At 40.1% G+C, this 144179-nt stretch overlaps 10 protein-coding genes across 39 annotated transcripts in view; 6 read left to right on the top strand and 4 right to left on the bottom strand.

The window, feature by feature from the left end:
* The window catches only part of robo2 (roundabout, axon guidance receptor, homolog 2), a 554737-nt gene extending 539007 nt beyond the window's left edge, over positions 1-15730 (bottom strand). For 20 of the 22 annotated variants that reach the window (XM_083547745.1, XM_083547756.1, XM_083547758.1 and 17 more), the window contains exon 1: positions 5474-5599. In XM_083547745.1, the coding sequence (XP_083403871.1) occupies positions 5474-5591 (118 nt within the window). In that variant the 5' untranslated portion in view covers positions 5592-5599. Of the gene's footprint in view, positions 1-5473; positions 5606-15500 lie in introns of those variants that run through there. The other 2 variants (XM_083547769.1, XM_083547778.1) reach the window with 2 other exon arrangements.
* A 7580-nt stretch (positions 15731-23310) lies between these two features.
* LOC310729541 (protein sel-1 homolog 3) lies at positions 23311-45355 on the bottom strand. Of its 2 annotated transcripts, XR_014534584.1 has the most exons (24): positions 44755-45355; positions 43080-43572; positions 41312-41438; positions 41113-41234; positions 40914-41029; positions 38388-38452; positions 36369-36501; positions 35807-35933; positions 35561-35704; positions 34099-34298; positions 33773-33952; positions 31315-31434; positions 30649-30789; positions 30472-30534; positions 29617-29790; positions 28843-28970; positions 28350-28433; positions 28124-28214; positions 26955-27042; positions 26750-26859; positions 26397-26524; positions 25293-25395; positions 24096-24888; positions 23311-24029 (listed from the first exon to the last, which is right to left on the bottom strand). XR_014534584.1 is itself a non-coding variant. In XM_083547831.1 (23 exons), the coding sequence occupies exons 1-23, from the start codon at positions 44803-44805 to the stop codon at positions 24745-24747; spliced, it is 3132 nt and encodes a 1043-aa protein (XP_083403957.1). In that variant the 5' UTR covers positions 44806-45355; the 3' UTR covers positions 23311-24744. The 2 variants fall into 2 exon arrangements, 1 of the variants encoding a protein (XP_083403957.1); XM_083547831.1 differs by having other exon boundaries at positions 23311-24888.
* Positions 45356-47566: 2211 nt separating this feature from the next.
* On the bottom strand, positions 47567-95564 carry stim1a (stromal interaction molecule 1a). 7 transcript variants are annotated; one of them, XM_083547876.1, is made up of 15 exons: positions 95037-95562; positions 92175-92306; positions 91296-91361; positions 83584-83714; positions 80017-80131; positions 78885-78996; positions 78142-78257; positions 73472-73649; positions 61952-62129; positions 57540-57707; positions 56830-56930; positions 56041-56273; positions 52870-52933; positions 51324-51830; positions 47567-48472 (listed from the first exon to the last, which is right to left on the bottom strand). In XM_083547876.1, the coding sequence occupies exons 2-15, from the start codon at positions 92284-92286 to the stop codon at positions 48430-48432; spliced, it is 2124 nt and encodes a 707-aa protein (XP_083404002.1). In that variant the 5' UTR covers positions 92287-92306; positions 95037-95562; the 3' UTR covers positions 47567-48429. The 7 variants fall into 7 exon arrangements, with proteins under 7 accessions (XP_083404002.1, XP_083404004.1, XP_083404006.1 ...); XM_083547878.1 differs by lacking the exon at positions 91296-91361; XM_083547874.1 differs by lacking the exon at positions 47567-48472 and having other exon boundaries at positions 51264-51830; positions 52573-52933; positions 95037-95564.
* A 668-nt stretch (positions 95565-96232) lies between these two features.
* On the bottom strand, positions 96233-97168 carry LOC310730492 (putative nuclease HARBI1; the record flags this gene model as incomplete). Its single annotated transcript, XM_083549519.1, has 1 exon — positions 96233-97168. One exon carries the CDS (start codon positions 97166-97168, stop codon positions 96233-96235), a length of 936 nt encoding a protein of 311 aa, XP_083405645.1.
* Positions 97169-100096: 2928 nt separating this feature from the next.
* On the top strand, positions 100097-103539 carry rhoga (ras homolog family member Ga). Of its 2 annotated transcripts, XM_083548184.1 has the most exons (3): positions 100097-101535; positions 101609-101652; positions 102785-103539. In XM_083548184.1, exon 3 carries the CDS (start codon positions 102808-102810, stop codon positions 103378-103380), a length of 573 nt encoding a protein of 190 aa, XP_083404310.1. In that variant the 5' UTR covers positions 100097-101535; positions 101609-101652; positions 102785-102807; the 3' UTR covers positions 103381-103539. The 2 variants fall into 2 exon arrangements, with proteins under 2 accessions (XP_083404310.1, XP_083404309.1); XM_083548183.1 differs by lacking the exon at positions 101609-101652.
* Positions 103540-112014: 8475 nt separating this feature from the next.
* LOC310730491 (olfactory receptor 51I2-like) lies at positions 112015-112740 on the top strand (the record flags this gene model as incomplete). Its single annotated transcript, XM_083549518.1, has 1 exon — positions 112015-112740. The coding sequence occupies one exon, from the start codon at positions 112015-112017 to the stop codon at positions 112738-112740; it is 726 nt and encodes a 241-aa protein (XP_083405644.1).
* A 10434-nt stretch (positions 112741-123174) lies between these two features.
* On the top strand, positions 123175-124057 carry LOC310730490 (olfactory receptor 4C3D-like; the record flags this gene model as incomplete). Its single annotated transcript, XM_083549517.1, has 2 exons — positions 123175-123407; positions 123569-124057. 2 exons carry the CDS (start codon positions 123175-123177, stop codon positions 123897-123899), a joined length of 564 nt encoding a protein of 187 aa, XP_083405643.1. The 3' UTR covers positions 123900-124057.
* Positions 124058-128626: 4569 nt separating this feature from the next.
* LOC310730489 (olfactory receptor 4D11-like) lies at positions 128627-129520 on the top strand (the record flags this gene model as incomplete). Its single annotated transcript, XM_083549516.1, has 1 exon — positions 128627-129520. One exon carries the CDS (start codon positions 128627-128629, stop codon positions 129518-129520), a length of 894 nt encoding a protein of 297 aa, XP_083405642.1.
* A 4564-nt stretch (positions 129521-134084) lies between these two features.
* LOC310730487 (olfactory receptor 51I2-like) lies at positions 134085-134819 on the top strand (the record flags this gene model as incomplete). The annotated part of the gene is made up of 1 exon (XM_083549514.1): positions 134085-134819. The coding sequence occupies one exon, from the start codon at positions 134085-134087 to the stop codon at positions 134817-134819; it is 735 nt and encodes a 244-aa protein (XP_083405640.1).
* An 8774-nt stretch (positions 134820-143593) lies between these two features.
* LOC310730486 (olfactory receptor 4D11-like) overlaps positions 143594-144179 on the top strand; it is a gene marked incomplete at both ends in the record, with an annotated part of 969 nt that continues 383 nt past the window's right edge. The window contains one exon of the mRNA XM_083549513.1: positions 143594-144179. This exon is cut by the window's right edge and continues 383 nt beyond it. Coding sequence (XP_083405639.1) covers positions 143594-144179 — 586 coding nt within the window.

Below are 144179 nucleotides of genomic sequence, written 5' to 3'. Positions count from 1 at the left end.
AGCTAGAAAAGTACATTTTGATTACAGGGTGTTTCTTCATTTCACTTTTTTTTAAAGGGGGTGACAAGTGCTAATCTGCCTCTAGTTGTTGACTGAATTTACAGGAAGCATTTACAGCAATCACAACAAAATGGAAGATTTTTTCAATACTAAACATGCTGCATCATGGGGGGGGGCAATACAGATTCATTGAACAGTTCTAGCACAGATCGGTCATGTTCCTATACTATATGGAGAAAGGATTTGGGACACAATATATTCCAGTGAAGGCAGTTGGCTAACGAGACAGGATGTTTTGTTAATATAAAGCTACATATGTACATACCCCTTTTTCAGCAGTTTGTGGTTCAACTAAGATTGGAACTAGGAGACACAAACCTGTTCCAGCATGATGATGCCCCTGTGCACATTCACACTGACTGCACTCCAGGCCAATTCACCTTACTTATATCAGTACCCTACTTTACTAACACCCGTGCGACTGAATGAATCCCACACCAATGAATCTCCACCTCAAACTCTAGAGCATCTTCCCAGAAGAGTGGAGGTCTTTAGAAAAAAAAATGGGAATTAAATGTGGAACGAGATGTTCAAAAACGTTTGTCCATTCAATTACTTATTTAATGAAGTAATTTCAAGATGTTTTGGGTGTTAAAACTATTCGGGTGAGAACCAGTGTAATATTTTTGATCAACATGAAATAAATGATTGATTATGTAGGAATCAGCAGACACTTGTACACACATAATTAAATGTATGTACCAAAGCATTAGCAATTTGTTTAAATCAATGCGAAATTGTTTTTACACGATGGGGAGCAGTAGTTTTGAGAATTTCATTTCTGATCCGAAAAACGCCCCAAAGCAACTGAGAAAAACTGTAAATTACAATTATTGCTCAAAATAATCAAGATTCATTTAGAAGAACACGTCCTACAGCCCTGGTCCGGTCACCAGGCGTGGAACAGACACAATACACTCTTAATCCCATTTTCCACCGCTAAACCAGCACTTAGCTGAACTTTATAAGGGAATGTCATGTAGAGTAAGTGTAAGTGTAATAACCTGTTGTGCAGACATAAAATCTGAACCTACAGAGGAGCCAGTCAGGGTGGGAATGAAGACTGATCTTCAGTAATACAGTTAGCACACAACCACAAGGGCACTGGAAACCAGCCAGGGATGAACAAAAGCTAACAAAAAACCTGCACTTATTTATTGATTTTTTTTCTAAAAAAAACAAAAAAAAAAACACATGACCGACACATCAGGACATACAGCCTGCAAGAGAGCATAGAGCAGGGCATCATCCTGGAGAAAGCACTGCACAGTCTCATCCTTTCACTGAACCCAAAAATCATCATCCTGACACTTCTGACATTCACTCACACTTTTGCGCTAGCTAAAGACAAATTTCGGTAGAAGATCAGCTCAAGCTTTATGAGCTTTATTAGTTCTTCTTCTTTCACCTGCTCTGGTGCTCATCCTTCATCTCTACCTTTTTATTCTAAATAAACCGAAAATGGAGGCCACACTGTACAGTAGATTTCATAAGTTTATGACTGTAGAGAAAAAAAAATAACTATAAAGATAATTTTGCTGGATTATAGAATCAGCTTTTAAAAAAATTTTTTAGGGAGTTGACAGTTGTATAATGTTTCCAGGAGACAAACCCTGTCAGCATATCCAAGACATTGAGTTACCAGTGTTGGGCAGTAACGTGTTACTTTTTACAGTAACATATACTGTAACGCATTACTTTTAAAAATAAAGTAACTTCGTTATGTTACCGTATGGTGCGTTACCCGTTACTTTTTTAAATGAATTAATTTGGGCTGAAGTGTAGACTACAGTCTAACCTGCTTACAGAAGCGTCGCATTGTAGGATTGGTGGATGAACCACTGTAAACACAAAGAAGACGCACTGTGGGCGTGTCTCCGTTTATTCAGGTCTGTGCGGCAGTAATAGCGAGTCGAGGCGAGATCAAGACGAGTTTCTCAAAGTGGAAATATGCTCATTATTTCACTTTAGTTGAGCATAAAGACAAAAGATTTTTAGTCAAATGTAAGCTGTGTCTTTCTGGTTCGAAGCTCGTATCTACTGCGATAAACAGAAACTCCAATCTGTTGAAGCTCCTCCAGGAACTCCATGCCTGAGGAGCTAGAAGCTAGAAGCTAACCCGGTGTTCTGTTTTCATACTTCAGCTGTGAAAGGAACATGTTTAAGAGCTCAACACAACAGCAGAAGCCACTTTAGTTTTTGATTGTGAATATATTATTCATCTTGTTTTGTTATTTATTTTAGAAATCCTTGAGATATTCAGTTTTTGCTGCTCTGACTTTAATAAAATAGTGTTTAAAAATTACTTTGTGTTTAAGTCAGTTTTGTGTTTGTAGACCATAACGCATAAAACGGCATTAATGGGAACATTAAAGAAGGTTCTTTAAAAAAAAACTTAACAGTAACGCATTACTTTTTGGTGTAAATAATCAACAAATTAATTGAGCTACTTTTTGAATGAAGTAACGAGTAACTGTAACTAATTACTATTTTTTAGTAACGAGCACAACACTGTGAGTTACTGTAAAAGCAATAAATTAGAGATTAGCGAATCTGGATTAATTCAGGTTAAATAGCCCAATCCTATATGACTCAGGATACATGAATCATTCTCTTCATTTACTCGCATCACTCAAGTCCTTGCTTATCTTGGACCAACATCATATAAAACAAATTGTCAATTATACCACTTTATTCAAAGTTGTTGTTAGCGAGTAACTGTAGCAACAAGCAGATGACAGTTGTTCAGGAAACTTCTTGCATGGTCAGAATCACAAGGGGTTATGCGGGTCCTATACGTGTCCTGGCTAATCCACTTAAACAGTAGGATTCCGCGGATCCATTAGACTCGTAGCGTGTAGCGAAACCGCCGGGGCTTGAGACTGGGATTCATTATTTGGAGAATTCTAAAGATTCAGTTAGTGCCCTCTAGTGAGATTCCATGGCAAAAGCAGGGATAATCCCTACTTACTCAAATATCTCAAGGGTCTCGTCAGACTCTGATCCGTTCACAGAGTGATTTAGAAGAGTTTGAAGCGGTAAACGGATACGGATTGCTTATCTATAGTTATAATAAGCTTCACTTCCCAGGGAATGTGCTACACTAGATTTTGGATTGTGCTTGTGGTCAGCTTAATGGAGGTGAGGAGGTCTGAAGTGTAGTCAGCATTCACATTCATTATGTTTAATAAGGTTGAAGCTCTATAGCAGAAGATCTTTCAGTTCAACCCATGTAAAGCATATCTTTATAGAGTTGGCTTTGTGCACAGGGGCATTGTCATGCAAGAACATTGTTAGCTAGATTCAAGTCAGCGGGAAAAAATGTCATGCTAGCTTTTACAGTACTTTTTTGAAAAAGCCACAAACGGCTGGAAAAGTCAAGTATCCAAATACGTTTGCCCATATAGCATAAGGTTTCTATATGTAGCTTTATGATAACAAAAATATCCTGTCATGTTAGCTAATGCTAGCTAATTACCTTCACTGGTTCATGATAAAAACAAAAATATATTCTTGAAAATTTAGCTTAGAATTCATGTCAGGTCAATTCAAGTTAGTTAACTAACTAGCACTGGTAATAGATATGACAAAGATTTATTATCACCTCGAAATCCCGGTCATAAAATGTTTATTTTGTGAACTGCTAGCCGTTAAGCATTAGCTGGAAAATAAATAATATTGAAAATAAAAACAAATCCTGTCAGGTCATCTTAAGATAGCTAACTGCCTACCAATGGCAGACATTTTAGAATAGCACTTAAAGAATGTCATCTTAAATTCATCTAGCTAGCGGGTTAGCTTTAAAATTAAATCTTAAGAATAGCAGATTAGTTATTGCAGTTAGCTTGTTGGAATTTGTGGTAACGATTAGGATAAATAAGGATCCACACATAAGAATTATACTTTTGGAGACAGTTGAAATCCAAGCTCATTGTTTAGCCAGCTAATTAGCTGTAAATATCAATATATGATTTTTTTTAATTGTCAGTAAATGATGTGTTAGCTAGCTAGAAGCAATTCGCTGTCAAAGTTGTGAACATTTAATTTCTTGTCAGGTTAGCTACAGTAACAGGTCAGCATGAACAGTGAGGCTTGTTAAGAATCCTCTCAGGTTAGCTCTTGCAAGCTAATGGATGGTGGTAATTATGGGTACCATCTTGTGTGTGTATTCTTTCCGGAAACTGGATTGGGTTTTATATAAATCATTGACAACCAAAGTCTCTAAAAAAAAATACAGTTCTAGCAATGTAATTAGCATAATGATGGAGGAAGTTAAAGCAGGAAAGTACACTTGCACCAGGGTTAAAAGATCTACAGGGAGGTTACGGGTCATCAGAAATAACAAAAGAGCACCAAAGAATTCACACTTTTTTTGGCCCAACCTCTTGACTCTGGAACGCATTTCCTTTTGGCATGCAATACAATCAGATCTCATTAATCATGCCCTGTTTTGCTTGAACGAAGGATGGAAGTCAAAGTGTTCCTTCACTGTCTACCAACACAACACAACACATGCGGAATTAACCTTCAGCTCCGATCCACAAAGACTTGGCAATGAAGGCAAATAGGGATCTTCAGAGATTGTTTTCTGCCTTGGTCGACTGAATTAATGGGTTGCTGTGTGTGTGTGTGTGTTTAAAAGGCCCTGCTATAAATAAGCCAAGCCACTGGGGAGGGAGCGAGCTTGGGGAGCTGACAGCAGAGGGCAATGTGGCCTTGTCTCCTCAGGAGATGCCAATTAAGAGTGGACCCAAACCCTTGGCTCACGACTCACCGCGGCTCGCTCACAGGTTAAGAAATTAGATGTGATGGGGCGCTCACAGGGGTTCCCAGAAAGTTTGCTCTAAATAAGCACCTGCCCTTGCTGAAAAATAGCATATCATGGTTAATCAGGTTGTGTCATTTAGACACAGACGTCACTGCAGAATTAACCAACGAATAATCAGTTCAGAGCAAAATCAGACAAACGACTAGTGAGGTCACAGGTTATTTACAGTATGCTCACTTTTAGGAGGAACACTGTAGGAACATCTTGAAGGAACATTTATACCTCTGTAAGGCATTCATTCATGCAGATACAGGTCAACATCAGAATGAGGGAGGTGAAAAAAAAAAACGCTTATCACCCTCACCGTGATTTCCTCCTAGTTGTCTGAGGTGAAATCAAAACGTCTAGTGTGTAGCATGCCCACATGGCAGCACAAGGCTGCATGCACAGTCACACAGTCACAGGGAGCACCGACCTTAAGTTAGTTAGTACAATTTTGAATTGATAAATTTCTAGAGCAAAGCAGAGATACAAATCCACCGACTGAACAAGACACTTTGCATGCAACACTCGATCAGTTCAGAAGATCCAGAATGACCAAACCACACAGAGCCGTGTGGTGTTAAGAAACACACAGACACCTACCTTGAAGTTGTGTGTCCACTAGCCTGAAGAGGAGGAGCCACAGGACAGGAAGAGTAATGAGGTCAGGGGGTCTGGCTCGTACTGCAACACACCCAATTCGGTCCAAGAGCACGGCCATGACACCATCGGATGCTGAAATACAGACACACGAGTTTATGTTAGATTTTTGAGAAACACACGCATAGTCCTTCTGTTTCTATGTAACAAACTCAGTCATTCAACGGTATGAAGATTTCCTTTGACGAAACAAATCTATAAATGTCCAGACTTTATTTCCATTGAAAAATCCTCCCTTAGCATGAACAGCAGCTTTACACACTCTCGATATTTGGACAGTTCGTTTCTCCAAACAATCAGCCAAAATTTTGTTGTGCTTCTTGTAAAACTTGCCAATGGTTTCCTTCACTAAATTAAGATTGCTTTCTTTCTTGTAATGCAGTTCATCCCAGAGCATTTTAATAGCATTTAGGTGTGGTGACTGGGCAGGTCGGTCCATGATAGATATCACTCCAGACGACTGTCTGCTCTCTAAATAATGTTCACAGAACTCAGACTTATGCTTGAGCTCATCATATTGTTGGATGGTGAAGTCGGTTCCAAGGAGTCCTGACAGAATTGAATTGTGTTGAAGTATATCTCCAATGTTTCCTGCTTCAAAACAACCCCAAACCATTAAGCTCCATGTTTGCTTGTTGGGGTGAGGCAGTCTGATCACATTCTGATCTCTTCTGTCCTTCGACGAGACAAAAGTGTCAGGACTCATCTGTCAAGAACTTATTTTTTTCACTCATTGTCCAATTTTGTAAATTTTTACATACAAACAATAAGAACATGTATGTTTCTCAAAAAAACATTAATGACTCTGCGTAGTAAGTAACCTTTATTTAATCAGGATAAAAACCTAATTGAGATGAAGTCTCTTTTACAAGAGTCACCTGGACAAATACATAGTACATACCTACATAAATAAAATCCCAAAGGAGAAAAAATTACCATCAGCAGAAGCAACTTCCAAACTGATTTAATAGTGCCATAAATTCAACCATAAATTCAAAGCAGAGTAAGCTTTAACTGCCCCTGTAACTTGTTCTTTATTGTAAGGGTATTGAATATCAAACCATTTTCCCCTGCTTTGTACTATAAACTGAATAATGTCCTCTGTGGGAAGATGGTCATTTTCGGGGTTTTTTTTTTTTTTTATACTGAAATGATTGAAACAAATAAATAAACCACATAAAAAAATAAAAACCGCAGCAGTTGCCAAAATAAGAACAGAAAACACAGATTGATCCATTCGATAAGAATAAATAAGAAATAGGGATTGCAATCGTGCATATATCTGTGTGTGTGTGTGTGTGTGTGTGTAAAAAAACATCAGTGGTAGTGGGTCACAATACATCCAAATACAACACAATTACTATGTGAAAGCTATGAACATAAATTTAACAATTTTTTCAGTGTACAAAAACTAAAAAAAAAAAAAGAAAAAAACAATAAATAGATAATTTAAAGAATAAAAAACACCTGCAAACACAAAAAAGTAAATACAATTTGTTTTGTTCCTTGGTTTTAAAATCATAAAAATTTTAACAATTGTCCGTGCGATCGAATAAGCACGCAGAAAAAGCTTTAAAAAATAAAATCAAATAAGAATTACAATATATGAAGGAAAAAATTCCTTTAAAAAGAAGCAAAAATGCAGAAACCTCCATTCCTTTGATTTGTCATAGGCAAGAATTAACTACTAGGTAAAAGTAACTACTTTAAACATTTAGAAACCTCACATGCATTACATATAAAAAGCTGTAAAAAAAAAAAAAACACCTTTTTATCAATTACATACAAAATATCTTTGCTGTTTTTAAGCAACAATTGGAGTCAAATACCTGCATTCACTTTATCCCTTTTTTTTAAATTTACATGAAGCAAAACGATGCAATAAAAGATAAAAAAAAGAAAACTGTGCAGAGTGTACTCACTAAACCAGACCCCCTTTAGTCTTAAGGATTAGGGCTGGGGTTTGTGCTCATACCTGCTCTCTGATCCTGTTTACATGAAGCTAAACATCACATCTGTCTCATGAGGAACTCCAGAGGTCTGGTTGGAGTACATACATGTGTAAAACTATAGTTTAGCACAGACATGTTACTGATTTGTTTGCATTAGGGACAATTCGTCTTCTTTTCAGAGCTTCCACCATCTAGCCAAACCCCACCCACTTACTTTTAAGCGTCATCCAATCACACTATTCCTGCTGCTGTGTAATTACACACACCTACTTTCCATAAACTCATTATTGCCCACCCTTCCTTCCTTCCTTCCTTTCTTTTTTCTAGTAATGATTGTTGTCTTGGTTGTCATCTGATTTTATATCATTGACCTTTCTGACCCCAAATTCTTCTTAAAAAAAAAAGAAATTTTTATTTTTCTGTCGATTTCTTGATTGTGATTGGACAGAAATATTTTCTACTAACATATAGCACATTTGGTTGATGATTAAATTTTTTTTTAAACAATTCTACATTGCATTAGGACAGGACGCATCTAAGATTTGAGCTGAGACTAGTCTTATTCTGACGCCCAGTACTGAGAGTTATAATAAGCAATAATATCGGTGGCTGAAATGTGCGGGCTTTAGTGCATAATACATGACACTGTGTTCATTGATATTCAAGATGATCTAGACCCTGTTCATGTGCATATCATTGCTCCTGGAGCACCATTTGTTACTTACAATATTGATTTTACTTCATATTTACATGGATTTTTAGACGTCATCTCTTTTTTCTGGTTTTTTTTTTCCTCAACTCTTCTGAAGTTCGTGGAAGACGTGATCCAACAGAGCTAAATGTTTTTGTTTTTTTTACATAATAAAGGAGTCCTGAAAACTGTCCTCAAACAAGGACTATCAGAACATCTAAGAACCGGAGGAAACAAGTGGATGTATGGTGAACACCGCAAGAGACCTTTAGCCACCTGAGTTGATGAGACAGTGACTGATGATGCTTATTGTCAAGATGGGAACTTATTTCCTGTTATAAACGTAAAGGTTCTTTGCAGTTTGGCAGTCTAATTGTATTTCCATCGGTAAATTAGGTTGTAAATGTGGACTGGGAGTCTTTTAGTGAAATAGGTATGAAATAATTGTATGTGATTTTCTCATGTTTCACTATTAAAATGCTTGGACAAAAGTATTGGGACACCTGACTTTTCCAGACGTATGTGGTTCATCCCCAAACTGTTACCACAAAGTTGAAGGCACACAATTATATAAGACGTCTTTGAATGCAGTAAAAAAAAAAAAAAATCCCCAAACCTGTTTCAGCATTAAAATGTACAAAACTTGTACATAGGATGGGGTGGAAGATCTTCTCTCTATCTATAAACCCTATTGAACACTTTTGAGATGAATGTGAACGCTGACTGCACCCCAGGCCTCCTCACCTCACATACATCAGTACCTGACTTTTACTAACACCCTTGTGGCTGAATGAATCTCACACACATTTTCACAAAATCTAGTGGAACATCTTCCCAGAAGAGTGGATCTTATTATGACAGCAAATGGGTACTCAATGTGGAATTGGATGTTCAAAATGCACATACCAATCTTATGGTCAGGTGTCCATGCCGTGTAAATAGAAGGAAATGTCGAATACAAGCAGGGTTTTGTGCGCATTCATTCTCTCTTACACACACACACACACACAGACAGTTCACAGATGCTGAGTGTGATCCAGTCACTAACCCGAGTCTTGGAACTGCTGTCACTCATGCCAGCGCCTCACACCAGCGATGTGTGAGGAGGTAAAATCAATAGCCTTCCATCTTCCATCACACCCCTTCATTCCTCCATCAATAACCGCTTGGCAAGAATTAAATGCATTCCCATTTGCATAGACAATGAGTCTGTGGCAGGATGCAGCGATGCTGAAACAGAGATGACTGGCAGCTTCACAGCTGCTAAGCTCAAGGAGCTGTTAAAATAACGCAGAGCCGAGCAAGCAGTGTATATCAAAGATGTTAAATGTGTTAGCCATGGTTTAAATGTGTGTTAAATTTTATACAAAAAAATATGCACTTAATATGTTTCTTGTTTATTCATATTATTTCTAACAGTTGTTACATAAGTCACAAATAACTTTTTATCCAAGGATAATTAAATAGTGTCACTATCTGTAGTGTCACTGTCTGTAGTGTTGATGTCTGGTGTCACTGTCACTGTCTGTAGTGTTGATGTCTGTTGTCACTGTCACTGTCTGTAGTGTTGATGTCTGGTGTCACTGTCACTATCTGTAGTATTGATGTCTGTGGTGTCACTGTCTGTAGTGTCACTGTAGGCGATGTTGGTGTCTGTAGTGTCACTCCCTGTTGTGTTGATGTCTGGTGTCACTGTCACTGTCTGTAGTGTTGATGTCTGGTGTCACTGTCACTGTCTGTAGTGTTGATGTCTGTGGTGTCACTGTCTGTAGTGTCACTGTAGGGGATGTTGGTGTCTGTAGTGTCACTCCCTGTTGTGTTGATGTCTGGTGTCACTGTCACTGTCTGTAGTGTTGATGTCTGGTGTCACTGTCACTGTCTGTAGTGTTGATGTCTGTGGTGTCACTGTCTGTAGTGTCACTGTAGGGGATGTTGGTGTCTGTAGTGTCACTCTCTGTTGTGTTGATGTCTGGTGTCACTGTCACTGTCTGTAGTGTTGATGTCTGGTGTCACTGTCACTGTCTGTAGTGTTGATGTCTGTAGTGTTGATGTCTGTGGTGTCACTGTCTGTAGTATGTAGTGTTGATGTCTGTGGTGTTGATGTCTGTGGTGTTGATGTCTGTAGTGTCACTGTAGGCGATGTTGGTGTCTGTAGTGTCACTCTCTGTTGTGTTAATGTCTGGTGTCACTGTCAGTAGTGTTGATGTCTGTTGTCACTGTCACTGTCTGTAGTGTTGATGTCTGTGGTGTCACTGCCTGTAGTCTGTAGTGTTGATGTCTGTGGTGTTGATGTCTGTGGTGTTGATGTCTGTAGTGTCACTGTAGGCGATGTTGGTGTCTGTAGTGTCACTCTCTGTTGTGTTAATGCCTGGTGTTACTGTCAGTAGTGGTGATGTCTGGTGTTACATTAGCATTAACATTTACATTTGCGGCATTTAGCAGAAGCCCTAAATCAGAGCGACGTACAAAAGTGCTGTAAATCTCTAGTAATGAATAAATCTACACTGGTACGCCAGATTACAAACTTAATATAAATATAACCCTAGAATGCTACAAACTCGGAAAGTGCTAATTTAAGTGTTTCAGAAAGTGGTAGGTCTTCAGTCGTCGCTTGAAGATAATCAGGGACTCCGCTGTACGGACATCTAGGCATCTAGGGGAAGTTCATTCCACCACCTTGGTGCCAGTCTGTAGTGTTATTGTCTGTTATTGTCTGTAGTGTTGATATCTGTGGTGTGACTATAGGTGATGTTGGTGTCGTTGGTGTCAGTAGTGCTGGAGTCAATGGTGGTACTGCACAATGTCAGTGTCAGTGCAGATACTTTATGTGTTATATGTGATGGAAGTGTCTGCAGTATTACGGCTGTAATGTTACTTTATTTGCTATTGCTGTATGTGGTTTTAGTGACCATTGTGTGTGTGCCGGTGTTGTGAATGTCAGTGCTGTTGCTGTATGTAGTGTTACTCAATGTGGTGTTAGTGCAGATACTAGTGTCGTTCTTGGTGTAAGTGTTAATGTTGGTGGTGTTGGTGGTGTAAGTGTTGGTGGTGTTGGTGTTAATATTCGTGTTGTCAGTGTTAATGTTGTTATTGTTGGTGGTGTCAGTGGTTGTGATGTCAGTGTTGGTGGTAGTGTTATAGCTAGAGTTGTTAGTGTTAATGTTATTAGTGCTGGTGGTGTTGATGCTGGTGGTTTATTGTTAATGTTGTTCTTTTGGTGTTTGTGGTGTTAGTGTTAATGTTGCAGCCAGTGGTGGTGTTGTTATTGTTGGTGTTAGTATCAGCTGTGTTGTTGTGGAGTTGTTTGTGTCTGCGGTGTTAGTGTTGAAGTTGATAGTGTTAGTGGTGTTAGTATGTGCGGTGTTAGTGTTGGTGTAAGTGTTGGCAGAGTTAGTATCTGTGGAGTTAGTGTGGTGTTGTTAGTGTGGTGTTAGTGTTGGTGGTGTTTGTCTGTGGTGTTAGTGTTAATGTTGTTGGTGTTACTGCTGCTAAAATGTTTGTAAAAATGCAGCCTCTCCTTTGCCACTCCAATTAAAGAATGACCCCCATCTAGTTTAGAAGTTAGCGGTCAGTGACTCTGCTAAGAGGCCAGCGCGGTGTTGGCCACCGGCCCGGGAGTAACAGATTGGAGTGACACAGCCGTCTAGAACCAGGCGTCTGAGTCACTTCACCTCCTCCTCCGCCATTTGCCTCTAGATCAACACTCACTGCTCTACTCAAACACGCCAACCTGTTTGAGATTAGCCGTCCTGTTGTGCTCTGATTCGACAGCTGGGCAGATCATTTCACTTTTTTACATCATGCCATAAATAAACACTGTCTATAATCCTGAATCTCTAATAGCTTTAACAGTTGGAGGCACAAGGATTTCAGAGAAATGCTATCATTTGTCAAATTCTGTCTAAGATCTTAAACTGAAACTTTCCTAAATTGGCAGTATTATTAAAGACATGCAACCCTGTTATAATATTTCTTGTGATTTTGCGAGTAATATGTTATATTCATTATTTAAATATTTAAAGTATTATTGAAATGGAGATTACTATAAATCTGGTTATATTCACTCCCGTGTATAGTTTTTAGGTTTACTGGTCAGCGCTATATTTGTTTTTTTGTCTGCACTGTCTGCACTGGGTTGCACTCGATGCACTTTATGTAGCTTTGTGTTGTGTTGTAGCTCTAGGGTTCCGGAGGAACGTTGTTTCGTTTTTACTGTGTACCGTGTACAACTGTGTATAGTAGAAATGACAATAAAAGCCTCTTGACTTGACTTGATCTTGACAAAGCAACAGTTTATCCTGGAGGTTAAGGCTTTGTGTTACTGATCAGAAGTTTGGAGGTTCAAGCCCTGGTATCACCAAGCTGACACTCTTGATCCCTTGAGCAAGTCCTTTAACATTTTGTGCTCTAGGGCTGCTTTATCATGGCTCATGTGACAATTATATTACATAATATGCAAGTATATAAAAAAAATAATTCTTACAAAACCTAAGCCTAAACCTCTGGTTAAAAAAAAGGGCCACAGCATCAGTGCCTGTATTTTTTAAGGAGACTAAAGAAAGCTCACTTTGCTCCTCAGATCATGTTGAACTTTTGTTCCATTGAAGCATCCTTTCAAAGTCCATCGCAGTCTGGTTCAATAACTGCACAGGGTGTAATAAAAAGGCACTGCAATCATCATTTACATCGCAACATTGCATTGGACGTTGAATCCGAAGGTCATGAATTTAAATCCCAGCCACACTAAGCTGCCACTCCCAGGGCCCCTGAGCCAGGCCCTAAACCAAAAAGCTACTCAACTGTAAAAAAGGGAAAAATTTAATTTATTCTGGATAAGGGCGTCTGGAAAATGCTGTAAATGTCCAACAATTGCTCAGCATAATCAACACGTCAGTGATGAACTTCCCATCCAAAGTTTTGCATTTATAGCATATGCCCTTATCCATGTAAATGTTTACATTTTCAGCAGACGCCCTTATCCAGAGTGACTTACAACTGAGCAGTTGAAGATTAAGGACCTTGCTCAAGGGCCCAGCAGTAGCAGTTTGGGGGTGCTGGGATTTGAACCTATGACCTTCTAAACCCAATGTCCTAACCCCTGAGCTACAACCTTCCAAGGTTTCAGAGCGACTTACAGTTATCTAAATTATACAGCTAAGCAGCTATGGGGTTAAGGGCTTTGCTCAAAGGTGGTTGTGGGATTGGATCTCATGACGTTCAGTTAAGTCCAACATCTTATCCACTGGGCTACTAATTCACAAAAGTTCTGGTCATGACTTCAAATCCCAGCATGACCAAACAGCCACTATTGAGTCCTCACCAAAAGAGATCCTAGCAGAGGATGAGACATTCTATCAAGTCCCACAATAGACTGTTTACATGTCTTCCATCAGGAAAATGATCCAGAAGTTTCTACTACTGCACAAAAAGACTCAAGAATAGCTTTTTCCCTTCAGCCACACTAATGCTGAACTCAGACACTAAGCTTTATCTGCCAGGTTCTAATATTGCATTAAAATGCTTGCACTTTCATGCAATACTAAATATCTGATTAAATATTACATTACCATTTGCACATCTGCATCTACTTCTACTGCATCATATTGCAGGCATCGTACTTTTGCTTCTTCTTCAGCCTACTGCACAATCATTCTTATTATATAATTTACATTTCAAATTCTAAATCTATTTGTCACATAAACATTTATATAGTATTATTATGTATTTCATTTTATTTTTCATTACTGACATGTATACACACTTATAACCTTATTGTACTATAACCATAGTCCACTATATAGACAAACATTTGTGAATCAATTACAACACAATTGGCGGGTAACAATTGGGGGAATAAACACATATGTAGACATTATGTGCATAAATAAAGCTTGCCATGAACCAGGAGGTTCATTTTTTGAGCCTGACATTTGGCATCTCAAACCTTCAGTTCCCTCCACAGATTTTCTATGGAATTGAGGTCTGGAGACTGGCTAGGCCACTCCAGGACCTTAATGCGCTACTTTTTGAGCCACTTCTTTAAATTTGCTGTATGTTTTGGGTCATTTTCATGCTGGAAGAACCATCCACAGCTCATTTTCAATGGCATGGCAGAGAGAATTAGATTCTCACGCAGATTTGACGGCACATGGCCCCGTCCATCGTTCCTTTGATGCGGTGCAGTTGTCCTCTCCCCCTAGCAAAAAAACACCTGCAATGTTTCCACCTCCATATTTGAAGGTGGGGGTGGTGTTCTTGGGGTCATAGGCAGCATTCGTCCTCCTCCTCCAAATATGGCGAGTCTAGTTGATGCCAAAGAGCTCGATTTTGGTTTCATCCGACCGCAACATTTTCACCCAGTTTTTCTCTGAATTTTTCAATTTGTATTAAACTTCAGACGGGGCTGTACATCTGCATTCTTGAGCAGGGGAACCTTGCAGGGTCTGCAGGATTTCAAGCCTTCACGGCGTAGTGCATTACCAATTATTTTCTTGGAGACCATGGTCCCATCTGCCCTGAAATCATTGACAAGATTCTCCCGTGTGGTTCTGGGCTGATTCCTTACCGTTCTTATGATTACTGAAACTCCACAAGGTGAGATCTTGCATGGTGCTTCAGACCGAGGGAGATTTACAGTTATTTAGTGTTTCTTTCATGTGCGAATAATCACACCAACTGTTGTCACCTTCTCACCAAGCTGCTTGGTGATAGTCTTGTAGCCCATTCCAGCCTTGTGTAGGTCTACAATCTTGTCCCTGCCATCCTTGGACAGCTCTTTGGTCTTAGTCATGGTGGAGAGTTTGGAATCTGACTGATTGACTGATTCTGTGGACAGGTGTCTTTTAAACAGGTAACGAGCTGAAATTAGGAGCACTACCTTTAAGCTTGTTACTTGTAAAAAACACCTGGGAGGCAGAAATCCTGTTGATTGATGGGGGATCAAATACTTATTTCACTTAATAAAATGAAAATCAATTTATAACTTATAACTAGCGTTTTTCTGGATTTTTTTGTTATTTTGTAACTCACTGTTCAAATAAACCTGCCATTCAAATGATAGACTGATCGTTTCTTTGCCAGTGGGCAAACGTACAAAATCAGCAGGGGATCAAATCATTTTTTCCCTCACTGTGTGTACTACATAAATTCTTTAAAAAACAAATTGCAATGATTATTTATGAACTGAAAGAGTAATGTTCAAGTATCATGATCAAGAGGTAAATTCCCACCTACAGACATGCTGTTTGTGTGACCACCCACCAAAGCATGCACACACACACACACACACACACACACACACACACACACACACATATGTTCACCTTACCTGTATCTATGTCCGGTAGCACTACAGGCTAAATCTTCTGCTGTGTTTTCTGCTCATGAGAAGACAAAACTCTCCAAATAATCAGAGCACCGCTCGAGTTTCTGACCACTTACACACTCTCTCAGACCAACATACACACACTCAATCACACACACACTCACACACACTCACACACAACCAGCAACACAGCCTAGAGCTCAGTCCTTTTGCAACACTAGCATGTGAGAGAGAGAGAGAGAGAGAGAGAGAGAGAGAGAGAGAGAGAGAGAGAGAGAGAGAGAGAGCGAGAGAGCGAGAGAGGAGGGAGAGATGAGAGGGGGGTTAGAGAAGGAGAGAGGAAGGGGGGGAGAAAGAGAGAGAGAGAGCGAGAGAGAGAGAGAGAGAGAGAGAGAGAGAGAGAGAGAGAGAGAGAGAGAGAGAGAGAGAGAGAGAGAGAGAGAGAGAGAGAGAAAGAGAGAGAGGAAGAACAGAGAGGGTGGAAAGGGAAAGAGTGGGGAATAGATAAAGGAAGCGAGAGAGATATAGAGGGAGAGAGAGGAGGGAGAGAGAAGAGGGGGTACAAGAAGGAGAAAGGACAAGGAGAGGGGGAGAGAGATAGAGGGAGAGAAAGAGCGAACTAGAGTAAAATAGTGAAAGAAGGAATAGAGAGGCAGAGAGCAGGGAGATAAAGAAAGAGGGAGGGAGGAAACAAGAGAGAGAGAGTGGAGGAGAAGGAAGAGAAGAAAGGAGTGAAATAAAAAGAAAGACAGAGAGGGGGAGTGAATAGAGGAAGTAAAGAAGAAGTGGAAGAGAGAGAGGAACAAATAAGGAGAGATAGAGATGGAAAGAAAGAGGGAGGGAGAGAGAAAGAGAGGGAAAGTGGAAGAGAAGTGCAGAGGAGAGAAAGACAAGAGAGAGAGAGAGAGAGAGAGAGAGAGAGAGAGAGAGAGAGAGAGAGAGAGAGAGAGAGAGAGAGAGAGAGAGAGAAGTGAAGTAAGAAATGGAAGAGAGAGAGAAAGAGAGGGTGAGAGAGGAAAAGAGATTGTGAGAGAGAGAAAGATAAAAAATTTAAAGAAAGAGTGAGGGACAGGAAGAGAACGATGGTGGAGGGAGGAAGGCAGCAGAAGAGAAGAAGTATGAGAGAGGAGAAGAGAAAAAGGGAGGGGGGGAGAGGAAGAAAAATCGCCCTGATAATGCAGATTGTCATGAGAGCGCTGTATTCCTGGTAATCCAATACAAGTGAAGTAAAAGCCTCTGTGATTTCAACAGACCTAATGAGAGTGATCTGATTATGGGCTCCTTGCAATCGCATCGCTCGTGCCACGTACGCTGTTTCTCATTTTCACTCATGTGACCCTTTCTCCAATCCACTCACATTTTAATAGCTCGGCCTAAATGCTGCACTTTTTTCCCTGTATGTTTCTTTAAAAGGCAAATTACCCAAATAAGAATGAGGAGAAAATACGATAAGAGCCTCTTCCTCAACACAGTGTCCCCGAGTTACACATTAACCCTTAAGTTTTACCGATAACACAGAGGAAAGTGTACAGCTGAGGAGAATATCAGAGCATCATCGTAGTGCTGGTGCCGTCTGAAGGTCTGCTTCTTTCAGGCACTTAAGACGAGCAAAACCTTGAGTCAGTGCAATCTTCCAATCATTTAGTGTTTTATTGAAATAGAATGTAAAAGTGTCAGTGCTCAACAGAGATGAGTAAGGAAGATCTGGAATAATACCCTCTCTGATATTCTATTTGGGGAAAATAATCAAAATCAGGCTGCTGTAATGAAGAGGAGTGTTTTATTCATTTTACACCACAAAACAATTGAACAATTTAAAGAACATTAAATGCAGAATGTTCGAGAAGGTGGTAAGTGGTAGATCACTGGTTAAGTTGTTAGATTTTTACTTAAAGGGGATGAGTTCAAATCCCAGCACCACCAAGCTGGATTGCTGGTCACTTGAGGAAGGCCCTTCACCCTCAACTGCTCAGTTAGAAGTGGCTCTGGATAAGGCATCCCCCAATTGCTTTTGATTGTAAAATTTTCTGGCTATAGTTAAAAGTAAAAAGGTAAATCTTCTGCTTTAAGCTTCTCTCGTTAGTGGTCCTACAGAAGAGCATCCGTCCCTATATAACTGTCCTCTAGATCTGCCTCTTTTAAACTAATCACGTCTTCCCTCATCACATCACAACCTCCTCCATTGTCTCCTCAGCATTCTTCTACCCATATATCCCAAGTCCCTTCTCTACACATGTTCATACCATCTAAATCCCAAGCCTCCCTCACCTTGTCTCCAAAACATCCCACCTGCACAGTCCCTCTAATAAACTTGTTCCTAATCCTGTCCATCTTCACCACTTGACTACCCTTCCTCTCATTCACACACATTTACTCTGTCTTACTCCTAATGACTTAATTCAAACACACACACACACACACACACACACACACACACACACACACACACACACACACACACACACACACACACACACACACACACACACACACACACACACACACACACACACACACACACAGAGCTTGCCATTTAGATACCAAATTTCTCTGTTGTGAAGATTTTCTCTTGTTTGAAAACTTCAGCACCTTGGACAGCTACAAGATGCTAAAAGTGGAGAATATTTCCTTATAGAACAGAAGAACGTCGTTTCAACAAATCAGAATCCAGAATTCCAAAGCACTGAGGAATAATGTTTTTTTCACACACATATCTGCACACATTCTCAGCAGAACCGTAGGGTTGCGCTTGTGGGGTTACCAAAGCTTTTCATTTAACACTCTTTTTCTTTGTTTTCACTTGAAAGTAGCAAGGAACAGCATGATTTTCTGACACATAGGTAAGTAAAAGTTATTAAATTACAAATGTATTGAAGGAAAGTTTTCCATAATGATAATACTCTGATAAATTACATAACCATACTAAAAAAATGGACTCTAAGTACAGTTTTTGAGTTTAATATTAAAGTCAAAGGTACCAGTAAATCTTTTGTAATCCTTTACTCTCATTCCTGAAGCAGCAGAGCCAAAATTTCGGTGCAAATTAAAAAAACAGAACTTGTGAACTTTCCAAACCTGAATGATTCATCCTGAGGCCCTACTCTTGAGTAAAGTTCTCTTCAGTTGGAACCTATTTGCTCCTGCTGAGGATGTTCCTCACATGAACAACCTAAAGATCCATGAAGTTTATTTGGAGGGTCCAATTAAAGAACTATAAAAATGGATTTGGACTTAATTAATATTAACAGTCTGCTAAAAATCACTCAGAATCACAGTTTGAATGAACAGTCCATCACTTAACAGCACACCTCAACAATGATGGAACTGTAATGAATACATTTACATTTACATTTGCGGCATTTAGCAGAAGCCCTTATCCAGAGGGACATACAATAGACATTCTGTGTTGAGGATGAGGATGGGTTTGCTTTTGAGTCTGGTTCCTATTAAGGTTCCTTCCTTATGCCATCTCAGGGAGTTTTTTCTTGCCACAGTGGCCACTGGCTCAATCATTAGGGATAAACTTATAATAATAAGAAACAAATTTATAGGCATTAAATGTATACAATCTTTTATACAACCTATATCTCTGTAAAGCCACTTTGATACAATGTCCATTGTAAAAATCGCTTTACAAATAATAATGAATTGAATGTTCTCCAAACAAACAGGCTAAAGGTCCATGATGGTTATTGTGGAAGGTTCAACTCAAGAACCATGAAGATGGATTTGGACTGTAATTGATATGATCAAACTGCTACAATGACTTAGGACTGCTGCTGCCATAAACAGTTGTGCATTCAAATCTCCATCAGTAAACAGTTGGTAACCTCAACAATGATGGAACTATAATGAATGGACATTCTAAGTCACACCAAATAAGGTTGGGTTCCCTTTTGAGTCTGGTTCCTCTTCATGAAGTGTCAGGGAGTTTTTTCTTACCACTTTTGCCATTGGCTTGCTCATTAGGGCCAAGTGTATAACTTATTATGCTAAAATGTATATTTACAATCGAGATAATTCTGAAAAGATGCTTTGGGAAAATGTGAATTGTTAAAAGTACTATATCAATAGAAATGAATTAAACTGCTATCCCAGGCCATATTCACACTTTTTCATTTGAAAATGCATATTTTTCTCTCTGTTTTTTGCCTTCCAGCTGCACTGTAATGACGTTTTTAGTCATCAGAATCGCAACTTTTTGAAAACACTCTCCAAAGTGGCTGAATTAAAAAATGCTGTTATCAAATCAAAGTGCAGACTCTGAAAACGCAGGCTTTTTCCAAAACAATGAACAGTTTTAGTGACGTGACTGCACCAATTCAGCCAAGATGGTGGACGTCATTGCTGCAATGTTTTAGAGACAAAAAGTAAACAAACAAGGCGGAAATTACACAAGTCGAAATTCGTTACGTTTTACGTTGCCAGAACGTAAGTGTTTTTAGATGTTTCGGTGTGTTTTCAAAGTTATGAATTTATCTCTAAAGCATTGGTTCCCAACCCCCAGGCAGTGGACCGGCACCAGTCCGTGGGTTAATTGGTACCGGGCTGCACAAAAAGAATACATAACTTACATTATTTGCGTTTTATTTATTATCTGATTCTGAAGTGTTTTATTTTGGAAAATGACCGGATTCTCTCCCCCACATCTGTCTATGACTCACTCTTGATGCATGTCATGATGCCTCGGTCACATGTCTTACCTCCATCCACTACCTTTTTAAAGGGGCTGCTCCGGCCGCTAACACATAATACATTAATGCTAAATTCAAACCCCCCCAAACGAGCAAAATGAACAAAAAACAACACAGTGGATTCACATTTATTATTATATTTTGAAAATACTAGTTTTTTTGCCAGTCGTATCATTTTATTTTGTTGTCTTTATCCGCCACACCATAAAGGCCGGCCTGTGAAAATATTGTCTGACATTAAACCGTTACGTGGCGGAAAACATTTTGGGGAACGCTGTTCTAAAGCTAGGTTGGTGAATAAAGTTTCATAACTATCTCTTGTGTATATGAAGGCAGGGCTGTGGATTGTGAAGTCAGGGGACTTTGTAAGGTTCTCCTTACTTTCTTTTAGAATAAAATCTGGTCAATGAATTGGTCACTGTGGAACCTCCCAGGCTCTGCAAATGCATTTCAAGCAAAATAAATGAGCATCCACTTCTTGCACTGTGTATCAGCTTTAAGCATGAACACTAATGCACTGGAAATTGACATTAATTATATATACATATTATTTATATTAATATGGTGTCTTTATGTCTCAGTGAGAAATGCAGCTGAACAGCTGAATCTCACACAATGCAAAACCACTTCATTTTACCTCCCATACTTTTACCCTGCCATTTCATTTAGAGTTAATGGAGAGCATATCCAATTACCCTTCCCCAAGGTGCTACGTAAATCAAAACATAAAGCAATTACGAATAGTTAAGATGATGGAAAGCCAACTAAATTAATTCTTCAAAAGATTTTAGATATAAATAAAAAAAAATAATTATGGGCCCTACACAGGACTGTTTGTTTCTCTCTGTATAATAAAATTGATAATAATTTGGTTTCATAGAAATTATTGAACTATTTACAACACAGGCTGCAGTTGTAAAAAATCCATAAATAACTAAATATCTATAAATCCACCTGTTATAGTTGGAGCAGACCGTTTGCTTCAGTAACTACTTTGGACATGATGGACAGTTAAACCATGATCAGCAAAAGTGTATTATCGTGAACACGTTTCTGATATTATCAGCAGATTTGTACAGTGAGTGAAACGTCCAGCCATCAGATCCTGATGAATGGCCGCTCATTAGAATTGCAAAGGCAGAGCAGTGAGGCAGTGCCACACTCCAGACGGAGACCAACAGGGCCACGAGACTCCATCTGCGAAATGAATTTGCCTCATTGTAGAGGACATAAAAAGTACTTCTCAAAATGAGACTGATAAAATGTGCCAAACGGGTCATCCACAATGGTTTATCACGGTAACTGACGTGTAGGAGAAACTGTGGCTTCCTGCTTTCCTTTTTATTTTGTTTAGTCTTAAATGCTGATCTTGCATCTAATGTGAAATTCAAATGTAATAAGCTCAGTGATGTAACAAAGAGAGACTCCAGTGATGCATTAGTCTCCATGTGCAGTAATTAATTATTCAAGATCCAAACTCTTAGTCAGTAAAAATTCCGATGGTCAATAACAGTAAACATTCACAAATACAAAACCCATTAGGGACAATCTAAGATCGTAAGTCGAGGCAGGAATAGCAGGGTCAAAACACAGACAAGGCAGAAACAGGACAGACTCCCAGGATACATAGATGCACAAGAAGTGCAACCTAAACAGGAAGTGGAAGTGAACTGAGCTAAAACTCTGGCAAGGTTACTGCTGGGTTGACTGGGAAGGGTATTGTTTTGAGCATGTGATACAACTAGTGCCTTTATTCTTTTTAAAGAGTGAAATATTTCTTGCAGGTCTAAAGGAGTTCAGACAGTCATCCCAAAACATTGTATTACAATAACATTAAACAGTGATGCCCAATACAGTGATCACGATCAACTGGTAAATCGCAAACTGACATAGAGGGCAGCCAGTCTGAGATTTTTTCTCCTTTCCGTGTTTGAAGAAAATAAATCTCAGACCAGCTGGCCTCTATGTCAGTTAAGTCACTATGTATGTGCAAGCTACTACAAGTAAGTCCTAATACCGTTCCACCATGACTGATGATCATTTGGAAGTTTCCGTGAGGCTGCTACCAGCAACTATTGTCTGGACTATACAACCCTAGCTGACTCCATTCAGTGAAAATGATCAGAGTAAGGTAGTGACCATGAATGTATTGAATTGTACTGTGCAATAGGGCTGTATGCAGTTATTCAATGTAGGCCAACATATACTGAATATATAAAGTATACTTAGGATATATACAGTTTTATATATATATATAAATTCGCACCATTTAGCACATTTAGTGTTGAGTGGCAAGGTCCTAATGGCTTACTTGACACTTCCGTAGCAGTATTGTAACAGGGTTGGGTTGCGAGCCCCATGCCCAGCCTCCTCCTACTTAACATCTATTCATCATATAAGATTGGTTACCAAAAGTCTTGATGAAGACTTTTTTTGCTCCTACTCTGGAGTTCCCACTGGAGATATGCCTCAAGCTGGGTTGGGAATACACACAAGTTCCAGACTGATTGTCTCCCAGTTGGAGTTTTTCCCAGTGGACAAGAAGGTTGCTCCTCTGGTGTTGCAAACCTCAGAGTTGACTCCACCAAATAGCAGTTCAGATTATTCCATCTTCTCAGATTAGATGAGGCAGGTCCTCAAGAGGAGATTTCTTACTGAATTTGAGAAATCTAATCATCATGTTTCGGTTCACACTGACACTTAGAGGAAAGTTTTAAACAGTTGAACTCAGACTACATGGCTGTTTTCTCATCTTGTTCATCAAAAAACCTTTTCAGAGAAAACAGAAGACTACCATATCTCTTCCATGCCAGAAAGATTTATCATTGGCTATACACAAATAGCCTGACTGACAGTTAGCATCCGTGTTGTTGTCTTTCACACTTTGAGTATGTGATTCATCTTATCTGCTACCAAGATTGTGTCCTTAATATGTGGTGAGAAAATCTCTCAAGCTGAAGGTCCAGAAAGACACTATGGAAACCAGTCTGATCAAATCAACTCAAAATTGCTGTTGTCACCATTCAGGTATAATATTTTCAAGGTAAATGGATTTTGCTATAGCTGGCTTGTTCAGCTTTTCCAGAAACTTGGACATTATTGTATTTGGACATTGTTACACTTTGAATAATTGGACAGCTTTTAATATTTCAAGCTATTACAACAGTGATATACCATATGCAGTATGTGCCAGACAGGTATTTGATACTGGTTAAAATAATGAGTAATCATTAGAGACATATTTATTATAGAAAACAGGCATTTAACATTTGGTAGAATAAAACATTTTATATTCACCACAACGTACATGATGCAGTGTTTGGGGATATAAGAATTTATGGCTAAATTTGTATAAGTATAAGCATAAAATCTAATTCAATTAATTTGCATTAGATTTGCACTGAACCATTTGTTATTTATTTTTATCAAGAGTGAGGAAGTTGTGGCATTCAGACAGCAAAGAGCCAAAATGGTCTAATTTCCAAATTTTTGTTTTAATTTTTACGACTTAAATTGTCCAAAATGGTCAAGTTACAGTTTAAAGCTGGATTAAGGAGTGGAGTTAGTGATAATACATTTTCTGCACATCAGGAAAAGAGGAAGACCAAGGACGAGGTTTATGGATGTGGTGAGGGAAGACATGCAGGTAGTTGGTTTGAACGAGGCAGATGTAGAGGCCAGAGTAGTTTGGAGATGGAGAAAGAAGAAGAAGAAGAAGGTGGGTGTGCAAAAAAAGAGGCTACAACAAGACTTTTCAAATATCGGTCAACAAATGGACTCTATATTTTCTTCAGTGTGCTGAGACATTATGCTCGAATGCCCTTTAGTCCTCTGTGAACTTCATGTTTGCTAAAGATGTCACTAATATACAGTTAATCTTATAAGCAGATGTCATTTCTTAAACATTCATGTTGCAAATCCACACCCTTACAACAAACATCCTTAATAAAATCCCTCCATGTTTACTGATTAGTAGATATGTGTAAATGGCAGTTCTTTCCCGAATTTCTACTACAAAGATGGAGGCACAAAATTGTGTAGGATGCCTTTGGATGGTGTAGCATGAAATCTTCCCTTTAATTGAACTAGAAGACCCAAACCTGTCCCACCATGACGATGCCCCGGTGCACAAAGCCAGCTATATGAAGATATGCTTTACATTGGTTGAAGTGGAAGATCTCCTGCTAAATAGATCTGAACCCTATTATTTACCTTTGGGATGAATGTAAATGCTGACTGCACCCCAGGCATCCTTTCCTTCTCACCTACAGTAGATCAGTTCCTGACTTTGTACCTGAATGAATCTCAAACAAATCTCCACAAGCACACTTTAAAATCTAGTGAAATCTCATACCAGAAGGGTGGAGCTCATTATAACAGCAAATGAAAACTCAATGTGGAATGGAATATTCAAAAAGAAGCACATATCAATCATATGGTCAGGTGCCCAAGTATCTCAAACCATTGGCTCAATGAATTCCTTAATTTGTTCTTTCTCTTTCATGTGCGTTGGTCAGTTTCCTTTATGGTTCGTCTCTAATGCTGAACTCCACTCAGTCTGGAGGAGTCTCATCCCGTTCTAGCGTCTCAGACGATCCTGGGCTCTCTTGGTCTGAGGCTGACCTCTGTCGGAGGATCACAGGGCCGAGTTTGAAAAAGGAGAGAGTAGCAATGGCAACCGCCACGGCGCTCAGGAGCTGCAACGATAAAGAGAAAAGGTAGAAGCAGATCTGTTTTTTAGTCATCCAAATAAAAAGGTTTTTTTTCCCAAGGAAGGTTTTTCCCTATGTTACATTTTCAACAATTTTTTCCAATAAAAAGATCAATTCTTATGCAAGGGCCATGTTACATGCCTACCATACGAGTGCCTGTGAATAAGATGTTTATGTAGACACGCTAATAGAATGAGTAATTTAAATATAATCCTGTGAAATTATTCAACACTTCTGACCAACCAAATAATGATTTCAGCAGATTTGTGGTAAATATATATATATATATATATATATATATATATATATATATATATATATATATATATATATATATATATATATATATATATATAATTATATGCATCAGTTTAAGGGAATGTACAGACCTTCACAGCAGTAGGTCCATGTGTTTGTATGGAGTCTAAGTGTGCAGTAAATAGAGCAAGAGTACAAGGGAGGTACGCCTCATTACTGTTCGATTCTCGACATCTGTAAAAAAAAAAAAAAAAAAATATTAAAATAATAATGAAAAATAAACAGTATTGGTCAATAAATTAACCATTCTCAAGACTCATGTGGATAAATTATATGCAAAATGCAACATGGATACAATTTGGACAACATTCAGGGTCTGTTCAAAACGTATACAGGGAAAGTTACTCGTATTCAGACTCGGCTTATGCACTAGAGGTACAAGTCATGCTGCCTTGACTTCCAATCTTAGATTGTCCATAATGGGTTTTGTATTTGTGAATGTTTACTGTTATTGACCATTAGATTACTGACTAAGAGTTTGGATCTTGAATAATTCATTACTTTTCCAGTCATATGTGGTTCTTCTTTACAAAAATAGAGACATACAATGGAAGAGGATGTTTTTGGATTCAGTAGCATGAACTTTTCCCTTCATTTGAACTAGCAGACCCAAACCTGTTCCAGCATGAATATGGTCCTGTGTACGAAACCAGCTCCATGAAGATATACTTTACATGGGTTGGAAGTGTGTGGAAGATCTTAAATTACCTGCTACAGAACTTCGGTACTATTGAACACCTTTGGTTTGAATGTGAACGCTGACTGCACCCCAGGCCTCCTCACCTCCCCCTACATCAGTACCTGACTTTACTCACACCCTTGTGTCTGAATTAATCTCACACAAATCTCCACAAAATCTAGTGGAAAAACTTTACAGAAGATTGGAGCTTATTATAACAGCAAATGGGGACTAAATGTGGAATGGGATGCACAAAAAGCCCCTACCAATCTTATGATCAGGTTCCCACAAACTTTTATAGCGCATTTGACAGTCCCATGAAAAGTTTTGAGTTTATTTACTATAGTGTTCTCTGAAATCTTTATTGTGTGACTGGTGTCATAAAGTGCACATAGACATGCAGAGAGCCAAACAGATTCGAGATTCTGAAGCTTGTAACCAGAAAAGTGCACAAATAATATCAGATGCTGTTTCTGAGACTTGGACATTAACATACCTGTGGTACAAGTTTGTGAGAAGGCTGTATTTGTCTGAAAAATATTGCTGCAGAAGATTTAGTTCAGAGAGTACCATGGCTGGTATTCTGTAACCTTCCTGAACAAGCAGCCCCAGACTGTACCAACCCTGCCGAGAAGAAAACACACACACACACACACACACACACACACACACACACACACACACACACACATGCAAACTGATCATTCTGGACACAATGAGGATGTTTAGTATTTCACTATGCGTTCTTATGTCATATCCACAAAGTACATTAGATGTTAGTGTCCATAAGCCTAATCATCTCATCAAGACTAATTCAGTTTGACTGTTCTGCCCATAGTCTTGCTATACCTGGGGGTCATTTTTAAGCGCTGCTCTTTTGTACATCTCAGCTACATCTGCAAGGTCTCTTTTGCCCAGAGTGTGCTCCTCATAGAAGAGGTCTCCCATTTTCACCAAAGCTGAATCATTTGGAAAAGAAGGATAACCAAAGAAGTCATGACATCACAGCAAATGTCATATACATGCAGAAGTTAAATAAAATGTCATGAATTACCATATGATGAAGGATTTTGGCTCTGAATGGAGAGATTGTAGTATCGTAACATACACTGCGTCACAAAGGCTGGATTCAAGGATCCATGCTAATGGGGTGATATTAGTTAAAACACAACACAAACAAGCACACAGGGGTTCGCTGTTTGTACGTCAATTGGCTGGATTTTAATGTTGATGATTTGACATAATCTGGGATTGTTTGGTTCTTCGAAGCCCACAGTGGAGTTGCTACAGGTCATAGCTACAGGTCTTATAAACTTGGGATTGTCTGGATTGTTCAGTAGAGCAGCACGATTGACATATATTGTTTATTGTCATGAGGGAATTTGTTGAACCATCGTGTTAATAGGTCGACTCTTCAAGTAAAGTATAAACAGTTAAAAAAAAATCTAATTGGGTACAATTCGGCTGTATTTATTTTATGTGAAGCTTTGGGACGATGATATTGAATAGAATTGAATTGAATTGAATTGAGTGTTTCACATTTTATTGTTCCCAAGTTGTAGTGAGTCCTCCACTGGCTCTATATCTAAAAAATATTCAATAAAAAATGTATATAACATAAGGAACACTTACATAATTAATTTCGCAGGTTGTCATCAATTTCCTGCCAGCCGTCTCTTCTTGATTTTACAGATTTCGTGGTGTTCCTTGGCATTTTGCACCTTTGCAAGTTCTTCATTAACTTTAAGCAATAACGCTTGATTTGCACAAGTTAAAATTGCGCCGTCTCATTGCGCATTGAACCACTGAGCAGCCAATCACAGCGTTATTTATCATAGTGTCTAGTATCATTGTGTATAGATTTACATTTTCATTTAAGGCATTTGGCAGACGCCCTTATCTAGAGACACTTACGACTGAGGGTTCAGGGACTTGCTCAAGGGCCCAGCAGTGGCAGCTCAGTGGTGGGATTTGGGATTTGATTGGTGCAAACAACTCAATTCTGCTACAGTAATAATTAACACAAATACATTGACTTACATTTGTCATCTGATCTTAGCTATAGTCAGTGATGTACAAAGAACAAACCCCTCACTTTTACTAGTAAACTATGAACATATTTTTTAGCTTAAAATACTATACAAAATATGACCTAAACAGCTTTTCTATTCAATATCAGATCTATTATTACAGTGAAATGAACATGACAATCATGAGACTCACAGGACCGTGTTCACACAGGAACGCTACGTTAAACTGAGCTGCTTGAAATCCACACTCGGCACACATCAGATAATGAACCAATGCCATGAACCTGTCAAAGATAAGTCACAAGATGGAATGAGTGTTTTCTCTTTTCCACCAGGTAAACATTTTAAATGAAAATTAACACAATTTCAAAATATGGAAAACAGAACAGTAATAAGTGTTTTAGTCTATAGACGTTTACCAGTTCCCCTTCAGATACTCATTCAGGCCATTCCTTAAAGCCAAACCAAGATGACCATTCTGTTCAGATGCCCACTTCACCCATCTACAGGGCAAGCACAAGCAACAGATTACAACAATTGATGAGTCAGTTAATAAAGATAAAATTTCTTACTCTTTACTACACTATATAGACAACCCCATTCTACATTTTGTCCCCATTAGCTGTTATATGTGAAGATAAGAAAATGAAAACTGATGTAGGGTGAGGAGGTCTGGGGTCAGAGCTCTATAACAGCCTCTTAAGAACTTCCACTCCACCCCATGTGGCTGGAAAAGTCATGTGTCCCAAACCTTTGTCCATACAGTGTATGTGCAAGCATTTCATTATGATCACTTAATATAATAATATATAATAAATAATTAATAATAATAATAATAATAATAATAATAATAATAATAATAATAACATAATATAGGCATCCTGCTTTGTACAAATCCATTGTGCAACTTACAGAACAGCATCTGGTGGATTTCGCAGTACATGTCCTGGAATACCTCGACTCCAAATTTCGGCTAGCTCGATTCCCCCGTTTATGAGGCCTCGCTGGGCGGATTTCAGAAAGTACCTATACGCTTTAACCTGAAGACAGAGTAGAGCAAGTCTAAATAATCATCAACCAATGAGAATTAAAATGCATTTCTAGTTATTAGTTACAACATACACTATGCTGCAGATTTTCACATTTATGTTGATGCATTTATTTAGTTTTTTTAAACACTGTGATATGTATCATTTGAACCACAATCACAATTACTTTACCAGCCGACCAATCAGAACAACCAACCAGTTAACCAACCAACTGACAAACCAAATGACCAACCACCAATTAGCTAACTAATTAAACAAACAATCCTTTAATCAAACAATCACTTAATCAAACAAGAAACCAACCAATCACTTAAACAGACAAAAAAAAAAATGACGGGATAACCAACAAATTAATAACCAGGCAAATGAGCAAACAACTCCCTAACCAAACAACTAGCCAACCAATCACTCACACAACCAACCACTCAACTGTCTACCAAATAACTAATTAAGCAAACGATCTCTCAAGAAACTAATAAACCAACCAAATAACCAGTTAAGTGAAAAACCAAATGACAGTCCATTCAATCGACCAATCATTTAAATAAAACAATCCTTTAATCCAAATCAATAAACAACCAACCAATTAACAAATCAATTATTCCAGCAAATGATAAAAATGTTTTTATAAACAGACTTTGTCAGCAGGTTGTCCAGGATAAAGGCCTTGAGAGTGAAGGACTCCTAAATTCATAGCAGCATCTGGATTCTCCAGCTGATCAGCCTGCTCCCAGAGCTCCACCGCTCGCTCATAGTTCTTCTCAAACTGTTCATAGTACCAACCCAAGGCAGTGATGGCTGGAGCGAAACCCTGTGGTGCACAGCAAAGCACATACATTAAGTGGTCAACACATGCCCTTCTAAACCAGATAAACCAGATGAAAGGGCATGGTTTAACAGTGGAACAGAATTAAAGAATTATCGTGTTTTGTTTGTCAGCCATGCTGATATTCTAGATCAGGAAAAAGGCGTTAATGACTAGAGATCGAGCAATTTTACTGATAACCAATTAACAACGAATGTTTTTTAAAATGGATACTGGATACAAAAAATTGTACTTAACTTTATTCCAAAAATGAAATGTGCTAAATGTAATAAATATGAATATATTTATTATGATAATAGATATATTATATATATAAATGAATTGAACTGAATATATACTACATTATAATCAATAGATATAATATAGTGCTTTCTGCATTAAAAAAAAAAAAAAGCATGTGGTGTCGGTAATTCGCCTCTAGAGGCCACTCTCTTAATGACAGCGGACCTTCTCAGCCACTTCAGCGACGGACGCTACCCGGAAAAACTATCGCTTTGGATTTTAGCCTATAACCGAAAGTTTCAGCAATCGACTAACGGTGCTGATTTTTTTCGGCGAAGCCAATAAATCAGTCGGCCTCTAATAATTAATATTAGCTCTTATATTATAGAGTTTCGTGTATGTACGGTTAAACTTCATGGATTATGTCCTTTTTACTGCTTGTACCTGTTCCATTGCTTTTTTCAGGAAGGTGACAGCTTTTGGGACATCTTTTGGAACTCCTTGGCCCTAAAAAATGCATGGAAATGCAATGGAATGTAAGTTTTACGCAAGGTTCATGATCATGCAGCAGTGTCACAGAATGTAATTACACAGATGTATATTAGATTAATTAGCACTGACCATGAGCAGAACGATGGCGTAGTCGTACATAGACACAGGGTCTTTCAATCTTGTGGCTCCTCTTTCATAGTGTCTCACAGCCGTCTGGATATCCGGATTTACGCCTTGCTGACCCCAGAACAGCATCCGAGCCACTGTTCGCTGAACAGCCATGGACGGATAGATGGATGGATGAATGAATCCATCAGAAAGAGGGAGAGATTAGCAGAACGAAAAACACTGCCATTTAAAGTTACATACTATTTCATTAAAAATCTGCATACGGTGCGTTTTATAATTATTGATAAAGATGGGTATAAAGGTATACTCAAATGCCTCTGAAGTCAATAAATAACTTTTTTTTTAGCTTTTAATTATTGGCACCCCTTCATTTAGTACTTTGCTCCCAAATCCCCTCAGCGAACATGACAACTCCGAGTCGTCTCCTAAAAAGCTTGATGATGTTGGAGAGTACAGCCTGAGGAATCTGAGAAACTCAGTCCTCAGTACTGAATCTCTCTAGATCCTTCAGGATCTTTATCTTTCTTTGACAATTCTCTTCAGCTCTCACTACATGCTTGATCCTGTGCTCAATGTGGCATTTTTGTTCATACACACTTTTACTTACATACTGTAAATGTACAGTGTGACAGTAAATTAACTATATGCAGTACTGAGGATTATTACCTCTGCATCTGCTACACCGTTGCGTGCCTGGAGTTTCAGCCACTGGAAGATGTCGTGTTCCTCGTTGGTTTGGGCCTTCAGGGTTTCCTCGTCATTCAAATATATTGGCTCGACAAACATCTACATGGTATACGGAAAGATTTTTTTCAGGCTCAGGTTTAATTGTAAAACCAAGATTATTGGTAAATGCAGAGGTGGGAAGTTACGGAGTACAAATACTTTGTTACTGTACTTAAGTAGATTTTTTTGGTATTAGTATTTTACTCCACTATTTATTTTTTAGACAACTTTTTACTTTTACTCATTACATTTTTACACAAATATATGTACTTTTTACTTTTACTTCATTTTCAAAACCGGCTCGTTACTTTAGTTTTAATCCATTGATTTGGTGAAATATCAATTTTTTCTTTTCACTGCGCGCCGATTTCAGCCGAACAACTGATTTCCTGTTACTGCGCGTCTTTTTCAATCCGCTGGTGTATAAAGTCCTGACCCTCACTCTTTACGAAGATAAGAATCAGCAGGCAGAAGGCAGTAAGAAGTTTGGGGAGTCAGTGATGTAAACATGACTGAGATCAGACACATTCCTAATGATGATCATCATCTTTTCTCTGCTTGTGTTCTATATGTGGATCTTCAGTCTGGATACATTCATTAGGTAACAACATTTTTTATTAGTTTTGTATTAATATATATATATATATAATATATTTGGCTGTCAAAATTAAAATTATTGTAAACGGCACTAGATGTTATTAACATGCTATCAATTCAGTGCGCATTTCTGTTTTTACCATTTTTATAAAAAGTATAAATAAATAAATAAATAAATAAATAAATAAATAAATAAATAAATATAAAAGAGGCGAAATTAAAACCTCCAGCAAAACATACACTTATTCACGACGTCCCTTCTTTACTTAGATATACAATAAATAAATAAACTCCACCGAAAAATAATTTTAATCAGTAAACTTTTGTTTTATTTTTGCACAAAGTCTCAAATTGAACACCAAATCCGCCATGTTTTACACAATTTACCCTCTGGGTGGCGTTTTGTGGGTTTTTCCCTCATAATGGCGACACAAACATAAATTACTGTCTTTACTGATCGTACAGATAAAAACAATACATCATTCAAATCTGTAAAATGTCTATGATTTTATATATAAAAGCTTCTTGACTTGAAGAGGTGCAGTTTCTCCGGTATCACCTCATTAACTGTCCGTGTGGAAACATAGCAAAGGCTCTTAATGGTATCCACACATCTCTGCACTGTTATAGCCTTTAAATTTAATCACTGTGCATATGCTTACATGCATATCACATGCTGTACATATGATACATATTTATCTGCACTATTTGCACGATTGCTACTTTTTGCACTTTTGGTAGATGCCAAACTGCATTTCCTTGTTGTGTAGCTGTACTATGCAATGACAATAAAGATCTATCTATCTATCTATCTATCTATCTATCTATCTATCTATCTATCTATCTATCTATCTATCTATCTATCTATCTATCTATTATTATTATTATTATTATTATTATAAAAGGATGAGATTTATGGACGTGATGAGGGAAGACATGCAGGTAGTTGGTTTGAAAGAGGCAGATGTAGAGGACAGGGGGTATGAACACAGATGATCCGCAGTGGTGACCCCTAATGGGAGCAGCCGAAAGAAGAAGAAGAAGAAGACTATGTTCTAGTGAAAGTAGCACCTGTAAATAATCAAACTAGGAAGATCCCTGTTTGTTCCACTGGACAATATTTTGCATGTACAGTACAGACCAAAAGTTTGGACACACCTTCTCATTCAAAGAGTTTTCTTTATTTTCATGACTATGAAAATTGTAGAGTCACACTGAAGGCATCAAGGGCTATTTGACCAAGAAGGAGAGTGATGGGTTGCTGCGCCAGATGACCTGGCCTCCACAGTCACCGGACCTGAACCCAATCGAGATGGTTTAGGGGTGAGCTGGACCGCAGAGTGAAGGCAAAAGGGCCAACAAGTGCCAAGCATCTCTCGGGGAACTCCTTCAAGACTGTTGGAAGACCATTTCAGGTGACTACCTCTTGAAGCTCATCAAGAGAATGCCAAGAGTGTGCAAAGCAGTAATCAAAGCAAAAGGTGGCTACTTTGAAGAACCTACAATATGAAATTGTTCAGTTGTTTCACACTTTTTTGTTATGTATATAATTCCATATATAATTCCACATGTGTTCATTCATAGTTTTGATGCCTTCAGTGTGAATCTACAATTTTCATAGTCATGAAAATAAAGAAAACTCTTTGAATGAGAAGGTGTGTCCAAACTTTTGGTCTGTACTGTATAAAAGTGAATAATTTACATCATGTTAAAAATGCTGAAAAAAAAACAAAAAGCATGGAATTTATGATTTGAGAAGAAGATAAGAAATGATAGATGACGATGAAATAAAATGCTATACCTGGTGTGCGGAAGGCTTGAGACGGTCAGCTGAGGTTTGCCTGGCAATGTTGGAATAGTAGGCAAAGGAAAGGTCAGGGTCGGCTTTCACCCGCTGATCACCAACACGGTGCAGGTGCCCCAGCCGGAGAAGAGCCAGCCTCCAGTCCTTCTGTGCTCCCAATACTGAGAGCAGCCAGGCCTGAGAACAAGTATGACTATAGATTATACAAACCTTTAACTTTTCTCTTTTTATATATATATATATATATATATATATATATATATATATATATATATATATATATATATATATATATATATATATACACTATAACATTAGCACACCTTGTAGGGTTGCTTTTTAATCCCGAGTCCACTGCTGTAGAGCACAGAAGCCAGATGGAGCGCTCGCTGGTCTCCTAAACACCCTGCTTGTAGTAGAGAAGGCATCATCCTGCGTATCATCTTAACACTCTCTTCTGTCTCCATCTCACGCAGCACGGCAGCGTACAAAGCTCGACCGACGGCTTCTGGACTCAAACGGTCTGAGGAACATCCCAGACAGGTCATGATATGGCGACCCTGAAGGAAACAGGCTTAAGGGCCTTTCTCAAGGGCCCAACAGTGGCAGCTGACCTTTTGCTTAGTAACCCAGAGTCTTAACTTTTGAGCCACTACAAGCAGTCATTCCTTCTTTTTTTTCCTTTTTATAAATCGCTGCAAAAAAACATGCCATGTTACCAAAAAAAACTAAACAAAAAAAAAAGTACAGCTTTACATCTGACTGATACAAAACACTGAAACTGGAGACTCCTTCCACAAATGATAATAATATATGTGTCATTGTTAGATTTATTATTATATGAGAATCAAATATGCATTAATATAAATCTGTGATCTGAAGGTCCACTACTGCTCAAACTTCTTATTATAAAATCAATCAATAGCTACAGACCAATCAGAAACGAAGAATTCAACAGCACTGTGATGTAAAACTGCACTATATAAACAAAAGTTTGTGGACACCCAACCATAAGATTAGTGTGTGCATATTATTGAAAATCCCATTCCACATTTAGTCTTCATTTACTGTTATAATAATCTCCACTTTTCTGGGAAGATGTTCCACTAGATTTTGTGGAGATTTGTGCTCAATCAGAGATAAGGGTGTTAGTAAGTTCAGTCAGGTAGTGATGTAGGTGAGGTGAGAAGGCCTGGGGGGCAGTCAGAGCTCTGTAACAGGAGATCTTCCACTCGAAAGCATGTAAAGTTTTTGGAGATGGCTTAGTGTACAGGATCATTGTCATGCTGGAATGGGTCCTGATCTCTTTGTTCGAGTGAATTTCAGGCTCCAGCATCCACATATGTGCTAAACAACTGTGGAAACTTTGTGGGAACAGTTTGGGAAAGAAACAAATATGACTGGAAAAGTCAGGTGTCCCAATAGTTTTGGCAATATAGTGTATTATGGAGGCCTCAACAATGTAATAAAGGGCTCATCAATGAGCTCTTTCTTATGAACAAAGCAGTGAATAAAATCTTAAAATGGGATCAACTCCACCAGTATTTTCCAAAGTGGAACATCTTCCGAGAAGATTGTAGGTTGTTCGAACAAAAAACGTGAATGTGGAACAAGATATTCACCAATATTTATGTGCATTTCACTACATGCTGGAAAGTGTGTCAACGTCTATGTGACAAATACAATAAGATTTATTTCCATTTTTCTCATACACTGACTTTTTCAGCATCAAACGCATGATATCTTGCTTTGTTTAAACTGTGATGATGGATTTGTCACCCTCACCATATTTGTTGAACATGGCCTGAACTAGCCGAGCCACCGGTCGTCTCTGAGGGCTGTGTAGAGCTTCATTAGAGCTGCACCGTGTCCTTGAGGATGCTGGATGGTTTTTCAGTGTCAGCTCTGTATATACATCCACACACTTCTCTGAGGAAAAAAACAAAACATAAGGCAATTAAGAATGTATGGCTGTTGTTGTGGGGTTTTTTTTAAGGAAACACCACCACCTAGTGGACGCTAGTGTATCACCTCTCTGTGTCTTTTCATACCAATACTCAGATAATTTGTATTCAAGTTCAGACTGAAATTGCTGACAGGATTGAAACCATCCAGATATATTCACCATCTGAAGCGTCTCAGGAAGCTGGAGGTCAGACTGTGAAAGAAATTGTGCATTATTACATATTTTACAGTTCTAATATTATATTAAAACCCAATTCCAAAAAAGTTGAAACACTGTGCAAAATGTGAATTTTATTCACAATAGAACATAGGAAACATATCAAATGTGTAAACTGTGAATATAAACTTTTAAGAAAGAATTATAGAATGTACATATGGGAATGTTTCCCCTATGTGTCTGATACAGGATTCTATTTGCTCAATAGTTCCGGGTGTCCTTTGTTGTATTTTTCGTTTCCTGATTAATTTCAAATGGTGAAAAATCTACACTGGTCTAGACTTGTTCTGCTGAAATATCCAGGGCCTCATGCTTATGCCTTGCATCATGCTTTTATTGCATTTCTCAACTGTTTTGAAATTGGGGTTGAAATACCAAAAAGTGCCTATCAGAAGTAAAGAAACGTCTTACCAGGTTTAAGGATGGAGTTCTTGTTCTGTAATACGTCACTGGACCATAAAACCCTTCGATGCCTCTTGAATATTTACCTCCGCCAACCACAAAATATCCGTCTGTATCATCCATCTTTACTGTTGAACTGAACCTGGGCAAAAACAGAAGACAAACTTTAGAACATGGATCATCATTAGATGAAATTCATCAACAGAATGTATGCAAGGATGTGAAGAGGAAACGTATTTCAACATAAAGTATTAGTAGTGTACATTATGAAGACCATCACATTCTCTGCTACAACTATTCATATTTTAAAATTAAAAAGGCACAATAGATGAATGCCTGGTGTTTGGTCAAAAGTATTGGGACACAAACTTGAAGGCACAGGATTGTATAGGATGTTGGATGTTTGGAGGTAATAGCATGAAGTGATGATCTGTTCCAGCATAACAATGCCCCTGTTCACAAAGCCAGCTCCATGAAGAACAGGTCTCCTCACCTTACATACGTCAGCTGACTTTACTAACTCCCTGGTGGTTACATGAATCTCACACAAATCTTCACAAGCACACTCAAATATCTAGTGGAACATCTGGGAGGTTATTATAAGAGCAAATATTAAACTAAAAGTGGAATTGGGTGTTCCTAAAGTACATACCAAACTTATGGTCAGGTGTCCACAAACTTTTGTTCATATATTGTGTAAAATATGTGGCTTCATTATAGTAACCTAACCATCACCCCAAACATATTTACTGTAAACAAAAGCATTCCTGATGTATATTTTAACCTCATGTATGCTGAGAGCTGTGGCCCTCTAGTGGACAAAACACTGAAAACTGTACTGTGAGGTGGATGAGATGTTGCTCCTGGATGATTTGAGACCTTGCTACAGTTGTTCTAAACAGTATTTTGTATATAATTATACAAACAATGCTTTACTGACTTGTTTGTATAATTATATACAAAATAAAGTTCTCAAAGCATCCAGGAGCAACATCTTATCCACCTCACAGTACAGTATTCAGTGTGTTGTCCACTAGAGGGCCACAGACGAGTGAAAGCCAGGAGAGAAGCAATTCTTTCTTTTGGCTTCTCCCATTAGGGGTCGCCACATTATGAGATTTATGAGAAGCAATGCTGATGAAAAAATAATGCCTACACAAAGCAGCTGGAACTGCATTCATTCTTACGTGTTATATTACAGAGCTCCCTTATGTCTGTGTTACCTTCGGACACTACCTTTTAGTGATGCTAATCATGGTTAGTCTTGCTGAAATTCCTCAGATACACACACTATAGTAGCCTTAAACATTATGTGACAATAAGCATATCTAATAATCTATCTCTTTCTCCTCCTCGCTCTCTTTTCTAAGCTCCTAAGGTACCAAAGATAATTTTTAACTTGAACTTCATGTGGGTCCTATGATCAAATTAAACCAATATAGTGTTTTTTGGCCACAAACACAAAAAGGTAGCCATATGAAAATGTCTCATACCAATTTTAAATATAATGTTAACTCTTAACACTGTTTTTCTTTCAGGGAGAACCTGGACATTTACTCTACCTGGAATCATGGTCTCCATCAAATATCAGTAGATATTACCTGAAGCCCTGGCTGCCTCTGCCAGAAAGTTTCAAATGGGCCGTGATTCTATTTTACAGCAGGACAAGGATCAACAACATACATCAAAATCAACACAGAAAATGGTGAACTGGCTTTTCCAGTCCCTTTACCTAAACTCTATAGAAAACCTGTGGGGTGAACTCATAGGAGCTCATCAGTGTGAATCTTGAACTGTAAAGGATCTGGAGAGATTCTGTATGGAGGAAAGGTCTCAGATCCCTTGCCATGTATTTTTCATCCTCATCAGGCATTCTAGGAGAATACTCAGCACAAAGTATTGACTAAACGGTCGGTAATAACTGTGCCACATCTATATAATATAGTGGCACATCTAGATGTATAAAAAATTGTAGATTGTACATTGCAATTGTAGATGCAACCAATTACACCTCTCATACCTACTTACGTGTATTCTGTCATGTGGACAACCAGCTGTTCATCTCCCTCGATGCACACCGCTATGATTTTCCCCTACAATCACAACCATTAAAATAGAGTTAGACATAATCACATATCATCAGTGGCGGACCGTGCATTTCACACCCAGTCCTTCAGTGGTGTCCTACCTGAGTCAATCTACCTCTTAATAGCATCATTACGACTCCACAGCTAGAAAACCCATCAATATTAGAGTGAAACACAGTAGAAGGTCACTAGGTTACTTATGTAAACCTTGTTCCCTGAGGAAACGAGAGCTGCGTTGAAAACGCTTTGGGAACAGTTGAAAACAGTTTTTAATGGACCATTTCTATTTTTGCATTTTTTTCCCACTGTAGAATCTGCACAAATACACAAAATTTGCCTTCATTCTAAATCCTCAGGAAATCCGCAATGCACGAAAGAAATGCATGAAAAACTAACATTTAAAACGCTTTGGGAATGCCTTGCGATGTTCACGCTCTGAATCATGTGTAAAATCCGGCCAATAGGCAGTCGTGACGTCATCGGCGGGCGACGTCGCGTAAACCAGGAAGCTACAAAATAGGTGAGCGATGGTAGTGACATTAGCTTCTGAAAAAGGAGAAGGTAAGCGCTGCAGGGATGCTGGGAGTATGGCCTGTTGACGCAGCCCTGTCCTGGAGTGGCTCTGATGTCGAGGTTGTAAAACCTGACAAAGGTCAGCGGGGTGGACCAGCCTGCAGCATTACAGATGTCCTGGAGAGAAACTCCAGCGGACCAGGCCTTAGAGGCCGCCATACCCCGGGTGGAATGAGTCTTGAAATGTCGCCGACTGTGTTTTCGACTCCTGACACCTGTGGACTACCGCCCCTACCGCATCGCGGAACAGGCCAGAAGTAGCTGTCGGGGCATTTAGCAGGAAAACCCTGTCCCTGTCAAGAATTTCCAAAAGGGTGAGCCACAAATGACTTTCTGTGGCTACTAAGGCTGACATAGAGCAACCAACGGCCCGCACCATTTCTTTGGTGACTCTAAGGGTTAGATCGGCAGCGCGATGTAACTCCTTGATGTCGTCAGCCCCAGAGTTGAAACCCTTTTCCAACTCTCGCAGCAAGTTGGCCTGGTATGCCTGCAAAACACCTTTTGTGTGGAGGCAAACCGCGACCTGCTGCTGCGTAAGCCCTGCCTACTAGAGCCAAAGTGGATTTTAACAGCTTAGTAGGCAATACTGGACCCTTCAGCGATGCAACACCTGGGGAGAGATAGCCAGCTAGTGTCTCTTTAACACTGGGCATCTCCCCATAGCTGCACTCCCTGAACCCTACTATATACGTGTATTCCTCCTCGGAGGAAGAAATACGGAGCTCCGCATTACATGCACCGGAAGAAGGGACCCCCCGAAGCGAGTGCTTTCCCCAGGGAACAGGAGCTCGTCCTAGCAGGAGAGCCTGGAGAGGACTCGTCCGTCTCCATGCCTTTTGCTAGGTCGGTTTGCGAGCCCCACGACCTTCAGCGCCGCTTCGCCTCAGCGGACCTGAGCGACGAGGGAGATCACTCTTCTCAAAGAGTAATCTCTGGGAGTGGAGGGTGCACATAGCCATGCAACTATAGCACAGGAACAATCATCTCTCTCTCGAGAGAGAGAGAGCCGAGTGAGCATGCTCCACTCCCAAGCAAACAAAACAAAGCTCATGTGTGTGTCCCCGTAATAAAACGGGGGCAAGGAGGGACATGCGAAAGTTTGTCTGCTTCTTTGCCATTGCTTGCACAGATTTACACACAAAGCACTTACCTGAACAATAGCTAATGTCGCTACCATCGCTCACACATTTTGTAGCTTCCTGGTTTACGCAACATCACCCGCTGATGACGTCACGACTGCCTATTGGCCGATATTTTACAAATGATTCAGAGCGTGAACAACCTGAGGCATTCCCAAAGCATTTTCGACGCAGTTTGGGTTCCTGAAAAAGAATAGAGCGCTGCATCACAGACAGGAATGTCATACAGTGAGAATAAATGTTATTACTAAACCCAATGAACACAATCCAACACGTCTTCTTTCACTGTAGCCGCAGCTGCATCACCTGCATGCATCATCTCTAGCAGAAGCATATTAACCTCATAAAATTTACCCCGAGTTTTTCATGCATTTCTTTCATTCATTGTGGTTTTCCTGAGGATTCAATTTTTACAAATTTTGTGTATTTGCGCAGATTCTACAGCGAAACAAAATGCAAAAATAGATATGGTTAATTAAAAAATTTAACAACTGTCTTTAACTGTTTGGGCAGTCCGTCTTGTAAATGTCCTTGTAAGTGTATCTATAACCGAATTAGTTTGTCAGCAATTGTGGAATAAAACAAATCCGCTAATAAAGTCACATGAATAAATTTGAGTTGTGCAGTTTGCTACAGTTTCAGTTTACAAGCTCTGACTTGTACCAGCAGAGAAGGTCTTGCATGCCTTGACGGCCCGCCACTGCTTATCATACACAACCCCTTATCTATTAAACCATAGCTGAAACTCGAACCATTCTTCCTGTCAGCTCCAGATTCAGAAAGCACCACTGGTGCAAAGGAAGCGTGAAGGAAGACAGAAAGGCTGATGGTGAATCGTTCTCTAATTCCAGCTGCACATGGAGGTGGCCTGCAGGAACAAAAAAACGAGGCTGTTTGTACGTACCCTTTATGCTGCATAGGTCCACGAAGAGTCAGGGAACATTTCCTCACCTGTACGTGTGAGAAACAAAGACGGACTGGCGTAATTGTCCTTGGCGCCAATGTGGTGTAAAACCCCACACAGGTGCTCCTTACAATGTCGGTCTAAGAACACCCAAAGAGAGAAGGCACACCTGAAGAGAAATGGGTTATGAGTTTAAATCTTTCACCTCCTTTATTTGCTGACTATCTCTTTTTAAACATATGTTACCATGGAAACATAATGGCTTTGAGGCGCTGTCCTTCCAGCAAGCTGCTCGTGTACGGCTGGAGGGTTTTAGTGATGCCAAAGTTCTCCCCAGTGGATCCGAAGAGCGAGGAGAGCAAAGTGGCCACTTCTAAATATCAAAATCAACATTGCTCATGCATACAGTTCTTAACGTGGTTTCATATCTACTAGTCTAAATAGATTACACAAGATTCTAGACACAACTTTTTAAAATGTATGCGGTTCTTTCCTAATCTGTGACCACAAGAAATGTTTCTGACTTTATTATAGCCCTTGTGACTAAATGAGCATGAATATCCACATGTTTACTCCATAGTCTAGTGGAACTTCTTCCCAGAAGAGTGGAGGTTATTATAACAGCAAATGGGGACTAAATGTAGAATGGGATGTTCAAATGAAGCACATACCAACCTTATGCTCAGAGGTCCAGATACTTTTGTTTATATATTGCATATTTTGTTCCTGGTCTTTTATGGTTTTATAATACACATACATGCTCATTTTGTTTCTAAACAACAAACTCGGTAAAAGGCCACAAACACAAGAAATGGACAGTGAATAAGTGAAAGAAAGTTCTGTGGACCGATTTGACACTTTTGTACCTAGCAGAAGAACTTGTGTAAGACGGAGAACAGAAGAGAAGAGAAGATGTGATCAGATCAGACTCCTTACCCACACAATCAAACATAGAGGTGGAAGCCTAATGGATCGGGGTTGTTTTGGAGCAGGGAAAGTTATTTAGTAAAGTGAAAAGAATCCTAAACAAACATGGCTACCATTTCATACTTCAACACCATGCAATTCTGTCTGGACTGCAGTTTATAGGAAGAACCTCAAGACTGGGTTGGACGTATGCATCGGCTCATTGTCCTGTTGAATGATGAAGTCAGTTCCAATGTGCCACATTCCAGATGGGAATGCATGGTGTTGAGGTATGGAATGGTAGCCATGTTGCTTCACCCCCATGTTTTACTTTAAAGTGAGGCAGTCTGCTAACATCTTTTCTTCTGTGCACCATTTTACATAAGTTCTTCAGTTTGAGATAAAAATGTCAAATTTGGACTGTCCACAGAACTTTCTTCGTCAATCATTGTTTAATTCTTGGAAACAAAAGAAACATGCATGTGCCTCAAAAACCATAAAAGACTAGGTGTATCCAAATTTTCATACACACCGATCAGGCATAACATTATGAGTGAATATCACTGATTATCTCTTCATCATGGCATCTGTTAGTGGGTGAATATATTTATTAGGCAGCAAGTGAACATTTTGTCCTCAAAATTGAGCAGGAAAGCCAGAAAAATGGGCAAACGTAAGGATTTAAGCGAGTTTGGCAAATTGTGTTGACGTCTAGACGACTGGGTCAGAGCATCTCCAAAACTGCAGCTGTTGTGGAATGTTCCTTGTCTGCAGTGGTCAGTATCTATTTGAAGTGGTCCAAGAAAGAACAGTGGAGAACTGGCGACAGGCTTATTGATTCACATGTTGTCCGATACAACAAACGAACTCCTGTAGCTTAAATGACCAAATTACTGAAAAAGTTCATGTTGTTAATGCTCAACAAATCAGGACTGTTTTAGCCACAAAAGGGGGACCAACACAATAAGGATATGACATCATAAGACATCATACATCATAAGGTTATGCCTGATATATATGTAAATTTGGTTTAGAACAACCTAGTATCTGATTGAACCCTAACTTTGCCTTAAAAAAGCATTCATAAAGCAAAACCTGACATTCGCACCATTTTCCACCGGACACTCAGATGTCCATCTGCGAGCCTTCCAGAGCATTTTCGTCTCCCAGCTCGGACACAGCAGGTGCTTTTTAGACGTTCGACTCAGAGGATTGAGGACGGTGAGTGTTTCCACTACAGTGGCTAAAGACTCACGACTCGGCTCAGAAGATTCCCTGCTGCTCATCCAGACACGGACGAAACAGCTGAGCACCCAGTCAGACATCGGGATCTTCCAGTCAGGTCGATACACCAACCAGTCCGGGAGGTGCATCTTCACAACATGAGTTCTGCGGCCACCAGGAAAACACTCCCACTGTCTCTGAATGATTTTAGAGGTAGTTCCAGTGTCGAAAGTAACCAGAACCTGCAGGTAGACCATCGATGACTTACTGCAGGAGAACTGAACCCTCAGAGGGTGGACTGAGACTGGAGATTTATGCGGGTTGATGAGGGTGATAGCACCTGAGCTGCTGTGGCTGAGACTTGCACAGAAAATTAACTAAGAAGTATAGAGAAAGGCAGAATTAATAGTTTATAAGTTTTAAAACTAAATTTGATCAAACATCAAACTGAACCTCTGCAATGAAGAGAACAACAAAATGGAATCCTGGAATGTCTAACAAAGTTGAAGAACTTTTACAGGACCCTCTTTTATGTAAAACATATTCTTTTTCTTTATTTATACATGTCTATATGGATATATTAAACATTTATTTTTCATTAAGATTGAGCACTTTCGATTTTATTGGTGTTATGCAGGCATTACACATCATCGTTATTATTTATTTAAAAAAATGCATTACATTTTTACAGCTATGTTTATGGGTTGTAGATGGTAAAACCAGCAATAAAGACAGCAAACGTCTCAGTATAGAGCAGAGATACCCAAACTAGGACCTGCTGGCCAAAGTATGCTTGGGTTGACCTATCATGAAACATCTGAGAATTCAGGGGAAAAAAAAAAAAAAAAAAAAAAAATTATATATAAATATATATATAAATTAGAGCGCAGTAGTTCATATCTCTCATTAAAGCTCACTGAATTATGCATTATCTTTTGTACAATAAACTGGAGTGTTTCTGATCGTAATATTTCACTTTTTACTATTTAAGTTTCACTGGACTGGATCTTAAAACTGCATTTGTTAAGCAGATTACAGTCAAATTTTCTATTTATTTATTCAATCATTTTTGACTATTAAATCATATATCAGTTGAACCATATCAACTTTTTTAATATATAAGAATACATTTTAATATAATGCTCAATGTAAATAAACATTAATTTTCGGCTGGCGACTTTCATAGGAAAAAGTTTGGGCCCCTCCTTGGTATGGAGCATCACATGAGCTGCCTGCGTGAATAATTCCTGCTATATCTGTATATCTGTAATAAATTACACATACAGTATATACATTTATCTTTCATACATTATTTGAATTATCTCGACTATACAGCACCTTATAAATGCATATGATCAACTAACAGGTAAATAAATATATTTTAATGGCAGATAGATTTGTGTAATGATAATAATAATAATGATGATAGTAAAAAAAATTATTAATAATAACAACAACAAATAATTTGTTTTAAAAATGCTCTATTATTATTATTATTATTATTATTATTATTATTATTATTATTATTATTTTACTTCTTTAACTTGTAAGTTCCTCACCAGAATCCCGAGTTGAAGCGACCTCCAGGAGATACGTTGACATTCTCTCATTTTCACAATCAAAATGAAAAACAAAATCCTATGAGATGAATAAAACAGTTTAACTGAATCATGACTTTGATGAGTTCAGCTCTCACACCAAATTAGTTCTCCATCAGGTCCTGTCTAACCTGCTGCGCTTCCCTGCTGAGGGTAAGTGAATCACTGGTAGATGAATCGATTCTTTTTAGTGACTCGAACTGCAGGACGAGTGACTCTTTATTTTTCAAACATGTTGTGAAGGATAGAATTTCTTCTCCATTATTTCCATGCAGTAACCCTCATTTAACAGCCTAACTATATATATAATGAAATGAATTTATCTGACACCAGGTACATCCAGGTAGATTTCCTATGAACAAGTTTTCTCTGTGCTGCAGCAGCATTTAAATCTATAAGTAAAATTAATAATTAAAATATCATTCCCTAGTAATCAAATCCATGCTCATTGATTAAAATATCACAAAAGCACCAGAATAACAAAAGAAAATCCGAATTAGTTCAGGATAAATGATTCATTTGAAAGAGGTGTGTCTCTAATCCGTTTTCTTTCCAGGAGTTGTTTCAAAGACGGAAGAACATCCTGTTAGCTTCAGGTGTAGACAAACACAAAGCTGCAGCTCCACCCGTGAAGGCAAAGACTAGGTCAGATGTACAGGCAGGTCAAATCTACACCTGGCTAAAATCTGGACCAGCAGGTCTCAGATATTAGATTTTAGATGAGGAAAAATGTGATAAAAACACACTTTGATATCTTATGTTTCTTGAACCATTTTTACAGTGTAGGTGCTTTATACTTGTAAGATGTTCATTACAGTACAATGAAATTATTTCTTTAAATATCCCATATGTTAGGAAGCTGGGGTCAGCCAAGATACAATCCCCCTCTAGCCTAGAGTGTTAAGGGCCGTGCTTAAGGGCCCCAAAAGGGACAGCTTGGCGATACCAGGGCTTGAACCTACAACCTTGAACCATGTGGACTTGAAATGAGCTACCACCTCCCAAGCGTAAATGTGAAAGGAACAACAACCATGACAGGGTGTAAGTTGGTCTACAACAGTCTTTAGGTATAAGTGGTACATGTCAAAACAAGATTCACATAAACAGCAGATAGACTCAAAGATTTTCCAAGAGAACAAGTAACAAAGCTAAATTCTGATTGGTCGGATGATTTTTAATTATTATAGCAGGAATATATATGTATATACTGTATTTTAGGACTGTTTTAGATTGTCTGGTGATAGAAAGATGGAAAGTTTCTAAGCATAGGCAAACTAGGTGGTCAACTAGAACGCAAATAGGTGGGGGCACCAGTGAGCACACACTGCCCCGCCACCACCCACTGCTCCTGCGCAAATATGCAAAGGTCTATTTGTTTTAAGTCGGTGTATTTGTTTACCAGTTACTTTCTCTGAACATGGAGAATTATTTTATTGAAAACTGCATTATTGTATAATACTTAACAGCTCATAATGTAATACTCCAATCAGGCATAACATTGACATTATAACATAATAACCGGTGAGTGAATAACTCTCACTCTCTTCATCATGGCACCTGTTAGTGGGTGGATTTATTTATTAGGCAGCAGGTGAACATTTTGTCCTCAAAGTTGATGTTAGAAGCAGGAAAAATGGGCGAGTGTAAGGATTTGAGCGAGTTTGACAAATTGTGACGTCTAGACGTCTGGCTCAGAGCGTCTCCAAAACTGCAGCTCTTGTGGGATGTTCTTGGTCTGCAGTGGTCAGAATCTATCAAAAGTGCTCCAAGCAAGAAACAGTGGTGAACTGGCGACAGGGTCGGTGGCGGCCGATGTTCAATGATGCACGTGAGGACCGAAGGCTGGGGCATGTGGTCTGATCCAACAGACAAGCTCCTGTAGCTCAAACTGCTGAAGAAGTTCATGATGTTAATGATCGATGGGTCACTCCAAAGAGTAACTCCATTTCTTCACCCCTCGTTATTGTGATATATATGGACAAAAAGTATGGACACCTGACACCTGATTTAGATGTAAATTTGGAAAATCCCATTCCACAGCTAGTCCACATTTCCTATTCGAATAGTCTCCACTTTTTTGAGATGATGGTGCACTAGATTTTTTGGAGATTTGTGTGATGTGATATTCATCCCCAAGGGTAAACTCAGGTACTGATGTAGGTGAGTTGAGGAGGCCTGGGGTGCAGTCAGCGATCACATTAATCCTGTTCTAAAGGGTTAAGGTCAGTGCACTAGTGAAGGTCACTTAAGTTCTTCCATTCCAACTCATGTAAAGCAGATCATGGAGCTGGCTTTATGCACAAGGGAATGGTCATGTTTGAACAGGTTTGGCTCTCGTAGTTCAAGTGAAGAAAATATGTCATCCAAAGACGTCCTAAACAACTGTGTCTCGGACTTTGTGGTAACAGTTTGAGAAGCACATACGGCTGGGAAAGTCAGGTGTCCCAATACTTTTGCTCATATAGTAAGTGTTTATTATGTAATCACAGAAATTGGAGAACAGCTGGTTATGTTACACAGTGTTGTTCGGAAATGAAGAAATCTGTAGCTACAGATGGCGTTCGCTGTTTTCCATTCGACGGTTTGCAGTAGATGTGATCCATCTTTTGTTCTTCGAAGAAAACATCCTGGTTTCATTATGCAAAATGTGTTGGATTTTTACGCAACATTCACGAGACATCATCAAGAATAGTGACAGCAGCATAAATCCAAACTCGACACCTACCTTATATTATATTTATATATACTGTATATGCATGTTCAACAAAGGAAGCAAGCAAAGCAACTTTTTTTTTAAACCATTTATTGCTTTCATGCATGAGTGCCATAAAATTCCCCAAGAACTAGACTACAGTCCTCAACACCACAGGTGATGCAAAATTCCCCCTTTTCACTTTCTGTACAAATTTTTAGAATCATAAATAGAAGCTCAAAGAGAAACTTTTAAAAATAGGAAAAAAAAATTCAATACACCGGAGGTGGAACCAGGAGTCTGAAATGCTCCTCAGGTCTCTGAACTGGAACTGCAGCAGATACAGAACATGCATCAATGCTGTTTACAGAAATCACACACACACACACACACACACACACACACACACACACACACACACACACACACACACTCATTCACTCTCTCTTACACACACTTTCACACATTTACACTTATTCTCTCGCACATTCACTGATACTTTCACACACACACACACACACACACACACACACACACACACACACACACACACACACACAAAATCACATTCACTCATTTACACCCTCACAGCCACCAACAAGAGAAAGATTTCTTCATGCAAAGAGCCGGAGATGATACATGGATGCATTTGATCAGCAGTGCATTCCTGTTTTGGACTGGAAACACAGTTTCATTGTAGATTTCTACACCCGGAAAGTCTTTCACATAAAGAAAAAAATAAAAATAAAGAAACGATCCAACAGAAAGTCCACGTCTGCGGAGCTGGTGTCTCATGCAGCACCTTGCTTTGGTTAGTCCAGAACTCTGGGGGAGTCGAACATGTGAAGAACACAGCGGTGGGTAAAACAGATCAGGGAGACCGCAGAAAGTGCTGAGGTTCTGCGTGTCCCCGCTGAGAACCGAATTTAGCCTCAAAATCATTTCTAGTCCTCATTTAAAGCTGCCTTGCGGATGAGCCCGGAGACGCTAGAGACAGAAAAGGAGAACTATAAATAAATCCATTCAGTAAATTAATTAACGAACTTTATAAAAAAAAAAAAAAAAAAAAAAAAAAAAAAACAGCCGGCATTTTTCTCTTTTTCTTAAAACGTCAATTTCGTATAAACAAACCACCACAAACTCTTATCTCAATGATGGTGTTCAATTCAATTCAATTCAATTTTATTTGTAAAGCACTTTACACAGATAGTGTACGTTTGTCCCTAATGAGCATGTCGGTGTTCATAGGGACACATAAACCTACATAAGCCTTGCATAACAGCTTCTAAATCGCTAATTATAAACTCTGCACTTCTTCTCCAAAATTTTTACCACAAACTTGGAGGCATGCAAATGTATACGATTGTGTCTGGATGCTGGAGAATAAAAATGTTCCCTTCACTAGAGCTCTGAGACCCAAGCCTGTTTCAGCATGACAGCGCCCCCTGTGCACAAAGACAGCTCCATGAAGATATGCTTTCCATGGGTTGGAGTGGAGGATCTCCTGCTAAAGAGCTCCAACCGTATTGGGATGAACATGCACCCCAGCCTCCTCTCACCTTCTCACCTCCATCAATACCTGACTTTACTAACACCCTTGTGGCTGAATGAATCTCAAAATAAAAAGGTGGAACATCTCACCTCAACAGTGGTATGACTGGTGACTCCGCTTTGTCAGCTTTGTAGCACCTGGCCCTTGTTACGTCAAGACTACGACGGCTCATACTTTCTGCGAACAGCTTTGGCAACAGCTCACTCGCCATTAAATGGTAAAGATGTTCTTTATTAGGTCACATGTACTTTACAGCACAGTGAAATACTTTCTTAGCATATCCTAGCAATGTTAGGAAGTTCAGGTCAGCCATGATACAGAGTCCTTGGAGCACAGAAAGTTAAGGGCCTTGATCAAGAGTACAAAAGTGGCACCTTGGCAACACTGTTGCTCAAACCCCTGACCTTCAAATTTGTAACCCACTGAACTACAACATTCCCATTATATCCACTTAATTCCAGGCGACAGGTTGGAAGATCAATGCAATCGCACCTGGTACCCACCTTTCTTTCTGACAACTCATCAGGTAAAACCGAAGCTTTAAACTCGTCATCGCTATAACAACCTATCGTCGCTTAGGTCACGTCTGATCCCTCATTACTTCGGCTTCACAAAGCTCACCTGCTGGAGATTTTATAAATCTTGTGTATACACTATTTCGTTTTTTTTCCAGTTGTCACAGGTACAGGTTTATAAGGACGCTTCAGGTCCTCATAAACACCAAACTGATACAGAGTGTTTTCTCTTCGAGAGCTATTCGAGACATCATAATCACACTATAGCATTTGGCTATTGAGTCCCATCTTTGGTTTGGCACTTTGACTTTTTTTTTTTAATACACGAGATGGGTCTTTCATAAACTCATTCATTACTTTTACTATACACTATACTGGACAATGGTATTGGGACACCAGACTTTTTCAGTCGTATGTGCTTCTTCCTCAAACTATTCCAACAAATTTAAAAAGGTACACAAATTGGATGCTGGAGCATGAAAGGTTCACCTGAACTAGGCGAGCCGAACCTGTTCCAGCTTGATAATGCCCCTGTGCACAAAAGATATGCTTTTCATAGGTTTGGAATGAAAGATCTTCTGCTATAGAGCTTTGATCTCAACCCTATTGAGCACGAAGAACGTGAACTCGGACTGTTCCCAAGACCTCCTCACCTGCATCAGTACCTGACTTTACGAACAACCCTGGTCTCTGCATTAGCACAAATCTCCACAAAATCTAGAGGAACATCTTCCCAAAAAAGCGGAGGTTAGTTATAACAGGAATTAGGGAATAATGTGGAATGGGATGTTCAATAAAAGCAGCACATAATAACATTATAGTCGGGTGTCCACAAGTGTTGTATCCATATAGTGTATTTAGAATTTATCTACAAGGCATTGATGCGATTTTTATCAAACCTTTTAGACTGTAAATAAAAAAAAATATAAAGGTCCTCAAAAAGAAACCAGCTGGAATGATCGAGACCGTTTACAGTTTTTTTCTTGTTCCTTATTTTGTATTTGTTTTTTTTTAGAACAACTTGAAAACGTCTGCATTAGAGGTACCTTTAAAATGACTGAAAAACGAACTGTGTGACATTCAGCAGTAGTGCAATAGACTGAAGGAGGAGTTCACGAACATGATTCAGCCCTTTTCTTATTAGTTTCTTTTCATGTTTTTTTTTTTGTTTTTTGTTGCTCCTCTGGTTTTTGTTTAGCACTGATCTCACACACACTGCTAATAAAAATGTCCCAGGACACACAAAAAAACCAACAAAGCACAAAGTGGGTTTTCAGAAACAGATAATAAACACCGGATATTTTGTGTTACAAGCTGCAGTAAACGAGAACTGAGCAAACATTTAAGAGCATTCGAAAAATTTCAGCCAAGAACATGCAAGCTGGGACGATCAGGAGGGAACAAAAACGAACAACAACAACACAAAAAAATAAAAATAATGTAGAGTCCACGTAGAGAAACAATGTGGCACTGAATTCTTTAGAATAAATAACTTTACATTCCCACTTTCTGCCGCCATCCCAGGGTTCAATCCCTCTGAAGAGAAACTGAACAAGACTGAGAAAAAGAGGAAGAAAACCAACATGAAGGATGGCTTCTCCTCGAGTCCCAGATGAGACGTACCTCCAAAATCCTCGCTGAGGCATTTGTGTGCCGTTATGTAAATATTTCAGGATGTCCATCTTGATAATGGAGTACAGATGAATTATAATTTTTTATTTTTTTTGTAATTAAATTATTTTATTTGGAACAGTAACTAAACCCTCCTTACTTCTTCTGCTTCTTGAAGATCTTGAACGGGGTGTGTTTCTTGCGGCTGGTGGAGTCAGTGTCTTCACTCATGGAGGCACTGTCCTCCTCCAACGGACTTTTCTTCGCCGAGACCTGAGGGATGCGGCTCACGCCCTTCAGCGACGCTGTCCCATGAAGACCTATGGGAGATGGGGTGTCCGGCTCAGTCGAGTTCTGGCTTAAAGAGCGTGACGAATCTGACACGGAGCCGTGGATCTCGCTCATGCTGGCCGACTTGCCCATGCCATAGATCTTTTTCATCTGGATGGGGCTGTCCGGGGCGCCGTCCGGAGAGCCGAAGGAGTCTGGGACTCTGTTTCCTCCGTTGGGCGAGTGGAACGGAGCGGAATCCTCGGAACGTGAGTGGGAACCGTGATAGAGAGACGTAGGCTTCATGGGAGGATTCCTGGAGCTCAAAGACAGGCGCAGCTGCTCGGTGGTCTGAGACACGGACAGAGAGGAGTCCGAGTCGGACCTATTCAAATCCCTGAGGACAGAGACAGGTTAGTGCGGTGAGACCACCGGGAATCGATTAGTCCGTTAGTTTTACATTCACGTCTCATTCCAATTGGTTTCAAGATTGAAACAAAGAGTCATTTTACGGTGAAAAAAACGAGGAAGGCGGGCAAGCAGAGATGCCAACATCTGCAGAGACCGAAAACAAATCCACTCCAAAAACCTCCTATAATTGTGACATCAATTACAAGTTTTGCACTTTTGTGCGCCCTTTTCCCATTAGAGCTTACAGCCCCGCCCTCTTGATTAAGAAGGCCGGTGAATTTGATAGTCGATCACCTGCATAAATTTGGCTCGAAAAACTGAAAGCGAGTTTTTCCTTCATGTCCTGCGTCAAGTAAAAATTGTGCTATTCCCCCTTGTCGTCATTGTGACAAATCAGCTATCATAAATGCCAAGGCTAATCTGTACATTTTGGCATCTCTGGCAAGGTCTTAAAACAAGCAGAAAGCAAGACACTGAGTGTGTGTGTGTGAGAGAGAGAGAGAGAGAGAGAGAGAGAGAGAGAGAGAGAGAGAGAGAGAGAGAGAGAGAGAGAGAGAGCGTGCCGCATGCTAGTAAAAAGTGATGCCGTTATGAAAGATTAACACAAATGTGTGAGGCTCGCTGGAAAGACTGGAAGACAAGACAACTGAAACAGTAAGGAGCTTCATGAGCTGCAAACCGCACTTTCACTCCACGTGCGAGGTGCACGAACGCAAGCATGCGAATACCCGTGGCTTCGACTGCGGCGCGGGGGCGAGTCAGGGATGGGGTCCATTGGCTGAAAGGTGGACGAGTGATAGAAGAAGGAATGGGGAGCAGAGGACGAGACTGAGGAGGATGAGCAGGATGAGGAGGATGAATAAGGAGGAGAGGAGGCGCAGGAGAAAATGGACGGGTGAGAGACAGCGAAGCCCAGCTTGTCAATCTGGCCATGAGACTGGTGCAGGTTGAGCCTGGGCCGGGACAGCGGATATGAAATGCCCTCCCCCTGATGCCCTCCGAACGAGTGGCTGCTCTCTACCAACCTCTGAGAGCCCATGGCCAGCTGGGGGTCAATGTGCCTCTGGCGAAGAGATAGCATACTGGGAGCTGTGGACACAAAACAAGACGAGTTACATAGAGTACAGGGGGGGCAAGGAAAAAAACAAACAAAAAAAAAAAAACAGTTGTCGGTGGGCGTGGCTTAGCAGGAATGCAATTTAAGTGCAATCAAAAACAAGGTAAAGGGTGTAGGAGATGGAGTGGCAAGTAGCAACCCTTCAGTAATTAAATAACTAATTTAATTCACATTAAATTATTTAGAAAATTGCAGCTGTTCCTAATTACTGATTTTTAAAAGGTAACCTTATATTCCATATTATAAATTTGATCAAGTCACTGTTATGACCCTAAAGTTTTTCTCTGTAATTTAATGGCAAGTCCAAATGGTTTGTACAGAACCACGCATACTTTTTTGTCCTTTTATTTTGAGCATTGACGCCCATTAATGGAGCTGACTCCTCCTCTCAATTATGACATCACAGCAGTTACAGCTGTTACATCCTCTTTTTGAGCAGTTTGTTTAGACTCCGCCTTGCACTTTGAGTGCATTTAAAAAAATATATATATATTATTAAACTTGAGAACATACACAACAATTCCAGGGGTATAAAAGAAACTAAAGTTAGCGCAGTGTCACTGTGGCAGCTCAATATGTACTGGAAATACGATTTGTTTTGTGCGTGCATGAAAACGCTAAAGAATCCATAGCCCTAAGCAAGAAGTGGCTAGCGGCTAATGCTATGGATTCTTTAGCGTTTTTATGTAGAGCTTCAAGAATTTCTCTTAAAAGGAGAAAATCGTGACAAATCCGCAAAACGAGGGAGTGAATGAATGATGGATGGAAGAAAAGAAGACATTTGTTAATTGTATTAAATCAATAAAATTTGTGCCAATTTAAATGATTACTCAATTTAAATAATATAATAAAAACGTGTAAAGCATTTATTTGATTTATTCCGTTTTATTTTTATAAAAAAAATTATTTAAAAAATTATTTTATATATTATTTAACCAGGCAGGCATTTTATTCAAAATTTTTTTTAAATGCAAACTGTTCAAATGTTGATCACAAATGTTAATAATCATAATCTGCGTTAATAAAAAACGACAAGCAATTTAGTTTTTGCATTTCTTCCCAATAACTGTGCTGAAATTGAACCGAACCGCGACTTAAAAACCGAGGTACGTACCGAACTGTGAACATCCCTAATATAGAAGTTGGCGACCATCAAATGTCGTCAATTGTTTGAAACCAGTGCACGCTCTTTCTGAATCCCTTGCCATTCGTTTTAATGGAGCAGTGGACTGGTGCGCACTATTTTTATAATAGCGAACGGCCCACACACACACACACACTGTGGAATATCGAGGCTGTTCGAGCTGAAATCGTGAGGAGCCTCCTTACCGCTATGTTCCACAAATGACTGCATGAGCAGAAGAGACATGATCATGACGTCCCGACACGGAAATTCCTTTGTAAAGTGCATTTACTATCATTCTCATAAAAGGCTTTACATCGCACCACTTCACTGCTCCATTATAACTAAAGGTAAGGGGTTCGAAACGAGCTCAAACTGGTTCCAAACAATCGTCGGGTCACCAACTCCTCGTTCCAAAATGTCCTATTGCCCTGCACGACCCTGTGTGTGTGTGTAATATATATATATATATATATATATATATATATATGCACACACAATTATACACAACACCGGTTTATGTGAAGCACATGCCCTACTGTGCAAAAGTTAAACACTGCTATGTTATAACATGACAGAGGCAGAAAGAGATCAGAGGGTAAACTCAAGTGTTGGTGGGTAAAAGGTGTAGGCTTCAGTGGGGCAGGTGGGCAAGAGATGAGAGCCAGCATGAAAGACTGATGAGCTCACTCACTGATGGGTCTGACAACCGGTTGGCATCTGGAAGGGTCAGGCGACTCAAGTATAGAAAGGGAACGGCTGTTCTAAGGTAGAGGTTTGACAAATAAAATACAATAAATAACAACCAGTCTGCTTACGCAATGACTCTGATCCCAGTCAGGCTTAGAACACGCTATTAAGTGTTAATACAATATTATATATTATAGAGTTATAACAATATTGTGGCCATATGCGGTTCAAACTGTTACCACAAAGTTGGAGGCACACAATCGTATAGAATGTCTTTAGATGGCGATGCATTCAAACCAGCTCCATGATCAGATGCTTTCCGTGAGATGGAGTGGAAGATCTCCTGCTATAGATCTCTTAAAGCCTATTGAACACGTTTGGGATGAACGTGAACGCACCCCAGGCCTCCTCACCTCACCTACATCAGTACCTGCCTTCTAACACGTTTGAATCCACAAAATCTCTACAAAATCTGGTGGAACATCTGGATATAAAGAATGGAGGTGATTGTAACAGCAAATTGGGACTAAATGGGAACAGGCCATCTTTGTGGACAATTCTAATTCTCAAATCCTCAGAGAGTCTTTTCCATGAGGTGCCATGTTGAACATCCAGTGGTCAGTATGAGAGAATTGAACTCAAAGCACCACATTTTAACTGCTCTAATACACGATACACAAATTTGTATGGTCCGGTCAAGCAGACAAAAACATGAACATGATGAATAGGACATGGTTAAATGACGTACAGCTGTTATCACCGTCTTTACTGCTATATAAGCTGCACATTGACTACTTTCTCCTATCCAAGTTTCATTTCTATAGTATAGTCCCTTGAGAAGATACTGTGAGATATATATATATAACATTTGCCTGAGACTATCAAGCCTCAGATGAATATAATACTGCAGACAAAAAAGTACAACGATTCGGTGCTATCATTCATGTATTCTGAAAAGTTTTCCCCAAAAAAGTGACAAAAACATTGTAAAGAAGATCCTGCACAGCACGAAGTCCAAGAAGCCCAATCCAACAGACAGAAAGCAAACCCAGCTTTGTGCTCACAGACAGTAAGAGTTATGGTTCACGTTACAAGCCCACGTCTCTGCATCTTTTCAAAAGCATGACCGGTATTCTGACACGTGAATGGAACCTCTCTCTGGTCAGGAGGAGGGTTTTTTCGATTTCAGCAGCAGCCCTTTATTCTGCCTCTGCGAACCCTTACTGGGCCGGGCCTTGGACCCGTTCGAGTCCGGCAAGTCCTTACATTGCAAAGAACCGGGCGCCACGATGTCCTCGTCCATGTCGTCCATGTCTTCGGACATGATGAAGGGTTGAGGTGTGGCGCGGCCGCCCACGAAGCTGGGGTCGAGGTTGAGGGCGGAGACCAGTGAGGGCAGACCAGGATTATTCACTACTGTAAAACCAGTCAGCATCTCGATCTGCTGCCACCGGTGCAGTCGCTCCCGCAGGGCAGCTGTTACCTCCGCCAGAGCCTGCCTGAGAGAGGGAGAGAGTGAGAAAGAGAGAGAGAGGGGGGGCAAGACAGGGAAAGAGAAGAAAGAGTAAAAGAGAGATAATGAAAAGTAAGCGAGTAAAAAATGAGAGAGAAAGAGAGAGGCAAAGTGTGTGTGAGTGAATAAGTGAGTAACGAGAGAGTAAATAAGTGAGAAGTAATGAGTGTGAATGAGTGAGCGAGAATTAATTAGTAAATGAACGAGTAAGTAAATGAGATGGTGAGTAAATGAGTAAGCGAGAGAGTAAATGAGTGGGTGAAGGAGTAAATTAATGAAAGAGTTATTGAGCAAGTGAGTGAGTGAATAAGCGAGTGAACGAGTGAGCGAGTGAATGAGCCAATGAATGAGCGAGCGAGTGAATGAGCAAGCGAGTGAGCGTATCGATACTGTATATAACTCCATGAAGACCAGACTTCATTAATTTAACATTAATGTAAGAAAGTAACAGTCACTTGCTGAAAGACAGGAGCGAGGGATGTCCTGCAGTCAGGTTCAGAGATAAAGAGGTGAACATGGTGTAAACATGAACGCTGACTCACTTCGCTGACAGGATTTTGTGATCCACATCATCGAGTGAGGAGCTGTGTGCCACGTGAAACGTCCCGAACAGTGTGTTCCGCTTCTTCTTTATTTTCTCTGCCTGGGAATGAGACATTTACACTCAGATTACAGACAAGCAGACGATAAGCAGACGACAAGCAGACGACAAGCAGACGACAAGCAGACGACAAGCAGACGACAAGCAGACGACAAGCAGACGACAAGCAGATGACAAAATATGTCTCCAAATGGCCATTAAACCCTGCATTATTAAAAAAAACTACACTGCTGCATCACCTAATACTATTTCTTTCATTTAGATAGATAGATAGATAGATAGATAGATAGATAGATAGATAGATAGATAGATAGATAGATAGATAGATAGATAGATAGATAGATAGATAGATAGAGATAGATAGATAGAGATAGATAGATAAATAAATCAATTTTGACATTATATTTCTAATAATTCTAATGACAACAATGTCCAGTTTGGTGTTTAGTGTTTGGTGTGTGTGGTGTCATATAACCCACATCCAAAATTGTTCTTCATTTTTCATAAAAAAAAAAAAAAAAAAAAAAAAAAGTATTACATCATTTTTTTCCATTATTTGATCTGGTAAAACTCTTGCATATTTTTTTTTCCATGGTTCAGAATCGTAAACCTTTGGACTCCATGAAAATGGAAAGACGGTGTAATACTCACCCCCTCTTTGGCGATCAGCAGCTGTTTCTCTGCGTTCTGCTTCTTGATGTTGTAGTACTGCACCTCCACCTCGTGTGTGAGCTGCAGCCATTTCTGTAGAGCGTCAGGTGGAGACCAGCTGCTGCGCGACTCCAGCTCTTTCTCTGCCTTCTTCAGGGCCATACGTACCTGTGGGGGGCGCCAGAGCTGGGTTAATACATGCAAAATGTGGCGGAGAGGGGGAGAGAGAGAGAGAGAGAGAGAGAGAGAGAGAAAGAGAAAGAGAGAAAGCCTGGACTGGTTAAGGACGGAGCCCTAAGAATTATAATGTGTTGTTTCCCAGCAACTAATGGAGATTTGGTTGGGCGCATGGAAAGTGCGAGCGTTTCCGACTGCATTAGGTCCGAATGAAGAGATAAAGCATACAAAGTGCGATAATAAATAAAACTGCGCTTATTCAGTGTTGCGTGATCGAGATCGAGAGAGGGAGAGAGAAAGAGAGAGAGAGAGAAACAAGGAAAAACTACTAATTCAACACTTATCTGGTGACGACAGTAACTGAGTCCGTTGAACTCCCAAAATCCATCACACACACATTCAGACTTCATTCCTTATTAAGTAGTGAATAATCAAAACTAAATACTGCACTGATATTCAGGACGATGGAGGAGAAGTAACGGCGGCTCCCTACTGGTGAAAGGTCATGGTTTTAAATCCCAGCACTACTGCTGCTGGGGGCCCTGACCCATGAGAAAGACCCTTAACCCTCACCCTCACATGCTCAGTGTATAAAACTAAAAGAAAGAAAGAAAGAAAGAAAGAAAGAAAGAAAGAAAGAAAGAAAGAAAGAAAGAAAGAAAGAAAGAAAGAAAGGTGAAAAAAAAGAAAGAAAGAAAGGTGAAAAAAAAGAAAGAAAGGAAGGTGAAAAAAAAAGAAAGAAAGAAAGAAAGAAAGAGAAAGAAAGAAAGGTGAAAAAAAAGAAAGAAAGAAAGGTGAAAAAAAAAGAAAGAAAGGTGGATAGAACAAAGAAAGAAAGATGGACAGAAAGGTAGAAAGAAAGAAAGAAAGAAAGAAGGAAAGAAAGAAAGAAAGAAAGAAAGAAAGAAAGAAAGAAAGAAAGAAAGGTGGAAAGAAAAGAAAAAGAAAGAAAGAAAGAAAGATGGACAGAAAAAAAGAAAGGTGAAAAGAAAGAAAGAAAGGTAGACAGAAAGGTGGAGAGAAAGAAAGAAAGGTGGAAAGAACAAAGGAAAGAAAGAAAGAAAGAAAGAAAGAAAGAAAGAAAGAAAGAAAGAAAGAAAGAAAGAAAGAAAGAAAGAAAGAAAGAAAGAAAGAAAGAAAGAAAGAAAGAAAGAAAGAAAGAAAGGTGAAAAGAACAAAAAATAAAAAGAAAGAAGCTTTATACTTAAAGCACAGTGGTAGCATTAATAAAAAAGAAAAGAAAAGATAAAGACTAAAAGGTGAGAAAGAAAGAAAGAACGAACGAACGAACAAAAGAGAGAAAGAAAGAAAGAAAGAAAGAAAGAAAGAAAGAGACAGACAGATGATTTATACTTGTCACATGTACATTACAGCACAGTGAACTTTCATCGTGTATCCCAGTGATGTTCGGAAGCTGAAGTCAGAGTTTAGAGTCAGCCATGTTACAGGATAGAGGGTTAAGGGGCCATGCTTAGGGGATCCTATGCATCTGTACTTTACTGAAGTATTTCCATTTCGGAAGACTCGAACAAATCTTTTACTTTTTCCTCAACTACCTTTTGTGAAATCAGTCATTCCTTTTTATGGTAAAACGTAACAAACCACCGATCAGGGTCGAGCGCACGCTGTTTTAAACTTGTTCTCATTGCTGCTTGGTGTATCTACTGATCACTAACATACAGTTCAGCATCTCACACGGCCTTATTTACATGATTTCTTTAAGTAGTTGAAAAGAAGGCAGCAGGTGAACATTTTGTCCTCAAAGTTGATGTTAGAAGCAGAAAAAATGGGCGAGCTTAAGGATTTGAGCGAGTTTGACAAATTGTGATGTCTAGACGTCTGGGTCAGAGCGTCTCCAAAACTACAGCTCTTGTGGGATGTTCCTGGTCTGCAGTGGTCAGCATATATCAAAAGTGCTCCAAGGAAGGAACAGTGGTGAATTTGATGCACGTGGGGAGCGAAGAATGGGGCATGTGGTCCAACAGACTGCTGAAGAAGTTCATGCTGTTAATGATCAATGGGTCACGACTGATTTAACAGCAAAAGGGGGAACCAACACAACATTAGGCAGGTGGTCACAATGTTATGCTGATGTGTGTAGTTTGTACCAAGTTTGGCCTGCGGGACCCTAGTTTGGCGCAATGACACTTTGGCGCAATGATTTACACTGCCACCTACTGGCCTTTTTGTTTATGATCAGTACATCAAAATTAATCAACTTCTTACTGACTTTAATGTACACTAAGATGAATCAGACACATGGATTATAAATACTGAATATACTTCGTCGATGAAAGTGGAAGGGAAGATAGATAGCGAGTGATGAAAGTGGCTTAAGTAGAGAACCGGAAAGAGAAACAGAGTGACTCTTTTGTTTCCAGACTCGTAACGTGACTCTAATGAGGCACTGCGGTACATTAACATTGCCGAGTGGTAAAGCTGATACACCACCACGCCACATGGTATCCTCTTAGACCATCTGTAATCGTGCATGTAATCGGTTTCCTGTTTTATTACAGGAAGTCAGGGAGGGGGTGTGCCGAAGGAGCGCACTCATTTCCTGTCCCTGCAAATACAGATAAAATGTCTAAATAGAGGGAGTGGAAAAGAATTCATAGAATTTTCTCACCGTGCTTGGGTTTCTAAAAGCAATGCAGACGTTCACTCTTTCTTCGTCTGTCTGTCCATTCTGCAGGTTTATTCTCTCGGTCTGTTCATTCCCTGTGTGTCTGTCCGATTATTCCATCCGTCTATCCATTGTGTGTGTGTCCATCCATTCTGCCTCTATCTATTTTTCCATTCTGTGTCTGTCTGTCTATCTATACTTTCTGTCTCTCCATCCAGTCTGCCTATCTATTCTGTGTATCTGTCCATCCATTCTGTCTAACTATTATTTCGGTCTGTCTGTCCATTCTGTGTAGCTATTCCGTCTGACCGTCTATTCGGTCTGTCCATTTTATCTCACTATTCTGTCCATCATTTCTTTTCCCTGTCAGTTACCTAAAGCATTCCAGCCATTCGTTCTTTTTTTCTATTCTGTTTTTCCAGTCGGTTCATCTTTCTATTGAAATGTATTTGTATTATGAAAGAAAGCAGCTGATGTGATGATAAATTAAAAGTATTTGTTTCAAGACTTTGTAAACTAATGTTTTTTTATTTGTTAAAAATGATGATAAATAAATTGCTAACAGCCTAAACTGGGATTATATTTACAGTGTAATTTTAATGGGGATTAATTAATTAGGAGAGAGAGAGAGAGAGAGAGAGTGAGAGAGAGAGAGAGAGAGAGAGAGAGAGAAAGAGAGAGAGAGAGAGAGAGAGACTGCATTAACACAACGCAGTGAAATCAAACGTTATTGAGGAACTCATTCTCTCCCTCACACACAGACACACTCAGTGTGGAGATCCAAAGATTTCAGCAAACAACCTGAAATTGGTTTCCGCAACAACCTCAGCCTCACTGCAGAGAAGACCAAAGAGCTCATGGTGGACTTCCAGAAATCAGAGAACCAGTAGATCATTCTTCCTCTACATCAACAAGACTCCAGCTTTAAGTTCCACCTCCCTGAGAATCCATCCTGCTACCAGAACACTTCAATTCTGTTAAGAGTCTATACTTCCTGAGGAGACTGAAGAAAGTGTGCATCCCCTGAATCTTATCCTTTTTCCCTTCCATTTGTATTCTCTTATATGGATGGATGGGTGGATTAATATCAATCTACTATCATGTGTCTCTTTATATCTCTCTTTCTATCTATTTATCTATCCATCAATTCACTTATCTTTCAGTCCATCTGTACAACTTTCAGTCTATCCATCTATTGATCCACCCATCTACATTTCCATTTGCCAATTTGTCTATCTACCCATCCATCCACCCATCTATCAATTTAGAGCACAGTGTTTGTTTAAAGAAGGGGGGGTTGTAAAATACAACCAGTTTTTCCTTTGGATTCTTTCGATCATAGCCACTGGCATTGTCAGTCACACGGCCACAAAAAAGAAGAATAAATAAGTAAATAAAATAAATTATTAATACAGAAAAAATCTTGTGTGGTTAGAGCGAAGGCTTGACTTACAAATTTGACGCCTCCTCTTTTAAAAAGGGGGGAAATTGGATTTTTTTTGGTTGGTTAACTGGATTCCTTACCATCTGTGGTGAGAACTAAAGAGATGTTTGTACGTGCAGAAAGAAAAATCGGTTTCTTTCAGGGGGGAGCCATTAATTTTGCCACCTGTTCCAGCTCTTCCTCGGCGTATTTCTGGCGGCTGAGCTCGTTCACCGTTCCCTCCCGCAGCTCGCGTAGACGCTGAGCCTCCTGCTTGGCGGAGTTGATCTCGTCCCGGAGTTTCTGCTCCAGGTTGACCTTCTCCACCTCCACGGTGCGGTGCTCCTCCTGGGCGATTCGCAGCCTGAGCATCGAAACGGAGTTCGTTATTCGAGATTAATGGTACACTATTAGATTAACACCAATCGCTATATCAAGTCAAGTCAAGAAGCTTATATTGTCATTTCAACCATAAATAGCTGATGCAGTACACAGTAAAATGAAACAACGTTCCTCCTGAACCCAGGTGCTACATAAAACAACAGTGACAGAACAGAAGAACACAAGATCCTTACCACATAAAGTGCATGTGTGCAAGTGGTGCAAACAGTGCAAAAGACAACACAAGACAGTGCAGGACAACACACAATACACAAAATATAAAAATAAAAACAGCAATAGCTCCGCCAGTAAAACCTGTCGTGACAGAATAAGGTGCACAGTAGCAGAAAAATGTAAACAGAATTGTGCAATTCTACAATAGCAGCAATCAAAATAAACTGAACAGTGACCAAAGGATTTGGACAGAATATTGTGCAAAAAGAGCAAGTCCCGGAAGATCAGCAACAAACGGCATGTAAACATTTTGCGATAATGAAAATATATGTACAAACATATAAATATATATCTCAGAGGTGTCAGGGCTTCAACACTATTAAAAGCACTGACCTACATTTACAACCTCAATCTTAATATTTGTTTCATGAAATTGTATTAATTTATTTCCAACAGTTTATTCTCTTTATATCGTAGCGTTTCTCTTGGCTGCACTGCTTCCAGTACGTGTATGTTAGATTTGTATTTGTCCAATCAGATTCCAGCCTCTATGTGCTGCCATGTCAAGCTAATCTGCCCAGGGCCTTCAGAATCAGTACTGCTGGCCGATGTACCTTAGACTTTATTATCAATTGGTCTGTTTCTTTAACAAGATTTTGGAAGGTGAGAGGATGCCTGAGGAATGGAGAAGGGCTTACTGGAATAAGAATAAGGGAGATGTGCAGACTTGCAGTAATTACAGGGGAATTAAGTTGATCAGTTACACCATGAAGTTATGGGAAAGAGTAGTGGAAGCCAGGCTGAGAGAAAAAGTGACCATCTGTGAGCACCAGTACGGTTTCATGCCGAGGAAGAGCACCACAGATGCCTTATTTGCTTAGAGAATGTTGATGGAGAAGTACAGAGAAGGTCAGAAGAAGTTGCATTGTGTGTTTGTAGATTTAGAGAAAGCGTAAGACAGGGTGCCGAGAGAGGAGTTGTGGTATTGTATGAGGAAGGTAGGTGTGTCAGAGAAGTATGTGAGGGTGGTGCAGGACATGTATGAGGACAGTGTGACAGCAGTGAAGTGTGCAGACTGGTTTAAGGTGGAGGTTGAACTGCATCAAGTTTAGGCTTTAAGTCCTTTCATGTTTGCAGTGGTGATGGACAAGTTGACAGACGAGGTCAGACAGGAGTCTCCCTGGACTAATGTTTGTGGATGATAATGTGATTTGTGGTGAGAGTAGGGAGCAGGTGGAGAAGAGCCTGGAGAGGTGGAGGTATGCGCAGGAGAGGAGAGGAATGGAAGTCAGTAGGAGTAAGACAGAGTACATGTGTGTGAATGAGAGGGAGGGCACTGGAGGGGTGCGGTTGCAGGAAGAAGAGGTGGAGAAGATGGAGGAGTTCAGGTACCTGGGGACAACAGTGCAAAGTAATGGAGAGTGTGTTAGAGAAGAGAAGAAAAGAGAGCAGGCAGGGTGGAGAAGAGTGATGGCAGGAGTGATTTGTGAGGGTGAAAGGGTAAAGTTTATAGGACTGTGGTGAGACCTGCGACAGAAGGTGGAGCTGGAGGGAGCAGATCTAATGATGTTGAGGTTTTTTTTTTGGAAATGACGATTAGAAATTAGTTTATTAGAGGGACAGCGCATGCAGGACATTTTGGGGAGAAAGTGAGAGGTAAGATTGAGATGGTTTGGACGTGCACAGCAGGGACAAAAACCTGGAATGTCAGATGGTAGGATTGAAATTGATCAATCAATCAATCAGATTCACCGTTATATAGACCAAATATAATTCATTGGAAATGTATCAGAGCACAGAATATATATTTTGCTTCTAACTTTCACTGTCACTGTATCGGACATTTATTTTAATCCTGGCGCTCCAATACAGCTGTACAGTAACAGGAAGTCAGACCACACATCTAATATTCTCCGTTCAAAGCTCTGTGAATCTGGGTGTGAAAAACACCACTGAAAAGAATCTACTCGCTCAAGGTCGCTGATTTTTTTCCCCTCCATATCTGAACTGAACGTTGTGTGGTTGCTAGGCTCCCAGCTGTCCTTGTTATTCCAGCCTCCGGAGTGGGCGTGAGGTAGCTGTGACTGAAACAACACGCCTGTGTGCTTAAGAACGCCTCCTACAGAGGCCGGCACAGGGCTTAAACAGGGCCAGGAATCTCAGGATCCAATTACACACACAAGAAAGGACAGCAGCTGAGTGTTTAAACATCTCTTTGCATTGCTTCCATAGTAAAGGAATGTACCTACACAAACCTGGGTTGAGAAATCTAAGACTTGTTTGATAAACCATTTCTTTGGACTAAAGTTTGAAATACTGTAAGCAAGACATCAAACAATTATTTAGTCAAGTTGGGATTCAGTTCCCTTCGAAACAGGAAGTGCCATGAGTTACACAGCAGCCAATAGCCGCTCCAGATACGGCAGATCTGAACAAGCATGAACCTGAACAAGCCAGACAACGGCACGTTGAAACGGCTAAACGTGAAGAACTGCATTCCTCAGAGTATACCGAGAAGCTTTTCTTCAGGTGTAGAGGATTCCTCATGTCTTTATGGAGTTGGTCGTAAATCTTTGAGCTTCAGTACCGGTGCTGATGATAAAAAGGTGCAGGGTTTTCTATATTCCTTTGCCTCAGCCATTGTAATAAATGATTTTTGGCCTGTGTGTTACCTCATTGTTATAACCCTGTGAATAAGGAAGTCAGAGAACTACTTTCTTTTCCTAGTCACCCAGGTGTGCATTACATTAAACCATTAAAAGGGATATACAGGGAATTTCAAAAAGGTTGAACCGATATCATGACGCATCGTCATGGAATGTGTCAGTGACCATTTGAAAGAGGAGTTATTTGAGTTGATTGTGAGTATATTACTTGTGACTTGGACCTGGGGTTTTGTATTACTTTTCCTATATACAGTGAGGAAAATAAGTATTTGAACACCCTGCTATTTTGCAAGTTCTCCCACTTAGAAATCATGGAGGGGTCTGAAATTGTCATCGTAGGTGCATGTCCACTGTGAGAGACATAAAAACCAAAAAATCCAGAAATCACAATGTATGATTTTTTAACTATTTATTTGTATGATACAGCTGCAAATAAGTATTTGAACACCTGAGAAAGTCAATGTTAATATTTGGTACAGTAGCCTTTGTTTGCAATTACAGAGGTCAAACGTTTCCTGTAGTTTTTCACCAGGTTTGCACACACTGCAGGAGGGATTTTGGCCCACTCCTCCACACAGATCTTCTCTAGATCAGTCAGGTTTCTGGCCTGTCGCTGAGAAACACGGAGTTTAAGCTCCCTTCAAAGATTCTCTATTGGGTTTAGGTCTGGAGACTGGCTAGGCCACGCCAGAACCTTGATATGCTTCTTACAGAGCCACTCCTTGGTTATCCTGGCTGTGTGCTTTGGGTCCTTGTCATGTTGGAAGACCCAGCCTCGACCCATCTTCAATGCTCTAACTGAGGGAAGGAGGTTGTTCCCCAAAATCTCGCAATACATGGCCCCGGTCATCCTCTCCTTAATACAATGCAGTCGCCCTGTCCCATGTGCAAAAAAAACACCCCCAAAGCATGATGCTACCACCGGCATGCTTCACACTAGGGATGGTGTTCTTGGGATGGTACTAATCATTCTTCTTCCTCCAAACACGTTTAGTGGAATTATGACCCAAAAGTTCTATTTTGGTCTCATCTGACCACATGACTTTCTCCCATGACTCCTCTGGATCATTGGCAAACTTAAGACGTGCCTGGACATGTGCTGGTTTAAGCAGGGGAACCTTCCGTGCCATGCATGATTTTAAACCATGACATCTTAGTGTATTACCAACAGTAACCTTGGAAACGGTGGTCCCAGCTCTTTTCAGGTCATTGACCAGCTCCTCCCGTGTAGTTCTGGGCTGATTTCTCACCTTCCTTAGGATCATTGAGACCCCACGAGGTGAGATCTTGCATGGAGCCCCAGTCCGAGGGACATTGACAGTCATGTTTAGCTTCTTCCATGTTCTAATGATTGCTCCAACAGTGGACCTTTTTTCACCAAGCTGCTTGGCAATTTCCCCGTAGCCCTTTCCAGCCTTGTGGAGGTGTACAATTTCGTCTCTAGTGTCTTTGGACAGCTCTTTGGTCTTGGCCATGTTAGTAGTTGGATTCTTACTGATTGTATGGGGTGGACAGGTGTCTTTATGCAGCTAACGACCTCAAACAGGTGCATCTAATTTAGGATAATAAATGTAGTGGAGGTGGACATTTTAAAGGCAGACTAACAGGTCTTTGAGGGTCAGAATTCTAGCTGATAGACAGGTGTTCAAATACTTATTTGCAGCTGTATCATACAAATAAATAGTTTAAAAATCAATTATGTCTCTCACAGTGGACATGCACCTACAATGACAATTTCAGACCCCTCCATGATTTCTAAGTGGGAGAACTTGCAAAATAGCAGGGTGTAGAAATACTTATTTTCCTCACTGTGTCTGTATATATATCTACACTGAAACTAACTAACTTTACACAGGCTTTACCGAAAGAGAGTGTCTGTTACACGGTGTAACGGGTGAAATATGTTGTGGCTCCTTTAAGAGCAGAGCGGCCTTTTGAGAACAGCACATCACTGCATTCTACCAGTATTACTGCATGTGTGTGCGTTTGCGACTGAGGATTATGTGCTTATTATTTTCTGATGCTCATTTCTAAGTTTCTTTGACTAACCCGTAACGCTGTTGCCAAGAAAAATAAAAAGCACGAGTTTTGGAAACCTGTCTGTGCTTATATGATTTCATTTGCAATTGGAATTAGTGAGCTCTCCCTTCACCCAGACTCAACGCGTTACAACGGCTTGTATCTAAACAGTAGCCTACCAAGAAAGTCATTGTTCACTGTCTTCCTCCTTCCTTTCACAACTACTGTATTTCTCTCGGGAGTTTATCTTTTGGTATCGTCGGTCTTGCACACATGCAGTAATAGCGGAAAAATGCGGTGGCAGCCTATTCTCAAAATGGCGCTCTGCTTTTAAAAGAGCCACAACATATTTCACCCGTTACACCATGTAACAGACACTGTCTTTCGTTAAAGCCTGTGTAAAGTTCATCAGTTTCAGTGTAGACACTGATGAAACTGCGGCTTATAGACAGGTGCGGCTTATTTGTGTTTAAAATCCAAATCTATATCTATATCTATATATCAATGACAATTTGGTTAAAAAAAATGTCCCCTCATATTAATTCATTGGGATGGCAATACCTGTGTCAAACACTTATTTTTTTAATACAACCAGGCATTTTTGTTATTTATTTTTTTTTTTTTTTAAAGGTTCAAGCGGTTAAACAATAAGGAATATTTACAGAAGGCACCAAAGCAGCTTTACAAAGTAAATTATAGTGCCAGTAAGTTTGTTCCTTATCATTATAAGTGAAAGGGAAAAACTCCCCGAGATGGCAGGAGGAAGAAACCTTGAGGGGAACCAGACTCAAAGGGAACCTCATCCTCAACACCAAATGTCCATATATTACAGTTCATTGTTGAGGTGTTCTGTTCAGTGATGTTCTGTTCACTAAATGCAGAACTCTTTTTTTTTTTTTTTAACTATAACAGGATGGTGATATTAATTACAGTCCAAATCCATCCTCAAAGTTCTTGAGTTGCTCAGTAACTTCATGGATCTTTAAGCTGTTGATGTGGAACCATAACAAGCTTAAATCAAGATACAGTTCTATCACTGAATTCATGCATGTCTGCCTGCATGTCTGCCTGTCAGACCAAGACCTACAGGTCTAATGACCATATAAAGAAATGTAGCTAAAAGAAAGTTAGCGTGCGAGTAGGCTGAAGAATAAACAAAATAATATCAAGAATAGTTTAGATTAAATGATCCTGTTTAAGTTACACTTACAACTATGACCTGTGCTTAACTGGTTAATCATTAGCAGAAGCTTTAAAAGGCCCAGGTCTTGAAAGTCTACAGTGATATCTACATTTATATTTATGGCATTTGGCAGATGCCCCTTTCCTGTATGACCCACAACAGTTCTTTTTAAGTCTCTATCAATAAGTTGAATGTACAGGTGCAATGCTGGTTCATTGAGACATGAACCTTCAGCTGAGTGGTTAAGGCATTGGACTTTGAATACAAAGGTCATTAGGTTCAAACCCCAGCCACACCAAGCTGCCACTCCTGGCCCCTGAGAAAGACCCTTGACCCCACAGCTGCATAAATGAGACAAATATAAGTCAGGACAAGAGCATCTGCCAAATGCAGTAAAAGTGCTGAATGACTTTCTCAGCCATATGTGGTGCAAACTGTTCCCACAAAGTTGGACGCACCCAGTTGTATAAAATTTCTTTGGACGTTGTAGAATTAAATTTTTCCTTCAATTTAAGTAGTGTTCCAGCGTGACAATGCAAACCATATGTGAAAGACGTGCCGGCCGGCGAGTGCAATCGGGTGGACGCTAAGAAAAGGTGTGCCGGGCCGCGAGGAAACTCCAAAGAATACCAATTGTTAATTCATAAATTTGTCCTCATAAGTTTCTTTTCTAATGAGCGAACCAGTGCTGACAGGGGTGAAGGAAGAGATGGTATGAGGTAGAAACCTCGAGAGGAACCAGACACAAATGAAAGCCCATCCTCATCAACTACTCACTGATGGACAATTGGGTTGTGGTCAAAGTACACAAAACTCAAAATACGTAAAATATGAGTCCAGTGAAAGTCAAAGTGTCCCTTTAAACTTTCACTTGAACAAAAGTTTTTGCCTTTAAATGTACTTACCGTAATTTCCGGACTATAAAGAGCACACACTGAATTTTACAAAGATGTTCATTTTGAACATAAATAAGCCGCACCTGTCTATAAGCCGCAGGTGTCTACACTGAAACTAATGAATTTTACACAGGCTTTAATAAAAGACAGTGTCTGTTACACGGCTTGTATATAAACAGTAGCCTACCAAGAAAGTCATTATTCACTGTCCTTCCTTTCACAACTATTTCTCAGGAGTTTTTCTTTCGGCATCGTCGTGTGTTTAAAAATCACCTCGGTGAAGCTTTTCTTCCGATGCCGTGCAGCTCAGAACACAGGGGAAATGTGTTTTCATGCCCGGTTGTTTTCAGCGTGACGAATGATTTGCATTTCCTGTAGACAGTCCGAGTGAGCGGCAGGTCAAACGTTATGATGTGGTGCGGCCCGATCCAGTGGGAGCGCATCTGATTTAATATAAAGAGTTTCATTGGTTCACCTGAACCCGTTCTGCAATTTCTTTGGTCTAATGTTATGGGGCTCAGTTTTTTGGCATGACGCTCGTGAAACCGGGAAAAACCCAGGAAAAAAAGCTATACATTAGCCGCTTCGTTGTTTAAAGCGTGGGAAAAAAGTAGCGGCTTGTATTCGGAAAATACGGAAAGTATCCAAAGTACTTTGATTTATTGCAACTATAATGTTTAAAATGTGACTCAGCACACTGATCTATAAATAGAATGAGAATAATGAATCAAAGACGGATTTATTTCTATTACAATTATCATGAGCCCAAAACCTTCTTTTCAGCTACTCAATAAATAAATATATATATATATATATATATATATATATATATATATATATATATATATATATATATATATATATATATATATATATATACATACAGTGAGGAAAATAAGTATTTGAACACCCTGCTATTTTGCAAGTTCTCCCACTTAGAAATCATGGAGGGGTCTGAAATTGTCATCGTAGGTGCATGTCCACTGTGAGAGACATAATCTAAAAAAATAAATCCGGTAATCACAATATATGATTTTTAAACTATTTATTTGTATGATACAGCTGCAAATAAGTATTTGAACACCTGTCTATCAGCTAGAATTCTGACCCTCAAAGACCTGTTAGTCTGCCTTTAAAATGTCCACCTCCACTACATTTATTATCCTAAATTAGATGCACCTGTTTGAGGTCGTTAGCTGTATAAAGACACCTGTCCACCCCATACAATCAGTAAGAATCCAACTACTAACATGGCCAAGACCAAAGAGCTTTCCAAAGACACTAGAGACAAAATTGTACACCTCCACAAGGCTGGAAAGGGCTACGGGGAAATTGCCAAGCAGCTTGGTGAAAAAAGGTCCACTGTTGGAGCAATCATTAGAACATGGAAGAAGCTAAACATGACTGTCAATCTCCCTCGGACTGGGGCTCCATGCAAGATCTCACCTCGTGGGGTCTCAATGATCCTAAGGAAGGTGAGAAATCAGCCCAGAACTACACGGGAGGAGCTGGTCAATGACCTGAAAAGAGCTGGGACCACCGTTTCCAAGGTTACTGTTGGTAATACACTAAGACGTCATGGTTTAAAATCATGCATGGCACGGAAGGTTCCCCTGTTTAAACCAGCACATGTCCAGGCACGTCTTAAGTTTGCCAATGACCATTTGGATGATCCAGAGGAGTCATGAGAGAAAGTCATGTGGTCAGATGAGACCAAAATAGAACTTTTGGATCATAATTCCACTAAATGTGTTTGGAGGAAGAAGAAGAATGAGTACCATCCCAAGAACATTATCCCTACTGTGAAGCATGGGGGTGGTGGCATCATGCTTTGGGGGTGTTTTTCTGCACATGGGACAGGGCGACTGCACTGTATTAAGGAGAGGATGACCGGGGCCATGTATTGCGAGATTTTGGGGAACAACCTCCTTCCCTCAGTTAGAGCATTGAAGATGGGTCGAGGCTGGGTCTTCCAACATGACAATGACCCGAAGCACACAGCCAGGATAACCAAGGAGTAGCTCTGTAAGAAGCATATTAAGGTTCTGGCATGGCCTAGCCAGTCTCCAGACCTAAACCCAATAGAGAATCTTTGGAGGGAGCTCAAACTCCGTGTTTTTCAGAAACCTGACTGATCTAGAGAAGATCTGTGTGGAGGAGTGGGCCAAAATCCCTCCTGCAGTGTGTGCAAACCTGGTGAAAAACTACAGGAAACGTTTGACCTCTGTAATTGCAAACAAAGGCTCCTGTACCAAATATTAACATTGACTTCCTCAGGTGTTCAAATACTTATTTGCAGCTGTATCATACAAATAAATAGTTAAAAAATCATACATTGTGATTTCTGGATTTATTTTTTAGATTATGTCTCTCACAGTGGACATGCACCTACAATGACAATTTCAGACCCCTCCATGATTTCTAAGTGGGAAAACTTGCAAAATAGCAGAGTGTTCAAATACTTATTTTCCTCACTGTATATATATATATAAAAAATCACACAAATGAGGCCATGGGTGTTTATACATTTTTCCTCTCTAAATGTTCTCCATGTAGTTGAGTAAAAAGTCAAATATTTTACTTTGAAATGTAGAAGTTACAGTGAAAGTCTCTCTAAATAGAAATATTTTAGTAAAGTACAGACACACGGGAAAAACTACTTAAGTGCAGTAACAAATGTACTTTTTTTTCCAAAAATAATAAAACTGTAATGATGAAATGATACTGATTAATTATTTCTCAACACCCAACAGTTATGACTTCATTCCGACGTTTGCTGCCTTCCACGAAAATGCCTGGATCAAAACGTCGTTTTTCATAGTCTCGAACCTTCTCAGTGAATTTCGTGATCGCTAAAATAAATCGATGACTTCCTGCGTTTTGATCAGGAGTGACGTATTACCAAGTTGAACCGGAATTCAGGCATCTTCAGAACATGAACGCGCGCGGAGCTGCGCATTTGTCAATTTTATTCCCGGGAAACGTCGTACCCAATTTACATATTTGTGACTGTAATCGATTCCTTGCTGCGTTTTGTCTGAACACAGGCACCAGACGGGGCTGTCTTTATTCCGAGAGGAAAAGGAAAAGTACAGCCTGCCGGAAGCTTCTGAGACACGGAAAGAACAACATGGACGGGACGCCCTGTAAGACGATCCGATCCGAAAGAAGGACCGGGGGATGGAGGAAATATCAGAGCTGTGATTTCAAAAGCCTTTTAATACACAAAGGTGTGATGTTTGCCATGCGTCCTGCAAAGCACCATGCATTCGTCCTAATTTGAATAATCTGTAGATGACACATATAGATGAGAAATTTTAAAGCAGCTGTTCTCAAAGCTTATACTGATCAGATCTTTTCCACTCACAGTTCCTCACGTATGGAAACGTCCGCCTCGGTACATTTCGTTCTGCCTGGAAAGGATCGAACTCCACGGGCGTGATGACTGTCTAGATTTCCGCTCGCTGAACGGAATTTTTTTTTTAAACGATCGTTATATTGTTAATAATTTGCAAAAAAAAGATCATCGGTCAAGGGTGGAATCGCAGTCATGTTTAACGCTTCCATGCAGAGAAGCTCCGTTTTTAGATATTGGTACAAGATGAGATCACCTTCAGATCACTTCAGAGCACTGCTGAAAAAACTATTTTGGAGTCTGCACTGAATTTTTTAAGGTCCGATACGTTTATAAAAACAAGATACGTTTACCAAAATCTGCTATTTCTTACAGGATCCAATATTCCCCAATATCCCCCCACCCACCCACCCACACATTCTGTTTTCTCCAATATCTAATGTTTCCTCTGAATTCTGATATGAGACACAAAGTCTCCAAGTGTAGGAATTAAAAACACAAAGTATAAAAAAACACAAAGTATCAAAGACTAAGATTTAAAGACAAGAATTTTCAGACACAAAGTATCACATTTTTAAACATTCAAAGTCTCAAAGAAAGAAAGTTGTAGACACAAAGTCTTAAAAAAGCAAAGCCTAGTATTTAAAGACAAAGTTTGAGACACAAAGACACACAAACACAATGCCATAATGACTCAGGGTTTAAGTCTCTAGAATGCAGTGCAGTTGATTCTTGGCTTTTTTGAGATCCGAGATGTACTAAAGCACCGCCGCATCGCTCTAAAGGTGAACCGAGGGGTGAATCCCAGAGCACCACTATATCGAAGATGAATGACATTGTGGGTGATGTAGGAAACCTTTAACCAAAAGTTGGTACAAACTGATATTTTGAAAGTCACTAGAAGGTCGCTGGTTTTAGTTTCCGGTTTAGACATCAATCTTTCCATCTCACTTACACAGTGACATTTACTACACACTAAACACTACTGACTTCTTTAACGCTTTATTACATACATTACACATGTCCACTTACTTCTGCTGGAGGTCATGGAGGCTCTGCTCGGCCCTCTGCAGCCCCTCCAGGTCTTTCATCATCTTCTTCATGTGGTCTCTGGAGTAGCGGTTCTGGATGTACGCGAACCAGCAGCCCCCCATCCCGATGACGATCGACACCACCAGCATGAAGTCCTTCAGATGGTTGTGGCTGTTCACTGTGAAGAGCAGACGGAAGAAACCTACACTGAAGCTGAGCATTTTAATGTCACGTGTTTCATTCAACTTATTTGACTGACGTGCACGCACACACACTCACTCTCTCAGTCTCACTCACTCTCTCCATCTCTCACACTCTCTCTCTCCATCTCTCACACTCTCTCTCTCCATCTCTCACACTCACTCACTCTCTCAGTCTCACTCACTCTCTCCATCTCTCACACTCACTCTCTCCATCTCTCACACTCACTCTCTCTCTCCATCTCTCACACTCACTCTCTCTCTTCATCTCTCACACTCACTCTCTCTCTTCATCTCTCACACTCACTCTCTCTCTTCATCTCTCACACTCACTCTCTCAGTCTCACTCTCTCTCTCCATCTCTCACACTCACTCACTCTCTCAGTCTCACTCTCTCTCTCCATCTCTCTCACTCACTCTCTCCATCTCACTCTCTCTCACTCACTCACTCTCTCCATCTCACTCTCTTTCCATCTCTCACACTCACTCACTCTCTCTGTCTCACTCTCTCTCCATCTCTCACACTCACTCTCTCTCCATCACTAATACTCACTCATTCTCTCCGTCTCACTCTCTCTCCATCTCTCACACTCACTCACTCTCTCCCTCTCTCTCCATCTCTCCGTCTCTTTCACTCTCTCTGTCTCACACACTCACTCACTCTCTCCATCTCTCACTCTCTCTTCTGCTCTTCTCCGGTTTGGACTCTGGACTGTTTTCTGGTTTGTGTTTCTGCTCTGCCCTTTATTGTTGTTTGCCGGCTCTTGGATTATTTGGACTGTTTTTAGGATTTAGTTTAGTCTCTGCCTGCATTGCCCCGTGTGCCTGTGGTCAGACCCTGGACTGTTTATTGGACTTTGTTTATGCCTTGCTGCCCCATTGCTGGGTCCTCACTTAACCAGTCACACCTACACCCTGTGAGAATCTCCATCCATCTCCCACTTACTCTCTCTCTCTCTCTGTTACTCTCTCTCTCAGTTACTCTCAATATATCACTCTACTTCTCCAACTCACTCTCTCCCCCTCTTCTATCTCTCTCTCCAGCTTACTCCCCCATATTCTGTCAATCTCAATCTTTTACCTCTATCTCACTCTCTGCCCCTTCTCTGTCACTCCATCACACTCGCTTGCTTTCGTCCCCCCACCTTTCCTCAATCCCTCTCTCCAGGAATACCACTGATCCAGACCCCTTCTTATTTCTGGACCTTTCTGATCCATGTCGTGTTAAAATAAAATCAAATGAAATAGAACTGTGTGAACATGAAATGCCGCCCGCGATGGTTCAGAAAAATAACGCGATATCTACGTGGCGCAATACCGACATGAACAGCGGAGGCAGAGTAGAACCACATGACTGCGTGACTCAACTGTGTTCAACTGAATAAATAAATAAACATCATGGCTGAAATCGCAATCTTAAGTACAGCTTCAACTTCCTGTAATTTTACACTGGGAAAGCGCTGAGTCTTAATCTACTGGATGTTCTTTTTAGATCAGCAGTAAGAGGGATTTGATTTGAGTGAAATTCGATTCAATTTGATTGTATAGTATAAACGCATCGTTCCAAAGACGCTGAATTAAATAAATTCCCTGAGTTTATCACTATTGAGCAACCCAGTAGCAACAATAGTGAGCATCAAAACCCGTAGATGTGATGAAGAAACGCTGAGAGGAACCAGACTCCAGAGGAAATCTATCTTCATCCTTAACACCAAATGTCCATTCATTACAGTTCCACCATTGTTGAGGTGTTCACCTGTTCACTGATGGACACTCGAATGCAAAACTGTTCACGACAGTTGGAACCCTGAGATGGCGTAGCAGCCCAAATCAATCTTCATGATTCCAAACTTGAACCCTCCACCATAACCTCGTGGATCTTTACGCTGTTCCAGTGGAGAACATCCTCAGCTGCAGTAAGCTGCAGTTTTTAATTAACAGCTCACGATGGATTACGGAGGTCAAGAGAGCAGAAACGGCACGATCATTGCTACTCCATCAAAAACGTCTGAACGCGGATATTTCCGGAGATGTGAATACTCCAGCAAACATTCTTGTCCAAATCCGTTCATTTGTTGATGGGCTGCATTGTGCCGAAGAAATTCTTCAGAATTAACGGTTACCACAGAAACTATAGAGAACCTGGAAAATGTGCATTAATGTGAAAATTGCTTATTTATTTACCGCCCTTTATTCTGCGCTGTGGTACAGACGCAGACGAGTGGAAAGTCCAGAAGATGCGTGTTGTACAGGTGTGTGTGTGTGTGTGTGTGCGCAGACGTTCTGCAGATGCTCCTCAAGGTGTGGATTTAAATCGTTGTAGAGACACAGAAAAAACCCACAGGCCCACATACTTACCTTGCAATTGTGTGTGTTACCTGAGGATAAGGCTCATGTATACACACACACACACACACACACACACACCATCAATTTACTTCAGTGCCTTTCCTTTTTTTAATGCATGACCCTTTTACACACACACGCCTTTGTCGTGTTTTCCTGTTGTGTGTGCAGGAAGTTACAGCTCTACCTCTGCCATGTTAATCTGTATTCGATGTGACTCTCATGACACGCCTCGTTCTCCGTATCGTTGCGACACGTCGTATTCACGTTCGAGAAACGGTTTAGCGACGAGAATTCGATCTACATATCTTTTTTTTCACTTTATTGTTTAGAAAGTGAGCGATAATTCGAGACCAATATTTGATGAGCGCATCTGCTAATAATTATATATAAATAAACGGGTTTTTACTGATGCAAAAATGTCAGGATACAAATGCAAACTTGTATGCGATGCATCACACCGGCAACTTTTACGCCGACAAACCCGAAGCGAATCGCTGAATCTTATCATCCCTAATGCGCACACACACACACACACACACACACACACACACACACACACACACACACACACACACACACACACACACACACACCTTAAAACAGAATCTGGGAGGAGTTTTGACTTTCCTGTCACTACCAGCTGGATTTTAAGCTTTGGAGTACAAAGGGCTAAGAAAGTGAAATGTGTCACCTATTTGGCACTGTGTGTGTGTGTGTGTGTGTGTGTGTGTGTGTGTGTGTGTGTGTGTGTGTGCGCACACGTGATAAAAGCTGACGCGTGGAAATAAAAGGAAAGCACAAAGCGAGCGAGCCTGGCTGTTAGAGGTGAACGTAATCACGTGGTGATCAGCAGGGGGCAGGTACGTCTGAGAAACGCGGCTGTCACACACAGACCTGCACAGCACCAAGATCCTCAGCACGTTCACCACAGCTGTGCCTTTTCTCACTCACACTCACACACACACACAATAGGATATGTCACATGCAGACCCATTGCTTCTTATCCCCGTCTGATCTTTATACCTTCATCTTTTTTTCCCGCCTAAACACTTCAGCACACACACACTGCTCGGTTTCATGAAGAAGAAAAAAACGTCCCCCCCACACACACACACACACACACACACACACACACACACACCAAGACTAGACGTCGATTTCTACCACAGAAAGGATGAAAAACATCCATCCATCCAGAATTCACATCGAAAAATAACAGGACACCCGATTCTTCCATCCATACGTGATTCCTTCATGGGAATGTTGGAGGCGCACCTTTTTTAAAAGGCGTCTCCAGACGCCGGAGAATGAAAAAAATCTGATCAATGAACACATGGGTTCTTTGGAACATTCAGAAAGGAGCACATGTGAATCTTATGGTCAGGTGTCACGCTGGTGAAGGCAATGTCTGGATCTACCGCAGTGAAGTCTGCTAAAAGAAGGAACGCTCGCATGGCCTGTGGTAATAGAAATGCAGATACGATCGCATGTAAATGATGAATAGCAGGAGGACACGTGACGCACAATAACGCACTGATCCGGCGTTGGCGAGCCCGAGGCGTAACCGCAGAGCAGAAACTCGGACTGAAGCGCTTATCTGTTCCAGAGAGCGCTAGAGGTCTGTGCTTAGCATACCGAGCGAGTCTCTCTCTCTCTCACAGCTCATGAGATCTTCCAGACGAGTCCAGGCTTATCGGGGAGCAGAAGCTAAGTGGGTGTGGCTTTCGAGAATCGGACAAACAGCACAGATGTTTTTTATGGAGAGAAAAAAAAAACGGGACGTGTAAAGAAACGAGTATGAGCTTCATCCGTTCCTCATGGAAGCGCTGTGGGTGATGAGATGCAAATCATGCAGAAAGACGAGTTCACAGTTAGGCTGCTTTGCATGTCCAGGGAAAGTTAATGCGCTCATGCAAACCTTCAGGCAGAATTCGTACGCAGAGCGTAGAGGGATTTTTAGATTCTCTTTATTACCGTTTTCTTCTCGACTGTCCGACAGCATGGACTATCGAACGTCTGGTGTGACTGGTTATAGATGATCATGCCAGCTTTCTGTGCTTTTTTTTTTTTATAAATGAGAGGAAGAAGAAAAAAAAAAAAGAAAGGAAAAGGAGGTCTTACTCATGGGGGCGCCGAACAGAACGGTGTCCAGAGCCTTCAGCTGGAGTTTCTGACTGTGACTGCGGTCCAGGATCTTCAGCACGCTCACCATGAGAGTAGAGTTCTTCATAGCCAGACTGAGGAATAAATAAATAAATAAATTATTTATTATTATTTTTATATTATTATTATTAATGAGGGTAAAATAAAAAGATGGACTTAAAAATATTATAAAATGATAAAAGCACATTTACACGCTTGACTTCTTATTCATTATTTCTTTCTTTCTTTTTTCCCTCTTTCTCTAATTCTTTCTACTGATTCCTTCCTTCCTTCCTTTTTTTGTTTTTATTCTAGTTCTTTCTTACTTTCTTTCTTTCTTTCTTTCTTTCTTACTTTCTTTCTTTCTTACTTTCTTTCTTTCTTTCTTTCTTTTTCTTTCTTTCTTTCTTTCTTTGTCCTTTTGTGCTTCTTTTTTTCTAATTCTTTCTACTGATTCTTTCTTTCTTTCTTTTTTTCTTTCTTTCTTTCTTTCTCTTTATTTCTTTCTCTCTATTTCTTTCTTTCTTTCTCTCTCTTTCTTTCTTTCTTTCTCTCTCTTTCTTTCTTGCTTTCTTTCTTTCTTGCTTTCTTTCTTTCTTTCTTTTTATTTTCCCCTCCTTCTTTTCTTGCCCTTCTTCCTTCCCCGGAGTTCTTTTTATTCATCTCTATCTTTCCTTGAGAGGAGAATGAAGACTCTTCAGGATGAACTCTTGAGATCATACCGAGGCATTGAGGTTCCGTTGAAGTTCATTTTGCGGAAAGCCTCTGCGTACTGCGGCAGCTCCACGTAGGCTTCCAGCCAGTCCACCACCTCGTCCACGGTCCAGTTATACACTGGGGAAAGTAAACAGAAGGTTACTATAGAAACCAACAAAAAATCATCACCACCACCGCCTCATTAAGGAGTGCGAGGAGGGCAAAAACATCGCTGTTCGGTCACGGAGTGAGAGATTTCACCCAAACAACAACAACAACAACGAGAAGGTGTAATAATCACGACCAGCTTAATGATCTGATGGATTTAATTGGAAGTGTAGTGATGATCGTGACTGCTGGAGTAATTAACGCAAGAATCACCCCATTAAAAGTCTGCTGGGAACGCAGCAGGGGCAATGACGTGAAACCAGAAGGTCAGATACAAAAGGCTTGTGTGTGTGTGTGTGTGTGTGTGTGTGTGTGTGTGTGTGTGTGCGCGTGTGCGTGTGTTGTTAAGCTCAATCCGACTCATTATGCACCTTCTGGGCTGTCTGTGTTCTGTAGAGCTGCGTAAATGAGACGAGAACCGAAAAGGATCTGAGCCTCCGAGATTCAGCAGCAGCTAAAAACTTATCAGTGACTTCAATGAGGTGTTGAAGGCTGGTTTCGTGTCACGGCTTCTCTCCAAGTACATCGCTTTGCTCTCATTACCTCCCGAATAAACACCCGATAAACACTGTCTGTCTGTCTGTCTGTCTGTCTGTCTGTCTATATAGATAGACACACTAAACAGAAAAAATTTTAATAAAACAACAAATGAAATTCTTTAAGAATAAACTAAGGAAATAATAATAATAATAATAAAAAAAAATCACTAATTAATTACATAAATAAATTAAAATCAAGACATGACCATGTGAAATAAGATGAAATAAAAATATATACTTTTTTATTCTTTATTGACTATTATATATAAATAATATTCAATCAAGAATAAAAAATGTGAAATTAAAGAATTAACAAATAAATGGAAGAAAAAGATGGACGGACGGACGGACAGACAGACAGACAGACAGACAGACAGACAGACAGACAGACAGACAGACAGACAGACAGACAGACAGACAGACAGACAGACAGACAGACAGAGACGTGTACCTTTGGAGCTCTTCCATGCGTTCCACAGGTCCTCCACACTAATGAACTGGTCATCCCCATGAAAAGTGTTGTGTTTGGCTTTGGGGTCGTGGTAGTTCAGGTCCTCTCTCAGGAACTGTGTGACGAGAACCAAAATCATATAAAGAGTGAACTGATCTGCAGTGATGAATAAATGATAATGAAAACACGCTACTGCAGAGGAACATACGACTCATATTAAATACTATGTTCCATCCTAGACCCTTCACAGACACTGAAACCAGAAACTTCACACCTAACCCCGTTTCATAACGCATGAAATTGAGAAATAGCATAGACAGGAAAAAAAAAAAAAAAAAAAAAAAAAGCCCTTCAGCCATTTTGTTGCATCACTCCGCCGACACTTGCTTTTCAGGTTGAACACGAGAAGACGGATCGGCGGAAGAAAGAAAGAAAACTCTCTTTCTTTCTTTCTTTCTTTCTTTGTCCTTCCTTCCTTTCTTACATATAAATGACCACCCTTTTTTTTTTTTTTTTTTTTGTCATATTGTCAACCCCTAACTATTACTACTACAATTAATAAAAAAACTATAATAGTAATAATTATAATAATAATAATAATAATAATAATAATAATAATTATTATTATTATTATTATTATTATTCAGGGTCAGTGTCTTCCGGTGAGGAACTCAACAGCAACCGATAATCCTTATCACTCGAAAGCAAAAGTAGATCTTAGAAGAAGGAGGACACAGATGGGAAAAGCTCGCTGAACTGAAATAAAACTCCCCCACAACATACTGTTAGTATGACAAGAAGCCAGGAGAAGGAGAGAGAGAGAGAGAGAGAGAGAGAGAGAGAGAGAGCGAGAGAGAGAGAGAGAGAGAGAGAGCGAGAGAGAGAGAGACACACTAGTCTTCCACTCTGGTTCAGATAAGGTGGATCTACACAGCCAGAGGAAACCCACTGCGGGAGTTTTGGATTTCCCCAAACAGCACATGTCTGTGGGATAAAAAGGTGTAATTTTCTACTACAAGGTTTCCTGCAGCTATTTTTAGATCAGCTGGTGCCTGAAGGTCTACTCGGTGCTCCCAAAACACAGCATCAATCGATCCGAATTAAAACATTTAATAACGTGCAGGTTTCGGGCCTTTAATTTATTCGTCCATACGAGAGATCCATGAAGGCTTATGAGCTCCTCAAATTCTGAGCAGGTGAACATTTATTCCTATAAAAAAAAATAAAAATAAAAAGTCCAGCCCATAATATTCGACTCGGATTACAGGACTGGTGGAGTTTACGTGGCTTTTATTACGTTTACAGAAACCAAAACATGACATGATGATCCCCCTGTGCACAAAGCCAGTTTCAGGAAGTTATGCTTTAAATAGATTGGAGTGGAAGATCTCTAAAGCTCTCAAACCCTAATGAACACCGATTGGAATGAATTTTTCCACTCGGACTGCACCCCAGGCCTCCTCACCTCACCTACATCAGTGCCTGAGTTTACCAACACCTGTGTGGCTGAAAGAATCTCTCACACATCTTCACAAATTCTAGTGGAACATCTCCCCAGAAGTGTGGAGGTTAAAAACAACAGCAAATAAAGGACTAAATGTGGAAAGGGATTGTTAAAAAAAAAAGAAATCTTATGCACAGGTTTTCACAAACATTTGTCCATATAGTGTGTGTGTGTGTGTGTGTGTGTGTGTGTGTATTATATATATATATATATATATATATATATATATATATATATATATATATATATATATATATATATATATATATATAGTCCACAATATGGACAAAAAAAAAAATCTTTGTGGACACCTGAACATTAAAATAATCTGTGCTTCTATTTGAACATCTCATTTTTCCTCATTTGCTGTTTTAAGGCGCTCCACTCCTCTGGGAAGATCTTCCACTAGATTTTGTGGGGATTTTGTAGGGATTTTGTGGAGATTCATCCACAAGTGTGTTAGTAAAGTCAGGTACTGATGTAGGTGAGAAGGCCTGGGATGCAGTTCACGTTCATCTCAAAGGTGTTCGAACGGTATAAAGCTTTACATCAGGCCACCCAAGATCTTCCACTCCAACCCATGTAAAGCAGATCTTCACGGAGCCAGCTTTGTGCACAGGGACATCGTCATGCTGGAACAGGTTTTGGGTCTCAAGGTTCAAGCTTTTATTACATTTAATCCATTTGGTCGTCAACATCAGAGATTTAAGAGAGAGCTCCTAATCTCAGAGCATCACCTGTATAAAAAGCACCTGGGAGGCAGAACTCTTGATTAATTGGGGAGCAAATACTTATTTCACTCTTTAAAATGCAAATCCATTTTTTAAATGTGTTTTTTCTGGATTTGTTTTTCCGTCTCTCACTGTTCAAACCCACCATTTAAATTATTATAGACTGATCGTTCCTGTCACTGGGCAAACGATTTTTTCCCCTCACTGTTAAACCTCATCGACATTCCCAGACGGCCGACTGTCAGCTTGGAGTGTCCCAGGAATTTAGTTCTTATCCTTCTTTCTTCATCTAGTATGATATATTACATCATCAAATATGGTACCACTTTTGTTAAGAGAACGAGAAGAAAATTAGGAAAGAACAAGAGGAAGATTTGGAGAGAGAGAACGAGAAGAAGATTTGGAGAGAGAGAACGAGAAGAAGATTTGGAGAGAGAGAACGAGAAGAAGATTTGGAGAGAGAGAACGAGAAGAAGATTTGGAGAGAGAGAACGAGAAGAAGATTTGGAGAGAGAATGAGAAGAACATTTTGGATCTGTAGTCAGTGAGCCTTCAACCAGCTGTGGTTTAGGTTACAGGTAGGCACGGATACAAAACCCAAACATATCGGCCAAAATATATCGGCATCATGTATCGGCTGCCCTGATTTCTAAATATCGCCATTGGCCAGAAAAAACCCATTGGTCGACCTCAATTTAAAACCTTCTGATCAGAAGTCCAACATCTTCTCCACTGAGAGGCGTTTGGAGAAGTGGAGGATTTGGTGAAAATGATGGCATTTATTTACACTGAGAAAAAACAAAAAACAAATAACAAACAGGATGACATTTGAAAAAACAAATTCACGCTCGCCCTAACCTGGGTTTATTTCAACAACTGCTCGTATGCTGGGGTGAAAACAAACATGGGATTATTTGGTATTTGGGAAAGAGTTCAAGTGGTGTTTCACAAGTGTGAAAACGTCATGCTGTGGCATGTATTCTCTGAAAAGTGTAGCAGGGATCTCTGGTCTGGCAGCTTAAACATGACATGCAGCGACATGCAACTTTTAAAAAATCCCTCTCACGATGTTAAGACTTCCAGAGAAGTTACTATTTTAGAGTTTCTCAAAACCACATTCTAGAGAAAATTCATCTCCTGGCCCAAACAGGAAGGAAAGAAGATAGACAGAGCTAGAAAACAGACGAGCGCTGAGAAATATAGGCCCTGCCTCGTATTAAAGCCTTGAACACAAACCATGAATAATTTAACAAACGACTCTGCTTCGGCTCGCCTTCGAGTTTTTTATTTTTTCCCCACAGAGCAGACGTTTCGTGTAAGAAAAGCACTGACCCCGTCCGTCTCTGCGACGTCCACGTTCCCGTTGGCGTCGTCGTCCATCTGTTTGTGGATGCTCCGGATGGCCTCGAAACTGAGGATGGCGTTTTCGTCTTGGCACAGCGGCTCGTCGATGCGGCACAGATCTGAAAAGAAGACAGACGGGGAAGGGGCTGTGAGCCAATAAAACTAAACCAGACTGCGGGTTTTACACCAGGCACGAGTATAACCGATGGAGGAACGTAATTAATCTGACGCCTTGTCACTCTAAGTTAAGCAATGTGTAGAAATGAAAACACTGACCCTGGATGAACGTTAGAATTTACTTGATGATCATGTGATCAAGGCCATGTCCAAACTAACGCGTTTTCATTTAAGAAAACCGCATACGTTTGTCAAAACTGTCTCCGAAGTATGTACATTCGAAAAATGCGCAGTCCACGCTGTGACGCGTGAACGGAGGCTTTCGAAGACAATGGCGCGTTTTTACTTCGGACGTCTTATTGTGGATGAGCAACTTTTGGAAAATTATTGGAAACGTAAGTTTGGACTGGGAGCGCTTTTTTGGACAACAAAATTTATCTGGATAATAACTCAATAATAATTAGTAATAAGGGACTCTAATCCAGTCTCGAACTTTTCAACCGTTCTCGACATCTTCGTCAACCGGGACTAAACTCAAGTGCGAGGATACACTCCGGTCACAATCGACAAAAGACTTCAAGATTGTGTTCGAAGGTCATTCGAAAAGAAAGTTGAATGAAAATCCGTATTCGAAAGGCTAAAATCTATAAACAGAGGTTTACAATAGTTTAATGCATGTAGTCAGAAAGTCTCCAAAACATAGAAACACAATGAGTTAGAGCTCCAAAGTGGACTAAAATGACCGCCTTCCATGACCTATTTCTTGCATGCTGTAGATCACGGGACTTGCATGGTTTAAAAAGCTACACCAAAGAGCTCTTTTAAACTGTAATACACGGTTGTGTAACCATACATGAGATCAGTCATGATTCCAAGCTATCAATTAACGTGCTGTCTTCGGCAGCTCTGGATTTCCTTGCATTAGACGCATAAAAATACTATCATTTTTATGACTTTTCCATGAAGGACAATTCATGTGTTGACACAATGTCTTCGTTAAACACCCCATGTTCATACGAGGCAACTCATGCATCTCCTGAGGGACACTGAATAATGAGAGTAAAAGTCATTACCCTTCTAAAACTGTATACTATGATAATCGGCCTTTCTAAAGATCAGTGTGGTCATCAGGGTCAGTCAAGAACATTTAAAATTTTGTGGAATCATTCGAACGTCCGCCTTCCGAGGAGAACGTTTCCGATCCAATTTTCTGAAAAACCCAGTAGAAATGCCGATATGCTCATCAAGCTCTGGAGCTCGAACAACAAACAGCATAAGCCGGTTAAATATAGACTCAGCCATGGTATTAACTTAAACTAAGCGTCTCCTATTTTTAGATGGAAAATCTGTACAGCTGTTTTTGCGGACCATCACGAGCGAAGTGTCATTCTGAAGTCACGCTCTTTGAAAGAAAAAGGTCAGGAGTGAAAGGGTTCTCCGCTCCAAAGGTTCGACTTACAGAAAGCAATTGAAAGCAGAACTAGAACTGGAACCAAGGAACTATGGAATGTTTGAAACATTTAATGCGAATGTTTGATCAGAGTTGCTGGAGATATCGATAACAAATCCTCAAACCTCCGTGATGTTCCCTTTGATAAACCATCAAACCACAACCTTGAATTACTCTGAGGTGGCTTTAAACCATTTCAAGCGTTTTTTACCACAGAAAACTGGAGTGTGTGGGGTTTGATTTTTGATTTCTGATTATTTCCCTCATTTAAAGCTAAAATGGAAGAAAAAGTTTCTTTCTCCTAAAGACTTTTCTGCTACAGTTGACACTGGAGACTTCTTAAAATTTTATTAACACTTCATCTTCAACCTCATCGCAATAACACAACTAATTTTCAGCACAACCCTGGGACCTGCAGGACCGGTCAAACCTTGAGGTCTTGTGTTGGACACAAAGTTTTGCTAATTCTGGATTAAATGGAATCTACAGGTAGATCTGAGAGGTTCTAAATGCAGCAGTAGTTGGTGGATCAGCAGTCTGTCCCCTGCATTTCCTGGGGCATGAAGGCCAATAGAACAAGTTCTCAGCTGGAGGAGGGGGTTGGTAGTTTTATGGTTGGGGGGCTGAGTGTGTGGTGAAGCACGGCTAACATTGCTCTGCTCACGGGAAGCTCAAACCCAAGGACTGACCATGTAACAATTCGGATAGAGACGCTACAAAAAACCTGTCCTGCAATGAGAGTGTGAAGATTTTGTTGTGAGAAGTGGAGTTGTATTGTTCTATCATCTGCTGATGTAGTGATCCACATGAACTTCTCCATATGAGTGAAGCCGGAAGCAAGTGAAAAAACTAAAGTTTTCTGAGGGAAACGCTGTTTACGAATGTATCCGGATTAGCGGAGGGCAAGAAATGAGGAGAGTTGGAAATATGTTCGAGTAATACGTTCATTTTATAAAACAAGAACTGTATGAAACCAGGACCAGAGGTGCATTAGGTTCAATTTGCTCTTGTACAGTTCCTTAGGTGCATTTGACATTTTTTGAATTTACCTTTTTAACCGCACCACTCATGAAGCTCCGCCCACAAGACCTACAATGGCCTGAACTAACTCTAAACCTATTTTAGCTATCGTCTAAGGTATTTAAATGCATATAACATATAATAAATAAATAAAATGTAGAGAATTTTGTCCATTTGAGAGAAAAAAAGTAAATACTTTATCGCACAATTCATGTACTTAAAATGTAAAAAATTTATTAAATAAATAAGATTTAAATTAACGCTTTAAAAAAAAAAAAAAAAGGAAAAAAAAAAAAGAAGAATGCCAGACTTGATATAAAACCACGAACAAAACAAAAAATCTGGTTTAAAAAGCCAAATCAGGACGAGGCTCACGGGGGAAAAACATCAGAGATCTTGGATGCGATCAAACACGCTTTTGAGGCAAGTTTCTCTAAAATACAGCAGGACGGCCTCCGCTGCACGGCTGACACGTCAGGATGGATTGCGAAGAAAGTGCAGAAGTACGAACGGAGCTTTCAAAATTATAACGCAGTCTACAGCTGGACAGGAAATAAAACTATACACTGCATTTAAAAGCGGCTTAACATGAAGGAATGTTAATGCAAAAACACTTAATAGGATAATATCAAACAAATATAAGTTAAGTTAGGTATAAATGCTATCGTGTTTTGCGAAGCCATATAAAAACTGCACATTTTGGAAAACAAAATGCTTCACGGCGCAAAATCGGTCACTGGTGCGGCCAGGATCTGCTGTAAACTGTGAAAAGCGATTAAGCTCAATCGGATGAGTGTTTTGATATGTCATATGTGTACGTTCCAGCTCCAGCTAGAAAAGCTACCAAGTGGAAACATTAACATGTTACACGGTAAAACAGCGAAATATCAATTATTCTAGACTGTATGGACAAAAGTCCCAGGACACCACTCATTTCCAGCCATATGTAGTTCTACCCCAAACTGCTACCACAAAGTTGTAGGCGCACAATTGTACATCACGTCTCCAGATGTGGTTGCATGAAATTTTCCTTTCAAGACCCGAACCTGTTCCAGCATGACAATGTCCAAAGCCAGCTCCATGAAGATCTGCTTTACATGGGTTGGAGTGAAAGATCTTCTGCTATCGAACACACAAATGTGAATGCTGACTGCACCCCAGGCCTCCTCACCTCACCTACATCAGTACCTGACTCTACTAACACCTGTATGGCTGAATAAATCTCACACACATCTCCACAAAATCTAGTGGAACATTTTCCCAGAAGAGTGGAGCTTATTAGAACAGCAAATGAGTCCTACATGTGGAATGGGATGCTCAAGAAGGAGCACATGCAGATCTTATGATCAGGTTCCCACAAACTTCTATCCATATAGTGCACATCGTATAGAAGATGGCAAATATCGCTATGCATATTACTGCATAGTATGTGTGCAGTACATACTATGCAGGTACCCCCCCCCCCCCCCCCCGAGTCCTACAACTCAACATCTCCCATCTGGATTTCTCAAGCTTAGACAAATAAAAGCTGAGGCACAAATACAATCTGGGATTTACCTGAGTCAGCTAATGAATATTAATAAGCAGCAATGGACTGGTCATGAATATTCATGACTGGGGTGCAAGCGAAAACCCAGAAACACTTGGGATTGTTTTATTTGGACTGAAAAAGAATATAAAAATGCTTGTAGGTACGAAAATCTATGATGAGCAACCCGAAACAGGTTGTATGGAGTATAAATATGTAGGGTAGAGGACTTTCTTCCGCAATAATGTGCATCTCAACGATATGTAGTTAGATTTAATATCATGTAACAATCAAGTACCTGGTCTTATTTGTGTTTAGCCCAGATTTACTGCTCACTCTGTCTTTCGTTTTACTGAGATATCGGAAAGAATATAAATTTCTCCTCCATCCTGAGGCTGAGGAACCTTTCCAAGAACCACAACTGTTAAAAAGTCCTCGATTTCTTCTTGAAACGCTTCAATGCTTTTCAAATCCCTTTGCGTATAAATTACACAACTCGCATTGCATCGGCAAAGTGGGCATCAGATACAAATTGCAACATATTTGCATCGGTAAAGATGATTCACATGAATATGGCATATCGCAACACTACGGAGAACGAGGCGTGTCCTGAGAGTCACATAGAATACAGATTAACACGGCAGAGGTAGAGCTGTAACTTCCTAAATTAATTTAGCCGCTTCGTTGTTTAAGCCGCAGGGTTCAAAATGGGGGGAAAAAGTAGCGGCTTATAGTCCGAAAAATACGGCAATAAAGTACAAATACTTCATTACTGTACTTAAGCAGATTTCTTCTGGTGTCAGTACTTTAGTTCTACTTTAGTAACTTTTCACTCACTACATTCTTTTTTGTACACAAACATCTGTACTTTCTAACGTTTTTAAACCAGACTCGTTACTTAAGTTTTAATCTATTTTTTGACATAATATATTATAATATATTATATTATAATATAATATAATATAATATAATATAATATCAATATATTTTCTTCTCATTGCACCATTTTCAGTACATCAACCTATTTGTCATTGTGCGGCTTTGACAAGCAACCGCTGGTGTATCATTTCCTGTCTGTCACACCACAGACGTAGACTAGTTTAGGAAGCTCACAATGAGCAGTCAGAAGGCAGTAAGAAGTCTGGGGTTAACGTGAATGAGACAGAGGAAGTCAGCGATGTAAACATTCCTCATCACATGATCATCATCATTGTGTTCTATATGGTGGATGTTCAGCCCGGATACATTCATTAGGTAACAACATTCGAAATTCTGTATTAATATATTATTATGAGGTGAGGTTCCGTCACCAGCGTGACACTAAAACAGGTCACAATAATCACTACTTTTTACTGAAGTGCATATCAGAGCCCAAAATTCTTTACACAAAGCCAGCTCCATGGAGATCCGGTATCCATAGATTGGAGTGGAAGATCTAAAGTGGCCTGCTATAGAGCTCCGACCTCAACCTTATTGAACATAATTAATTGGAACACTGACTTCCTCCCATTCCTCATCACCTCACCTACATCAGGACCTGACTTTTACTAATGCCCTTGTGGTTGAATGAATCTCGCACAAAGCTTCACAAAATCTAGTGGAACATCTACACTACTTTGTCCATATAATGTACACCATGAACAGGTTGTTCAGCACATCGTCCGTTGTATGATTGCGTACTGAAATCTGTGTCATCGAGTTAAGATGAACGTTTCAACATGAGCAATCTTAAGCAGGTGCATTACACTGCTAATAAATCACCTGTAAACTCAGACTCAGTAAACTGTGGGGCACGGTGACGGACACCTCGGTCGTGTCTGATGGTGTAATATCGCTCGGGGCCTGGGCTCCGTTCCAGCGCTTTCTGACGAAAAACTCGACAGCGCGTTGGACTTTAGCCATGAGAAACTTTGGTCACTGGCACGTCTCATGTGAATTCTAACCTCAGCACAAAGCAGGAAGGAGACGTCGCAGGGGCAATGAGTCTTTTCGCGACAGGTTTTGATAGCTTGTGTGTTCAGTATTGTTGAGAAAAAAAAAGCAGGGAAGCTTTTAGTCTGAGTTTTGATAAATGGTGGGTGTTGCTGCTTTAGCAGAATTTGGGCTGTTTCTATGCAGCAAACAAGGTAACGGTTAGGTAACATTTATGTTAGGACATATTTTAGGTGTATGCCAGGGGACAGGTTAGATTACAGTTAGGTTATGATATGTTTAGGTTACGGTTACATTTAGGGTTACAGTTACAGTTCTGTTTAAATTGTTACACTTTACATTTGGATTAGTTACAGTTACATTTGGAGTGAGTTACAGTTACATTTGAATTACATTCAGGTAATGTATGGGGTAGGTTTAGGTATGGATTTGTTTAGGTTAGGTTTTAGTTAAATTTGAGTTACATTTACATTTGAGTTGTAGCTGCATTAAAGTTTAATTACAGTACCATTTGAACTAAATTACAGTTACATTTGAATTACATTTAGGTTGTGTTACATTTGGATTATGTTACATTTAGGTATTAGTTTGTTTAGGTTAGGTTTTAGTTAAGTTTGAGTTGTAGCTGCATTTAAGTTTAATTACAGTACCATTTGAAATAAGTTACAGTTTCATTTAAATTACATTTAGGTTATGTTACATTTGGGTTAGGTTACATTTAGGTATTAATTTGTCTAGGTTAGGTTTCAGTTAAATATGGGTTACATTTAAGTTGTAGCTGCATTTAAGTTTAATTACAGTACCATTTGAACTAAGTTAAGATACATTTGATTTGCATTTAGGTTATGTTATATTTGGGTTAGGTTACATTTAGGTATAGATTAGTTTACTGAAGTCTACTTAAATTTAGATTACAGTTACATTTGGGTTACATTCAGATAATTGAACTCAAATATATCTTGACTCAAAGATGATGTTTAGGTTTCAGTTACAGCGCTTGGTTTAGGTTGTCTTTAGTTTGGGCTATAATAAGGTCAAGGTTACATTAAAGTTAAGTTAGGCTGAATTTAGGACACGTTTGGTTGATGTTCAGGTTACATTAGGGTGAGATTGTGTTTGGTTTAGGGTACATTAAGGTTAAGGCGAAACTCGCTGTCTAAAGTGTCACTTAAATGCAGGAGTCATGAGGTCCATACATCAGCGGAGATAAAATTGAAGAAAAAGAAAAGTCGAAACAACTACAGAACACCAACTACAGAATTACAGAAAAAGAATCAACGTGTGGTGACAAAGCAAAGACATTCAACAAGTCAGCACACCTCGTCATGCTAATATATGCTCCACCCAGAAGTCTTTCCTGTGGTGGAAAAGCACTGATTAAAACGAAAGGTGATAAATGGTCTAAAGGTGAGCGTATCAAACAATCGGAGAGCTGAGATCCAATCTAAAACCACAAACAAGAGATTTTGTCTGTTACGACAGTGTAACCAAAACATGAAGCCGTTTCCCTGCTGTACTTGACAGACTGCCATGATCTCAGTGAAGGCAGTGTGCTTAATGGAGAATGCGAAACCTGTCTATTCTCAGCGTGGCTACATTTAGAGGCTGAACAAATTCTAAATCAGACTACAAGCTCCACTTGGCCCAACTTACTCTGTTCTGAAGGACCTCCTGATCGACACACTAATTGAGCTCCTGCAGGTGTAGGAGGAGGGGTTCCTACTGGCAAAAAGAAAAGTAGTTAAAAAATTTCCTCATTTCATTTGTTCGTTCGTTTTATAAATAAATATTAAAAACAACAGATCACGTGGTCATATTTCTAAACGGCGCCGGGACTCGTTCAGACAAGCCGTATTTTAATAAACGAGGTGCATGCTGCTCTGATCCTTTAATTATCCTTAATACAGTTCAGCAACAAAAACCTCCATCAAGAAAATCTCGTGGCAGTTACATGTGGACATAATTTTTATATGCCTTTTGAACGTTATATTAGTCCCCATTTGCTGTTTAATAACCTTGGAAGAAGTTACACTCAGTTTTATGGAGATTGGTGTGAGATCCATTCAGCCACAAGGGTGTTAGTAAAGTCAGGTACTGATGTAGGTGAGAAGGTGAGGAGGCCTGGGGTGCAGCTTTTACATTCTTCATGTTCAATAGGGTGAGTTCTGAGTGCTACAGCAGGAGATCTTTCACGCCAACTCTTGTAAAGCATATCTTCATAGAGCTGGGCTTGTGCACCATGCTGGAACAGGTTTGGGTCTCCTGGCTCAAATGAAGGTAAAAGTTCATGCTACAGCATCCACAGGTGTCTTACACATTTGTGGGTAACAGTTTGGGGAAGATCCACATATGGTTGGAAAAGTTCCAAACATGGGTAGGACTGCAAACCAGATGAATTATTCCCTGCACTGCAGCACCTTCTTGGTGTCTCAAATCCATTTAGTCTATTTAGTGTCCTTTGTTCAAAAAGCTTTGCAACTTAATTCCTTTAAAACACAACTTTTTACAAAGCGTTTATAAAGGAGCACATACCATTGTCAAGTTGTTGGGGCTCTGTGCCGACTTGACCGAGCTTGTCGGCTCGGCAGCCCCAGAGCAAGCACAAGCACACGATCCACAACGTTGGTGCTTCGCTGAAATCCATAGCGAGACTTCTGACTCGATCTGCAGAGAAGAAATATATGACTATATTATCATTACGATCTGAGAGGAGGAATTAAACACTCATGTCATGTAGTTGTAGGAAAACTATTAATGCTTTAATACTTCATTCCTCTTATCCCTCTGCATTCAATTCCATATTTATGAATATATTAATTTGAGGAAGGGGCAAAAAAGGGCCGTGGCCAGACACTACTGCGAAAACTAAACCCATTTAGTGCATTTACTTGCCATATGGTAGATTGTTTTCCTTATGTTTTGGTTTCAAATGATCCCAAACCTACCACCAAAAAAAAAAAACAAAAAGAAAAAGAAAAAAAAAAAAAAAAAAAAAAAAAAAACGCTGCCGATTGGCTAAGGGCGAAAAAAAATAATTAAAAAAAATAAAATCTGAGTTGCGCTTAAAAAAAAAAAAAAAACGGAATTGCACGATAAAAAAAATCTGAAATGGGCAAACTTATTTTTTTAAAGCGGTGGAAACAGGCTTCCATATGAATCTTCTCCTCACCCCTCGCTGTATTCTCCCTGTTTCTCACCTGTCCAGAGCTTTCCAGACTTTAACAGGTGGTGCGTCTGTAATTATGGTCCGTGGGGAAACACAGTGCTCCGTGAGTAGCACTGTGTTTCCCCACGGACCATAATTACAGACGCACCACCTGTGGGGAAACACAGTGCTCCGTGAGTAGTTAAATGAACTAAACGAAGCGATTTGCATCGATGAATTTTTTAGTATTCAAATTACTCAAGGAATCGTTTCAGGAAGGAATATAGTTTTAAATTGCAGTGTGTTTTTATTATACAGTGGTCTTATTATGGTTTTTAAGAGACACATGCATGTGCCTTTTGTTTTTATGCGACAATCGTATTAATGTAACAATTTAAAGTTTCGATTTGACCAAATTTGCCGTGCCGCCCTTAAAACTTACCAGACTTCTTCACTAGTTGGAGATTTCTTAGGATTTAGATGTGGTGACTGAGCAGGTCATTCCTTCAAAGATACACTCCAGACAACTGTTTGCTCTCTAAATAACGTTTACCGAGCACGGCTCTACGCTTCCAGACGGAATTGCATGGTGTACAGAATTGCAAGTATGGAATGGTAGCCATGTTGGTTCACGTTCCAGAATAAGTCTCCAGCTTTCCCTGCTTCAAAACAACCCCAAATCATTAAGCTTCCACCTCCATGTTTGACTGTAGGGGTGAGGCAGACTGCTAAAAGCTTCTTTCCTGTTCTCCATCTTACACAAGTTCTTTACTTGAGCCAAAAATGTCGGGTCTCATCTGCCAACAGAATCCTTCTATTCTCAGACTTATTCACTGGCCAATTCTTCTTGCGTTTTACTCAGATTGTTGCATAAAAACAAAAAGGAACATCGACGCGTCTCAGACACAATAAGAGACTTCGCGTTTCCACCATTCAGCACATCCAAACCATGGGGTGTATTTATTTTTGGGGTAAATTGTGTTGAAAAATGTTATAAAGGCATTCATTAAATTGAGGTCAGAGATTTTTGTTACATTTCAATATTATTTGGTTACATAATGGCATATTTGATATAAAAAAAATAAAACATCTAAAAAATGCGTCTTTCACGGCACCATGCTGATTTACTTATTAGACCACAACGCGTGTTATATCCATTTAGATTTACAGTTAACGATGGAAAACCATTTTCACTATTGTGATTATAGAAAATCATTCAACATTTATTCAAAAGCGAACATTGTTTAGGGCCTTTGGATGGAAAAAAAATGTAGATGGAAAAAAGAAGTCACAATATTGTCAATAAATAAATAACACTTAGAATCGTATCGTTTTAATCGTGATCATATCGTTATGTATCGCAATTCGATACTTTGGTCGAATCGCACACCTCTTTCTCTTGTAATTGAAGTCATCAGTATGAGTGCAAGATTTTTTACACATAAAACATTACGCTTTATATTTTTATTGTACAAATGTAATCTTTTCTCAATTTTTTTTTATTTTTTTATGTAAACAGCACAGGCACCTGTGAGGTGATTCAGCTAATAAAATTAGCATAGCTCAATGTGCTGCTATTTCTTCAGTTAATGCTAATTCCTTCGGTGCCATTCGAGAAATCTTTTTTATTATACATTTATTTTAAAATATAAATAAAATGGACATCGGTTTTTGCTCATATCTGATGGGAACAGTGACGCACTCTGTAACATATCACGATATTTTAACGTTAAGATAGCTATGATAATATGGGGGGGGGGGTAATAGACGGACGGCCGCCATGACAGAACGTCGGGTTGCCGGATTGTGCAGGTTTTTAGCATTCTCAAAATATGGACAATAAAACTGTAAAATTAAATTGATTGTACGTTTTAAGTATCTACATGGATTGTAACGCAACAGGGTTTTGTCCAAGCACTACCTTAGAAAGAAATATACAAGTATTTAATAGTAAGAAGGTCGTACAAAAAATTTGCATTGAACCCGTGACAGGTAGGGTTTACACGGTGTAATCTGGCAACCCTGTATTTCAGCGTTGTTTTTAAATCAAAAAGCCGTTAATTGAATATTTGACGGTTAAATGTAGATGAAGTGCAGCGTCCCGTCATAACACGGAGAGCAAACCGGGAAAATAATGCTAAAATTAGATATTTAGTCGATAAAAATCGGTGAAAAAGGAGAAAAAGTTGACACCTTTACTTGTATTTTAATCATACAACATGTCGTTATGGTCGTATTACGTGTTTTACCTCAGTATGGCGTCGAGGTTCCTCACAGGTTCCTGCTCTGTCCTAATCCCAGGGAGAGTCCCGACCACAGCTTTCCATTGAGAGCCAGGGCAGAAGCAATGTTGACAGCCTGGAAGCTTGTTCTCCTCAATTAAAAAACAAACAAACAAAAAGAGAGACGCAGTTCCTGGTTTTTGTTTAAAACAAAACAAAAAAAGATCAGCTCAGGTGGTCTGGTTCCTACAGATGATCTCTACTCAGATCTGTTCAGACCTGCATTGCAATGGATGCGTATGGAATGAGTGCCTGTGCACCAAACCAGCCAGAAGGTAAGTAAAGGAGGGTTTGAACCCAACAAACTCGCAAATTTCACAGCACAGACGTTATTGGTTCTGTTCCCCAGCCTTGAATCCTCAAAAAAAAAAGTCAGCCTGGACTGAAATCCAGGCTGTATCTGGTGTCTTCTGCCCTCACACTCGCCCCCGCTTCCTCACTCCACACTAGCACGCTTTACTGGAAGACTGCAGATAGGGTTGCCAGATCTTGCCTTAGAAGAACCAGGGCCCGGTTTTTCAAAAGTAATCCACTAGGATTTTGGATAACGGATTGGATCAAATCTTGAAAATTGGTTTTTCAAAAGAAAAAACGGATTACATAATCGGATTAGATCATGTAATCCAATCTTGGTTCTGATCCGGATCAAACCTTTAGTTTGGGTTTTTCAGAACTTTTTTGTAGGATTTGGATCACTTTGATCCAAAAACTCTGGAATAAACTGATCCCATCAGAAGGGTGGATTCAGCATGGATTCCATGCCCAAAATGTAATGAAAACTTAAAAAATTTATCAAATAATACTATATTTGGATCATGCAGTATCTTACAAGATATCCTATTTATTCATAAGGTTTAAATTTTATTTGTTCCTCCGTCAGGCTACAGTGATTAGGCAGGCTTTAACGTATTCAGCCTTTCAGTATAGGCCTACAGCAAAGTAGAAAGAGTTTGGCCTCATACAATAATCCCCCAAACAGCTGTCAAAATTGACAAAAACAATACATTTTATTGTCACTAATTGATATATATATATATACATCACAATCGAAAATATTTTTGTTTTTAGAATATTTATTAGTGATGCATGCAATGATTACAGAATAACCCCAAAAATGCAAAGAATGGCAATCACTGATTTTTGAAATCCAAAACAATTCCAAATCAGAAATAGTGTCTAACTATTGCGTCCCTTGTTGCACGTCCTGTTTGCTCGTTCTGGCAGAATGCAGGAGGTTGCTTAGGGTCTCCAAGGGGCTCAGGTGCATCATTGTCAGCACGGAGAGGGACATTGCGTTTAGTAGCGATGTTTTGCAGGACAATACAGGCAAGGGTTATGTTGCATGCTTTCTGTGGTTCCGCTCTGAGGTAGTTAGGGCATGCAAAGCGCCTCTTAAGAACTCCATTTAAACGCTCAATTGCACATCTTGCTCTGCAATGAGCAGTGTTGAAGCGTGCCTGCGCCGGTGTATTTGCTGTTAGAAAAGGAGTCATCAGCCATGGTAGGAGTGGGTAGGCACTGTCCCCTAATATTATGCCATCTTTGGTGATGATAAGGTCAGCATCGCACACAAGTTGGACATTGATGCTGTGCCTCCCCTTTCTGTTTATAAACTCCCATTCATTCTCACGAGGTGCTTGTATATGCACATGTGTGCAGTCGATTGCTCCAATAGTATTGGGCATATTCCCCAAAAGAAAAAAGCTGCGCTTGGCCTGGGCAATCTGGTGGTCCTTTGGAAAAGAAACAAATTCATTGACCAGTCTGGCCAGTGCGATTGACACATCTCTCACCACATCACACACAGCTGCTTTCACAACTCCCATATAGTCACCAACAACCTGATAGAAAGTCCCACATGCATAAAATCGGAGAGCAATGAGGATCTGGTCTTCCACAGACAGACCGTGACTCCTTTGAGTTCTGTGTTGAAGTTTTGGCCTGAGAAGGTTCACAAGGTACTCTATATCAGCCTTCCCAAACTGGACATACAGCTCCTCAGTGGTGTATTGCTCCAGTGGCTTGGTACGTTCAACATACACCCTTTGATGGTATCCTCTTCTGGCAAAGTGGTGGTGGCGGTGGACAACACCTGCCATTTCACTGTCTCTCTGTGAATCCTCTGAGTAAGGCTGATTTATATGGCTGTGTAGTTGGACTTTTCAGACACACCTATTACAACTGATTTGTTTTGACTTGTGTTCAATTGAGGCAATTGGACCCAAGGCCTATAATTGATGAACAATGTTCACTATAGTAAAGCAACGGAACCATGGACTCAAGAAGCTGTAACTTCACTGCTGCTGAAACCAATGCACTACTAGAGGGTGTTCAGTGCCATTATGGAACAATAGTGGGAGGTTTTAATTCTGCTAAGGATACCAACAAAAAGAAAAATGATGTTTGGATTATAATCACAGACAATGTGAATGCCATAGGGTCTGGCCAGAGGAGGACCACAGACCAAATCAAATTGCGGTGGAAGAATCTTAAGGCCAGGGCAACAAAGGACCATGCTGAAGCCAAAAACCCACAAACAGGCAACAAGCCATTTAAGAGGGGAGATTACACAGATGTGGTCCTCAACATCATTGGAGGTGAGAAGTCGCAAGCTCTCCATGGTATTCAAGGTGTTGTAGGGGATGGCGAGCCTTGGATTGAGGAGGAGGAGGAGAATCTGCCAGTTGCTCCTGAGGCTGATCCAGAGAGTGTATTTATATTGAATCTCAGCTCTGTTCCAGAGGAAGAAGCTGGATCCTCATTGGTTCAGCCAGTGGTAGTTGCCACAGGATCTCAGAGCAAAGGCTTGAAGCGCCCTTCATCAAACAAAGATGATGATTACAAGGCGCTTCTGCAAAAAGAGACTGAAAGGGCAGAAGCACAGCTTCATCTGGCAGAGGAACAACTGACTCTGACCAAACTGCAGCAAACCAAGGCCAGACTTGAGATCCGCCTCCTAAAGGCTACTCTCAGACAAGCTGGTCTCTCCACATCAGATGAGGAAGTCTGAAATTATTGTGGAGTATTTGACATTAAGTCTTTTTTATTTCAATACATCTATATTTGAAACTTGTTATAAATATCCTCAATGTACAGTGTTTGTGTTGTAGGTCTCAGATGAGCGGACTGCTGGAAGAGGATGGGGTGGGGTTTTTCTTGTGTTTAGTTTCTTTTAAATGTGTGTGTTTTCATTTCAAATAATAAACTTATATTGACCCCACACTGGCTATTGTTGCTCTTTACATATCTATAGTTCTACATTGTGATTTCCTATCCTGTTTGAGCACTGGTTATCCAGATTTGGTGATCCTGAAAAGTTCCTATCCGGATCAGATTGATCCAATCCGATGTTGCTTTGAAAAACTGGCTCAAGAAGTAAGATGGATTACGTGATCACGGATCACAAAAAAAGGATTACTAAATCCGGATCAATTTTATCCAGATTAAACCTTTTGAAAAACCGGGCCCAGATGATTACAGGCAAGCTAAAATCCTGTAGCTTGATTGACCAGTAAATGAATAGAACACACCTTTTCGACCAGGTGTGCAGGTATATGAACAATTGCATTGAATTCAGATGTATTTGTATAGAGCTTTTAGCAAAAAGACACTGACACTTTGTTTGGAAAACAGACTCATGATAAATAAAGAAGTCTTCTATAAGCAAGCCAGTGGTGCCACTGTGGTGAAACACCCTGAAGATCCATGAGATTAAGGAGTAAGAACAGGAACTCGAAAGATTTGGAGTGTAGTTAATGTCAGAAGTGTGCTACACTGACTCTGGACTACAGTTCGCATCTGATCACCATCACTGCACACCTCAACATTGTTCATCTGTAATAATAGGACAGGTTGGACAGTCCCAAAAAGCATTTCACTGCATGTCGTACTCTGTATGAATGTGTATGTGACAAATATGATTTGAATTTGATTAAATTCGAATTTAAATTTGATTGAATTCGATTTGAATTTAAAGTATTGTTATAAGGGCTAAGTCTTTAACTTTCATTTAAAGACTACTAGCGACTCAACCAGTTAGACATCAAGTAGAAGTTCGTTTCACCACTTAGGTGCCAGAACATAGGAGTCTTGAAGCGGGTCTTGCTTGTATGCTTAGAGATGGTGGGACAAGTCAAACGGTGGTTGAGGAACAGAGGGTGCTGAGTGCTCTGACAGAACCAAAGTCTGTTTTGTTTTTGTTTTTCTGTTTGTTTCTTCACTGGCAAACCACAAAGGACCCGATTGGCTTTTCTCTTGCATTTATGAATGTTAAGTAATAGATGACAGGATTTAAGTTGGCTCCTTCAGTCAATTTTTTGAATTCTTAGTTATCTGAAGTCACATTCATGGACAATGTTCATGACGCAGGAACACACCCTGGATGTCACGCTGGTCCGTCACAGGCCTCTACGAACACATCTAGGGGAAATATCAGAACCAGGCCATCTACAGTCATGTTTTTGGGAGGTGGGAAGAATCTAGAGATCCCAAAGGAATCTAATAGAGGCAATGGGGAGAGGGTCAAACATGAATGAAAACACTAGTATTTAGTCATATCCACCATTTTATAAGTGACTTGTAATGTTATTTACAAAATGTATTTAATTTGATTTTATAAACCAAAAACTACTAAGTCATAATAAGTGGATTAAACAATTAAAAAAAAATCACCTTGTTCAAGCTGGTTTATTATTTATATTTATATAAATATTATTTATATTCTCAACGGTTTTAAACATAGACCAGAGTATATATGTTTATGTGATGAAAAATATAATTTAAATAATCCGAAGAAGAATTAACTGATTTAAAACAAATATATATAAAGAAAGAAAGAAGGAAAGAAAGAAAGAAAGAAAGAAAGAAAGAAAGAAAGAAAGAAAGAAAGAAAGAAAGAAAGAAAGAAAGAAAGAAAGAAAGAAAGAAAAACACCAGCTAAATAAAAGTTGGACACGTTTTGTGTAAATTCAGTAGACCTGGCAACACAGACTGCAGCGGTCTCTTTACGCTTCTTTTTTTAACCCCACCCCCTGGTTGTGATTGGATTGTAGCGGCCGGATTACTTGATCACGATTGGCTAGTCGTTGATACTGTCTGATTGGACGGGTGCTGATGTGTATAAAGCGCCACCCAAAGTGCGGGTTAGAAGTAAAACTCATGCACATCATGTGTTGGACTGCAGGGCAGAAATTTAGTGTGAAATTCTGCCATCTGCTGGACAGGTGATAAGATGACAACAGGATTTCATATTTCCTAATAAAGATCATAAAAATGATTTAAATATTTCTAATTTAAAAAGAGATGTATGTCTGGGGACCTGAATATACAATATATGGCCAGAAGTTTTGGGATACCTAAGCATAAGATTGGCTTCTTTCTGATCATCCAATTCCACATTTAGTCCACACTTGCTGTTTCAATAAGCTCCACTCTTCTGGGAAGATATTCCACTGGATTTTGTGTAAGATTCATTCAGCCACAATGGTATTAGTATGATCAGGTAATTCATTTCAAAGGTGTTCAATAGGGATGATGGTCAGATAGCAGGAGATCATCCACTCCAACACATGTAGCTTCATGGAGCGAGCTTTGGTTCAACAGGTTCGGGTTCAAGTAAAGAGAACGTCTCATGCTACTTCATCCAAAGACATCTATATCATTGTTTACCTCTGTGTGGTAACAGGTTGGGGAAAGAAGAACACATGGCTGGAAGGGTCTTTTGGTCATATCATTTGTATTGGAGCTCCAGGTAACACGCAGTTAAGCTCATTTCATTCACTGAATTTCAGGTACGCAGGAAAAGTCGTGTTTGCGTCCCAAGCCTCTTTTTTTTTTCCAAAACTGTGTAAAATGTATAAGAATAGATTTAAAAAAATAGTAGGAGGTTAATAAAAGTCCACTAAAAACACATACATACACACATACATTGTTTTATTCTTTCTATTTTATCGTAATTTGCTGAACCATGTTCAGGATGTGTGCTAATATCCTGAATATGACACAACAAACACCCCCTCCCACACACACACCTCCTCCTTCCTTCGATACACAGTTAAAACCACATGAGCATCATTTTCAGCTACAATCCAGCTCTTTTTCAGCTCTTTTTCTAACCAGTAAACACACACAACATGCTCCTTGTGCTCTCACCAGACACTGTAGACAGTCACTAATAATTTCTTTGCCCTACTTATCTTTGCACCAGTTATTTTGCAATCGGGTTCACGCACATTCAGAGACTTAAAAAAAAAAAAAAAAAAAAAATCCTTGTGAGACAGAACGCTTCCTCAAAAACGACCTCGTTACTCAGTTCACCACAAGGTTTCTGTTTAGAAGACACAAGTGAATGTAGCTGACATGGCTGTATAGCAGCGCGGGTGAGAAGGAGTACATTTACCGTCCGAGGATTGGATCCCGCACTGATAAAACGCAGTACGCTAGAGATACAGGACCACCGTGCACTGGGGTATGTTCCAGCTCTCAGACGTTACTTATTATATACGTGTAGGTGTCATTATATTGTATTCATTCCATTTTAGCTTTACGTAGAGCTGAGGAAAGATGAACGAGGGCCAGAAGTAGGGTGAGATAAAAAAAAAAAAAATGACAAATGTTTTTTTTATCTCCTAATTGATTTTATTTTATTTTTATGATGTCAAATGACCAAAACTTTGCAAGCAGAAGCCACTTATATTTTTGCATGTCAAAAAATACTCTCCCCCCTCCCCCCGCAGTTTATTTAACCTTCAAAGAACAAACATTGTCATTATTTCACTGTTGAACACATTTAACAACAAATCCAAGCAGCGTATCATAAACGCAAGAACGAGCGTCTGTGATACACAACCTGGATTTGTTGTTAAACGTGTTTACGTGGGCATGTTGCCAGACATTTAGAGGCACTGGTTTTATTGTTTCATGGATTGAAATTTTAAAGAATCAGCTGTTTGGACATCAAGTAAAAGTTCCTTCCACCACCTTGGTGCCAGAACCGAGAGCCTGGAAGCATGTCTTCCTTGTACACTGAGAGATGGTGTGACCAGTAAGCAGTGGTTGAGGTCTGGAGGGAGTGTGGTTCAGTGTGGGGGTAAGAAAAGTGGTGCGAGGTAGCAGTGTGCTGATCTGTTTTTGGCTTTGTAGGCAAGCATCAGGGTTACAGATCTGATGCGGGCAGCTACAGGAAGCCGGTGGAGGGAGTGGAGCAGGGGTGGTGTTTGTGTGAAGCTACGGTAGGAAGGTTAAAAAACAAGCCATGCAGCTGCATTCTGTTTAAGTTGCAGAAAGCTTTTAGAAGCAGAGCAGGAAAGAACAGGCAAAATATCTAATCAGAATCCATCAGTGTTTTCATCCAACATTCTGGCGTTACTCTGAGAAGGTTATATGGGTTAATATGTGTGTATCAAAAGCAACATTACTTAACATCTGCACACATCTTCTGCTCCACCTTGCCTTACCCTGCCCTGTCCTGCACAATGTTCTACTAGATGGTCTGCAATCTCAGAATATGTCTTAGTTAATGTCATTTATCATCACAAACTGCTGCAGAGTGGATTAGAATTTATAATTAGGAATGGACGTTTGCTCTAATTTTAGATTGTGCACTTTAGGCCATTGATCAGATGAATTAATGACCTATATTTTTTTCAATAATACATTAGAAGTGATTCCCTCTCACAAACCCTGAACCTCTAACTATAAACGCTGACCTTTTTCAGGTGTCTGAAGCAGCTGGATCAAAATGCAAAGCATTAAGTGTGTGGTGGTTGGAGATGGAGCTGTAGGAAAGACCTGCCTTTTGATCTCCTACACCACCAACGCATTTCCCAAGGAGTACATCCCCACCGTGTTTGACAACTACAGCTCGGAGATCACAGTGCAGTCCAACCCCTACTGTCTGAATCTATGGGACACGGCGGGTCAGGAAGCGTACGACCGTCTGCGCACCATATCGTACCCGCAGACCAACGTCTTCATCGTCTGCTTCTCTATCTCCAGCATGACCTCTTTTGAGAACATCAAGCTAAAGTGGTATCCTGAGGTATCGAAACACTGCCCCAATGTACCCATTCTGCTGGTAGGAACCAAAAAAGATCACAGACAAGATCCAGAAATTTTGCAAAAATTAAAGGAACAGAAACAGAGTCTGGTCACTCAGCAGCAGGGAAAAGCGCTGGCTGAAGAAATCAGGGCTGTCGAGTACCTCGAGTGCTCAGCTCTTAACCAAGATGGGGTGAAGGAGGTATTCGTAAAGGCAGTCGAAGCCTTTCTGAACCCAAAGCCCGTGCGTAGAAAGATCTGCGTGTTTTTATAAACATTTTATTGGAGTATTGTTTGTTTTGTTTTTTTACTGAAGAGGGCTTAAGACTTTCTAAAAACCCGAGTTCCTGTATTTTAAAGTATTTCCCATTTATTAAAATAGTGTGAATATAGAAGAGGAAGTGTTTAAAATAGTCTCAAGGTTATTATATATATATATATATATATATATATGTATATGTATATATGTATATGTATATATGTATATATATATATATATATATATATATATATATATATATATATATATATATATATATATATATATATAATGATTTCAACATAGGGGGAGTGGTGGCTTGGTTGCCGATCGGAAAGTTTGGGGTTCAAGCCCCGGTATCGCCAAGCTGCCACTCTTGGGCCCTTGAGCAAGCCCCTCTATGCTCCGGGGGTCCCTTACGAGGGAAATATCAAGGTCCGTGACATCGGAGTGACGAGGGGCCGCCTTCCCGTGGGCTCACCACCTGCAGGAGGGACCGTAAGGGACGGTGCTGTGAGGATTGGGCAGCAGTCGAAGGCGGGGGCCTGCTTAGACTGCTGCCCCCGCGACCGGAATTACGGATAAGCGGGAGAAAATGAATGAATATATATATATATATATATATATATATATATATATATATATATATATATATATATATATATATATATATATATGGTTGTGCAAACCATAAAATTGCTTGTCATTTTCTATTAACACAATTTACTGTTATTAATACTTGTGATCATCAACATTTGTACAGTTTACATTTAAAATGTCTAATAAAATGCCTGCTTGGTTTAATAATATATAAATTAATATTTATAAAAAAAAAAAAAAAAAAAGAATAAATAAAATTACTGCAGTACACTTTTTTTTAAATAAATTGACTAATTAATCAATGCACAAATAAAAAAAATTACAAAAATTAAATAGTTTACATTTGGGTAATACAGATGTGTGTGTGTGTGTGTGTGTGTGTGTGTGTGTGTGTGTGTGTGTGTGTGTGTTTTATATTTATTATTAATTTTTCTAAAGATATGATCTACTTTTATACTGTTATACTTATTTCAGTAAACTTTAACAAATGTCCTTATTCCTTCCATCCATTTATTCAGTCCCCCGATATGTGACATTGTCAGGATTTTCTCCTTTTAAGAGAAATTTTCAAAGCTGTACATTAAACGCTAAAGAATCCATAGCGCTAGCGTTAGCCTTTAACCAGGAAGTGGTGCTAGCGCTATTGATTCTTTAGCATTTTCATGCATGTGCCGTACGGAGTGAGCAGCCACAGTGACACTGCGCTAACTCTAGTCTCATTGTGTATGTTTTCAAGTTTAAAAATAATTTTTTATGAAAAAGCACAAAGTGTAAGGCAGAGACTAAACAAACTTGGGGTCCGCCACTTATTACGTTCCTGAGGAAACTGTGTCCCGATAAGATTTCGGTACGAATATTTGTACCTTTACACCCTTTATATATATATATATATATATATATATATATATATATATATATATATATATACACACATACATACATACATACATACATACATACATACATATATATCTTTATATATGTATATATATATATATATATATATATATATATATATATATATATATATATATATACATACATATATAAAGATATATGTAAAGAATTAAAGCAGATTTCAAAGATATAAAAACCTATTTTTTTCATGAACATAAAGATTTGTGAATGTGTGAATTCTGGCTCTGAAAGTTCCTCAGCTACATCTCTCCAGTTCATCATTGGGATCAACTAGACATGTGCATTGGGCTTTATTTCTCTAAATCTCACACACGGAGTCATTATTATTATTTTAACTGGTTGAATTTCTCCAAAATAATACACTAATATAAAAACACGACAACCCTGAACAGAGAGTTACTAAGAATGCAACCAAAAAGGTTTTGTCACACAGGCTTTAAGTATGATGAGATCCCAGCCTTCATGCGTTCCTCTATTCTCGAATGCCCTGTGCACACACCTGACAAGCTTTTCTCTTTCTAAGAAAAACTGTCTTATGTCCTATGACCATGTCCCGTGATTTGTAACAAAACACGCAGAAAATTAGTCACTGCTGAATTTTTGGATTTTGTTGCTGAATCATTGGAAGAATGGATGTAAATAGTTTGTTAGTCATCAGCTGTGGTGCTATTGGAGTGTCCAGTATCTGCAGTAGCTCTCATGATTGTGTGTAATACGCCTTCACCTGAAAGTGCATTTTATCATGTCACAAACGTGCCCTGAAATCGGAAATACATGACTTCTGTGTAATCGCTTTATACTCTATATGGAGTACTGGGACACATGAAATTTCCATCCATATGCGTTTCTTCTCTGAACAGTTATGTCAGGTTTGGTGGCACACAATTGTATAGAATGTCCTTGAAAGAAAAAAAGAAAAAAAATAAGAACTTTGCTTCATACTAGTCACATGTACATTCAAGGACAGTGAAACTCTTTCATCGCATATCCCAGTGATGTTAGGAAGCTGGGGTCAGAGCGCAGGGTGAGCAATGATACAGCGCCCCCTGGAGCACTGAGGGTTAAGGGCTTTGCTCAAGAGCGCCAAAAGTGGCAGCTTGGCGATACCAGGGTTTAAAACCCAACCGTATTATCAGTAACCCAGAGCCATAACCACTGAGCTACCACTCCCCCAGGATGTGGTGGCATGAAATATTTCCTTTACTTCAAATAGAAAAAACCAAACCTGTTCCACCACAACAGCACCCCTGTGCACAAAGACCGCTCCATAAAGATCTTGACTCGCCTGCTATAGAGCTCTGAACGCTGACTGCACCCCAGACCTCCTCACCTCAACTACATCAGTACCTACATTTTCTAACACCATTGTGGCTGAATGAATTTCACACAAATCTCCACAAGCAAACTCCAAAAATCTCAAGAAAATGTAAAAAAAAAAAAAAAAAATTACAGGGTTCTTGTTCAAAAGTCTGGTCAAGTCGGCTTTCATGGTCATTCCAACCATAGAGATTACAGCACGTATCGAAACCTTGCAACTTCGCCCAAAACCGAGGTGTTACGTACATAAAAACAACAAAAACCAACACAAGTTCACACAAAACAGGGTTCTTTGAATGCTGACTCAGTTGTTTTCAGACACAACGCCTAAAATGGAGAACTTAACATGTCATACCTTATTGCCAAAGCATAGGGCAGAGATTCAGACTGATATGAAAGAGGAACTCGGTTGAGTCTTCTGATCACTGGAAATGAATAAGCTGGTTTCTCTTACCGCAAAAAAGCTGACTACAAGGCGAGAGCACGGAAAAGAAAAAACATTTAACCATGAAGAAGCCTCACAGGAAGACACAGTTTTATATATATATATTAGAAATAGTTATATAATACTAAATGTGAAAGTAATAACGGCTCAATTTTGAATTTGTAAAAAGAAGAACCACAAAATTGTTTCGATCAGAAATGGCGTGCGACAATATACTTTATATCAATGAAATGTATTATCATTTATATTCAGGAAATTTAGTACAATGGTACCAAAAACTGGTACCTATGAGATCCCAGTCTGGATACACTCATTAGATCCTTTTTACTCTGTGATTTCTAGGAAACTTGCACTAAATAAATACTGTTACCTCAGAAACATGTATGAAAATAGTCATCACTGTTTGAATCATTAACATAACACATGGTAAGAGTTTGCTAGTCATCGTGATTCCGAGTCATTAACAAAAATTATTGTGGAAAAAATAAAAAACGCTTACATTTTAGGCTTCCTGGAAAGATTTATTTTATTATTATTGAATTTTTTATGAAAAAAAAATTAAATAAAAATTTAATATTTGACCTTACTGGCTAAGTCGCTCCAAAATTAATCCAATCAATTCATAATTATAGTTTAAAAATTTAATTATTATTTTTGTAATAAAATTATAGTTTTAAATGAAAGATAAAATCATGTAAAACCCTTTTTTGTTAACCCTTATGAAGTAATAATTTTTTTTTTTATCATAAGGTTCCAGTGATAATTTCTTGATTAAGGAGTCACACAATCAGACATTACACACAACCTCTGCTCCTGAAAGCCGTACAGAAATTATATCATGGATTAATAAAATAAACATACATAAAATAGTTATTTCTGAGAAATGCAGTGAAATTCAGAAATGTGGTCAACCTCATGTTACCTGGCACTTTAGAATACACTATAGTGACAAAAGTATTGGGACACCCGACCTTTCCAGCCATGTGTGTTTCTTCACCACACCGCTAGCACAAAGTTCTAAGCGCACAATTGTACAGGATGTCTATACAATGGTGTCTAATTGTATAGGATGTCTTCAAAAAGCACAATTTTGTCTGGAAAGTGTACATCGGGTTACTATAATTAACAAGTTTGTGAGAGAATACCATGAGATTAACCTCACCGTTTCGAAAAGCAGTGGACATTTCTATTTTTTTATTTTTTAAATATGAACTTAAATCTACTCAGAACCACAATTTTATCCATTTAAACATTGCTAATTCTCTGCTACTATTTTTAACTATTAGGTTATTACGAGAGTCCAGTAAATTAAAAAGAGCGTCATACATGAAGTGTAAAATTATCTTTTCTCTGTAAAAATCCACAATCTGTAAGTTTTTATGGAATCCACAAGTAGTTCTGACTCCTAAGCAGATGTTTGAGAGTTTAAATCCCTACACCGCCAAACTGCCACTGCTGGGCTCCTGAGCAAGGCCCTTAACCCTCATCTGCTAAATGTATGTATGAGATAATTGTAGGCCTGTTATGTAAAGGTATCTCACAATATTAAGGGCCTTGTTCAAAGCCCCCAGCATTGGCAGCTTAGTGGTGGCAAGATTTAAAATTGAAACCTTCTGATCAACATCTTAACCACCATCACCTTCCACTTCACAACATTACAAACGTTGAGTTTGCAGATCTTTAAATACTCACCATTTTTACACCTCTTTACAAAGTGCTGGTCCTGGTTACCTCACTGACATTAGTGTCAAGCGCTTAAACTCTTTTTCATTTCTTATCCATTTTTATTGTTGCATAGTCAAGAATCTTTGTTGATCACCTGACTCTACTACATCTGTGAGCCTGTTTGGCTTGTGCTTATGGAATTTAGCAAATCTAACTCTGAATTTTTAGACCCTTAATCAACCAAACTCTTTGGTTTGTACTTTCAGAATAAAATAAAAAATGCTAGTGTGGCAATGGTTGTTTAGAGACCAGTTTCTCTTCCTTTTTCTCAAATCAAACTGAGGCGATCTGTAAGTCTTAGTAGCATCAAGCATGTGTGTGTGAGAGAAAGAGAGAAAGAGAGCGAGAGAGAGAGAGAGAGAGAGAGAAAGAGAGAGAGAGAGAGAGAGAGAGAGAGAGAGAGAGAGAGAGAGAGAGAGAGAGAGAGAGAGAGTGAGTGAGTGAGTGTACTCCCGCCTAGTGGCCACAGCTTTGCATTACACCTTGAGCTTTAACTTCAATCCATTACATAAAGGTCATTTATCAATTCTATACATTTATTTGACACACTGATTGATATGGAATTAAACCACAGAAAGGTACACTGTCCACTGACAAAAACACCAGACTTTACCCATATGTGATTCTTTTGCAAACTGTTGCCACAAAGTTGGAGGCACAAAATTATATAAGATGTCTTTAAAAGCAGTAGCATGAAATATTTCCTTCACATTAACTAGGAGATTCAAATCTGTTCCAGCATGGAAATGACCATGTGCACAAAGCCAGCTCCATGAAGATCTGCTTTCCATGGGTTGGAAGATGTAGGAGGTCCTGATTGGCCTGCTATAGGGCCTATGAACCCCATTGTATACTTTTGGATGAATGTGAATGCTGAAACGCTCCGTCCTCTACATCTACATCTTTCAAACCAACTACCCTTACCACATCCATTAACCTCCTCCTTGGTCTCCCTCTTTTCATTCTTCCTGGCAGCTTCATCCTCAGTTGGCCTGTCCATCACCACTGCAAACAGGAAAGGGCTCAGAGCCGATCTTTGGTTTAATACAACCTCCACCTTAAACCAGCCTGTCATTCCTACTGCACACTTCACTGCTGTCACACTGTCCTTGTACATGTCCTGCACCACACTCACATACTTCTCTGACACACCAGACTTCCTCATACAATACCACAACCAGTGTTTGTGCCCCTCTCCTCAAATCTTTCCGCTTTGTCCTGGCCTCTGGATGGTGTTCTCTTTAATTGGATACCAGTCTGTGCAGCAGGGGATGGTTTTTCATTAATGCCCTGAGGAGCCATGAAATGTAACACAGGAGCTTTGAGGATGGATTTGGACTGTACTTAATGTCAACATTCTGATACACTGACACAGGACTATAGTTTGCATCTGATCACCATCACTGCACACCTCAACATCGTTTAACTGTAATAAATGGACATTCGGTGCAACCCAGATGAGGATGAGGTTCCCTCTTGAGTCTGGTTTCTCTCAAGGTCTCTTCCGTATGCCATCTCAGGGAGTTTTTCCTTTCCACAGTCGCCACCGGCTCGCTCATAAACGTACACTTATAAAGAACATCTTATTCATTTTTATCATTGCATTAAAGCTGCTTTGAGACAATGTTCATTGTTAAAAGTTCTATACAAATAAAAATGAATTGAACTGTATTTTCTTTTGCTTTAGCCACATCCCTCTACACCTGCTGCCGCTTCTCCTTGTACTCCTGCCTACTTTTCTCAACTCTCTGCCAATCTCAATCCTGTTTCTCCAAGCTCTTCTCCTTATGCTTTCCTGCACTTCCTCATTCCACCACCACGTCTCTTTGTCTTCCTTTTTATTTCCAGATGTCAAACCAAGTACTTTTCTAGCTGTCTCCCTTATCACTTCTGCAGTAGTGTCCCAATAATCCAGCACTTCTTCATCACCACCAAGCCCCTGTCTGACCTCTTCCCTGAACCTTGAAACAAACACTCTCACCATCTATTCTTATCTGATGCTGATATACACACAATGTCAGGAATGCGGGTGAGTGGAAAGACCCAAATGCAAGATGCCACAGGTGTAAGATGAAAAACTAATTAATAAAGAGGCAGGGGGTAAATCACAGGGCAAAGAACCCAAAATCCAAAAGCCAAAACCGAAAAAACAGTCTTCGATTCAAATACCGGGAAAACAGGGTGATGCAGGGAAGACAAAAATCAGAAGAGAAAAAAAACAGTCCAAATATCCAAGAGCCAGCAAACAGAACAACAAAGGGGCAAAGCAAAAACCTGTCCAGAGTTCAAACCAGAACAAGGGAGGCAGAGCAGAACAGGGATCAGGAACAGGAACCAGAACAGGCTCATTCAGTTCATTATTGCTCATTATTGGAAAAATAATCAATCCAACGATTGTAGTATCAGGGTATCAGGCTGCAACACACCAATATATATATATATATATATATATATATATATATATATATACACACACACACACACACATACACACCGATATGCTTTACTTTTAGGATTGTTTTTGTGCAGGTAATGATAGGAGCTTGAAAAACACCTGTACCATTTCCACTTAAGGTCATGCCTTGGTCATTACTTTGTTTCCCTGCTTTGCTATGGATGGCACAACTCCATCCTGCTCTATTGAGAATGTTGCTCCACCACCCTGGCAGCCGTGGTGGCTTAGTGAATAGGCCCCAACCATCTCTGCTCCCAGGGCATTGTCTCGTCTAGTACTGAGATAGAGTAAAGTGATGTCCATGTAGCAGCAATTGCATGCATGTAAGAAATGCCCCTAGCTTAGTGATAATCTGTAACATGTGCATCATTTTGCATTTAGTCTGTTTCATGTGTGTGCATGGCATTTATGTACTCCCATCTTTTTTTTAATTGGGCCATGCAGAGAACTTTACTGGATAAAGAACCTCAACAATAGGAACCAAAATTTCATGCAAAACAAGGCAAGGCATATTACATCATTTAATTGTTTTTTTTTTTTTTTATTATATTATTGTAGTTATTTCAAATAGATATGCATGCACATCATCCTATTTAAATTACACCCCCCCCCCCCACAGGCCACTTTTAGTTTCAAAGCTTAGAGATTTGCTCGTACTGTCCCTTGTAACCTAGTTCACAACTGGGAGTTAAAAAAAAAAAGAGAAACAACTGAGCTGTGGGATTTAGCTGCAAATATTTTAGGACACTGTGAAGATACCTGTGTGAGGACATTATACATCATTAACTAAGAAGTGTTCGGTTTGTGGGTTTTGTGATGCTGTAGCACATTTACTGAAGTTTTTTTTACTCCAGGTAAAAAGAAAGTCATAGCTGTTATAAAACAGAACAATTATTTTTCTATATTAAATGTGCTAACCATTATTTTGTTATATTATTTCCCAGGTTTAAAAGCTGCAATGGCCGAAAACCCATCTCTTCGTTACAATTTAACACGTTCCACAGCAATTCTGACCATGGAACCATTGGGCATACCACCATCCATAATGTTAGCTTTATTCATTTTTGCCATCATCACATATTGTCTAATTTTGCTCTTCCATTCTATGCTACTTGTGACTATTGCTGCAAAAAGGAATCTGCACGAGCCGATGTACATACTGCTGTTTAATTTGTCCTTATGTGACCTAATGGGAGCTACAGGTTTTTACCCTCAGCTGCTTTGCAGTATATTATTACAGAGTAGAGAAATCTCCTACCCTGCTTGTGTCTTACAAGGCATTCTTCTCCACCTCTATGGACCCGGATCTCTTTTATTTCTCACTGTTATGTCTTATGACCGATACATTGCTATTTGCCAACCTTTGAGATACCACAGTCTGATGACTCGAGGTACCTTGGTGAAATCTATATGCTTGGTCTGGGCCATCGATTTTGTTATGATCGGAGCTTTATTTGTGCTCACGCTGAGCAAAGAGATCTGCAGGACCAATATAGTGGACACGTACTGTAATAATCCGTCCTTAATGAAGCTAATCTGTGATGATGTGAGCGTGGTTAACATCTACGGCCTGTTTATTATCGCTCTCATTCAAGGATTTTCTGTAATGATGGTATCAATAACGTACATAAAAATCTTGATAACGTGTCTTTCTACAAAACAGGCTAAATCTATAAGTAAGGCGATGCAAACGTGTGGGACACATTTAGTGGTTTTTCTGACTTTTGAGGTGAAAATATTCTTACTGCTGGTTTCTCATGGGTTAGAAGCAGTATCTCCACATTTACGAAGAGCCTGCGGTGTCGCGATTGCTATTATTCCCCCGATTTTTAATCCTTTGATTTATGGGTTGAAAACAAAAGAATTACGTCAGACAGTGTTCAGGTTCTTACAGGAAAAGGTATCCTCAAGCTAACAGGAAACAAACCTAAAATTGTTTTTTATGAATATACTTCCTACTCTGAAATTATGATTAAAAGTAATAAAATATATTTGATTTTTTTATATAAACTATATGTATATAATTATTTAAACTAAATGCAGTTTAAGAAGGAATATTTGTATTTGCAATCACCTAATCCTGTTCTGTGCTCTTATAAATATCAGTATTAATAGTATAGTTATTATAGTTATCAGTTATGCTTAATTATTTCTTCATTAATATCATTTATCACAGATTTAACCCGATTGATTTGACTTTTTAGGCGATAAGGTGCATTGTGTTGGTGGGTTTTAGAAAAAAAAAACAGACTACATGTCTAAAACAGATGTATGTATGAACTGTTGCATATTACAGCACTTATGAGTTGAACGTACTTCTGTTGTAGGTATTCAAACTGACTTTCATATCAACAACTAGCAAGCAGTGAGACTAAAATATCGCATGAACCAGTAAATAAACACTAAATTATTATTATTTAAATGATAATAAACACTATTTTAATTTATTGTTATTTTTATTATTATTATTATTATTATAAGCTGAAATGTTTTGTACATTTACTAAATTATTTGGAAGAATAAATCATGCAGAATATTTTATCCAATATTATAGCACTGTGTTTCTGTACTGACCCATACAGTGGATAAAGGGGATTTCGTGTTGTAAGTCTATAATGTGATTTGGTTTGTTTGTGCTTTTTTACTTAATATTTTAACTCTTTTTTCTACACATGACAATGAAAGAATCGATCATATAATTAGAAATAAAGAGGCTAAATAAATAAGCAGGCATGTTCTATAGTAAAGCATTTAATCCGTCACCTGCTCTTGAAAAAAAAAGGCTTTTACTCGTCACATCTAATTACAGCAATTGTAAAATTATTTCTTTGCATATCCCAGCTTGTTAGGAAGCTAAAAGGAGCAGAAGCAAATGGTCTTCTATGATACCATGCCGCAGAGAAAGATATAGGCCTTACTCATAAGCACAACACTGACAGTTTGGGGTTCAAGCCCTAACCGTCCAATCAGTGGCCAACCATTGAGCTACCTTTTCCCATACTGTATCATAGCTGACCTTGAACCAGGGTTTGAGGTGGCTCTCGTCTAGCCTTAATAATGCATTACATAGAAAGTAGCTAGATTTAGTTTCGCCTGCTTTGTAAATCAATTTTATGAAATTGGCCTAATATGCCAGGGATGCTCTTTGGGTCTTCTGCTAACAGTCCAGAGAAAAGTGCAATCAACAAACAGATTATTCTGTCAGGGATGTGTGAACTGGAGTAAAAGTAGAGATATTCATGTTTTATAAGACTAGTAAAAGTTGAAGTACTGACTATACTTTATTACTCAAGTTAAAGTAAAGAAGTTTGTGCTCTAACGTACTTAAGTAAAAAGTAGCAGTAGTGTCACGCTGGTAACTGGACGTCATGTCATATTAATATATCAATATATTGTCAATCGAGAAATAAACGAGATTTTTGTGTTTGAACCTCGAAAATTTGTGGGGGTTTTTTCTATCAAAAAATAAAAACTTTTGCCTTGGATTTAGCAACAAGGAAATACTATTTTACCCACAATTTAGTTCCAAGAAAGTTTATAGCCAAAAGAAACTACACTTTCCTGCAACAGACTTAGTCACAGTCAGTTACAGACTGCCAGACAATAAAGTATACACTTCTCCTGATAAATATAAAAAAAGATAATAAATCAGTGACTTTAAATTTAAGCCAGCAGAGAAGGACTTGAAGGCCTTGATGGCCCACCACTGGTGTATAGATTATGTATGTAAAAATACATAATCTCTTTCATAAACTCAATATAATCCTGCACATTATCCACGTTATATTATAATTTTTTCTTCTTATTTTTCTTTTGGCTGCTCCCATTAGGGGTCGCCACAACAGATCATCCGTCTCCACACCCCCCTATCCTCTACATCTGCCCCTTTCACACTAACTACCTGCATGTCTTCCCTCCCCACATCCATAAACATCCTCCTTGGTCTTCCTCTTTTCCTTCTTCCTGGCGGCTCCATCCTCAGCATTCTCCTACTGATATACCCCATGTCCCTCCTCTGCACATGTCCAAACCATCTCAATCAGACCTCCCTTACCTTGTCTCCAAAACGTCCTACATGCGCTGTCCATCTAATAAACTGGTTTCTAATCCTGTCCATCATCGTCACTCCCAACAAAAACCTCAACATCTTTAGCTCTGCTACCTCCAGCTCCGCCTCGTGTCTTTTACTCAATGCCACTGTCTCTAAACTGTACAACATCTCAGGTCTCACCACAGTCCTATAAACTTTCCCTTTCACTTTCACAGATTGGATTAGATTAGATTCAACTTTATTGTCATTACACATGTACAAGGCAACGAAATGCAAATACTCTTCTATCACATATCACTCCTGCTATCACTCTTCTCCACCCACTCCACCCTGCCTGCACTCTTTTCTTCACTTCTCTAACACACTCTCCATTACTCTGCACTGTTGACCCCAGGTACCTGAACTCCTCCACCTTCTCCACCTCTTCTTCCTGTAACCACACCCCTCCACTGCCCTCCCTCTCATTCACACACATGTACTCTGTCTTACACCGACCCACTTTCATTCCCCTTCTCTCCAGCGTGTATCTTCACCTCTCCAGGCTCTTCTCAACCTGCTCCCTACTCTCACCACAAATCACAATATCATCCGCAAACATCATAGTCCATGGAGACTCCTGTCTGACCTTGTCTGTCAACCTGTCCATCATCATTGCAAACAGAAAGGGCTCAGACCCGATCCTTGATGCAGTCCTCCACCTTTAACCAGCCTGTTGTTCCTACTGCACACTTCACTGCTGTCCCACTGTCCTGCACCGCCCTCACATACTTCTCTGACACACCAGACTTCCTCATACAATACCACAACTCCTCTCTCCACCCTGTCTTACGCTTTTACTAAATTCACAAACACACAATGCAACTTCTTCTGACCATCTCTATATTCAACATCCTCAAGGCAAATAATGCATCTGTGGTTCTCTTTTTTGGCATGAAATCATACTGTTGCTCACAGATGGCCACCTTTTCTCTCAGCCTGGCTTCCACTACTCTTTTCCATAACTTCGTGGTGTGACTGATCAACTTTATTCCCCTGTAGTTACTCCAGGTTTGCACATCTCCCTTATTCTTAAAGATCAGTACCAGCACACTCCTTCTCCAGTCCTCAGGCATCCTCTCACCTTCCAAAATCTTGTTGAACAACCTGGTTAAAAACTCCACTGCCATCTTTCCTAAGCATCTCCACACTTCTACTGATATGTCATCTGGTCCTTCCAGCTTTCCACTCTTCTTCCTTCTTACAAAACCTATGCACTTCCTGCTTCACCATCTCCACATTATCCAACCTTCTCTAGCTCTCATTGTCCTCATTCATCAGCTGCTCAAAATACTCCCTTCATCCTCTGAACACACTCTCCTCACTAGTCAACACATTTCCAGCTCCATCCTTTATTGTTCTAACTTGCAGCACATCCCAGCTCGGTTCCTCTGCCTGGCCAATCTGTACAAATCCTTTTCTCCTTCCTTAGTGTCCAACTTCTCATACAGCTCCTCATATGCCTTTTCCTTGCCACATCTCTCTTCACCTGCTGCTGCATCTCCTTGTACTCCTGCCTACTTTGCTCATCACTCTGTCGATCTCAATTCTGTTTCTCCAAACTCTTTCTCCTTATGCTCCCCTGCAGTTCCTCATTCCACCACATCTCTTTGTCTTCCTTTCTATTTCCAGATGTCACACCAAGTACCTTTCTAGCTGTCTCCCTTATCACTTCTGCAGTAGTTGCCCAATAATCCTCTGTTCGCTTCACCAACATGCCCATTAAAGTCTGCCCCAATCACCAATTGTTCATTCCCAGATACACCTTGGAAAATGGAGGAAAAATAAATTGGAGGTATTTAGAATTGCGAATAAAGACAGTATGCTCAGCTACAGACAGGCGCTAAAAGCTGCTAGAGCTGAACGCCTGAGCAAACTCATAGAAAACAACAATAACAATCCCAGGTCCTTTTCTAGTACAGTAGCTAAATTAACAACAAATCACGTATCTGAAAAATGTGTTTCATCACAGTTTAGTAGTGAGGATTTTATTAATTTCTTGACTGAAAAATTGATAGTATTAGAAAAACTATTGTGGAGGTTTAACATCTGACAGCGTCTAATAATCCAATCGTACATACAACTTCACAAATACACTGCTTTACATGTACAGGACAGGAAGAGCTATATGATGTTATTACCAAAGCCAAATCAAAAACATGTCTGTTAGATCCTATTCCAACTAATATGGTCACGTCCGTAAACCCCTCAAGTTAGTAGTTATTAGGCCCCTAGAAAGATCCAAGATGGCGGCGTGGCAGTAGCTCGCAGCGGCCGCTCCGGACCCAAAATAGTGCTACTTTAACTTTGTAGCCCACCTTACACAACACATGGACATCAGAGCGACCTCGGCGTGCTTTGAGAACCAGGCCTCCAGACCTCGCCGTTGCCTGCGGCAGATGGACGGAGGGGAAATCGAAAGCGCTGCGCCAGGAAGCGGAAACGGAAGCATGAAAAGCGAGCCATCTCTACTGCTGGCAAATGTCTGCTCCCTGGACAATAAATTGGACTACATCAGACTCCAACAAGCTACTCGGCATGAGTACAGACACTGCTGCGTATTTGTGTTCACTGAGACGTGGCTGAGCGACAGAGTTCCGGACGCCGCTGTTCAGCTGGACGGGCTAGCTGCGTTCCGTGCCGACAGAAATGCAGCTTTCTGCGGTAAGACTCGCGGCGCAGTCTGTGTGTTTACATCAACACGGAATGGTGTAAGAACTCTGTACTTGTTTTTACCTACTGCTCATCACTGTTGGAGTTTATTGTTGTAAGATGTAGACATTTTTATTTACCACGGGAATTCACCACCGCTATTGTGTTTAGAGTGTACATACCACCTAGCGCTAATGCTAAGGAAGCGCTCAGCGTGCTCTACGGGACCATTAGTGAACTTTAAAACACACACCCTGACAGATTGTTTATTGTCGCCAGAGATTTTAATCATGCAAATCTCAGGACTGTGCTTCCCAAATTTCATCAGAATATTGACTTTGCAACCAGAGGAGAAAACATGCTGGATGTTGTTTACACAAACATCTGGGGCGCATACCAGGCGAAGGCCCGCCTCCGCCTCGGATACTCAGACCACATCTCTGTTATGCTGATCCCAGCATACAGACCACTCAGGAGGCGTTCAAGACCAGTTCGAAAGCAGGTGAGAACCTGGCCAGCAGGATCCATGTCTGCTCTCCAGGACTGCTTTAAATGCACAGACAGGGATATGTTCGGGGAAGTTGCAACCAACGGCGATTTCATCAACTTGGAAGAGTACACGTCAACAGTGACCAGCTACATCGGCAAGTACATTGATGACGGAACATCTTTAAGACCATCACTACACGCTCCAACCGGAAGCCGTGGATGAGGTGCGCCAAGGTGCGTGCGCTGCTTGGCGCACAAGAGACACAAGAGACAAAAAAACAAGAGACTCCGCCTTCAGAGCAGGGGACAAAACAGCCTTAAAAACAGCAAGGGCCAAATTGTCCCGTGCAATCAGAAAGTCGAAGCGCGCACATGCCAAGAGAATTCATGGCCACTTCCAGGACAGTGGAGACACCTGGCGCATGTGGCAGGGCATCCAGGCGATCACGAACTACAAGACAACATCACTTGCTTGTGACCCTGACGCCTCCCTCCCAGATGCGCTGAACGACTTTTACGCCCGGTTCGAGGTGCAGAACAACATGGTGGCGAGGAAGACCATTCCTCCTCCCAGTGACCAGGTGCTCTGTCTAACCACAGCTGAAGTGAAGAAAACTCTATGCAGAGTTAATCCACGGAAGTCTGCTGTACTAGACAACATTTCTGGCAGAGTGCTCAGGGAATGTGCACAACAGCTAGCAGATGTCTTCACCGACATCTTCAACATCTCCCTGAGCAGCAACATTGTTCCTACGTGCCTCAAAACGACGACCATCATACCCGTGCTGAAGAAGTTGACTGTCTCCTGCCTCAATGACTATCGTCCCTTTGCACTCACACCTATTGTGATGAAGTGCTTCGAGAGGCTCGTCATGAGAAACATCAAGACCCAGCTTCCACCCGCACTGGACCCCATGCAGTTCGCGTATCGTCCAAACCGCTCCACGGATGATGCTATCTGCACAACCCTCCATCTGGCCCTCAACCACCTAGACAACAAGGATTCGTATGTAAGGATGCTGTTCATAGAATTCAGCTCAGCATTGAACACGATCGTCCCTCAGCACCTGATTGAGAAGCTGAGTCTACTGGGCCTGAACACCTCCCTCTGTAACTGGATCCTGGACTTCCTGACTGGGAGACCTCAGTCAGTCCAGATTGGAAACAGGATCTCCAGCACCACCACACTGAGCACTGGAGCCCCTCAGGGTTGTGTGCTCAGTCCACTGCTGTTTACTCTGCTGACTTACGACTGTGTAGCAATGCACATCTTAAATCATATCATCAAGTTCGCCCATGACACGACTGCGGTGGGACTCATCAGAAGAAACGGCAAGTCAGCATACAGAGAGGAGGTGAAACGGTTAACAGCCTGGTGTGGAGCCAACAACCTGTCTCTGAACGTGGACAAAACTAAAGAGATGGTTGTTGACTTCAGAAGAACACAGAGTGACCCTTCTCCACTGATCATCGATGGATCCTCAGTGGACATAGTCAAGAGCACCAAATTCCTAGGTGTTCAGTCGGCAGATAACCTCACCTTGTCATCAACCTTGCTCATTTGCACAATATTCTGTTTGCATTTTTCTGCTACTTTTCACTTTATTTTGTTACAACAGGTTTAATGGCGGAGCTATTTTGTGTTTTGTGTATTGTCTTGCACTGTCCTGTGTTGTACTGCACTGTCTTGTGTTGTCTTTTGCACTGTTTGCACCAGGTTGCACACATGCACTTTATGTGGCAAGGATTTCTCTTACTAATCCTTGGCCCTGTGTTTTCTGTTACTGTGATTGTTGTTTTATGTTGTTTTATGTAGCATCAGGGTTCTTGAGAAACATTGCTTCATTTCACTGTGTACTGCATCAGCTATATATGGTTGAAATGACAATAAAAGCTTCTTGACTTCTTGACTTGACTTGACTCATTAAAAAACCTAATTTGGATCTAACACACTATCAAATTACAGACCCATTTCAAATCTCCCATTTATGTCTAAGATTTAAGAAAAGATTGTCTCTGGCCAGTTCTGTTCCTGCTTACAAGAGAACAATATATTTGATGAGTTTCAGTCAGGTTTAAGCCCATCATAGCACAGAAACTGCTCCAGTTAAAAATCACTAATGACCTGTTTTTAGCTTCAGACCAAGGCTACATTTCTCTGTTAGTTTGGCTCGATCTTAGTGCTGCAACACTATAGATGAAGATCTTCTCTTAGATCGCTTACAGAATTACATCGGCATTCAGGGACAGGCATTAAGCTGGTTTAAATCCTACCTCTCTGATTGATACCATTTTCTAGACTTAAATGGAGAGCTATCCAGGTGAATACAAGTAAATTATGGGGTGCCACAAGGTTCAGTTCTAGGACCTGCATGGTATGGGATTAGCTTCCACTGTTATGCTGATGATACCCAACTATATATCTCATTAAAACCAGACGATACAGCTCAATTGGCTCAGATAACTAAGTGTGTCAAAGAATTAAAAGATTGGATGACTTATCTCAACTAAACTTTCTCTTATTGAATTCTGATAAGACGGAGATTTTGCTCATCCACCCAAAAACCAGTACACAGAAGCTCCAGCATTTTAACCTGCATTTAGAAGGATCTACTATAACTACTAGTTCAACAGTAAAAGACCTGGGAGTTATTTTAGACACTAACTTGTATTTTAAAAATCATTTCAACCATATTACAAAAACAGCCTTCTTTTACCTTAGAAATATTGCTAAGCTAAGGAACATGTCTAAATCTGATGCAGAGACGCCCGTCCATGCGTTCATGACCTCCAGACTGGACTATTGTAATGCAATACTAGGTGGTTGTCCTGCTAAATTAATAAACATGCTACAGTTTGTCCAGAATGCAGCAGCCCGAGTTCTCACAAAGTCGAGAAATTATGATAATATAACCCCAATCTTCTCATCCCTACACTGACACTGTTAAGTTTTTAATTGACTACAAACTATTGCTTCTTACTTATAAAACACTAAATGGTTTATCTCCCATGTATCTTTCCAGTCTTCTAACACGCTACACTCCGTCACGCTCCCTGAGATCTCAAAACTCCGGACTTCTAGTAGTTCCTAGAATTGCAAAGTCCACTAAAGGTGGTTGAACATTCTCACATTTAGCTCCTAAACTTTGGAATTTTCTTATGATCGGGGCTCAGACACACTCTCCCAGTTTTAGTGCAGATTAAAGACATATCTTTTTAGCGAGTTCTACACATAACACACATCACATCATAACCTTGTGCTCCAGTACATCTGATCACATGCACATTATCAACTTGTGCTGTTAATATAATGAACAGCAGCTACGCTAATTCCTCTCCACTGTTTCTCTTTCTTTCCCCATCCCGAGGCATCCTGAGGTTGGCCAGCTCCAGTCACGTCCCACCCATAAAGATTGTGGACCTTTAAGAAGTAGATGCCGCACTCGCAAACATCCCGAACCATCTAGAGACGTACCAGTGCCAATTGGATCCCACCTCATGTGAAGTTTGCACATTGGACCTCTTTGAGTGTTTAAAGGCTCTGGCATGGAGAAGCTGTTGAGCTATTTTATGAGTTGCTCAGTAGCTCCTAGTTCTATAACCACAAATGACTGTAAAAGACTGTAGAAAGAACATTACTTATAATCTTACATTGCAGTGTTTATGTTAGTTCTCACTCTCCAGTGTTCTGTATTGTTTAGAGACTATAATCAAACTCTTGATGTCACCCAAATGAGGATTAGTCTGGTTCCTCTCAAGGTTTCTTCCTCATAAGTTTTTCCCTGCCACAGTCGCCATGACTTGCTCATCAGGGATAAATACACATCATTCACCTTAACTGTTCATTTCTGTAAAGCTGCTTTGAGACAATTTCTGTTGTGAAAAGGTCTATAGAAATAAACTTGACTTGACTTAACTTGATCTGACACCTTCTACCATTACATCTAACTCACTCCAGAATTTTTCCTTTTCCTCCATCTCACAACCCACTTGTGGAGCATAAGCCATTCATCATCACCCCTTCAACTTCCAATTTTATGTTCATCAACCTATTAGAAACTGTTCTCACCTCCACTACACTCTTACTGTACTCTTCCTTCAAAATCACCCCAACACCAATTCTCTTTCCATCCACACCATGATAGAACAGTTTAAGCCACCTCCAATGCTTCTGGTTTTACTCCCTTTCCACTTGGTCTACTGAACAACATATTTACCTTTCTCCTCTCCATCATATCCGCTCCCTCTGGGTCATAGTACCCACATTTAAAGTATCCACTCTAACCTCCACTCTCCTACAGTTCTCCTTTTTCTGCTGTCTCTGTAGATGTCTTCCTCCTCTTCTTTTCCTCCTTCGGCCAACAGTAGCCCAATTTCCACCGGTACCCTGTTGGCTAACGATACCTGTGGCAGTTGTTGGTAACCCAGGCCTCGACCGATCGGGTTTAAAATTCTTATTTGTGATTTGCATGTTTAATTTGGCATGTTTAATTTAGAGTGAGACCGGCACTAAGAGTGCACTGACTTGTGCAACACTAATGCCTGGGTTATTTTTTCTATAGGTCACTGTAAGCTGCAAAGTTTAGAGGATTCCTCACAAACTCACAGACTTATGTAACCTACAGTTAACAACTGAGATTTGAAAAACAATGGACCTGTGGGATAAAGTTAACAGAGATTTGAGTATTTAAGGTCTCTGGGTGGATGTCTGAGTGATGATAATAAACACACATGTCTCAGGTGTGTTCATTTTGTAGGTTTTATAATGCTGAGGCACTTTAAAAGAATTGGTCATCAGTATACTTAGTCTTATCAGCTTAGTCTAGGTAAGAAAGAATTACAGAAGTAAAAGTCTGTCTGTGTAGAACTCTTGACCAAAAGTTTATTCTATCCAGATTTGCATTTACAATGATATCAAATTTAACACGTTTTATGACTGTTCTGACCTTGGAGTCATTAGACATATCACCATCCAGTGCTTTTTCAATATTCATTTTTACCATCATCACATATTGTCTAATTTTGCTCTTCCATTCTACGCTACTTGTGACTATTGCTGCAAAAAGGAATCTGCACGAGCCGATGTACATACTGCTGTTTAATTTGTCCTTATGTGACCTAATGGGAGCTACAGGTTTTTACCCTCAGCTGCTTTGCAGTATATTGTCACAGAGAAGAGAAATCTCCTACCCTCTTTGTGTCTTACAAGGCATCGTAATTCACCTCTATGGAACCGGATTTCTTTTATTTCTCACTGTTATGGCTTATGACAGGTTCATTGCCATTTGCATGCCTTTGAGATACCACAGTCTGATGACCAGGGGTACCCTGGTCAAACTCATTTGTATGGTCTGGTCCCTCAGTTTTTCTATTATTGGGATTTTATTTGTGCTCACATTAAGCAAAGAGATCTGCAGGACCAATATAGTGTACATATTTTGTAATAATCCATCATTAATGTCAATAAGCTGTGAGGATATGAGAGCGGTTAACTACTATGGCTTGTTTACTATAGCTCTGGTACAAGGCTCTTCCATACTTATCGTATCATTAACGTATATCAAAATCCTAATCATCTGTCTTTCTTCAAAAGAAAAACATCTATAAGTAAGGCGATACACACATGTGGGACGCATTTAGTTGTTTTTCTGATTTTTGAAATCAACACATTCCTACCACTGATTACCTACAGGTTTAAATCCATCTCTCCATCGTTACAAAGGGCCTGTGGTGTGTCGATTGTTATTTTTCCTCCGATTCTTAACCCTTTGATTTATGGGCTTAAAACAAGAGAAATTCGCCAAACAATTTTTATATTTTTCCAAAGAAAGATTTCTTCTATTTAACTGGAAACAGGAGAAAGAAATTTGGTATGCTGTCATTATCAGAAACTAGGACTTTACAGGCCTGAATAATCTCTGCTGTTATAGATATGAGTATTAATGCAATATACAGTAACTATTGGAGAACTATTTTTTAATACTGCAACAAATGTATGTGATTAATGGACAATTATTTGATTGAGTATGTCACTGGCTACATTTTTATTTATTTATCATTTGTAAAACATGCATATACGATTGAGCGAATATTTAATAAAATGTTTGTAAATTATTTGCATGTTGTTCCACTATACCGCATTCATAAGCTGAATACATGTCTGTTCTATAAACACCCAAACTGTGGCTTTATCTACTAGTCATCTAATAAGAAATATGCCTGTAAATGTTACAAACCTGAGTCAATTAAAAGCATGTGTTCTGTTCAAATCTGATAAGATACTTTTGAACATTATGACTGTACGCACAAAAAGCTGCACAGAATCTTTTATTTAGAGTAAGAACATGTCTTTTACCTCCAGTTTAGGAAAATACATTATTTTGGGTCACTGAGACTGTATCTATCACATGAATGAGGACATTTTAAAAAGTAACCGAATTAAGAATTGCTCATGTTGTGTTAAATTTGACATTATTATTATTATTATTATTATTATTATTATTATTATTATTATTATTATTATTATTATTATTTTGTTATGTAACTTTTTACCTATAGTTTAACCTATAGTATAAATTAGATTTAACGGCACTAATTTTGTGAACGCACGATTAATGCAGAACAATTTTTTTATATATTATATTTATATATAAATGTTTTTTAAATATATAAATTAATAAATATAAAAGGGGTAAAATTAAAACCTTCAACGCTAACACAAACTTATTCACAACGTCCTTTTTTACTCAGATATAATAAAAAAAAAGAATAAACTCCACCGAAAAACATTTTTTAATCACTAAACATTTGTTTTACCGATGTGCCTCAAATCAAACACCATCCGTGTGGAAACACAGCAAAAGTCCCGTTTGTGTCCTCATGATTTACGTAATTTAAAGCACCATAGTTACTTATAGTTATACTTATGGTGATATGCTCTAATATTTTGCTATTTCTAATATTATGATAATAAACATACATTTGAATAAAGTATTCATATGTGTCCATGTTGATTAGAGTATAAAAAAACTTGAAAAGTGCTAGTTTAGGGTACATTAAGTACTAATAATAATGTGCAATTAAGTTGGCTCATGACAATCATGCGATTAATTGTGATTAAATATTAAATCTTAATAAATATAAAATAATAAATATAAAATAATATATATAATATATACAATATATAATAATAAAAATATATTGTGTATATATATATATATATATATATATATATATATATATATATATATATATATATATATATATATATATATATATATAATTTGATTGACAGCCCAAATATAATTACATAAAATCAGTTTTTCGATTCACAAATTGTAATTTATCTGTGCTATTAGTTTATTATTTAAATGAAAATCAAATCCAGAATATTGCATCCAATATCATATGACTATGCTTCTGTACTGAACCACACAATGGATAAAGGGAGTTCTGTATTGTAAACTTACTGTTCTTTATTGTAAATTCTGTGATGTTTGTTTGGTGACTTTGTAACAGAAATATGCATATGTGCAGATTTACTTCAGACTAAGAGGCAGGAGACATTATAACTAGATTTTATACAATATTTCAACTCTTATTTTACATGATGAAACGTTCACATAATTTGAAAAAACGAGCTTCAATAAACATTCAGATAGCTAATATAGTAAAGCATGTAATTCAGGTGGTGGTCTAGTGGTTAATTATATTAATTTTTAAATACCCTGTTCATTACTGTCCCTTAAGGTATGGCTTTAACCCTCAACTGCCTCAACAATCCCATATTATAGCCAACCTTGTACTAGTGTTTGAGTTGACTCTCCTAAACCTTATTTGTACATGACAAAGTACCCATTGCCATATGAATCAACCCTATGAAATTGACCCAATGTGACACAGATGCTATTCTGAACTGCTGCCGGAATTTCTTATAAAGAAATGTGTATCACAATCAACAAAAAATTTACTTTTTTAACAATAGACCTCAGTCTGTAACATAGGACAATCACATGCCCTCAACCCACATGCTAAACACCAGAGTCCCTCAGGGCTGTGTGCTGAGCTCTCTGATTTATTCCCTGTTATCTCATGACTGTGGTTGCCTGCATATCTTCACCATCTTCAACAAGTATGCAGATCACACTGCAGTGGTCGGTCGGATCATACATACAGGGAAAAAATTCAAAAGCCTTGCTGCTAATCTAAATTGAGCTTTTTGCAGCGATATACCATCTCATCTGGTTTGCACTTAGTGGACAGGACAATGACCCAAAAAAAATGAGTGAGCTTTTTGTTCAAGAAGGAGAGCAAAAGAGTTTTAAATTATTTCTTTGGCTTGTTTTGAGGTCTGCATGCCAACGTTCTTGGTGATAGGTGACTGCGTGTGCATTAGCTAGATCAGTGTACATGTGGTAAATATTTGTAGGGGGAAAAACATTTGTTTGAGGAGATTTGGGATGAGATGTGGCTGAGGAGCGAGCATGTAGTCTAAAAAGTGTAGGGGTTTGCCTAACTTTCTCTCTGACTTTCCCACTTAACTTCCCTCCTGAGGAAACAATCTACAACCACCCTCTGAAATATATAAGGCCTGCTGGAATGAACCTTGCACTGACTCCAAACAAGCTTCCATGGCATCTCCTACAATGTCTTGTTTTGGTCTGTTTTTAAGGCCAATCAAAACCTTTTACATGAACTTTTGTTTGCATTGTTTGAAAAGTACATTCAGTAGTATTACATGGATTAGCAATTAATTCATCATTATCATCATGCTTATTATCATTACAATGAACTTAGCATTTATGTTATCTATGCCATAGGATCATGTCCAGTTACAACCAGGCCAGCCTTGAAATCCACTACATCAGGGGTCCCAAAACTACAGCCCCTCCCCGCACACACACTCACCGCTGCGGCCCGCGTTCGCTCCCCGGTCAGGGAACCAACCCCAGCCACTCTTGCCAGTCCCAAGCCCGGATAAATGGGAAGGGTTGCATTAGGAAGGGCATCCAGCGTAAAAACATGTGCTAAATCAAACATGCGGATGATCCGTTGTGGCGACCCCTAACGGGAGAAGCCGAAAGAAAGTTTTTTACTCATGTCATATCTCTATATGATAATAAAGGGGCGCTTTCGAACGAACATTTTCCATAGTTATTAATAAAGGGTGAAGCACCGGTTGCTGGAACTATCGGCTATCAGCGAAAAAAACATACCAATAGTTTTTCCGGCTACTGATTTGCTGTCATTATCAGAGCAACCTCTAGAGGCGAATTACTAAAACCATGTGCTGTTTGTTTTTACAGGGAGAGCACTATATTATATTTATTACTTTATTATTTATTAATTATCCAATTATACTTATTAATAACTATATTCATATTTTTTCCTTTAGCACATTTTCATTATTTAGTACTTTGTTTAAATTTTTTTGAATAAAGTTCAGTACTATTTTACATTAAGAGTTATGTTTGTTTTTTATCCAGTATCCATTTTAAAAACTGTATACATGTTTAAATACAATATCTCTTAAAAATTGATGTTTATATGTCTGTACGGTGCAGAACATAATAATAAACTGATCTAGCATTGGGAGGCATAATAAATACATTTTAAATAATAATATATATTTTACAAAATGAGACAAATACAACATTTAACAACCCAATCATTGGGAACTCAATGCCCTGTGTAATCAATGACAGTGTGTGGAAACTATAATACTTAGTTGTTGGTGAAATAACCATCTGATGAAAGATAAACATATTTAAAAGGCTTTAGTCCATACTTAAGTCCATACTTGGAAAAGTCCACAAACATGCTGGGTGTGATCGCACACGTAGTGCAGAAATCTTTCCAGGTCTTCGAACACAACACATGTGATGGGGAAAATAACTATGTTTCATATATGGCTATATTTGTGTTAATCAACCAACACATATAAAGTAATTACGTGGCAGTGCTACAAGGTCAAATTTTGTAAAACAAACAATTACCCTTGCAGCATTCCAGCACCAATGTACACAGAAGCAGTGGTTAAATAGTTGCCCATATAGTTACTGCAACAGTATGCAACTACATAATATTTTCCATAATCTCAATATAGACATGCATATTATCCACATTATACATTTTTCATTGCTTTCTTTCCCCATAGGCTACTGTTAGCTGCAAAGCTCAGACAATTCCTCACAAACTCACAGTCCCATGTATCCTAGTGTTAACAACTGAGCTTTGAAAAACAATTGACCTGAGGGATAAAGCCACAGAGATTCAAATATTTTAGGTCTCAGGGTGGCCTGAGTGATGATAACAAATCACGCCTTAGTTGTGTTTATCTTATAGGCTTTATAACGCTGAGGCACTTTCACAGAATTAGTCAATATACTTAGTTTTATGAGTTAAGTACAGGAGTAAATCATCACTGAAGAGAAGAAAAACACCTGTTGTAAATTTCTGACTCAAATTTTGCTTTTTTTTTTTTATCTTTGTACTTCCAATGGAGAGAAGCATGTTTTTTACAAGTTCAAATTCGACACGTTTTATGACTATTCTGACCTTGGAGTCATTGGACATGCCACCATCCGGTGCTTTTTTCGTATTCATTTTTGCCATCATTACATACTGTTTTACTTTGTTTCTTCACTCTGTTTTACTTGTGACTATTGCTGCAAAAAAGTATCTGCACGAGCCGATGTACATACTGCTCTTTAATTTGTCCATATTTGACATTATTGCAGCTACAGCTTTCTACCCTCAGTTGGTTTGTAGTATATTGTCTCAGAGTAGAGAAATCTCCTACCCTGCTTGTGCTTTACAAGGCATTCTGTTTCACATCTGTGGCAGTGGATCTCTTTTAATTCTCACTGTTATGGCTTATGACAGGTACATTGCCATTTGCATGCCTTTGAGATACCACAGTCTGATGACCAGGGGTACCTTGGTGAAACTAATTTTTATGGTCTGGTCCATCAGTTTTTCTATTATTGCGATTTTATTTGTGCTCACATTAAACAAAGAGATCTGCAGGACCAATATAGTGGATGTGTACTGTAATAATCCGTCTTTAATGAAGCTAAGCTGTGAGGATATGAGAGCGGTTAACTACTACGGCTTGTTTACTATAGCTCTGGTACAAGGATCTTCCATACTGATTGTATTGTTAACGTATATCAAAATCCTAATAACCTGCCTTTCTACAAAACAGGGAAACACTACAAGTAAGGCGATGCAAACATGTGGGACGCATTTAGTTGTTTTTCTGAGTTTTGAAATCAACACATTCCTAATGCTGATTTCTCACAGGTTTGAATCCGTATCTCCACACTTACGGAGGGCCTGCGGTGTTTCAGTTGTCATCTTTTCTCCAATTCTAAATCCTCTGATTTACGGGATGAAAACAAGGGAAATTCGACAAACAATTTTTAAGTTTTTAAAAAGAAAGATTTCATTGGGAGCAAAAAACTGAACTAAAGCATAAACCTATTGTTTCCTCAGTCTATGTTGTCATTACCTGAAACGATGATTGGAATATATGATTAATTATTTTCTAACTTCAATCTACTTCAGTAACTCAGTAAAAATAAGCCAGTACAAAGGTTTAAATTAAATGCCAAATTAGCATTTTCATAAAACATAGTATCTTTCAGTAGCAAATGTATCCGAGATCTACAAGTATAATAATTAATATTTAAACCAGGAATTTTAAACTGCTCAAATAATCTCTCTATACTGCTATTATATTCATCAGTATTATCACAGCATGGCTATTAACATTGCAGCACACCGATGTGATGAACTGCCCATAATTTGATTGACGGGTCGGTCATTGGCAACTTTACTCCATCATTTTTTCCTCATCTTGTAAATGTCACAAAATATATGCCCATAAGGTTGCCCATGTATTTAATTAAAATATTTGTTGGCTGTTTTAATATAAATCTCTCACAAGCTGAAAACATGCCAAAATGTGGCTTTTAAAAGTAATCCCATAAACCGTATGCCTGTACAAAATGCAGTAGATATTCAACCATTTTACATTGTTTGTGTTCTGTTGATATTGTGAAATATTGGGTCAGTGATGTGTATTGATAATTTTACTGTATTCTGACAACCAATTTAATTGTACATTCGATTTAGTCAGTTTAGAAACACCTTTTATTTACAGTAAGAACATACCTTTTTCCTTCAGTCTATGCTTTTGTACATTGTAATTTAGTTCATGTGAAGTCATGAAAATACATTATGTTAGATTAGATTGAAGTATATTACCTTATTAAGAAAGATATTAACCAGATTTGAACTATTTAGTGAATTTCATCAATGACTGATGAATTGAATCACATTCTCAAATTCTATCAATCACATCTTCCTTTAACGTGTAGTGATAAAATATACAAAATGGAACAGAAAAGAAAACTTTAACATTGAATCAACTTCATTCATGAAATTGAACCTTCACTATCTATCTACACTATCTTTTTTTGCTATAAAAACAAATATTTATTATTATCTTGCATGCAATTTTTGCTTAATTTTCATTCATTCATAATATAAATTTGTATTGTATTGTAAATTTAGAAGCCTGAATTCCAAAGCAGAAAAACATATATCAAGACAATCTTGTGTATAAAATATTAGAAATCAGCTAGCAAAGGTTTATGCATTAAGATTCATAAATGATCTACTTTATTACATTTGAAAACCTAATCACTTGCAATGTCTTGCCTTACATAAAGATCTACACATGACCCTAAGTCCTTTGTATACAGAGTGTTTAAATACTTATGTAGTGGTCTCCATCTTCTGCACCATAACTGTCTGCTGTTGTTCAGGATGTAAAAATTAAGATTAAATGTAATATTAAACCAATTATATGTTGAAGATCTCTTTGTGTCGTTCTGCATTTCATTACAAATCATTATAAATATCACTGGTCCATTAGATTGGTCCTAAACAATCAATAATGTACTGACAATGCTATGCCTGGTTGCATGCCATAATCTCTAGCCTGGCCACTAAATAATAAAATAAATTATCATTTTAATAAAATTTGAAAAAAAAAAAAGCACCCAGAAATAGTGAACCAGAGGTAGATGTTTTGGAAGCAATTGGTGGACAGCTAAAGAGGTTCTCCCTGGACAATAAAGACTACATCTGACTCCAGCACACTACATGACCTTAGTTTAGAGACTGGTGCATCTTTTTGTTTATCTTTGCATTTCTGGATGCCTTACAGCTAAACAAGCTAGCTATGTGTAGAAATGTAGCTCTAAGCAGTAAGCCTCTTGAGAAGGCAGCATTTGATGGTAACTTCATCACCTTGGAGGGGTGCACGTCATCAGTGACCGGCTACTTCAGCAAGTGCATTGATGATCAAAGACTCCACCTTCAGTTCAGGCAACATAGCAGACCTAAAAACAGCAAAGGCCAAATTATCCCAGGCCATCAGAAAGGCATAGCATGCACAGACACTTCAAGGATGGTGGCAAAACATGGTGCATGTGGCAGGGCATCCAAGCCATCACCATTTACAGAACATCACCTGCTTATCCCAGTAATAGTGTCCTTCAGGGTGCACTGAACAGTTTCTATGCTCGGTTTAAAGAGGAAAACAATGTGGCATCAAAGAAGACCAACTCTTCTCCCAACAACTAGTTGATTTAACCACTGCTGATGTAAGGGAAGCAGAGTCAACCAACATATAGTTGGACCTGTCAACATTTTTAGCAGAGTGCTTAGAGAATATGTGCAAACCATCTGGCAGATCTAATATCTTCCTGTGCTGTACCACTATTCCAATGTGTTTCAAGGCCATCACCTTTGTCCTATTGTATTTACATCCAACATGAAACACACCAATGATGCCCACCACACTTTATCTGGCCCTTACCCTCCTGGATAAATAGAACACCTATGTTCAAAAACTGTTCATAGGCTTCAGCTAAACATTCAACAACACCATTTCTCAGCAGATTTCACAAATGATAAAATACCCTGGGGGGTCTTATCTGCAAGGTGATTGTCAATGGTAAAAGGAAGACATTACATTTGTTCAACAGTCAGAGAACCCTGCCTGGTCCCACACCACCAGCTCCATAAAAAAAATTCTCTAATTCCTGTAAAACAAAGGCCAAGCTCCCACCACCCATCTTCACCATGTTCTTCAAAGAGACTTAAAGAAGATTTATGATCAAACTCTTGATGTCACCCAAATGAGGATGGGTTCCCCTTATGAGTCTGGTTCCTCTCAAGGTTTCTTCCTCATAACATGTAAGGGAGTTTTTCCTTGCCACAGGCTTGTTAATCAGGGATAAATGCACACCATTCACCTTAACTGTTGATTTCAGTGAAGCTGCTTTGAGACAATGTCTGTTGTGAAAAGCGCAATAGAAATAAACTTGACTTGACTTGACTATCAAGAGCTTCCTGAGCAACTGCATCACTGCTTAATTTAGGAATTGACACTGTCTCTGATCTCAAGACCCTGCAGTGGATAGTGAGGACAGCTGAGAATTTCAGGCTCCATCATTGTTATTTTCATGTACATCTGTAAAGACACCAGATTGTGTAACAGTGTCTTTCCTAGAAGCCATCAGACTCATGTAGTCCTGTGTATAGATTTGTGTGTTCTAGTTAGTTTATTGTCATCTGGTGTTAATGTATGTTGTTATATGTAGCACTTTGCTTTTGGAGGAATAAGGCGAGGAGCTTGATTAACGGCTCTACCAAACTGCCACTGCTGTGCCTCTAACTCTAATCAGTTGTAACGTACAAATGGAATAATTGTTAATCACTCTGGATAAGGGCATCTTTCAAACGGCATAAATGTAAATGTAAAAGTGTGTTGACTTGTCACTTTTGTCATATGGGCTGGTTGTCAGGGCGTATAGATGGGACCCAAATGCAGTACGCAATCTGAGAGGTTTCTGCCAAAGGTCATCTTACTGATTGACCATGCAGTGTTGCATGTCCTGTTCACGTTCTGATAACCCCACCTGTTGGTCACTAATAAAAGATGGAGCACCTTGGTGCAATCAGAGACCAGGTGGATATAGCCGAGTGGTGTAGGCCCATTGGCAGACTGGATACCTGGACCCTACAAGTGCCATAACACTCTATACAGAGTGTCTAATGTCTACTTCATGGTGGTTACTTAGAAGTGCACTACTTCAGGAAGCTTGCAAAGCAGCTACTGAGTAGAAAATGTTAAAGATGAAATTTTTAAAATACTACCTATAACAATTTTTCCAGAACAAACATTATTGCAGAAGAAAATCAAGAATGCCACATCATTTAGATAGATTTCTGCCAAATAATAATCATATCAGATTCAAACAATATTATAGCATTAAAATAATGATCCATTTCATGCTTTCCAATTGCATTTTTAAATAATCACATTATATCCCCGTCATAATCATTTTTTTTATACTATAATCCATTGTTAGGTGCAAAGCTCCAAGGATTGCTCACACACCCACAATCCAACTGTATGTAACCTAGCATTAACACCTGGGGGTTTGAAATAAACATTTGACCTCTGAGATAAAGTTAACAAATATTTTAGGTCTCTGGGTGGATAATGGAGTAGTGAAATAAGCATCATCACTTCATAGTTTGTATCATGATGCTCTGGCACTGTCCCTGAATTAGTAGTCAGCATTAATTGACTTGAGTTTGTTAGTTTGTTCCTGGTTAGAGAACATAGTTGTACTGAAACTTATTTTGCCCATGTTAAATGTCGTGACTTGTATTTTGTTATATGTATTATTTTTTTCCCAGGTCTTGAAGTGTCAATGGATGGAGGCACATATTTTACTGAATCAAATTTAACACGTTTTATGACTTTTCTGACCTTGGAGTCATTGGACATATCACCTTCCAGTGCTTTTTCAATATTCATTTTTACCATCATCACATATTGTCTAATTTTGCTCTTCCATTCTACGCTACTTGTGACTATTGCTGCAAAAAGGAATCTGCACGAGCCGATGTACATACTGCTGTTTAATTTGTCCTTATGTGACCTAATGGGAGCTACAGGTTTTTACCCTCAGCTGCTTTGCAGTATATTGTCACAGAGAAGAGAAATCTCCTACCCTCTTTGTGTCTTACAAGGCATCGTAATTCACATCTATGGAATAGGATCTCTTTTATTTCTCACTGTTATGGCTTATGACAGGTACATTGCCATTTGCATGCCTTTGAGATACCACAGTCTGATGACCAGGGATACCCTGGTCAAACTCATTTGTATGGTCTGGTCCCTCAGTTTTTCTTTTATTGCGATTTTATTTGTGCTCACATTAAGCAAAGAGATCTGCAGGACCAATATAGTGGATGTGTACTGTAATAATCCGTCTTTAATGAAGCTAAGCTGTGAGGATATGAGAGTGGTTAACTACTACGGCTTGTTTATTATAGCTCTGGTACAAGGCTCTTCCATTCTAATTGTATCGTTAACGTATATCAAAATCCTAATAACCTGCCTTTCTACAAAACAGGTAAACACTACAAGTAAGGCGATGCAAACATGTGGGACGCATTTAGTTGTTTTTCTGAGTTTTGAAATTAACACATTCTTACTACTGATTTCTCACAGGTTTGAATCCGTATCTCCACACTTACGGAGGGCCTGCGGTGTTTCAGTTGTCATTTTTTCTCCAATTCTAAATCCTCTGATTTACGGGTTGAAAACAAGGGAAATTCAACAAACAATTTTTAAGTTTTTACAAAGAAAGATTTCATTGGGAGCAGAAAACTGAACTAAAGCATAAACCTATTGTTTCCTCAGTCTATGTTGTCATTACCTGAATCGATGATTGGAATATATGATTAATTATTTTCTAACTTCAATTTACTTCAGTAACTCAGTAAAAAAAAAGCCAGGACAAAGGTTTAAATTAAATGCCAAATTTGCATTTTCATAAAACATAGTATCTTTCAGTAGCAAATGTATCCGAGATCTACAATCATCAGTATTAACACAGTATGGCTATGAACATTGCAGCGCACCGATGTGATGAACTGCCCATTATTTGAGTGACGGGTCGGTCTTTGGCAACTTCATTTTTTTCAATAATTTTTTTTTTTATCTTGTAAATATCACAAAATATATATGCCCATAAGGTTGCCCATGTATGTAATTGAAATATATGTTGGCTGTTTCAATATAAAAGATGAGCTGAAAACATGCCAAAATGTCATCTGAAACCATATGTCTGTTAAAAATGCAGTAAATATTCAACCATTTTACATTGTTTGTGTTCTGTTGATATTGTGAAATTTTGGGGTTAGAAAATTGATAATTTTACTGTATTCTGAAAACCAATTTAATTGTACATTCGATTTAGTCAGTTTAGAATCACCTTTTATTCAGAGTAAGAACATACCTTTTTCCTCCAGTCTATGCTTTTGTACATTGTAATTTAGTTCATGTGAAGTCATGAAAATACATTATGTTAGATTAGATTGAAGTATATTACCTTATTTAGAAAGATATTAACCAGATTTAAACTATTTGGTGAATTTCATCAATGACTGATGAATTGAATCACATTCTCAAATTCTATCAATCACATCTTCCTTTAACGTGTAGTGATAAAATATACAAAATGGAACAGAAAAGAAAACTTTTAACATTGAATCAACTTCATTCATGAAATTGAACCTTCACTATCTATCTACACTATCTTTTTTTGCTATAAAAACAAATATTTATTATTATCTTGCATGCAATTTTTGCTTCATTTTCATTCATTCATAATATAAATTTGTATTGTATTGTAAATTTAGAAGCCTGAATTCCAAAGCAGAAAAACATATATCAAGACAATCTTGTGTATAAAATATTAGAAATCAGCTAGCAAAGGTTTATGCATTAAGATTCATAAATTATCTACTTTATTACATTTAAAAACCTAATCACTTGCAATGTCTTGCCTTACATAAAGATCTACACATGACCCTAAGTCCTTTGTATACAGAGTGTTTAAATACTTATGTAGTGGTCTCCATCTTCTGCACCATAACTGTCTGCTGTTGTTCAGGATGTAAAAATTAAGATTAAATGTAATATTAAACCAATTATATGTTGAAGATCTCTTTGTGTCGTTCTGCATTTCATTACAAATCATTATAAATATCACTGGTCCATTAGATTGGTCCTAAACAATCAATAATGTACTGACAATGCTATGCCTGGTTGCATGCCATAATCTCTAGCCTGGCCACTAAATAATAAAATAAATTATCATTTTAATAAAATTTGAAAAAAAAAAAAAAAGCACCCAGAAATAGTGAACCAGAGGTAGATGTTTTGGAAGCAATTGGTGGACAGCTAAAGAGGTTCTCCCTGGACAATAAAGACTACATCTGACTCCAGCACACTACATGACCTTAGTTTAGAGACTGGTGCATCTTTTTGTTTATCTTTGCATTTCTGGATGCCTTACAGCTAAACAAGCTAGCTATGTGTAGAAATGTAGCTCTAAGCAGTAAGCCTCTTGAGAAGGCAGCATTTGATGGTAACTTCATCACCTTGGAGGGGTGCACGTCATCAGTGACCGGCTACTTCAGCAAGTGCATTGATGATCAAAGACTCCACCTTCAGTTCAGGCAACATAGCAGACCTAAAAACAGCAAAGGCCAAATTATCCCAGGCCATCAGAGAGGCATAGCATGCACAGACACTTCAAGGATGGTGGCAAAACATGGTGCATGTGGCGGGGCATCCAAGCCATCACCATTTACAGAACATCACCTGCTTATCCCAGTAATAGTGTCCTTCAGGGTGCACTGAACAGTTTCTATGCTTGGTTTAAAGAGGAAAACAATGTGGCATCAAAGAAGACCAACTCCTTTTCCAACAACTAGTTGATTTGACCACTGCTGATGTAAGGGAAGCAGAGTCAACCAACATATAGTTGGACCTGTCAACATTTTTAGCAGAGTGCTTAGAGAATATGTGCAAACCATCTGGCAGATCTAACATCTTCCTGTGCTGTACCACTATTCCAATGTGTTTCAAGGCCATCACCTTTGTCCTATTGTATTTACATCCAACATGAAACACACCAATGATGCCCACCACACTTTATCTGGCCCTTACCCTCCTGGATAAATAGAACACCTATGTTCAAAAACTGTTCATAGGCTTCAGCTAAACATTCAACAACACCATTTCTCAGCATTTTTCACAAATGATAAAATACCCCCCAGCACCGGGGGTCTTATCTGCAAGGTAATTGTCAATGGTAAAAGGAAGACATTACATTTGTTCAACAGTCAGAGAACCCTGCCTGGTCCCACACCACCAGCTCCATAAAAAAAATTTCTCTAATTCCTGTAAAACAAAGGCCCAGCTCCCACCACCCATCTTCACCATGTTCTTCAAAGAGACTTAAAGAAGATTTATGATCAAACGTCTCTAGGTTATGACCGTAACCATAGTTCCCCGAGGGAACGAGACGCTGCATCGAAACGCTATGGGAACGCCCCTGCGTGACCGCGCTCTGAACCACGTGTGTAATCTGACCAATAGGCGTTTGGTACGTGACGTCATCAGCGGGTGACGTCGCGTAAACAGGAAGCTACAAATGGCTGCGAGATGGACCAGACGCTAGCTACTGCGAGAGAAGGTAAGCGCCGCAGGGATGCAGGGAGTGTGGCACGGAGACGCAGCATCTCATTCCCTCGGGGAACTATGGTTACGGTCGTAACCTAGAGACGTTCCCCTTTAGGAACTCGAGCTGCGTCGAAACGCTATGGGAACGAGTGTCCAATCACGCCACACTGACCAGACCCTGCCTAGAGAGTGAGGGCCTTGGCACCAGCACGCAGGACAGAGGAGCCTGGGGTGGCTCTGAGGTCAAGGTCATAGAACCTGACAAAGGTCAGCGGGGTGGACCAACCCGCCGCGTCACAGATGTCCTGGAGTGGGACTCCAGCGGACCAGGCCGTAGAGGCCGCCACACTCCGGGTGGAGTGAGCTCGAACCCCGAGCGGTGCGGGGAGGCCAGAGGACTCGTGAGCCGACACAATCGCATCCACAACCCATCTGCTCAAAGTCTGCTTATTGGCCGGGAAACCTTTCCTGTTCGGGCCATAGCAGACCAGCAGCTGCTCCGACCTCCTCCACGGACTCGTCCTGCGGAGGTAAGTGTCCAGTGCTCGTACTGGACAAAGCCGGTGCTGTCGCTCCTGTTCGGGGGCTGCATACGGAGGAGGGCAGAATGCCTGCAAGACGACAGGACGTGAGGGAGCCGAAGGCACCTTAGGCACGTACCCAGGTTTTGGGTAGAGAAACGCCCTGGTCATGCCAGGGGCAAACACCAGGCGGGACCGGGCCACAGACAGAGCCTGCAGATCCCCGATCCTTTTCAGGGAGGAAACCACCAAGAGGAAGGCGGTCTTGACCGACAGAAACCTAAGGGCCACATCGGCTAACGGCTCGAAGGGGGGGCTCAGCCAGAGCCGCCAGCACAACAGCCAGATCCCAGACAGGCACTCTGGGTCGTGTCCCGGGCCTCAGCCTCCGGGTGCCGTGGAGGAAACGTGTCACCAGTGGGTGCCTGCCCAGCAACTGCCCCGCGGGCGGGGTGCCATAAGCCGCGATGGCGGACATGTAAACCTTGAGGGTCGGAGGGGACAACCCTGCGGCAAACTGTTCCTGCAAAAACTCCAGAACTGAACCGACCGGGCAGTTAACTGAGTCCAAACCACGGTGCACACACCATGACGAGAACAGTCGCCACCGTGCAGCATACGACCTCCTCGTAGAAGGAGCCCTGGAGTGAAGAAGGGTGCCAACTACCTCGGTAGAAAGACCAGCCGCTACGAACTGTGCCCCCTCAGGGGCCACAGCCACAGCCTCCACAACTCCGAGCGGGGGTGAACCAGGGTTCCGCCCGCCTGTGAGAGGAGATCCCTCCTGGGAGGAATTTCCCACGGAGGGCCCTCAAGCAGGGACACCAGATCCGCAATCCACGGCTTGCCCAGCTAACGAGGCGCTACCAGGAGGAGACGGACTCCTTCCCGGCGAACTCTCTCCAGAACTCCAGGGAGCAGAGCGATCGGGGGAAAAGCGTACAGGCGTAGCCTCGGCCATGACTGCACCATGGCATCCAGCCCTAATGGGGCTGGGTGAGAGAGAGAGAACCAGAGGGGTCTCCTGGGTCGCAAAAAGATCCACCTGGGCTCTGTAGAACCACCGCCATACGAGCTCCACCGTTTCGGGGTGGAGTCGCCATTCCCCAGGCCTCGGGCCCTGCCTCGACAGGGCGTCTGCTCTGCCATTCAACCGACCCGGGAGGTAAACGGCCCTCAAAGACAGGAGCCTGTCCTGAGACCATAAGAGGACCGCTCGCGCCAGCTTGTACAAGGGGCGAGACCGGAGACCCCCCTGGTGGTTGATGTAAGAAACCACTAGGGCCAGGAGGAAGTGCTGTAACCCCCAAAACACTGCCATCATCTACAGGCAATTGATGTGCCACGAGAGACGTGGGCCGCTCCACAGACCCTGGGCAGAGTGGCCACTCATGACCGCTCCCCACCCCGTGAGGGAAGCGTCCGTTGTCAGCGTCACGCGACGGCACGGAGCCCCCAGCACCGGGCCACGGGACAGGAAAGGCTCGAAGGGCATGCCGCGAGACCTTGATAGCACGATGCGGGTCTCCCCTGAGGGAGAACCCCCTGCCCCGGAGCCACCACTGGAGGGGCCTCATGTGCAGGTGCCCGAGCGGAACTATTCTGGATGCCGCCGCCATGAGACCCAGCAGCCTCTGAAACTGCCTCACAGTGAGTGGCTGGCCTTCCCGCACTCTCCTGACGGCGGCGAGGATGACCTCGACCCGAGCAGGCGACAACCGTGCCTGCATCCTGGCCGCATCCCACACCACGCCCAAAAAGGCGGTTCTCTGTGCCAGAGAGAGCACGCTCTTGCCGGCGTTCAGCCGAAACCCGAGCACCTTCATGTGGGCGAGGACGACATCTCGATGCCGAATCGCCTGACGCTCTGAATGAGCCAGGATCAACCAATCGTCGATGTAATTCAAAATGCGGATGCCCTGGAGCCGCAACGGGGCCAGTGCTGCATCGACGCACTTCGTGAAGGTGCGGGGCAAGAGTGCCAGGCCGAACGGGAGGACCCGATATTGGTATGCCACGCCCCCGAAGGCAAACCTCAGGAACCTCCTGTGCGCAGGAAGGATGGCATCGTGAAGGTACGCGTCCTTCAAAACTATCGTGACGAACCAGTCCCCGGACCTGATCTGAGTCACGACCCCCTTGAGGGTGAGCATCCTGAACCTGAGCCTCCTGAGAGAGCGGTTCAAGGAGCGAAAATCCAGAATGGGACGCAACCCACCATCCTTCTTCGGAACGACGAAGTATGGGCTGTAGAAGCCTGACTCTTGAACCGAGGGGGGAACCACCTCGATGGCCCCTTTCCCCAGGAGTGTGCGCACTTCCTGTTCCAGGACCAGAGCCTGCTCGGGTCCCACCAGGGTGGGACACATCCCGTTGAAACGGGGAGGAGAGGACGTGAACTGGATCGCGTAACCGCCCTCTATGGTCCGCAGGACCCACCGGGAGACTTCTGGCAGCCCCTCCCATGCCGCCAGAAAGTTCCTTAGGGGAACCACCCCCTCGGGGCTGGCCTCTGACCCACTCAGAGCAGCTGGGGCGGAGCCCTGCAGCTGATGACACCTCGTGAGAGGCGGCAGGTCTTCCCCATCCGTACCGAGACTCTGGGCGGAAGTGGAGGGAGACGCCCACTGGAGGGAGGCCGTGCTCTGAAGCACATCCTGTGGCAGAGTCAACGGCCCCCCCCCCTTGTGGTGCGGGGGAGGGACGGGCACCGTAGCGAGAGGTGTGCACCGTCCCTTCGACTGAAGATCGTCAGGATTTCCGCACCACAGCCCGTTTGCTGGAGGCGAGGGTGACCCTCAGGTCAGCCCGCTCCTTCTTGGGCCCAGAGCGACGCCTCGGACCCTTAGGCCTTGCCCGCGGAGACCGGGTGGCAACGCTCTGTTTCTGGGCTTCGCGGTGCCCTGAGATACCGGGCTGGGGCTGCCGCTGACCAGCCCCACGCGATCGGCGAGGGAGATACTGCTGAAACGCAGCCGACTGCTTCTTAGACTCCTGAAACCTGTTCACGACCGCCGTCACTGCGTCGCCAAACAGGCCAGGAGGAGCCATCGGTGCGTTTAAGAGCACAGCTCGATCCTTGTCCGGGAGGTCGGACAAGGTGAGCCACAGATTCCTCTCTGTGGCCACCAGGGCCGCCATTGACCAACCAACGGCCCGCGCCGTGTGCTTTCGTGGCCCGAAGGGTTAAGTCGGCAGCGCGACGCAACTCCTTAATGTCAGAGGCCCCAGAGCTAAGTCCCTCATCCAAATCACGTAGCAGGTCAGCCTGGTATGCCTGCAACACACCTATGGTGTGGAGACATCCCGCAGCCTGACCTGCTGCCGCGTAAGCCTTCCCTACCAAAGCTGATGTAGCACGTAGCGGCTTAGTGGGGAACATCGGAGCCTTTAGCGACGAAGCCACGCCAGGAGAGAGATAGCTGGCTAGCATCTCTTCAACACGCGGCATCGCCCCATAGCCGCACGCCTTAGCCCCAACCACATTCGCATAGAGCGAGGAGTGGTGAGACGAAGAACGCGCTGAGTACAGGGTCTCCCAGGAACTGGACACCGAGGAAGCGACACAGGACGCAAAAAGCGCTCATCCAGCTTACTGGATGCGCGCTGTTTCTGCTGCTCCACCAGCCAAGCTAGATCCAGCTTAGCAACGGCTCGTGTCACGACCTCGAGGAGTTCCTCATACAGCACAGGCTGCGAGGACTCCACGGGCTCGCTAGCATCCATCAGCTCACCCTCCTCGGAGAGAGAGACATGTAATGCCGCGCTGCTCGTACTGGGAGAAGAAGCAGCCATCGGGCCTGCTTCTCCGATAGAGCCGAAGCTCAATTCAGCCGAAGAAGCTGAAGCTGAAGCTTCGCCTCGGCGAGAGCGGGACCGGAGCCGCGAGGGAGAGAGCGCTTCTCAAAAAACGCTCTCCGGGAGCGAAGCGTGCGCATAGCCCATCCGGCTACAATGCAAGCAATCAACACCCTCGAGAGCCGATTGTGCATGCTCCACTCCCAACCAAACAACGCACCGATCATGCAAATCCTTGCCGATAATGAATCGCGGACATGGATGAACGCACCTACGGAAACTTTGCCTGCCAGCCATCACTCGATCAGAAACACAGCGAAACAGCGCTTACCTGAATGAGCAGAAAGCTAGCGTCTGGTCTATCTCGCAGCCATTTGTAGCTTCCTGTTTATGCGACGTCGCCCGCTGATGACGTCACGTACCAAACGCCTATTGGTCAGATTACACACGTGGTTCAGAGCGCGGTCACGCAGGGGCGTTCCCATAGCGTTTCGACGCAGCTTGAGTTCCTGAAGGGGAACTCCTAATGTCACCCAAATGAGGATGGGTTCCCCTTATGAGTCTAGTTCCTCTCAAGGTTTCTTCCTCATAACATGTAAGGGAGTTTTTCCTTGCCACAGGCTTGTTAATCAGGGATAAATGCACACCATTCACCTTAACTGTTGATTTCAGTGAAGCTGCTTTGAGACGATGTCTGTTGTGAAAAGCGCTATAGAAATAAACTTGACTTGACTTGACTATCAAGAGCTTCCTGAGCAACTGCATCACTGCTTAATTTAGGAATTGACACTGTCTCTGATCTCAAGACCCTGCAGTGGATAGTGAGGACAGCTGAGAATTTCAGGCTCCATCATTGTTATTTTCATGTACATCTGTAAAGACAGACTGGATACCTGGACCCTACAAGTGCCATAACACTCTATACAGAGTGTCTAATGTCTACTTCATGGTGGTTACTTAGAAGTGCACTACTTCAGGAAGCTTGCAATGCAGCTACTGAGTAGAGAATGTTAAAGGTGAAATTTAAAAATACTACCTATAACAATTTTTCCAGAACAAACATTTCAAGAAAATCAAGAATGCCACATCATTTAGATAGATTTCTGCCAAATAATAATCATATCAGATTTAAACAATAATATAGCATTAAAATAATGATCCATTCCATGCTTTCTAATTGCATTTTTAAATAATCACATTATATCCCCGTCATAATAATTTTTTTTATACTATAATCCATTGTTAGGTGCAAAGCTCCAAGGATTGCTCACACACCCACAATCCAACTGTATGTAACCTAGCATTAACACCTGGGGGTTTGAAATAAACATTTAACCTCTGAGATAAAGTTAACAAATATTTTAGGTCTCTGGGTGGATAATGGAGTAGTGAAATAAGCATCATCACTTCATAGTTTGTATCATGATGCTCTGGCACTGTCCCTGAATTAGTAGTCAGCATTAATTGACTTGAGTTTGTTAGTTTGTTCCTGGTTAGAGAACATAGTTGTACTGAAACTTATTTTGCCCATGTTAAATGTCGTGACTTGTATTTTGTTATATGTATTATTTTTTTCCCAGGTCTTAAAGTGACAATGGATGGAGGCACATATTTTACTGAATCAAATTTAACACGTTTTATGACTTTTCTGACCTTGGAGTCATTGGACATATCACCATCCAGTGCTTTTTTAATATTCATTTTTACCATCATAACATATTGTCTAATTTTGCTCTTCCATTCTACGCTACTTGTGACTATTGCTGCAAAAAGTAATCTGCACGAGCCGATGTACATACTGCTGTTTAATTTGTCCTTATGTGACCTAATGGGAGCTACAGGTTTTTACCCTCAGCTGCTTTGCAGTATATTGTCACAGAGAAGAGAAATCTCCTACCCTGCTTGTGTCTTACAAGGCATTCTTCTCCACCTCTATGGAATGGGATCTCTTTTAATTCTCACTGTTATGGCTTATGACAGGTACATTGCCATTTGCATGCCTTTGAGATACCACAGTCTGATGACCAGGGGTACCCTGGTCAAACTCATTTGTATGGTCTGGTCCCTCAGTTTTTCTATTATTGCGATTTTATTTGTGCTCACATTAAGCAAAGAGATCTGCAGGACCAATATAGTGGATGTATACTGTAATAATCCGTCTTTAATGAAGCTAAGCTGTG

Source organism: Silurus aristotelis, assembly GCF_946808225.1.
Source record: "Silurus aristotelis genome assembly, chromosome: 8".
In the NCBI taxonomy this organism is placed as follows: domain Eukaryota; kingdom Metazoa; phylum Chordata; class Actinopteri; order Siluriformes; family Siluridae; genus Silurus; species Silurus aristotelis.
Note: the sequence above shows the minus strand (reverse complement) of the source record. Positions and strands in the feature narration are given on the sequence as shown.

What these genes read in the sequence shown, in the direction of transcription:
- LOC310729541 (XM_083547831.1), bottom strand. Translation starts at nt 44,805, where the DNA reads ATGAGAGAATGTCAACGTATCTCCTGGAGGTCGCTTCAACTCGGGATT. An exon ending in CGCTTCAACTCGGGATTCTG is followed by an intron (nt 43,573 to 44,754) that starts GTGAGGAACTTA and finishes TATACTTCTTAG; the next exon opens with TTAATTTTCTGTGCAAGTCT. An exon ending in AATCCACCAGATGCTGTTCT is followed by an intron (nt 28,434 to 28,842) that starts GTAAGTTGCACA and finishes CTTGCCCTGTAG; the next exon opens with ATGGGTGAAGTGGGCATCTG.
- stim1a (XM_083547874.1), bottom strand. Translation starts at nt 92,286, where the DNA reads ATGGATTTCAGCGAAGCACCAACGTTGTGGATCGTGTGCTTGTGCTTG. An exon ending in GCCCCAACAACTTGACAATG is followed by an intron (nt 91,362 to 92,174) that starts GTATGTGCTCCT and finishes TTTTGCCAGTAG; the next exon opens with GAACCCCTCCTCCTACACCT. An exon ending in ACGTCGCAGAGACGGACGGG is followed by an intron (nt 80,132 to 83,583) that starts GTCAGTGCTTTT and finishes CTCGTCACACAG; the next exon opens with TTCCTGAGAGAGGACCTGAA.
- rhoga (XM_083548183.1), top strand. Translation starts at nt 102,808, where the DNA reads ATGCAAAGCATTAAGTGTGTGGTGGTTGGAGATGGAGCTGTAGGAAAG.